This window comes from Bos mutus, chromosome 27, assembly GCF_027580195.1.
Source record: "Bos mutus isolate GX-2022 chromosome 27, NWIPB_WYAK_1.1, whole genome shotgun sequence".
In the NCBI taxonomy this organism is placed as follows: domain Eukaryota; kingdom Metazoa; phylum Chordata; class Mammalia; order Artiodactyla; family Bovidae; genus Bos; species Bos mutus.
In genome coordinates, this window is record NC_091643.1 from 21,446,474 (window position 1) to 21,590,652 (window position 144,179).

At 43.2% G+C, this 144,179-nt stretch overlaps 1 protein-coding gene and 1 long non-coding RNA gene across 4 annotated transcripts; one reads left to right on the forward strand and one right to left on the reverse strand.

Moving 5' to 3' along the window:
• Nucleotides 1-35,706: 35,706 nt before the first annotated feature.
• LOC138985938 (uncharacterized) lies at nucleotides 35,707-39,780 on the reverse strand. Its single transcript, XR_011462866.1, has 3 exons — nucleotides 39,728-39,780; nucleotides 36,621-36,718; nucleotides 35,707-36,064 (listed from the first exon to the last, which is right to left on the reverse strand). It is a non-coding gene; the product is annotated as an uncharacterized lncRNA (long non-coding RNA).
• On the forward strand, nucleotides 38,518-112,003 carry TRMT9B (tRNA methyltransferase 9B (putative)). Of its 3 annotated transcripts, none has more exons than XM_070364204.1 (7): nucleotides 38,518-39,044; nucleotides 39,706-39,856; nucleotides 62,027-62,288; nucleotides 82,162-82,359; nucleotides 90,118-90,272; nucleotides 98,807-98,980; nucleotides 105,586-112,003. In XM_070364204.1, exons 5-7 carry the CDS (start codon nucleotides 90,119-90,121, stop codon nucleotides 106,617-106,619), a joined length of 1,362 nt encoding a protein of 453 aa, XP_070220305.1. In that variant the 5' UTR covers nucleotides 38,518-39,044; nucleotides 39,706-39,856; nucleotides 62,027-62,288; nucleotides 82,162-82,359; nucleotide 90,118; the 3' UTR covers nucleotides 106,620-112,003. The 3 variants fall into 3 exon arrangements, with proteins under 3 accessions (XP_070220305.1, XP_070220307.1, XP_070220306.1); XM_070364205.1 differs by lacking the exon at nucleotides 38,518-39,044 and adding an exon at nucleotides 39,133-39,344; XM_070364206.1 differs by lacking the exon at nucleotides 62,027-62,288.
• The last annotated feature ends 32,176 nt before the right edge of the window (nucleotides 112,004-144,179 follow it).

The window sequence follows — 144,179 nt, forward strand, 5'->3', positions numbered from 1 at the left end:
CATTGGAAGGACTGATGCTGAAGCTGAAGCTCCAATACTTTGGCCACCTGATGCGAAGAACTGACTCATTTGAAAAGACCCTGATGCTGGGAAAGATTGAAGGCAGGAAAAGAAGGGGACGACAGAGGATAAGATGGTTGGATGGCATCACTGACTCAATGGACATGAGTTTGAGCAAGCTCTGGGAGTTGGTGATGGACAGGGAGGCCTGGCGTGCTGCAGTCCATGGGGTAGCAAAGAGTCAGACATGACCAAGTGAGCGACTGAACTGAATAGAGGGAGGCCTGGTGTGCTCCAGTTGGTGAAGTTGCAAAGAGCCAGACATGACTGGGCAACTGAGCACAATGTTAACTTTAGATGGATGATCCTCACACTGCCTAGAATTGGGATTTAATCTCAAACACTGATCTCCCATAAGTCATCATATAAAACAAATATATAGTGCTTTGCATTTTAGTATTTAAGTATCCATATGTTGTATGCTATTTTGAAAATTAAAATTGTCCAAAGTTCAATGACTTACCATGATTACTGTACTGTATCACTGGACTTTTCTAACTTTTTAGAAAAGTCTGTATATTACATTAATATACAGCCCTATTTTAAGAACACAATCTAAGAATGGCTATTCTTAGCGAGACATTACAGAAAGTTCTGTTATAATTTGTGAAAAAAAATTAAATTACAATGCTATACAGCAGCTGAGAGTCCATCTGTTGTCCCATTAACTGAGATAGCTCAAGACGACTCTGGTTTCCTACACCCCCACTACCAATACTCCCCAAATTATTCATATACTGGCACACACAGAGAGGGATAGAGAAAGTGGAAGGGTCTGCTCACACCTGAGATAAATGACCCCAGGGACTCTGGCCATCTGAAGTCTCCGCTGGTAGCCCCAAGGACTCAAAGGGGTCAGTATTCAGCTTATCTGTGACCTCTGCTATGTATGCTATACCAAATAGAAACCTTGCCATATACCTAAAATTTAGGGTGAAATTACACAAATGTTTGAAGAGATATGAAACATCACTGGTCACTAGTTCAATTCAGTTCAGTTGCTCAGTCATGCAGCACGCCAGGCCTCCCTGTCCATCACCAACTCCCAGAGCTTGCTCAAACTCATGTCCATCGAGTCGCTGATGCCATCCAACCATCTCATCCTCTGTTGTCCCCTTCCCATCCTGCCTTCAATCTTTCTCAGCATCAGGATCTTTTCAAATGAGTCAGTTCTTTTCATCAGGTGGCCAAAGTATTGGAGCTTCAGCTTCAGCATCTGTCCTTCCAATAAATATTCAGGACTGATTTCCTTTAGGATTGACTGGTTTGATTTCCTTGCAGTCCAAGGGACTCTCAAGAGTCTTCTCCAAAACCACAGCTCAAAAGCATCAATTCTTCAGTGCTCAGCTTTCTTTATGGTTCAATTCTCACATCTGTACATGACCACTGGAAAAACCATAGCCTTGACTAGATGGACCTTTGTTGGCAAAGTAGTCTCTGCTTTTTAATATGCTAAGTTTGTCACAGCTTTTCTTCCAAGGAGCAAGTATCTTAATTTCATGGCTGCAATCAGCATCTGCAGTTATTTTGGAGCCCAAGAAAATAAAGTCTGTCACTGTTTCCACTGCTTCCCCATCTATTTGCCATGAAGCAATGGGACCGGATGCCATGATCTTAGTTTTTTGAATATTGAGTTAATTAGTCACTAAGCAAATGCAAATCAAAATCACAGTAAAGTACCTCTTCACACCCACTAGTGTGGATAGTAATGTATAAGGGTTCAGCCACTGTGGAAACAGTTTGATAGTTCCTCAAAAAGTTAAACATACAATTACCATATAATCTTGCAATTTCACATCTGGGTATATACCCAAAATAACTGAAAACAGGTCCTCAAACACGAACATGCACACACGTGTAAATAGTGTACACACTATTTACAAAAGCCAAAAGGTAGAAACAACCCAAAGGCCCATCAACAGGTTAAAAAACAAATTGTGGTATATACATTCCTAGTCCTTGTTAGTGCTCAGTTCAGTTCAGTTCAGTTCAGTCGCTCAGTGGTGTCCAACTCTTTGCGACCCCATGAATCGTAGCACGCCAGGCCTCCCTGTCCATCACCAACTCCCGGAGTTCACTCAGACTCATGTCCATCAAGTCAGTGATGCCTTCCAGCCATCTCATCCTCTGTCGTCCCCTTCTCCTCCTGCCCCCAATCCCTCCCAGCATCAGGGTCTTTTCCAATGAGTCAGCTCTTCACATGAGGTGGCCAAAGTATTGGTGTTTCAGCTTCAGCATCAGTCCTTCCAATGAACACCCAGGACTGATCTCCTTTAGGATGGACTGGTTGGATCTCCTTGCAGTCCAAGGGACTCTCAAGAGTCTTCTCCAACACCACAGTTCAAAAGCATCAATTCTTTGGCGCTCAGCCTTCTTCACAGTCCAACTCTCACATCCATATGTGACCACTGGAAAATCCATAACCTTGACTAGACAGACCTTTGTTGGCAAAGTAACATCTCTGCTTTTTAATATGCTATCTAAATTGGTCATAACTTTCCTTCCAAGGAGTAAGCGTCTTTTAATTTCATGGCTGCAATCAGATTCTGGAGCCCCCAAAACTAAAGTCTGACACTGTTTCCCCATCAATTTCCCATGAAGTGATGGGACCAGATGCCATGATCTTAGTTTTCTGAATGTTGAGCTTTAGGCCAACTTTTTCACTCTCCTCTTTCACTTTCATCAAGAGGCTTTTGAGTTCCTCTTCACTTTCTGCCATAAGAGTGGTGTCATCTGCATGTCTGAGGTTATTGATATTTCTCCCGGCGATCTTGATTCCAGTGTGTGCTTCTTCCAGCCCAGTGCTCAGTTGTCTCCAAGTTTTTGTGACCCCATGGACTATAGCCCACAAGGCTCCTCTGTCCACGGAACTTTCTAGGCAAGAATACTGGAGTGGGTTGCCCTTTCCTCCTCCAGGGGATCTTTCCAGCCCAGGGACTGAACCTGTGTCTCTTTCGTCTCCTGCATTGGCTGGAGGATTCTTTACCAACTGCACCACCTGGGAAGCTGAGGTATATACAGGAAGTGGGTGTTACTCAGCTATGGCAAGAGATGAAGGACCAATGTACACTATTCTTCCAAAGCTTTATGCTAAGTTAAAGAAGCCAGATATAAAAGATCACATACTGTATCATTCCACTTATAAGAAATACCCAGAATGAATAAATCCATAACCACAGAACACAGATTAGTGGGTGCCAAAAGCTGGGAGGAATGGGGAAAAATGGCTTAATGGATAAAGATTTCACTTTGGAAAGATGGAAATGCTTTGGAACTAGAGAGAGGTGGTGTTTGCACAATACTGTGAAAGTATTAAATGCTAATGAATTGTTCACTTTTAAATGATTTATGTTATGTGAATTTCACCTCAGTCAATTATTTTAATTACACAAGTAAAGTAGAAGTGGATAATTTAAAAATTCTCCAGTGTATTTCATCGATATGGATGGTAAGACCAATGATTTAGGTGCAAATTTTAAAGTTCACCATATGGTACAGAATGTTTTTTCCCCATTAGGCAGAAAAATTGTGCCAAGAAAATAAATGGTTTGTTCCATTTCAATGGAGCACTCTTCACACCAGCTATTTTAAACAAGAAAAATAGGTCAATTTATTGGGCTATGCTGACAGAGGAAAAGAAGGAAAAGTTGTGGAATAAGAGAATCATGCATTCTCATGAAAGTCTGTTGCTAAGTTGTGCTTGACTCTTAGAGACCCTATGGACTGCAGCCCGCCAGGCTCCTCTGTCCACTTACTTTCCTACTTTTCCCTAAATTAGAGTATGTTCATGGTCTCTGCATTTGTTGTTCATGGGGATAGAAATGCTGGAAACGAATGGGACATTAGAGATCTCTCCTGACCACAGTTTGACTATAGCCAGGCTTCACTTTAAATTACTTGCTTCATAGAGAAATGAATACTACTTGCGTCATTTGAACTCCTTTGAACCAAACATACTCAACAGTGATGGTTAATTTTGAGTGCCAACTTGGCAAGAATAATGTGTCCATTACTGTAAAAGTATTTTTTATTTGATGTGATTAACATTTATAATCAGTTGACTCCAAGTAAAGCAGATTACCCTCTATACAAGGAGCCTCCTCCAATCTGTTGATGTCCTTAAAAGCTAAGACTGAGGTTTCCTGGAGAAGGAATTCTGCCTCCAGACTGCAATGCAGAAATTCTGCCTGGGTTTCCAGCCTTTGGGCCCCAAACTGTAAATCCACTCTTACCTGAATTTCTAGTCTGCTGGCTTGCTGTACAAATTTGAGACTTATCAGCTTCTCAACTGAGTAAAACAATTCCTTATCTATCAACAGAGAGAGACACTGAGAGAGTGAGAGAGAAAGAGCCTTTTGATTCTGTTTCTCTGGAGAACTCTGACTAATACCATCACTTCACCATCACCCTCTCACCTTGATGAGTCTTGGTTATTAATATAAGGCCACTGCCACCTTGTCAATCTCCCTCCTCCCAAGGCCGCTACATCAGAAGTAATCTCTGAACCCTCACAGGTTTATTTACCTTAGACTCACTCCAAAGAAACCAGGGCTTAATTATTTTTTGCTCCTAGATTCACCTTGCTTAGCAAGACAAGGCTTGTACCGAAACTACAGAACGTGGTGTCATCATGCCTCAACATCAGCACAAAATGATGGTACGTTTTAAACCGAGTATATTCAATAGCTAAATGTATTCAGTGTTACTTCCTCAAAGGAAATAAATTACAATACACTCAGAAGCAAGTAGCTGACAGCCATTCTCTTGTCCTATTTTCCAAGATGAGATAACAAACAGCATTAAAAAAAAAATCCTATACACAGCCTGAATCAAATGAATTTGGAAATGGCTAAGTTTTATTTCATCTCACTCTGGGAGACTGAAGACATATAAGGCAGACCTGCAGAGGAAAAAGCAAGGTCAGCACTGCTGCGTGGTATGCAGTAACTCAACCAGCTTCCTCACTGGGAGCACATCTTCACAAGAGACCAGGAGAAAAATATGGTTCTCAGCGTTCTTATAAAATTCAATAAGGAAGCTCTGAGACGTTCAGTGTTATTAATAGCCAAGAGAAAAATAAATTAGAAAAATAATGAAACCATTATCACTTATCAGATTTATAAAAATTAAAACATTTATAACATCCAGGGCTGCTCAAAATGTGCTTAAAACTTCCCATGCTGCTGGACACTGGTTTCAACTACTACAACAATCTGGAAAAACGAATCTGATGCTATCGATTATCTTTCTTCATGTTTACAATGCATTCATTGACCCAACAACCTCACTGGGAAATAAAAGCATTGGGACATGGCGATTTATGCACCAGGATATGCATTAAAGCATACATGTAGCAGAGTTTTAGTCGCTCAGTCATGTCCGACCCTTTGTGACCCCATGGACTGTAGCCCGCCAGGCTCCTCTGTCCATGAGATTCTCCAGGAAAGAATATTGGAGCGGGTTACGACTCTCTTCTGCAGAAGATCTTCTCAACCCAGGGATCGAACCCAGATCTCCTGCATTGTAGGCAGATTCTTTACTGTATGAGCCACCAGGGAGGTCTCGTATTAAAGCATACATGCAGTTATTAAAAAAAAAACCCACCTGAAAATAACCAACATGTTTATAAAAAGAGTGGCTGAATAAGCCAGAATATATTCTATAAAATACTAAGCATCTACTAACAGTAACGAAGTATATTACAAGTATTAATTTGGAGGGCTGTTCATGAAATATAGTCAGTGACAGCATAAGCAGCAGAGAGATGTATAGAGTGTGAATTCATATTTATAAAAATTCCTACATTGGCATCAACATGTTTGTTTGCATATGTTTGCACAGAGAAAGGCCTGGAAGAACACACACAGAGTGCTAACTCCACTGCCAGTGAGATGGAATTGCAGATGGGGGTGAGGAAGGGGATGGCTATTTGTTAATGTTTCATTTTTGTGCTTCTGTAAAGCTCAGCATTCAGAAAACGATCATGGCATCCAGTCCCATCACTTCATGGGAAATAGATGGGGAAACAGTGGAAACAGTGTCAGACTTTATTTTTCTGGGCTCCAAAATCACTGCAGATGGTGACTGCAGCCATGAAATTAAAAGACGCTTACTCCTTGGAAGAAAAGTTATGACCAACCTAGATAGCATGTTCAAAAGCAGAGACATTACTTTGCCAACAAAGGTCCGTCTAGTCAAGGCTATGGTTTTTCCTGTGGTCATGTATGGATGTGAGAGTTGGACTGTGAAGAAGGCTGAGCGCTGAAGAATTGATGCTTTTGAACTGTGGTGTTGGAGAAGACTCTTGAGAGTCCCTCGGACTGCAAGGAGATCCAACCAGTCCATTCTGAAGGAGATCAGCCCTGGGATTTCTTTGGAAGGAATGATGCTAAAGCTGAAACTCCAGTACTTTGGCCACCTCATGTGAAGAGTTGACTCATTGGAAAAGACTCTGATGCTGGCAGGGATTGGGGGCAAGAGGAGAAGGGGATGACAGAGGATGAGATGGCTGGATGGCATCACTGACTCGATGGACATGAGTCTGAGTGAACTCTGGGAGTTGGTGATGGACAGGGAGGCCTGGCGTGCTGCGATTCATGGGGTCACAAAGAGTCGGACACGACTGAGTGACTGATCTGATCTGATCTGATTGTTTGACTTTGTATTACTAATATATATTTTAAATTAGAGGATAATTACTTTACAATAGTGTGATAGTTTTTGCCATACATCAACATGAGTCAGCATTAGGTATACATATGTCCCTTCCTTCTTGAATCCCTCTCCCCACTCCCTCCCTTTCCCATACTCTAGACTGTCACAGAGCTCCGGCTTTGGGTTCTCTGCTTCATACAGCAAACTCCCATTGGCCATCTATTTTACATATGGTAATGTATATGTTTCAATGCTATTCTCTCAGGTCATTCCACCTTCTCCCTCCATCACTGTGTCCAAAATCTGTTCTTTATGTCCACGTTTCCTTTGCTGCCCCGCATGTAGGATCATCAGTACTATATTGCTAGATTCCATACATATGCATTAATATATGTCATTTGTCTTTCTCTGTGTATAATAGGCTCTAGGTTCATCCACTAGTTTCTTTCTATAGTGAGGAATATTCCATGATGTATATGTAAAACAACTTCCTTATCCATTCATCTGTCAATGGATATCTAGGTTGCTTCCTAGCTATCATAAATAGTGCCGCAATGAACACTGGGGTACATGTGTCTAAATATTCTGTACACTGTTTTGAGATCTTACAAAACCTTTCTGGCTGGGGAGAGACTGCCCTTTCCCTGATCTGGCCACTCCTCTGAGACAGGACAGGGCTCAGCCCAGGGAGTCTCTGACATGCAAACTAACTGATCCAGAGTCACACTTCCATTCTGTGGCCTGTGCACCCCACGAGGTAACATTCCTGCCTCAGTCACCCCAAGGCCAGGTACCTGGCATCTGGGACCACCCGTGTAGTTTAGAGCCTGAACAAATTATTCCAACTAGCCAATTACAAGAGGTGCCCTGGTGGCTCTGCAGTAAAGAATGTGCCTGCAACGTAGGAGACCAGAGTTTGATACCTGGGTTAGGAAGATCCCCTGGAGAAGGGCCTGGCAACCCACTCCAGTATTCTTGCCTGGAGAATCCCATGGACAGAGGAGCCTGGCAGGCTACAGTCCACGGGGTCACACAGAGTCAGACATGACTGAAGTGACTAAGCAGCAGCAGCCAATTGCAAACTGTTTCCCCTGTCCTGCCTTTCTTGGGCGCGCCCAGACAGGCTCTGGTCTTGGTTTTCCCTTTGCTCTTGCTGTCTCCTGACAATCCTTAGGCTTCCCTACCTGGCCCTGTTCCACCTGCTGAGCTTCCTATATCGAGGACCCATGAGAACCACGCAGGTCTGACTCCCTGAGCCTCTCGTGTGTCCCCTCTTGTGGCTGCACATGACTGACTGTCATCCAAAAGACACAGAACAGACATGTTATGCTGCTGCTAAGTCGCTTCAGTCGTGTCCGACTCTGTGCGACCCCACCAGGCTTCCCCGTCCCTGGGATTCTCCAGGCAAGAACACTGGAGTGGGTTGCCATTTCCTTCTCCAATGCATGAAAGTGAAAAGTCAAAGTGAAGTCGCTCAGTCGTGTCCGACTCTATCGACCCCATGGACTGCAGCCCCCCAGGCTCCTCCGTCCATGGGATTTTCCAGGCAAGGGTACTGGAGTGAGACATGTTGTACAACCCTGTAAATATTGTGGCATTTAAAACCATCTGGTATTTATTTATCACTAAATCTGTTGCTGTTGTTTTGTCACTAACTTGTGTCCAACTCTTTGCGATCCTGTAGACTGTAGCCCTCCAGGCTCCCCTGTCCATGGGATTTCTCAGGCAAGAATACTGGAGTGGGTTGCCATTTCCTTCTCCAGGGCATCTTCCCAACACAGGGATCAAACCTGTGTCCCCTGCAATGGCAGGAAGATTCTGTACAATTGAGCCACCAGGGAAACTCCATCATTAAATTTATTTATATTTATTTATATTATAATAAACTTATAATTAGTATATTTATTTACATTTAATTGGTAAATAACATATTGATTTATATTTAATTGGTATACATTTATTTATATTTAACTCTATCATTAACTTTATTTATATTTAATTGGTATATACTTATACTATTATATTAGTATAATAGTGTACAGCACAGTGATTCTATATTTCTGTAGACTATATTCCATTTAAAGTTATTGTAGGACTTCCCTGGTGGTCCAGCGGTTAAGACTTCTCCTTCCAATACAGGGGTGTGGGTTTGATGCCTGGTTGGGGAGCTAAGATCTCACATGCCTCACAGCCAAAAAACCAAAACATTAAACAGAAGCAATATTATAACAAATTTAACAAAGACTTTAAAAGTGGTCCACATAAAAAAAAAATCTTGAAAAAATAAAAAAATCAAGTTATTGTAAAATATTGGCTATATTTCCTATGCTGTATAATATATCCTTATAGCTTATTTTACTCATAGTAAAACAAATGTAATATTTAAATAAAATAAACTCTTCAACAAAAATCTAATATAAAAACTAAACAGACAATTAAAAGAACTTTAACTTTCATCAATTTTATTACCAAAGGGATAAACAGACATTTCAGGTAGGTGCAAGGGCTTCCCAGGTGGCGCTAGCAGTAAAAATAATTGTGCTTAGTCACTCAGTCATGTCCAACTCTTTGCAACCCTGTGAACTGTAGCCTGCTAGGCTCCTCCGCTCAAGGACTTCTCCAGGCAGGAATACTGGACTGGGTTGCCATTCCCTTCTCCAGGGGGTCTTCCCAACCCAGGGATCAAACCCAGGTCTCCCACATTGAAGGCAGATTCTTTACTGTCTGAGCCAATGCAAGAGACACAAGAGACTCAGGTTCAATCCCTCGGTAGGGAAGATGCCCTGAAAGAGGGCAAGGGAACCCACTCAAGTATTCATGCCTAGAGAAGAGCCTGCTGGGCTACAATCAATGGAGTTGCAAAGAGTTGGACACAATTGAAGTGCCTTAACACACAGGGACAGGAGGATCTGAGGACAAAGTGTACTCCCATCTGCATGTGCAGGGGGTAATTATAACCGGGAGTGGCTAAGAAGGCTTGAGAAGGCCTCTCTTCTAGGTTTCCTCAATATCTAACCCTATTCCTTCCATCAAGCTCTTGATGTAAGACTATTTCATTAGAAATGGTATCAGCTGCTGGTGGCGATGTTTAATTTTAGCCTCTCATTCTTTCCTTTTAGTATATGATTCACACTATTTGTCTCATGCCTTTGGCTTCATTTTAGGAAGCAGATGTTTAACCTCCTGTTCCTTGAGCTAGTAATCTCTATAATTAAGAATTCCGAAAGAAAACTGGAAGGGGTACAGCCTAGTTCTTGGATAAAATTATATCTGTGCCTGGGAAATTTATTTCCTTCCGATTACTTTAATTATAACTTAAGCACTTATAGCATTTGTTTAGCATTTAAATCTTAACAACAAAGCTTCACTTGGAAAAAAAACAACTGTGGAGATTCCTGGCTGACTTCTCTCAAATTCACCTTTTATTTTCATTTACATATTTATAGCCAGTACATTTTTATGGACTATTTTCAAGTTTTAAATGTTTAACAGACTAAACTAAGGGAAGTCTCCACTCTGCCATGTGAATGACTAAACACTGAAACTTCAGAGGTTTAATGTAATAACAGCTTTACACAAAGTGAGGTAGACCAGTTGTCTGTCTTCCATTTTGGAATGACATCATCTGGCATATGGAGGGCTCCAAGGGCACTGTGACAGGGGAAGAGAGGGTAAAAAGAATGTATGGGGTTTTTATGTACCAGGACTTAATGTGACTTGCTTTACTTTTCTCCAGATTCTAATGGGCAGACTCTGAGCTCAACAGCAAGGGAACTGTGACACATGGATGGGTATTTGTTCATCCAAAAGAAGGGGGAAGGGATGGAAGACAGACAGGGGAGGGATATTTGTTAGGTACCATCAGTGTCTACATTAGATAAGTGTTTAAAATAACTCCCCAAGGTAGAAAAACAGAGCCGAAGAAAACTGTTTTAACATTGTACCTTTACTGCTTGCTTGCCGTTGCTTTAACACTGCATGTTGGAATTTTCTAAGCATAGATACAGAAGGTACTGATTCTTACTGGGAACAAGTGGAACACTCATAATTGGGTGACAAATGTGGATAGGCAGTGAGATTGGTTTCAGTTTAGAATGAAGTGAAAGTTATGTGTGGCCCCTGGGAAGGGAGAGACGAGAGAAAACAGGGTTGGGGTCTGAAAAAGAGAATGATATTCAATTTTCAAGGTATTTCTGGAAGGTCAGGGAGTAGCTAGGTTTTCAGTTTCAGGAACTCTTCTTCACATATTGAACCTTTGCTCATTCTTATTCCCTAGGATTGCATCAATATTCCTCTTTCCATTTCTCTACTCTATTTCTCATAATTGGTCACATGCAAAAAAAATCAAACATTTAATTCATGAAAAAAAGGTTGAAGATTAGAGATAAGCTAACATCACCCCAGTTTTTATAAGGAAAGAATAAGCTATCAAGAGACTTCAGAAGATGAAGCCTAAGGTCCACTTCTATCGTGAAGAAGAGTGAGATGAATGAAATACAGTCCCTTTTCTCAAGTAGATCACAATCAGGTAAGAGGAGGTGAACTGTTACTGTCATGTAATATGACGTGGGGCCTAAGAGCGCTATGCACAAGGTTACAGTGGCAGTTTGCAATGCCCAGCAAGCATACCTGCCTGTGAGGAAGGTGGGCAGGGACCTGTCACAAAAGGGATGTGCGTGTCTCAAAAAAATGAGACACAGGAAAAGTCAAAGCCCTGAACTATCATGACTTGGTATGCAAGAGTGAGCCAAGCTGGATGTGGGAAAATGATGGGAATGATACTGGAAATAGAGGTTAGGATCACAGCATGCAAGTCCCCAAAAACCAAATTAGGATATTTGAACATCTGGGGGCAAATAAGAGCAAGCTATCACAGATTTTATAGGAAATAGAATGATTATGTGAGAAGCTCCCCAAACTGCTGTTTGTATAACAATGTCTCTCACCAATGCCTGCAGGCAACATGGTTTGGGAAATATATCACAACATATCTCTTTCCTAGAGAGTCACAAAAACTCTAATGAACATACTATACACTTGATAATTCTTTTTTTTGGCATTCGAAGGAGGATGTGCAAGAATATTTGTACCCTGTACTTTTTTCTTTAACTTTTTAATTGAAGTATAGTTGACTAACAGTAGTGCATAAATTTCAGGTGTATCGAATAGTAATTCTCATCTTTATTGCAGATTATATTCCGTCATAAGTTATTACAAGATATTGGGTATAATTCCCTGTGCTACACACTAAATCTTTGTTGCTTATCTATTTTATGTCTGGTAGTTTGTATATGTTAATCTCATACTGCTCATATGTATTCCCCACACTTGAGAATTCTTAAAATAAAGAAGCTTAACTTGGTTTAGCACAGTATTTCCCAAATACAATTAAGTATGTGTATTATTTTTCTATCACTGTGTAACAAAATATCTCAGTTTTAAAAAATGAAAGTCTGTTTATTAGCTCACAGTCTGTGTGTCAGAAGTCTGACATGGCACAGCTAGGTTCCCTGCTGAAGTTTAACAAGGTTAATATCAATGTGTTGCCCAAGTTAAATTCTCATCTGGAGGCTTTGTGGGGCCTGGGTGGGGGAAGAGAGGGGAATCCACCACCAAACTTTAATACTGTTGGCAGAATTCGGTGCTTTGCCTCTTTGCTGTTGCAGACCTGATGCCATTTCCTTGCTGGCTGTGGACCCTGCTGCCTCACTCACAGTTAACAGCATGCGGGAGAGGGGAGCTTGCTGTCTTCTAAGTCAGCCGGGGAAGCCTGGTGTGCTGCAGTCCATGGGGTTGCAAAGAGTCCCGACACGACTGAGCGACTGAACTGAATTGAAGCAAGCCAGGGCACATTTCTCTGTTTTCCTGTCTCCGACCAGAGGGCTCATAGGTTAGCTCAGGCCCACCAGGATAAAATTTCCATTTTAAAGTCAATCAATTTGGGCCTTTAATTACATCTATAAAATCTCTTTACAGCAGTAATGACTGTTTGATTGAGGAACCAGGAATCTTGAAGATCCATTTTAAAATTCTGCCTACCACAATAAGCAATTTTTTCCATGGAAAATATTTTAGGATATTGCAAAATAATATTTCACAGCTGCCCAGTTTGGTAAAAAACTGGACAGATGTTGTAGAAAGAATACTCCAGAGAGAGTATCAAAAGTGTGGAATCTTGGAAACTGGTTAAGATGCTATTGTGGCTATCAAAACAAGATAAAACGAGCATCTAAACTGAAAGAAGTTGGAGGCAGAATAAAGATAACTTGAGGAGGAACAGAGTAGGAAATAGTAGACAAGAGATGTCTACTATTAAGTTCAGGACAAGAAATGGAACTGACAAAGAAGAGACAATGAGTTTGGTTTTGAATATGTTGAGTTTGAGGTCTGCTATACATGGGAAGAGAAAAGTTTGAAAGTTTAAGGAAAGACAGGAATTGATGATATGTATGTGGGAGTCATCACAATGAGTAAGATTTCCTAAGTTGGGTGAATAGAAGAGCATGGAAGAGGAAGGGGGATGGAGTGAATAAACATGTTCACTAAAACACAAGAGTTAATCTAAAAACAATAAAAGAGCCAGTTATTTTACCTGCAAAACAGGTTTACTTGAGAGCAGCAAGGAACTGCAATGTGCTACTATGGAGAACCATATAGAAATCAGTAAAGCAAAAGGAAGGAAACTCTATTTTATAGAGGAGAAGGGGAAATTGGGAAGGGATGTCTAAACAAAAAGTTCATTGGTTGAAAGTGGAAGTGTGAAGTTCAGTGGCTGAGCTGGTGCTAGACTGGGAGAAAAATCTTTCTTGCTCCTGTGGGTGGTAGTAACGTAGTGTTCACTTCCTTTCAGGAAGGCGAGGTGCACCACTTCCTGCTGGAATACATACTGGCCTTGTGCATATCTACATGTGTGAGAGCTCCCTCTTCTGCCTCCCTTCTCCGCTGTGGTGAAGTTTTTCTTTATTAATTTTCATACAAGCAACGCCAAGTTAAATCCACAAAACCATTTACTTATTAGGGCAGGAGAAGGCTCAGTCAAATGTACATTAATATTAGCAGAGTATTTAATAGACGACCCCATGAGATCCCTGCAGATAGATGAGAGTTACATAATAAATATTTGTATTCAGCAGTGATGATTCATGAGTCTTTGTCAAAAGAATTAGTGGAAAAGAGTAGTGGTCTAGGAGTCAGGGGAGAATCTGGACTCTTCCACTAAAAGTGAGTTCATATAATAATGGATTAAACAACAACCACACTCACACAATTCTTGAAAAAATGAAAAGCCAGTTGTGTGTCCTTGAACCATTCAACCCACTTTCCAGGTCTCTGTTTCTCATCAATATGACTGCTTCATGAGATATTCTGAAAAATCCATTTATCTCCAAAATTCTAAGGCTTATAAACTACAGAAGTAGTTGCAAAGCACCATGCAGGTCTCATCTTTGATCTGCACTGTTTAACATTTTTGTGATTTGGATATGTACATAGTAAGCAATCATGTAGTTGAAACAAATCTGAGAGACACACAGCTAAGTGACAGATGGCAAAAATCAACATTAAATTGTTGGCAGGACTCTGGAAACAAAACCACAAATAATTAGCCAATACTTTGACTAAATAAAGATTATTGCTGGAAGTTAGAATTTACTTCTTAAAAAATGTAGTCACAAGGCGTGTGTATGATTTCCAGATGAAACCATTCAGTTCTCTTTGGTAAGCTCCTGAGCTGCAGCGCTCCCATCAGGTTTGAATGGCCCTCCTCTCAGAGTGCAAACAGCATCCTCCACCCGCTGCTGCTCCCCAACCTACTATTGCCATGCTCCAGAGTCACTTACCACCTTGTTTCACTACATGACTTGCCTGCAAACCAGAATTTCCTCCTACAAAGGATCTCAACTAGATGTTATTCTAAAATTTTTATTATTTTTAGAATTTTTAAATGACCGTGTTAATACAGTGGAGTTACACCTTCCATCTTAGGGCTGGGAGGTGGGCCTCTCTGGCCTGACCCACCTCATGCCTCTCAAGCACAGTTCAGTTCAGTTGCTCAGTCATGTCTGACTCTTTGCAACCCCATGGACTGCACTACAGGCTTCCCTGTCCATCACCAACTCCCAGAGCTTGCTCAAACTCATGTCCATCAAGTTGATGATGCCATCCAACCATCTAATCCTCTGTCGTCCCCTTCTCCTCCTGCCTTCAATCTTTCCCAGCATCCGGGTCTTTTCCAATGACTCAGTTCTTCGCATCAGGTGGCCAAAGTACTGCAGCTTCAGCTTCAGCATCAGTCCTTCCAATGAACATTAAGGACTGATTTCCTTTAAGGTCACCCGTTTTGAGCTGTTCCTTCTAGCCTGGAGGGGCTGGACATTTGTGTGCAGTTTTTTTCATTTACCAGCTGGGGACTCTACCAAGGTATATGTGCCTATCCATGTATAGAGTGTGTGGGAAAAGGAAGGAAAGATTCTTCCAAATGTCCTCCACCATCTCTTTAATTCTCACTGCTTATGCACTCTGTAGAGAGCTATTCTGCATTCACTGAGTCTGTTCTCCTGAAGCCAAAGCCTGAAAGCATTACTATGTCCTCTTTGTCCAGAGGTGGGTCCTGCCTAGTACAAAATTCCCCTATCAGAGAAGGAAGATGACTCAAGCCTAGGCTTGTCACTGGAATTCGATTTAGAAATGAATGACTGCATTTAAAGAATTACAAATCTATTCAGTTTACCTTGATTTAATCTCGTCTATTGATTTAATACAAATCTTGATCAGAAGAATCAACCAGGAATAATATGTCATTTGCTAATGAAATAACTGCATCAAAATAACAAAAAGGTTATGACCCAGCTGAATGTATACTGCTCCCAACACAAAACAGCAATATGGTTTTGTTTACTCCTTTCTACAGACAAGGAAAGAAGAGAGGGAGGAAGGAGAAGATGAGAGGAGAAAGAAAACAAAGAAAAAGCTCAGCTCAATTGGAGGATTTCCTAGCCATCTTAACTATTGGTTTATGTAAAGCTAAAATTAGTGAAAGTCACTCAGTCATGTCTGACTCTGAGATGCCATGGACTGTATTGCTATTGCTAAGTCACTTCAGTCGTGTCCGACTCTGTGCGACCCCATAGACGGCAGCCCACCAGGCTTCCCCATCCCTGGGATTCTCCAGGCCAGAATACTGGAGTGGGTAGCCTTTCCCTTCTCCAGGGGATCTTCCCAACCCAGGGATCAAACCCAGGTCTCCCACATTGCAGGCAGATTCTTTACCAGCTGAGCCACAAAGGAAGCCCAGGAATACTGGAGTGGGTAGCCTATCCCTTCTCCAGCAGATATTCCTGGCCCAAGAATCAGACTGGTGTCTCCTGCATTGCAGGCAAATTCTTCACCAACTGAGCTATGAGGGAAGCCAGTAGCTAAAATTATCCCTCCCTTAATCCAGCCCTTTAATGAAAGTGGTTTGCAATGTAGAATCCCATAAATTTTACATCCCTTTACTATCCTGATTCTATGGCCTGCACACAGATGCTTCCTGGTGGGCCTCTTCATAAATGTGGAGTTTGAACGATGGTCCAAAAAGTCTGGTGACAATGTCCTTACTGAGAAAACGTCAGTAGACCATGTCCCTTGGTCCCAAACCTGTGGACCCTGGACTCAGACAGGAGCATTTTACATTTGGAAAGGTGATATTTAGGAACTGGGCTCCATGGCTCTGAAGGTAGGACCATGTTTTTAATTTAGTGAAGCAGTCTCTGAGGACACACTGTTTCCCTGTGAGAAAACAGAGGATGTTTTTTTTTTGGGGGGGGGGCGGTCCAAGCATTCTTACATAAAGAGCTTCAGCTTGCTTCCTGAGATGATAAGACCTAAATGCAAGGATCTTATTCAGAAATCATAAACCACTTCAGGACTCTGAATTGTGGATCTTATAAGTACTCAGTTTTTTCTTCAGGCTTCAATAATTGTTGATTTCCTTCTACCATGTATAAGGCATTACACTGCATCCTGGGGGGAGAAAAATGCATATGGAAGATGCCTGCATCTCCAAGGTGGGAGACAGACCTGAGGTGCAAGGAAAGGAAAGATATCTGAGGTTACTGGGTAACAGAGAGATGCAGCTTTTAAATATTATCGCAGCATTTGATGGTTAATGGAGTGTTTTTCCAGATCTGGGGGCTGAAGAGAAGACTGGGTAGCGAGGTTAATTTAAAAATCCATTCCAGTGTCTGGGTTATACGTAGGAGTCCAACCACGTACTGTCAATATCTTGGATCAATAGTTACCTTTCATCTCTGTTGGCAAGTTAGCGCTTCAGATGTCATAAACTAAGAGCCAGGTGATGAGGACTTGAAAGAAGGACCTGATCCTATGGCAAAATCCCTCCAATGGTCTGTTTTCAGCTCAAGGTCTTCACAGACAGATGAGATAAATGCATCTTAATATGTCCTTGCTGGAAATCATCTGACAAAAGCATCTCTGTGAAATTTCTGGAACCATACGACTAACAGACTTAAATATTTTACTGCTGTCAGGTTGGAAGGTTTTGGGAACTTTGCATTTAAGCTAGAACATTAAGTTTAAGCTTTCCAATCTTTAGCTACTGGGTAGGAATTGACAGATAAGAACTGGGAGATGGGAATGAAAATATACCCCAAAAGTCTTTTACATTGTTTTTATCATACTTTGATCCACTGGCATATTCCCTTATGTCTGACTCCCAAGGCAACCATTATAAGGGATCAGAACAACCCACTGGTGAGTCCTTAGCAACTGTGCTGAAAGGGCAAGGAACACTGGGATGAGCAGGACTCTGTATCTGGGAATGCTCTCCAATTGCACATGAGGTATTTTCCATGATTATTCTTAAAACATAAAAGAGATAAAATCATAGATCACAATAATTGAGATCTGGAAGTAGGGAAGCCTAAGAACTTGTTTTTACTGATCACATATTATGGGTCAAACACTAAGCTAGACACATCACATTTTAGATCTCATTTAATCCTCCAAACACCCATAAAGGTAGAAACAGTCTTACTAACTTGTTACTTGATACAAGCTAAATGCTTTTGATTTTTCAAATCTGTTAAGGGTTACTTCATGTAAGCTCTGATCACCTAAAAGCCCAATGTGTGCTGATCTCGAGAGAGCAGAAGTATTGTATAACTTGGAGATTTTGGTATCAAATGCCTCTGCTTAAGAAAAGCAGAGAAAAATAGAGAAGATAAATAGAAAAAGAGAAAGAAGAGGCTGCACGAGACAGCGTCCAAGGATGAAGGGAAGGAAGCCAAGAGCAGGCCAGGAAGGAGGGACGTCAGGAGGGAAAAAAGTGTTTTAAAGAATTAAAATTTTTTTTCTAGCTAAATATTTGCACTATAAACCATTTCCACTCTTCCTTCCAAAAAATCCCCCATATTTTAATAAACTCAACAGTGGAGCAACATTAAGTCTTACTTCAAAAAGGGCATGGACTGAGAACAGAGTTTGCCAGGGCCAGAGGTGTGGGAAGCAGCAGCTTGTCAAATACACAGAGTTGGGGCAATTGAGACTCCAAGAGTTTGAATGGCAGCCTTAAAATACAATAGCTAGGAAGTGGAACCAGGATTTAGTACCATGTCTGGCTTCCCTGGTGAATCAGTGACAAAGAACCCGCCTGCCAATGCAGGAGACTCAGTGTCAATCCCCGGGTCCAGAAGATCTCCTGGAGAGGAAACAGCAACCTATTCCAGCATTCTTGCCTGGGAAATCCCATGCACAGATGAGCCGGGCAGGTTACACTCCATGTGGTCACAAAGAGTCAGACATGACTTCAGTTCATTCAGTTTAGTCACTCAGTCGTGTCTGACTCTTTGTGACCCCGTGGACTGCAGCAGTACAGACTTCCCTGTCCATCACCAACACCCAGAGCTTGCTCAAACTCATGTCCATCGAGTTGCTGATGCCATCCAACCATCTCATCCTCTGTCATCCCCTTCTCCTCCTGCCTTCAATCTTTCCCAGCATCAGGGTCTTTTCCAATGAGTCAGCTCTTCCCATCAAGTAGCCAAAGCATTGGAGCTTCAGCTTCAACATCAGTCCTTCCAGTGAATATTCAGGACTGATTTCCTTCAGGATTGACTGGTTGGATCTCCTTGCAGACCAAGGGATTCTCAAGAGTCTTCTCCAACAATGCAGTTCAAAAGCATCAATTCTTCAGTGCTCAGCTTTCTTTATAGTCCAACTCTCAAATCCATACATGACTACTGGAAAAACCATAGCTTTGACTAGACGGACTTTTGTTGGTAAAGTAATGTCTCTGCTTTTTAATATGCTGTCTAGGTTGGTCATAGTTTTTCTTCCAAAGAGCAAGTGTCTTTTAATTTCATGGCTGCAGTCACCGTCTGCAGTGATTTTGTAACCCAAGAAAATAAAGTCTATCCCATGCTGTCTCCCCGCAAGGTTTAGGAAGCATCAAGGTCAACCTCATCTCCTACAAATAGAAAGCTTAGATTCAGAAAAGCGAACTGACTTTCCCAAGGTCAAATTGGTAGGTTCTCCCCACCACACCATGGTTTGTGGGATCTGATCTTAGTTCCCTAACCAGAGATTGAATCTGAATACTAACCACCGGCGTGCATGCAAGCCAAGTCGCTTCAGTCGTGTCTGACTCTTTGCAACCCTATGGACCACAGCCTACCAGACTCCTCAATCCATGGGAATCTCCAGGCAATAATACTGGAGTGGGCTGCCATTCCCTCCTCCAGGGGATCTTCCCAACCCAGGGATTGTATCCAAGTCTGTGGTGTCTCCTGCATTGGCAGGCAGGTTCTTTACCACTAGCGCCATCTGGGAAGCCCTCTAACCACTGGACCTCCAGAGAATTCCTCAGTTTTGCTTTTTTTTTTTTTTTAAATAGCTAAAACTAGAACTCAAATTTTTTTCTAGAAAGTTTTAATCCAATTAACTTTCCACATTTTTGTTACGGTCTCCAAAAACTCCATATTATAAAGTCCAATAGGACCGTCTCAGTTCCATATCACCAGACTTTGTGGCAGGGTTTTAAACAACTGATCATTTTTCCCTTCTTGAGTCATCTTGATATCCTGGCTTGGATAACACCACACTCTTCTGGTTTCTTCTGAGAAGGAGAATGGCAGCCAAGAGCCTGGAGCTAGCCTGATGCTAACAGTCAGAACTTGGTGTTGCCGGTATCTGGCCTGCATGCACTGCTGGACTCCCCTTAAACATAAACAATTTCACATAAAATCCACCTTAAACAAGGCCACACTGCGACCACCAGGCATCAAAACAAGAGACAAGACTGCTTCCTAATACTGCGTTCACACAGCCCTGTGTGTGAACATGGTCCAAACCACAGAATACCGAGCATCCTCCACCCTGGTTCTGCAGAAGCCCCCTAATTAGCCTTCCAGATTCCACCATGGCTTCCTCTCCTGAGGAATAGACTAGAATTTCATCTTGCTAATAACGCAGAAAGGAATTGACTAGAAGCTGTTTCAAGAGAAGCAGTAAAAAGGCTACAGAAACAAACACCAGCTTGAGTCGCAATCAAAACTTTGATGATCCATACGGTAGAACCAGGCCACCAAGAGAGCTACCGCCACTGCCATAATCACTCGACTGGTAAGGCGACACACCCCAAACCGTACAGCCTCGCCACAAACAGGAAGCCAGCATGATCAGAAGCTGCTTCTCCTGGCAATGAGACCAGCCAGCAGAAAACAGAGGAACCAGCCATCTCACGGCCTCAACCCTACTAAATCTCATGTGCCTGTATTTGTTCAGTGGAACCTACATTACCTCCAGAGCTCCCGCTAAACAGGAACCCTGGAATGTGGGTTTTATCTTTCTGGTGTCTCCAGGACCAAGAGGTGCTCTAGAAAGAGGCTGGAGTAGATACTGATCATCAGACTCTAGGACCTATTATACTGGTCCATTTCAACGTGGTTAAGCAAAAGGCTCATGATCCCATCCCTCCTTGGTCAGCACCCTTACAGAAGGTGCGCCATCACTGGGAATAAGATTCCAAGTCCTTATGGGATGGCAGCTGGCTGCAGACCCTCCTTCCGCTCTCTTCCTTGCTCTTTCTGCTGGGGCTCCTCTGGCTTCTTTCGCCCCACCCCCCACCACGCTGAAATATTCCTATTCCCAGACTGCTTGCTTCTCACTCTGTCCAGAAAGGTTTTCCCTCAGATACTCACACTGTCTGTTGCCCTACTTCACACAGCACTCTGGTCAAAAGGCCAAGCTGCCCTCCCCTGACCACCCTGCTCCATCAGCTCTGCTGCTCACCCTCCACAGCTCCTCTCCCACTTCACCCCTGCCCCCTGATCACACCCGTGTCGTTTTCTATGTCTGTATCCTGCTTTATTTCACCTGATAGCTTTTATTGCTTAGTTAATTATTTTATTTATTTTTAATTTTCAGCTGTGCTGGGTCTTCGTTGCTGGTTAAGGGCAGGCTTTCTCTAGTTGCAGTGAATGGGGGCTACTCTTCGTTGCAGTGCGTGGGCTTCTCCTTGGGGTGGCTCCTCTTGTTCTGGAGTGCAGGGTCGGGAGTGCGTGCTCAGTAGTCGTGCATGGGGTTAGTTACTCTGAGCCACGTGGGATCATCCCAGACTAGGGATCGAACCTGTGTCCTCTGCACTGGTGGGCAGATTCTTAACCACTCGACCACTGGGGAAGTTTCCCCTCCTGATAACTTTTACACTACTGGGGATTCTATTTATCTGTTTAAATGTTTATACAGTTATCCTTTAAACAACATGGGTTTGAACTATGAGGGTCTGCTGAGACTCAGATTTTTTTTTCACTAAATCCATACTACACTATGATACCATCCCTGGTTGAATTCCCTGATACAGAACCATGGATATGGAGGACAGACAGTAAAGTCTGACAAGGATTTTCCAATATTTGGAGGGTTAGCACCTCCAACTCTGACTTCAAGGGTCAACTATAATCTGTCTCACCTCATTAACATATAAGATTCACAATTTGGCTGTGTTATACTTGGGGCCAGGAACAATAATGTCTGGCCCACAGCAGAGGTCAGTAAATATATATTTGTAAAATAAATTGATTATTCAGTTCCATCAAAACAATCTCCAAAGTGTGAACTAAGAAATGTAGGTATCAGTAATGAAGGAAATGTAGTTCGGGTCCACATTCCTTAACCTCAACTCTAAAAGCCAAAAACTATTAACTCGAAGTTTGGCAATTTAAAAAAAATAAAACTCAATCTACTTTTTTCATGGAACACCATTTTTACTTGAGAGAACAAATGACAGGAAAACTATGACAAACATATTTTTAAAGTGAAGTGGGCATGTAGGTTCAAAGAAAACAACTGACAATGTTTATTATTAAGCTTAAAATTTAAGCTTTTAAGTGAAAATTATAATTCTGAAAACTTGTATTCACCATAGTAAGCTTGTCAGCTTTCCAACAGTTGACATTTTTGATGAGCTCAGTAGTTATATTAATGAAAAGAACTTTATAATTTTGTATAATGAAATGTGCTAACATTTGCAAAATCAGCATAACTCCTTAAACAAGTATTTGCCAAATAGCCAATGCATCATATTACAAAATGAATGGGTAAAAGATCTATTTAAGCTTCAAGACGATCAAGAGATTTTAATAAACTAGAGTACAAAAATTTCATTGATAAGATTTCAGATTCCACAGTTTTACTAACCTCTATGAAGTCACTAATTATCAGGTTGTGATGTAGTATCAAACAAAAACATCCACACTTATCTGAGCAAGTTATTAAAATACCCTTTCCTTTTCTAACGACATACATGTGTCAGACCAAATTTGTTTTCGTATACTTCAATCAAAAGAGCATATCACGACTGACAGAATACAGAAGCAGATTAGGATCTAGGTCTCTTTTATTAAGACAAACATTACAGAGATTTGCAAAACTGTAAGGGCTCCCCTTTCACTATTCTTTTGTTTTAGAAAACAAAGTTATTTTTCATAATGAATATGGTATATATGGATTTCCCCAGTGGCTCAGCGGTAAAAGAATCCACCTGCAATGCAGGAGCTGTAGGAGACATGGGTTCGATCCCTGAGTTGGGAAAATCCCCTGGAGGAGGGAATGGCAACCCACTCCAGTACTCTTGCCTGGAGAATCCCATGGACAGAGGAGCCTGGTGGGCTACAGTCCATAGGGTCGCAAAGAGTTGGACACAACTGAAGCAACTTAGCATGCACGCACGGATGGTATAGAGATTTAAATACAATGTGCATTGTTATGGTTATTTTTAATGAATTAGTAAATATTTCTAAACTACCAGTCTCCATTTCTAATATGGAAAATATTGATAGATATATTCCATATGACAAAAGCTCCCTGAAGTCCTATAATTTTTTAAGAGTATGAAGGGATCTAGAAACCAAAAATTTGAAAACTGCTGTCTTAAAGTATATTCTCAAATTAATATGCAAGTTAAATTCAGAGGAAACCATACACTAATGATATATTTTTATGTGCTCATGTATCCCAGGCTGCTTCAGTCGTGTCCAGCTCTTTGCAGTCCCATGGACTATAGCCCACCAAGCTCCTCTGTCCATAGCATTCTCCAGGCAAGAATACTGGAGTAGGTTGCTATGCCCTCCTCCAGGGGATCTTCAAGACCATGCATCAGCAGCTCCTGCATTAAGGTGGATTCTTTACCACTGAGGCACCTGGGAAGCCTATTTTTATGCAACTCAACCAATTAATTCTAAAGTGCCTTTGAAAAAGAAAATGTGCATTAATAATCAAGGAAATTTCAACAAACTAATCAATGAAAAGGGATATCCCCACTTATATTAAAACATAACAGAAAACTACAGTAATTATAATTGTACTGGGTATAGAAGTAAATAAGGAGAAAATGGAAAAAAATGAAGAAACTGACTCAAAATATAATTACGGACAGATTTAGATGAAAAACAATGTTGGATTCTGTTTTCGTTAAGGTCCTTAGTTGTAGGTAATAAAATCCACTCAAACTAGCTTAAGATACAAGGAATTTATTAAGGGGTATGTGGAGTTCACATTGTTTTAGTAAATAAATGAAGAAAAAGATTCCTGGCTGAATTTCCAGGAATGATTATCAAAACCAACCCCCAGAATTAAACAGTTAAGGCACCTGATGCACGCACCAGAGGCAGCTGCAGAATCGGGAGCTGCTACCACAGCTGCCTCAGAACAACCCTCTGCTATCTCAGGAAGCAGCCAACATAGGAACCCATCTGCCTAATGAGAAGCAGCCACCATAGACATTGAATCTAGAACTTGCTGGTACTGCCAAGATCCAAGTCTGCCGGATGAATACCCCACGTCCTTCTTTTCTCTCTAAACAACTCAGTTCAAATACAAGCCTCGTAAGTATCTCCTACTGAGGGAACCAGACTCTCATCTAAAAGTCCTAGTGAAACTGAAATCTGGAAGAGAGTGGAACAATCTTTGAGTGAGGTATTCTATTATTACCCATGATCCTTATCTTGCACCATAACAAATTACAAAGGTGTTATAAGAAAATATAGGCTAGAAAGTTCCCTGGCGGTCCAGTGGCTAAGACTCTGTGCTCCCAGTGCCAGGGCCCTGGCTTAATCCCTGGTCAGGGAACTAGGTCCCACATGCCGTGACTATGACCTGGGGCAGTCAAATAAATAAATATTTAAAAAAAGAAAACACAGGCCAGTATTTTTATAATCGTGAGAAGAGGAAAGATTTCATAAGCAAAATACAAACCCCAGAGGCCCCTGTATGATAAATTGATAGGTTTGACTACCTAAAATTTTAAAGCTGTTACATGAAAAACAGAAACACAAACAAAATTAAAAAGACTTGCCCTAACTGGTAGAAAATATTTGTCGTACATTAGACCTTGAGGAAGCAGGGAAGAAAGTCTCTCTGGGGCTACCAGTGCCTTACTGTGTGCAGTGGGTCACAAGGTTCCTCAAGATTGCCCCTGTTTCAGCTAGAAAATGAGGAGCATGACCTAGACACTTTTGAGACCCTGCAGACATGTCCAAAGCCAAATTCATCACTAGATCCCAAACCTGCTCTGGCTCCCATGTTCCCATCTCAGCCAATGGCTTTGCTCTCCACCCAGTCACCAGATCAGAAACCTGAGTGTTTCTGAGCGTTAACGCTCCCTTCCCTTCCCCTCTAGTCGCCTCCTCAGTCACGGGTTCTGCCCCTGCTCCCTCCTAAACGTCTTCCACCTCTGCCGTCTTAATCACAACCCCAGCATCATCACCATCTCCGCTGCCTACTGCACAAGTCCCAGCCTCCACCACACTCTCCTACTTTTCTTCCACGCCAGAAGCCACAAGGGGGAATCACACTTATATCAAGATCTGGATTTTTTTTAAACTGAGGTATTCTCAACAAAATAACTTTTCACATCCAGAATTGATATGCTCATTCTGTTAATGGGACAATAAAGAAGCGTAGTTCTTGTGGAAGGTTACTGAGGAACAGCCATGGAATTTTTAAATGCACTATAAATATCCTTATATAATATAAATATAATGCTTTTGAACTGTGATATTGGAGAAGACTCTTGAGAGTCCCTTGGACTGCAAGGAGATCAAACCAGTCCATCCTAAAGGAGATCAGTCCTGGGTGTTCATTGGAAGGACTGATGCTGAAGCTGAAGCTCCAATACTTTGGCCACCTTACGTGAAGAACTGACTCATTGGAAAAGACCCTGATGGTGGGAAAGATTGAAGGCAGGAGAAGAAGGGGATGACTGAGGATGAGATGGCTGGATGGCATCAATGACTCGATGGACATGAGTTTGAGTAAGCTCCAGGAGTTGGTGATGGACCGGGAAGCCTAGCAAGCTGCAGTCCACAGGGTCACAAAGAGTCAGACATGACTGAGCGACTGAACTGAATTAATATAAATATATATTTATATATAATAAGATAATAAAATAATACAAATATTTACATAAAATAAATTTATAATTATATAATATATAAAATATTTATATAAAATAATATAAATATTTATATATATATATAAATAAATAAACTCAATACTTTGACCACCTGATGCAAAGAACTGATTCATCGGAAAAGACCCTGATGCCAGGAAAGATTGAAGGCAGAAGGGGATGACAGAGGATGAGATAGTTGGATGGCATTGCCTACTCAACGGACATGAGTTTGAGGAAGCTCCAGGAACTGGTGATGGTCTGGGAAGCCTAGCATGCTATAATCCATGGGGTCATAAAAAGTCAGACATGACTGAGTGACTGAACTGAACTGAACTGATAAATATCCTTTGATACAGATACTGTATTTACCTGACACTTTCCAATCTGTAAGTATACTCATATTTGTGCCTATAAGGACATAGGCAGTGATTTTCTTTATAGCAATTCATAATAATAAATATTGAGTAAATTTAAATCTCTGTCCTTGGAGACATGGTTAAATAAAATGTAGTAAATCCACATGATGGATGTTGCAACAGCAGTTAAAAACGAATGAGGCAAATCTATCTGTATGGACATGTGTTTTCAAAATATAATGGTTGAATAATAAAGCAAGTTGTGGAATAATATATGCAGTAAGATAACATCTATGTAAAAACTGCTCTCCATCATATTTGTACAGGCAAAAACTTATCGGCAATTGCATAGAAGTCTAGAGACATTGGCTCAGATAGTAAAAATCTGCCTGAAATTTAGGAGATTCAGGTTCAATTCCTGGGTTTCAAAGATTCCCCTAGAGAAGGAATTAGCAACCCACTCCAGTGTTCTTGCCTGGAGAATTCCATGGACAGAGGGGCCTGGTGGGCTATACTACATGGGGTTGCAAAGAGTCAGACACAACTTTCACTTTTCTAGAGACATTACACACACCCTTAATAAAAGTGATCTCTGGGAAGGACAGTGCATCTGGGGTGGGAAAGAGGCCATGAAAAGAGCCAATATAAAAAAATCTGTACATCTTACTTATTGTTTAATTTTTCACCAAAACATAGTTGGATCTTACAATTAAAATGCAAAAGTGTATTTTGCTGCCCTTTTGATATTTGGCAATAAATATATTTTATTATACTTCAGGGTATAACTTGGGGTTGTTTAGTACAATAACGATTATGGTAGGCATTTTCAGTGCTTAGCTACATTATCTGAAATCAGATTGTGTTTATATTTTGGATAATGGCCATATTCTTAATAATTAATTCCATGGAATTTTCACCACTTTACTTATTCACGTGTGACACACTCCCTGATTGTATCACTGGGATAGTACTAATTCCTGAGCCTTCAGCAATAGAGGCAGCCTCACAGGTTGCTACCCCATTACTTTCTCCCCAGATTATGAGGGTCTAATTTTCCACCTCCATGTAAGCATGAATTTGTGACAAATTACAGAAACCACAAGCGAAACGTAATACACGGTAGAGGACTCTCAAAACTCTGTCTTTCCTGAAACAATACAGCAGTATTGATCCAGAGCAGTTGAATCATTACCATCTCTTCTGTAAATACATCAACCAGACAGAAATAGCTTATGAGAACGGAACCTCTTCCTGCTTCAAAGTGTGCTGATTGTAGGGTAACTAAGAATCATGGAAGACTTGAAATTGCAACAAAAGGAATTTAGGTCAAGTTTAATGATGAATTTCCCATCTGGGAGTGTTATTAAATATTCAAAGAATTATGAAACCCTGATGAACACCTATTCTAAGGGAAAAAAATGCACTTCTCTCCACCATCACTGATTGCACTTTAGCCATTCCACAGCCTTTTTTTTTTTTTTTTTTTTTGGCACCTTAAAAGGTCTGAGTTTTGTTTTCTCATGAAATACTGGTAAATCAGGCTACCCTGGGCAGAACTTGGTAAGCTTGGGACCCTTTTAAATTCAGCATACTTTGCTAGTTTCGGGTGTACAGCAAAGTGACCCTGCCATACGCCATGTAAATCAACTATACTCCAATTTAAAATTTTAAAAAGAAAAAAAAGTTCAGCATGTTTTGTGAGCATGCCGCCACAAGTATATTTTAATTGCCTCCCAAGTGCCACACTCTGTGTTTGCTGCTGGGAAATACAGAAATAAATTATATGTGACCCTACAAGCAAAGAGCTTATCCAATCTGTAAAGAATGTCAGGCACTCATCTGCCATGGCTCCTTCACTCAGTCACTGGTTGACAAGCATGACTGAATGCTCACAAACGCCAACACTGGGCCAATACCAGGGGCACCATGGCACCACACTCGATGATGAAAATACAATAAGCAAATGAAGTTCAGTAACAGTTTAGAGCAGAGCAAAATTAGATCACCTGTGATAGGAAATACAGCTTCACACAAAGGACATTAGAGCTGAGTCATAGGTAGGGTTTTAAAAGGCACAGATATGGGAGGAGGGAATTTCAGGTGGAAGAAATAGTGGGACTAAATGGAAGAGAACCATGACTGTAGAGGACAGAAGGGCCTGGTGCCCAAAGTGCACGAGAAACAGTACGTGACAAACGCAGTTGGATACGAAGTGCTGGAAACAACCCCTGACTCAACAACTCACATCCCATCACAGCCAGATTTGGTATTCAGTCGGCAGCCTTCCATAAGGAGATCCACATCCCTATGCATCCACTAGTTATGTCTTCCCTGAAGCTGTGTGTGCGTGGATCTGAGAGAGAGAGATAGACACACAGACAAAGAGCGACAGAGGGAGACACAGAGGCAGAAACAGAGACAGAAAGAGAGATCAAGCCACAGAGGAGGCTGCAGGCAGTGGGGACCATGCCTGGAAGGGCATACATGACTTCTGCCCACATTCTTGTTGCCAGAACTAAGTCACGCAGACATGGTCCCACTAAACTGGAAAGGAGACATGACTAGGTCATTTCTCCGTGTGCTGAGAATGTAAGTACACCAGTTTGTCACCACTTAGCATTGTCTGTGCCACAGAAATAAAATCATCTATGAAGGTAATTCATTGAAGCATTTAAGTATTTAGGGCGTCTCAGGTGTCCAAAGAAAGGCAATGCCAAAGAATGTTCAAACTACTGTACAATTGCGCTCATTTCACATGCTAGCAAGGTTATGCTCAAAATCCTTCAAGCTAGGCTTCCACGGTATGTGAACCAGAACTTCCAGATATACAAGCTGGATTTAGAAAAGCAGAGGAACCAAAGATCAAATTGCAAACATACACTGGATCATAGAAAAAGCAAGCAAATTTCAGAATAACATCTACTTTTGCTTCATTGACTTCACTAGAGCCTTTAACTGTGTGGATCATAACAAACTGTGGAAAATTTTTAAAGAGGTGGAAACACCAGACCACCTCACCTGCCTCCTGAAAAACCTATATCCATGTCAAGAAGCAACAGTTAGAACCTAAGATGGAACAATCATCTGGCAAAACTGGGAAAGGAGTATGACGAGGCTGTATATTGCCACCCTGCTTATTTAATTTCTATGCAGAGTACATCATGCAAAATGCTGGGCTGTATGAATTCCAAGCTGGAATTAAGATTGCCAGGAGAAATATCAATAACCTCAGATATGCAGATGATACCACACCTATGGCAGAAAGTGAAGAGGAACTAATGAGCCTCCTGATGAAGGTGAAAGAGAAGAGTGAAAAAGCTGGCTTAAAACTCATCATTCAAAAAACAAAGATCATGGCATCTGGTCCCATCACTTCATGGCAAATAGGAAAAAATGAAAAAAAATGGCATATGTTATTTTCTTAGGCTCCAAAATCACTAGGACAGTAACTGTAGCCATGAAATTAAGACACTTGCTCCTTGAAAGAAAAGCTATGACAAACCTAGACAGCATATTAAAAATCAGAGACATTACTTTGCCAACAAAGGTTCATCTAGTCAAAGCTATGGTTTCTCCAGTTGTCACATATGGATGTGAGAATTGCACCATAAAGAAGGCTGAGCACTAAAGAATTGATGCTTTTAAATTGTGGTGCTGGAGAAGACTCTTGACAGTTCCTTGGACTGCAAGGATATCAAACCAGCCAATCCTAAAGGAAATCAACCTGGAATATCAATCAGAAGGACTGATGCTCCAATAGTTTGGCCACCTGATGCCAAGACCCAACTCATTGGAACTCATTTCCTGATGCTGGGAAAGAGGGCAGGAGGAGGAGAGGGCGACAGAGGATGAGATAGCTGCATGGCATCACTGACTCAATGGACATGAGTTTGAGCAAATGCTGGGAGACAGGGAAGGACAGGGGAGCTTGGCGTGCTGCAGTCTATGGGGTCGCAAAGAGTCGGCCATGACCGAGTGACTGAACAACAATGACAACAAGGTGGAACAGTGGCAACGCATCTACCTGCCAACACAGAAGACTCAGGGACTCGTGTTCCATCTCTGGGTCCGGAAGGGCCCATGGAGTAGAAGATGGCAACCCACTCCAGTATTTTTGCCTGGAAAATTCCATGGACAGAAGAGCCTGGCAGGTTACAGTCCATGTGGTCACAAAAAGTTGGAAATGACTGAGTGACTGAGTATGCACACATTTAGTATTTAAGTATTAATTCTCAGACCATAATCACCATCATGTATATTACAAACAAGTGTTGAGAAATTGTTTTGCAAGGTGATGTGCTAGACTCTGAACATGCAAGAAGTGACGATATACTGAAGGAGCTTACAAACAAGAAAGGCATCAGGACTTGCACATAATGAGAGAAGTAACACAGAATAACCTACAGTAAGTGCCAAGAGACAGAGCCACAGTAATTACGGCCTTACGTTATGACTCATACAACATTACTACAAAAAGAGACGCAGATATAATGTTCTCCAGATTTTCATACAGCTCTAATGTAGGCTTATAGTGTTCTCCAAACACAGAGACAAATGCACAGTACTGCCTTTTAAAATTCAGAGCTTCAAAAAGGAAAACTGAAAACCTTGTGTAGAGAGCAATATTTGCTCTCTGAGGGGAGATGCAATTCATACAGCTGTCACAGTGATTTATTCAGGAAGGCTTCTCAAGGAAGTTAATTGATTTTCTGACAAGTAAAAATAAAGAAGTAAATAAAACTTTTGACATTTTTATTGGGATCATTTACATTCATCATGTAGAGGTGGTCGATCATAATAATTAAGAATACTAGCATTGAGGTTAGAACGAAATCATTTTAAGTCCCAGCCCATCATTTATTAGCTTTGAGCAAGTTATTTAACTTCTCTTGAGCTCAGTTTCCCCATTTGTTAAAAAACAAAGATAATAGTAATGATACTGTTGCCTTGGGCTCTCCTGAAGGTTACATAGTTAATGCATTGCTGTACTTTGTCCAATACCTGCTGCTGCTGCTGCTGCTAAGTCGCTTCAGTCGTGTCCGACTCTGTGCGACCCCACAGACGGCAGCCCACCAGGCCCCTCTGTCCCTGGGATTCTCCAGGCAAGAACACTGGAGTGGGTTGCCATTTCCTTCTCCAATACCTGGCATGTGCTAAATATTTTTTAAATGAATTTTTACAATGATGTTAACAGCAGGGTTTTGGGAGATTACTTAACAACGTGATATGTTGCACAAAGATACAATTTAAAATAAAAATGAATACAATACCCAATTTTGATTTTTAAAATATTAAATGGACTCACAGGCAGACAGGGAGGAAATGCACTACAGTGTTAAGGATAGTGTCCTGAAGTGGTACAGTTATGCATCTTTTTCATATAATTGTGAATTTTCAGATGTTTTTAGAGTTAACATTTATTTCATACATACTCTAATACCTCAAAAATTCCTTCCATCTCTTTATATGTACACACAACTGCTTTATTAACATGATGTGATTCTTTTATGTTATTTTCTCATGAAATCAAGAAAAATTCCCAGAGGAAATTCTTCGCTTTACTCTCATGTTAGAATAATCGGCCAGTAACATTAAAGTTTAACCTGCTGAGAAGCAAACAGTCCCTGCTCTAAGATTTTTTTCTCTCTCAGTCAATAGTAAAGAGCAAAGATATCTTTTCAAATCCTTGTTTTTCCCCTTCTTTCTCTAACATGTACCTGGATCCCAAATCATTTGGACTAATTTCAAATGATTTCTAAGATAAAATTTCACTGAACGGTTGAACGTGACAATCAGACACACAGAACTCTAGAACTCCAAGCCATTTCAGACTTTCTTTAAAGCTGGAACTAAAATATACTGAATGTTCAATATGCTGTAGTTTATGAATTTAGATGTAAATAGAATTTTTGGAAAAGAGTTCATTTTTATTCTCACGTAAGACGCCTTTCTCTCTTGCATGAACATTTCTTCAGTCAAGTTAGCCCATGGGTAAAGAAAATTATTTTAACGTGGACTCAGTTTGGATATAGGAAAATTGTGCCTGGCACTTCTCTTAAATTGTTCTCTTCACATTAGACTGATTTGATTTCCTATCAGATAGAACTGAGCTCACGAGGGATGGCTATGTATATTACATTACCATGCCTGTATGTGGCCAGAACAGTAAGTGCAAAAGAACTTTGGCCTTCGGGAATGGAAGAGCCACTATCCAAAATGATGGACGAGTTTGCTCCCGCAATAACAGAGAATGTTTGGGCCAAGGGCTTTCCCACCTGTCTAACTGGCAATGACTTCAACCTCTGGGCCAGTTCACTTGTAATCCTCCCCGTAGGAAGGCATTTTTTTCTGTTTTGTTATTCTTGTTAGGTGATGATTGTTCATTTTCCTTTTAAATAAGAAAACAAAACAGGGACTTCCCTGGTGGTCCAGTGGCTAAGACTGTGCCTTCCAATGCAGGAGTGCAGGTTTGATTCCTAGTCAGGGAGTCAAGTTCCCACATGCCTCGTGGCCAAAAAATCAAAACACAAAACAGAAACAATAGTGTAACAAATGCAATAAAGACATTAAAAGTTTTCCACAAAAGTTAAAAAAAAAATCTTTAAAAAAGGAAAAAATAATTTGCAAAACCCAACATACCCTTTTTCTGGCCTCCTGTGGCTTTTCTGATTGCTCAGTTGAATTTTTTTAATGCTTTTAGTTACCTCCCTACTCATTATCTTATTTCCTTTTTGTTTCGCATGTTAAAGAGGAAAAGGAAGAACAAATTCCAAGTGAGCAGGTATGAGCCCAGTCTTACTCAAGCCACAGATGCTGTTTTCTCTGATGATCTGCACACAGATTCCTCATAGTCTTTAGGTTATACTCCTTGCTCAGCCAACTGTTTTGAATAACAAGGTGAAACCGATTTTTGCAGCCCTTTCTCATGGTGGCTCAGCAGTAAAGAATCTGCCTGCATTGCAGGAGACCATCTACAGTGCAGGAGACTCAGGTTCAATCCCAGGGTTGGGAAGATGCCCTGGGGAAGGAAATGGCAACCCACGCCAGTATTCTGGCCTGGGAAATCCTAGGGACAAAGAGGCCTGATGGGCTACTGTCCATAGTTTTGCAAGACCTGGACACAACTTAGCAACTAAACCACTGAACCAATACCCTGCTCTGGTCTCAGCCAACTGCCTTGAATAATGGGTGAAACTGATCTTTGCAGCTCTTCCTCATGTTAGTGTATATCTTTGCTTGACTGCTATTTCCAAAAACAATCAGTTGCTTTTCCATAATACAAAAGATGAAACCAACTGGAGAAGGAAGGAGAAACCAGCATGGCAAAGGCTGTGTTGTAAAAATATCAGCCTCATTCTTTGTCCAAACGCCTGAAGAGACTTTGTGTTCTACCGTTTCTCAACACCCTTTGTCAACAACACATCAAATAATCCCATGGTTCTTGGGAAGGGACTGTGGGTGCCTGGGAAGCATGATCTCCCATCTTATGTGTGGATTCCTTCTGAAAAGGTCGGCGATAAATCAGAGGGCCTCTTTGTCCGTCTATCCAGATACAAAGAACTGTACCTGTTAAAAGGAGCTGGGTTCCAGGCAGCTCAAACTCCAGAAATATCTTGCTCTTGTTGAGTCTAAATGTGCTGGCCTGTAACTTGCCTTTGCTGGCCCAAGTCTGCCCTCTGGAGCCCCTTGAAATAAATCTCCTTCCTCTTTCATCTTGCAAGTTCTTCCTAAATTCTTCCTGTGAATTAAATAGAAGCTAGTACCACCTATGAGCTCCTCATCCGATCCTTTTAAATTCAGATTGGAAAATAGGAAGCTCTTATTCAGCCTTAAGATCATAAACGGGTAAGATAAACAAGGTACCAAGTGTGAAAGTGTGAGTCCCTCACTCCTGCCCGATTCTTTACGACCCCATGGAGGTATAACTTGGTTCCCTAAATTTTCAGGTGAATCATCTAAGACCCAGAGATCTTGGTTGAGATCGGGGTCAAAGAACTCTGGTCATTGTAATTCTGGTGGTAGGACTGTGGGAGAGCAGTATTGTCTTGCTTGTTCTCAGAAGATAAAACACCGTGATGTGACAATTACAAGTGATTTTCCAACAACTTTTGTTATTGTACAGTTTTCTGCAACTATTTTACATCAAGTTGACTTCTAGTAATGTGGGTGGGTGGGTGCTCAGTCACTTTAGTCTGACCCTCTGTGACTCCACAGACCATGGTCTGCCAGGCTCCTCTGTCCATGGGATTTCCTGGGCAAGAATACTGGAGTGGGTTGCCATGCCCTCCTCCAGGGGTTCTTCCTGACCCAGGGATTGAACCTGGGACTCCTGCATCTCCTGCACTGCAGGCGAATTCTTTATCACTGAGCCACCAGGGAAGCCATGTATTAGGACCTAATCTTAATTACTAATTTAGTCTAAATTTTAAAAAAAAGTTTTAACCCCACAAGAGAGTTCCAAAATTATCATCAAGGAAAAATAAAAACCACTTTAAAATTCACCTTCCATCTTCCCCAGAATATCTAATCTTTGGCAACTGCATATACACACGTAAGTGCACACATAAGCACGTGTGCACACGCGTGCAAGCACACACACACAATGAATCTACATCTCCATTTTTCCTAGAGTCGACATTCAGATAAACTCAAGATCACCATTAACAATAGGTAGATGTAATCAAGATGTTTACCCAGGGGGTTGACATTTGACTGTACCTAACAACTGCTAAGTCGCTTCAGTCATGTCTGACTCTGTGTGACCCCATGGACGGCAGCCCACTGGGGTTACCCCGGTCCCTGGGATTCTCCAGGCAAGAACACTGGAGTGGGTTGCCATTTCCTTCTCTAATGCATGGAAGTGAAAAGTGAAAGTGAAGTTGCTCAGTCGTGTCCGACTCTTAGTGACCCCATGGACTGCAGCCTACCAAGCTCCTCCGTCCATGGGATTCTCCAGGCAAGAGTACTGGAGTGGGGTGCCATTGCCTTCTCCAAGCAGAACATAAATACAACAAGTAATCTAAGCACAGTACAAGATGGGGCACATATGGCTGCGTCTTTAACATAGCCATGAGCAGCTTTCCGGTATGGAAACAGTGTGGTAATTGTGACTTCTATATTTAAAACAACTGGACTTAAACTGCGGCACCAGAGTATTTAAAATAATATTAAAGGAAAGAAACAAGAGGGCCTTTCATATGTTAATACTACTTCTCACATACTTGATTAGTGTTAATAACAGCAGGGAAGCACAATCCATAAAATCCATGAGGACAGACTGTGGCTACAAATAGAAATATGCTTTGCTATGAAACTGCATATCATCCCCTTCTCTTTAAAAAAATATATAGAAGAATGTTACAGTGAAAATTGTATCACTCAGAGAAAATCACTATTATCATTTTGGTATACTTACACAGTATTTTTCCTGTACACATATGTGAACATATGATTTACCTAACCTAAAATCTATTCAAAATGCTTTTTAACTTAACATTTTATTGTATTTCCAGGTCATTAAATTTATCTTCAAAATCGTGTCTCTGTATTTTTCTACATGCTAAATGTTCTAGTTTTTATATGACACATTTTCTGTTGTTTGAACTTTACTTTTTATTTTTTTACTCTTTATTTTCCTACCATGAAAATAAGGTCACTTTCCCACTCCATATCTATTTGAGGCTGAAAACAAACAATAGATTAAAAAAATCAGACTTGAGATTCTGTGTCTTTTTTTCAAAAGTGCTTCTTTGAAAAAGAATTACATAGTAGCATTGCTGCTGCTGCTGCTAAGTCGCTTCAGTCCTGTCTGACTCTGTGTGACCCCGTAGACGGCAGCCCATCAGGCTCCCCCGTCCCTGGGATTCTCCAGGCAAAAACGCTGGAGTGGGTTGCCATTTCCTTCTCCAATGCGTGAAAGTGAAGTCGCTCAGTTGTGTCCGACTCTAGCGACCCCATGAACTGCAGCCTACCAGGCTCCTCCGTCCATAGGATTTTCTAGGCAAAAGTACTGGAGTGGGTTGCCATCGCCTTCTCCGTAGTAGCACTACAAAAAAAAAAAATGATAAAATAAACTAGGAGACATGTGTCACTTACTGTTCCAGTGAAAGACTGATTCCCAAAAATGACAGGATCACAAGCAAAAGATGTTAAAAAGCAACACAGCAGAAATGAAAAGAAAGGGGATGCAGAAACAATGCTCACACAATTACAGAGATGGAGAGGAAGCAGGGAAATGACCCAGAGGGTGGAGGATGACACAGTTTCCAGCAGGGCAGAAAACACAAGGCTATTTTACTTCCTCAGCAAATGTTTTGAACTATACGGAAGGTGAAGGGGCTGATGCTGGTGAGAACAGTAAACTGTTCGTACATAGAAGAACTTCTGCCATAAAGAATGTTCTTGATAATGCTACTGGGATTACAAAAAATTCACCTGTCACCATGCTGACAAAGGAAACAGGATGCATTTAGAGAGAGACGATCCATGGATTTGCCGTAATGGAACAATAGCCAATAGCTTAAGCGACAGTGGGTTGTGATGAGTGTTTGTTGTTATTTTATTCAATACTTTGCAATATAGAAACATATCAAGTCACTTACATGTAAAAAATAGATGCATATGTTCATTCAACAAAAACTCTGAACACCTCCCCACATACAGCTCTGGGCTACATATTGAGGCTGAGTCGGCCAAATTCCTGCAAGGAGAGAGATTAGACACGTGAACTTTCATGACAGTCTGTACCTATCCTCCCTGGGACCGGTTTCAGTTTGGATGACATATTTCATTTTTGGTATCTGTGATTATTTGATTAATGTTTGTCATCTCACCTTTGTATTACGAGGGTAGGAATTTTATCTGTTTTGCTCACCACTGTTTTCCTAGCATAGTGCCTGGCACATAATAGATGTTCAATGAATATTTGTTGAAAAAAAAATGAACAAATACTTTCAAAAGTTGGTGATAAGTGTTATAGGAGGTACATAGATAAAGACCACTAAAGTCTCAGGACAGGGTGATTAGTTCCAGATAAAAGCTAAAAGTTTTCAAAGAAGAGATGGTTTTGAAAGTCAGGACATGGAATTAAACAATATAATCACATAGGTGAGAAGGAATAGGACATAAACAAGTAAAATAGAAACAGTTAGAAGGGAGGGAAGTAGGTAAATACAAGTATTGCAAAGATTGATGGTAGATGGTGGCTGCCAGTGGGATACGGAGGGCCAGGAGAAGCAGAGTTTGTGAAACCAGGGCAGTGGGAGGATGGGATTGATAGAGAAATGCAAAGAGAAGCTGGATGAGGTCATGGAGGGCACAGGACCTCAGATTCAAATGTACTGCGGTCACTCTGCAGGGGATGTCAAGCAAGCTGCTGGCAATATGGGTTGGGAGGTTTATGCAAAGACCAGCTCTTGAGACACCTTCACAGAGATTCTGCTTGCAGTCATCAAAATGGATGAGGCTGTCCAGGGAAAGAAGATAGAGAAAAGCAGAGAACCAGGACAGGTGCTTGAGAAAGACTGAGATTTTTGGTAGTGTTATTTTTTACATAGTTCAGGAAAAGGGAGAGGCCCATAAAACCCATATATATGTGCAGTTTTGTCTCCCGCTGCCCTTTTAGACACGACTGAAGTGACTTAGCAGCAGCAGCAAGGAACATGGGCGGAGGAGCCTGGTAGGCTGCAGTCCAGGGGGTCGCTAAGAGTCAGACACAACTGAGCGGCTTCACTTTCACTTTTCACTTTCATGCATTGGAGAAGGAAATGGCAACCCACTCCAGTGTTCTTGCCTGGAGAATCCCAGGGACGGTGGAGGTCTATGGGGTCGCACAGAGTCAGACACGACTGAAGCAATTTAGCAGCAGTAGCAGCAGCAAGGAATACCCGAGTATCCAGTATGGAGCCCTCGTCCAAGGACACAATGCAGCTCTAACTCTACTGAATGGAAACAAAAATGAGCAGTGGCACTTCTGTGGGCTGGCATTCTGGGCAAGAAGAACATGTACCATCAGACTCATGATTCTTCCCCTTTTAAATGCCAAACGGAGTTTATATAAAAAGGAAATGTCAACTTGATTACCCTTGGGCATTAAGACAGAGATGCCCAAGCAAAGTTTCCCAATATAGTAAGTCACTAGAAAACTATTCCAGAATCACAAACTGTATCTGCTGAGCTCCTCTTGGTACTGCCTTAAATAACATCATCGAGGTGTTATATGAGAGGTGTAGTTGGGTCCCCACAGAAAACCGTGCCTGGAAATACAACTCAACTCATCTCTGTCCCATGGGGTCAGGAGTGTCATACTCAAACACAAGGAGGGGCAGAACAGTTACTCAACATGTTATTTTTCCAATATCGGGTAGCCGCATTTTTAAGTCATAGGCCTCTGAAGATTAAGTTGTTGGACCAGGCGAAGGACCTGATAGAAAGTAGCTAGCCCTACTGTTACAGAAGCGGGGGACTGGGGAGGGAGGAATCTGTGTCCAACTTGCCGCAGAAACTTTCAACCTAAGTTCCATCCCTTCTTCTGACTGACGCTACTTGGATGGGTCTAGTCCGAAGGCCATGTGAGTGAAAAGATCTGGAGAGAGCGAGCAGCGGCACCTGGGACTGAATCCCTCTGATCTCCGGTTTTGCCAGATACCCAATGGGGACCTTTCGGTGGCAGAAGGTGGTTGCCAGGATCAAATGAGAAAAGACGCGCTGAAACGTCACGCTGCTGTCACCCAGGTACGGCGTTGCTGCGCTCCAGGTGTGCTCGCCTCGGCCTGGCCTCCCCACGGAGGACGGGCCGCGCCGGGAGACACCGACGAGAAGAGGCAGGAAGGTCACCCCGATCTCCCGGCCAGGCGGCGCGGCAGAGCCTCACTTCCCGGGCGCGTTCGGGCGGGGCGTTCCCAGGGGACCGGGCCGAGAGGCGGCACTCCCCGGGCTCCGCTCTGCGCCCGCCGCCGCCCTCCCGGCCCGGAGGCGCCGCTGACCCGGGTCCCCAGGCCGCCGGAGCTCGCGCGCCGCCCGGAGAGGTGAGGGCGGGTCGGGGAGGCGGGGACAGAGGTGGGGGCGGGGAGCCGCGTTGATCGTCCGGAGGCCCGCGAGCCCCGGGAAGCCCGCACCCGGGCCGCGGCTGGGGAGGCGTTGGCGGGGCGACGGCCCCCGGGCTCTGCCCCAGGCCTCCGGGGGCCGCGCCGCAACTTCTCTTTGGAAGCCCCGGGCGCGCGCGGGCGCGCGATGCCACTCGGCCACGCGCGTCCCCGGAGCCCGGCTCCCGCGCGCCCTCCGTCTATTTTGTTTTCCCCCCATCGCGTTCATTCTCACACTCTAAAGTAGGTCACCGGGTGGAAGTTACACCCGGCGCAGCCCCTGGCTTTGATGCAAAGGCAGCTTTTCCGCCTCGGCTCCGGGGAAGGGCGGGGGGTGCGAGAATGCATTGGAACTATTCGGTTTCGTAGTGCTGCCCGCCCCCATACCTCGCGGCCAGGACCAGCGACCGTGGCGTTGACCGTGGTCCGCAGAGGTGGGAGGCGGGGAGCCTCCCTTCCACCCTAGTTGGGCCGGCCCCGCTCCTGCCCTCCCCGCCTGGATCCGGAGGAGGGGGCGCGACAGGTCGCCTCCCGAGCTCTAGGGCGCCCGCGTCCCGGGTCTGACCGCCTGGGGTGAGTGCCTGCTCTTCCGCTGTCATTCCAGTCGCCGAGGGTGACCTGCTTACCTTGAAAACTTAGACGTGATCCGAACAGCGAAGCCTGACGTGCAGGAAGGGACTGCGGGGATGGGCTTCGGATGTGACAGCGGATAAATCAGAACCCGGAGCTGCAGGAGACCTGTTTCGTATCTAAAGGTGAAAAGTAATTTGTGTTTTCCTGGAGTACATGTGTATCTTTCCCTTTGGAAGCTATCACTTGGGAATTGATTTTTAACTAGCTGGAGGCAATAAACGAACATAACTTGAGGCCAGAAAGTTTGTCAGGGAATATTTTTTAGTTGATCTGGAAAAACTTATTGAAATAGTCCAAGCTGATGTCAAAAATACAGTTTAAGAAAGAATATCAAAACGGGATTGGCAGAATTTGTGTAGTATTTGCTCTAAATGTCCTTACATATTATTTGAGTTCTTCGTGATAAACATTCTAAGCGTGCGATGCATAGAAACAGGGTACGGTTGTGAACAACTACAGCACAGATGAATCTTTATATTGGTATGTCTGCATGCATTTAAATGTACACGGAGTATTTCCTGGGGGCGAAAAGCTAGAACACAGCTATGTCATTTGAGTTTAAGGTTACTGGCAATAATACAGGTTAACAGTTGGCTTTTAACTCCTTGTTTAAGGAGCTGAAGTACTATTATTCATGTGACTCATTAGCACAGCGAATCCTTGACATTTCTGACTGATGACCGGTTAATCTGTCTTGAAGTTTAGGAAGGAAAAATTGTAGGTTTTTCTGTCCTGACGCCCGGCTGGAAACGCAGTATGAAGGAGTCTCCAGGGATGGTGAGGGCTGCTCTAGAGTAGCTCAGAGGGAAAGATCATTTGAAGAGAATGAAAGCGACTCCCTGGTGGCCCCTGATTGCCCATAACTTCTTTTAAAGTGGACCTTGACAGGTTGGAAAGGATCTCCTCACCAAGGAAACTGCTCCAGAGAACTGCTTTCTTAATGCATTCGGTCAGGTTTGAGAGGCGGGTTCTCTATAGACCCTTCTCTTAGTTCAAAAGAAATCCTTTTTCTAGGAAGATTCAATTAATGAAATGATGTTCTTTGGAAATACTTTGTCCTTTTGTGTGTCTGTCTTCGTATAGCAAAAGCATCAAGGTTTTAATAAGATTTTACTTACTGGAGGGATGGGAAATGAAAAATGCTATGTTCTCATGGTTAACTCTGCCTTAAAGCAGAGGGGCAGTGGTGGGGGGAGGGGTGCTTTCCCAATACATCTTAACCCTCTGTGTACCTATATCTTCTAAAGCCAAATCCTAAGGGGATTAACAGGACTGTAAAGAAGGTATTAATACTTTCAGTATTTCTGATAGGTGGATACGGGGATATTTATATGCATTCCACTTGTAAAGAATTCACATGCGCCTTTAGAGAACGTGTGTCCAGAATCTGAGACACATTATGATGGACAATTATCAGCACTACCTCGAGGAAGGCAGAGGGCCAGACAAGCTTGGCAATAAACAGGACCTCCGTGCTGAGGAAGAAATGCAACTAAATCCTGTGTTTACTGCATGTTGATGTTCCGATTCGTATTTTAAATGGGAGCTGAATCAGCTCTCACTGTGATTTAGCCCTTCTATGAAGTATCGTTGCGATTAAGCTGTCAGCACTTGCCTGTGCAGTCTTATGCTTTTAAGCGTAGATAAATTAGGACGCGTTCTGAGGAGAGTGGCAGGAAGGGATGAAGACTGTGTGGTGATTTACTTAAAGACAGACAGAAGGAACTAAATATGGAGGCTGATTCTGGTGCAGCTTAGTTGGTGGTCAGGCTGGAAGTGTGGGTGTGCTAATCGACCCACCGAACGTCCCTTCGCCTGTGTGATTCTCCTTTCTTGATGTCATCAGACAGCCTGAACCTCTAGCTAAGAAGTGTCCTAGAGGAGTTGCACCATTCACTTTGGGTACTCACTTTCCAAACAGAGAAACACTTGGAGTTTGAGCTCCATCACCTGGACTGAATTGCCACATTTCCTCATCTGTGAAATGGGAATAATATTTCGTAACTAAGGTGGTGCGTGCATGCATGCTAAGTTGCTTCAGTGGTGTCTGCCTCTTTGCAACCCTATGGACTGTAGCCCGTCAAGCTCCTCTGTCTGTGGGATTCTCCAGGCAAGAATACTGGAGTGGGTTGCCATGCCCTCTCTTGGGGATCTTCCCGACCCAGGGATCAAACCTGCATCTCTTATGTCTCCTGCAATGGCAGGTGGGTTCTTTAGCACTAGCACTACCTGGGAAGCCCAACTAAGGTGGTAGTCGGGAGCAAATGGAATAACTGGTGTAAAATGCACATTGTGAGCTGTCTTACAAGAAAGAGAAATGGGTTAAATCTCATCTCCTAGGGCTGCAGAGGGGTTGCTGTGTAATTGATGGTAGAACTCAATATTTGGGTGACTCATTCTCCTGTCCTGGTTAACTTATTATACTTTTGTACAATACACTACAGGGTACAATAGACTCTTAGTAATCAGTGTTTGGGGGGGAATTAGAGGCTTATACTGTCAAGCCTGTATCTCCTCCCCCATGGACAGACCACCGGCTTATCTAGCTGAATGAAGTTATGTGTGGTGATTCTGAGAGGTAATGATGAGATAGCAGGGAGAGGAAGGAGATGAAATTCTAAAATCAAATTTAAATCTTTTATAAACTAGCTTCTGTTAATGCCATTAAAGTGTGGTTCTCATAAAACGATAAGAGTCCATAGTTTTCCCCTGGGCAGGTACATACTTAGAAATGGAGTAGTTGGGGCTGAAGCAGCAATATGACTCATGCAGGGTTTTATTTGTTGAGCATCCCTAAGTCACCTGAGACACCATGCTAAAGCCTTCAGGATGCAAGAAAAGCAGATGTAACCCCTCCTGGAAGCATGGCTGCTGGTACTACACAGGTAAACCTATCGTTATACCTGTGCTGAGTGCTATGCAGGAAACACGTCAAGGGAGGAGACAGGGAATTTGACCCGTGGAGGGAGGGAGGTCAGGAACGTGTGCTTTAGGAAGTGATATTGGGGTTGGGAAGGATTAAAGCCCAGTGAACAACACCTGCAGAGACTCTGTGTGCTTCCTGTGTGCAGGTTTCCTGATGAGGAGAGAGCGAGCAGCAGAGAGAACAGATATCTTTGCCGAGGGGGGGCAGTGGTGTGGGAGCGGGGCTTGAACAGCAAGCTGGGCTGGGAGACACGCTTGCTTTTCTTTTACATTAAGAATTACATCTCCATAGAATCTTAATTGTTTTGTGTAAACAGCTTAGGATTTGTTTTTCTTACAGATCACTCTACTGAATTATAAAAAACATACTGACAATCTTTTTTTTTTAAGCTGCCCAGAGCCTAAGCCAATATTTACCATAATTGACTAGTTTGTCAACTCTTTGCATTATTAACTGTCTGACTTTAAAGCCATCTGGATTCATTTCCTTTTTAAAAATCTAATAGATTTTTGTTTAGAATACATATTTTGTATATTTTCAGCTGCATGCATGCGGGCTCAGTCATGTCCAACTCCTTGCAATTCCATGGACTCTAATTTCCAGCTACTAGACTTCTTTTTATCTATCTATCAAGAGAAAGAACACTATGTATAGATGGACTTGCCAGGTGGCGCTAGTGGTAAAGAAGCTGGCTGCCAGGGCAGGAGATTTGAGATATGGTTTCTATCCCTGGATCTGGAAGATCCCCTGGAAGAGGACACGGTAACCCACTCCAATATTCTTGCCTGGAGAATATATGGACAGAGGAGCCCAGCGGGCTTCAGTCCATGGCGTCACAAAGAGCTGGACACGACTGAAGTGACTTAGCACGCACACGTGTATAGGATAGCTGGAAATAAACAAAATATATGTATTTATCCAGTTTGAATCTACCTATTCAAGAGCTGATGGATTCACTTGATTTCTCCTGTGGAAAGCGCCCCTGCATCTGCATCTGAGACCCCGTGAGCCCAGCTCTGTGACACTAACAGGTCGGACTGGGCAGTGCCACCCAGGCCAGGTCACGTGAGGAAGCTGGCAGAGAACTGTCACCAGTGCCTGGTTTTATTTGGTTTTTTATTTCCTCTTCTCTTCTCTCTTCCCTTCTTTTTCCTTCCTCTCTCCCCTCTTGTTATTTTTCCTTTCATGTTTTTCTTTTTTCCTTTTTCTCCAAAATGTCTCATGACTATTTCTAAGCCTTTATGCTGTGGCCTCATCCTTGGGCCCTAAGAGTGGTGCCCAGATTTGGGGAGTTCTTGGTGGCAGGGCCTGTGACTTCTCCCTGGTCCTTAAGGAGTCACTGTGGAGGTCATTTTCCCTTTCGTGGTTCTCTCCAGGCTTTACCTGCTGTCCTGGGCACTGAAGGCTGTCCTCTTTCCTTTCTCTTGTTTTAATATCATGGTGCAGATAAGAGAAACTATCCCAGCTATTTTAAGCAGAAAGGGGTTTCATATGGGAAGTAGGTGCTCACAGGAAGGCTGGAAGGAAAGGCTGCTGCTGCTTAGAGAGGAGAGGCTGCAGGCTGGACTGGAGGGGTGAGCCCCAGATAGCTCCACGGAACTGGCGTCCTAGGGTTGCTGCCATCATCGCCCAAGTCCGGAGGCTGGAAATTGGAGCTGCTGCCTGAGCTGCTGACATCAGAGCTCACTCTCTGAGCTGTGTTCAGTGATCAGAGAAGCTGCTACAAAGCACCACTCCACGCAGGAAGCTAGTAACAGAACCTGGTTACCAAGGACAGAAACAGAACATCTTCCTTAGATACCCTCTACCTCGCTTCTCATCCAGGTCCTCTCACTTGTCAGAACCTAAGCTGTGCCCAGAACCCTGGCTGCAAGGGACTCTGGGAAATGTAGCTGATGGTTCTCCAGCCTAGAGACAGAGGAAGGCACACCTGGAGGAGACCAGAATGGATGCTGTGTCACACTCCATTTCCAAAGCTTACTGGAAACAGATTTCATCAGAGACTTAGCTAGAATATTTCATTCAAAGCAGAGAGATGATATATTGTAAGAATCAAAAAAGGATCCAGTTGCTAACCAATTTGCATTTCAAGCAGATGGATGTTACAGTCATTACAGATGAAATTGCTAGAAAAAGCATCAAGCAAATAAATCACTAAAATTCCTAAGGACCTACCCTTTCCTGTGGTGGTTCTATTTGAATATGAAATAATCTTCTTTTGTTTCTGTTTTGTAATTGAGGTAAAATATCAAGAAAATGATTTTTAAAAGCTCCTCCCCACTCAAGTTCCAGAAAGCCTATCTACTTAATGAATAGCAATACAAAGGAGGAACTAGGGTTTGATCAGGGATATAATAGCTTCTGGAAGACTGGTTCTTTCATTAAATGAATTATCTGTGTGGCTGTGTTTCTATTGAATCTTTCTTTGCTCTGGAACTTTAATTTTTTTTTTCCTTAGAGGATTAAATAGAGAAATGTCCTGTTAATTGGAGATTAAAATAAGAGTAGGCTTGAATTCACTCTAATTACTTATTTCATACTCTAAGTCTTGTCAGATTTTTTTTTTGAGTTATTAAAGTAAATATGATTGAAAGTGAAAGTCACTCAATCATGTCCAACTCTTTGTGACCCCATGAACTTATATACAGTCCATGGAATTCTCCAGGCAAGAATACTGGAGTGGGTAGCCTTTCCCTTCTTCAGGGAATCTTCCCAACCCAAGGATCAAACCCAGGTCTCCCACATTGCTGGAAGATTCTTTACCAGCTGAGCCACAAGGAAAGCCCAAGAATACTGGAGTGGGTAGCCTATCCCTTCTCCAACAGATCTTCCCAACCCAGGAATTGAACTGGGGCCTCCTGCATTGCAGGCAGATTCTTCATCAACTGAGCTATCAGGGAAACCCTGATTTGAAGATCAAATATGATTCGGTCTTTATAATTCCTAAGTAACACATTATCATTTATTTGTACTCAGAAATTATATTATCACATCTAGGAATTAAGTCTTGATTATTGAATGAAATCATTTTATATTTGCTTCTGATATTTGAACCTTAAAATTAGAGAAGAGTAGCTGAGGGAAATGGAGTTACTTAGTGAATTTGTTAGTCTAATACATATATAATTTCTAATTGATTTTCATGTCTCAAAAGGTGAGAGTTCATTCAGAGATCTGCTCTGGTAGGTAATGAAAGAATTTAAATGCAGAATTATAAACGCTGCCTGGGATAAACCACACTATCATATTATACATCCAGTGGTGACAGCAAGAGTTTAGCCACTCGGCCCCTCGTCACCATAAATAAACACATCAAAATAAAAACAGTACTCTTTCTCTGTAAACGCAGCTTCAGGACAAATGCATTCTCTTCCACAGTGAGCCCCCATCTAAGCCCATTTAGAGTATATTCTCAGGGAGGAGCTGGTTGAATCTAACCTTAATCGGATTCACTGTGAGGAACAGTAAGTGGTATTCACCTTTGTAAGTTACAGTAACACACAAATGACCTAATTCCAGCTTTCCCCCACCCTCCTCTTTTTCTCTCTCATTCCTATTTGAGTAAATATTCAAGAGAAAAACCTGGTTTTTTCCTCCCTCTGGGCTATAAGCATGATGAGTTCTTGTCTAGCTATATGGAGCTTAAAGATTAAGTTGTAGGACACAACTCTGTTGTTTTTTTTTTAAGATTGAAAATCAAAATGGTCTTTTGATTTGCCAAGTGTATTATAGAGCAGAAGAACATCCAAGTCTTAAATCACTGGTTAGATCACTGATGTGCCAAATTGAATCAGGGATGTGGGAAGAGAGACCATGGGGTTGTGATACATTTTTTAAGGCAAAATTTATATGACACACCCACAACTAACATCATACTAAACATTGAAAACGGAAGGCTGTCCCTCTGAGATCAGGAACAAGGATGCACACTCTCACCACACTTATTCAACATGGTATTGAAGAGAATTAGGCAAGAAAAATAAATAAAAAGCATCCAAATTGAAAAGGAAGAACTGTCACTATTTGAAGATGACATGATTTTATATACAGAAAATCCTAATGACCCCACCACAAACTATTAGAAATAATAAACTATTAGAAGTAAAGCCTCAGGGTGCAAAGTCAATACATAAAATTGGATTTTGCATTTCTATACACTAGTAACAAACTAATATTAGTATTATGTGCTGCCAAAGGGCACACTAACAACACACTAGCAGAAAGAGAAATTGAGAAAACAATCCCATTTATAGTCACAACAAAAAGAATAATATCATCTAGCAAGGAAGTGAAAGACTTGTACCCTGAAAACTATAAGACATTACTGAAAGAAATCAAAAGAAGACAAAAAAACCCTGAAAAATATTAGATGCTCATGGATTGGAAGAATTAAAATTGTTAAAATTTACATATCATCTAAAACAATCTACAGGTTAAGTTCAATACCTATCAAAATTTCAACATTTTTCATAGAAATAGAACCAAAACCCCTTAAATGTATTTAGAGCCACAAAAGATCCCAAATAAGCAATCCTGAGAAGAAAAGAGTAAAGCTGGGTTTGATTTTAAATTATACTATAAAATTATACTGCCTGACTTTAAATTATACTATAGAAACATAGTAGTAAAAACAGCATGGTATTGGCAGAAAAATAGACACACAGATCAATGGAACAGAATTGAGAGCCCAGAAAGAAACCTACACACATATGGACAATTAATTTATGGCAAAAGAGCAAAGAACATACAAGGAGAAAGGATAGTCTCTTCAATAAATGTTCTTGGAAAAACCAGACAGCCACATGCAAAAGAATGAAATCATACTAGTCTTAAACCATACACAAATAGAAACTCAAATTGGATTAAAGACTTGATGTAAGACCTGAAACCATACACCTACTAGAAGAAAACACAGGCAGTATTCTCTTTGCAGTTGGTCTTAGTAATGTCTTTCTGGACATGTCTCCTCAGGCAAGGGGAACAAAATCAGCCATGAAACAAATGGGACGACATGAAACTAAGAAGCCTCTTCCCAGCAGAAGGAACCAGTAACAAAATGAAAAGACAGCCTAACAAGTGGGAGAAGATATTTGCATATCGTGTATCAAGTAAGGGGCTAATATCTAAACAAAATACCAAAAACTTCTACAACTCAACAATAAAAAGCCAGACAACCCAATTAAAACACAGGCAGAGGAGCTGAATAGACATTCTCCCAGAGAAGACATGCAGATGGCCAAGAGGCACATGACAATATATTTAATATCACAAATTATCAGGGAAATGCAAATCAAAGCCACAATGAGGTATCACCTCATGGCGATTAGAATGCTGCTGCTAAGTCGCTTCAGTCGTGTCCGACTCTGTGAGACCCCATAGACGGCAGCCCACCAGGCTCCCCCATCCCTGGGATTCTCCAGGCAAGAACACTGCCATTTCCTTCTCCAATGCATGAAAATGAAAAGTGAAAGTGAAGTTGCTCAGTCATGTCCGACTCTAGCGACCCCATGGACTTCAGCCTACCAGGCTCCTCCGTCCATGGGATTTTCCAGGCAACAGTACTGGAGTGGGGTGCCATTGCCTTCTCCAGGCCATTAGAATGGCTATTACCAAAAACACAAGAAATAGCAAGTGTTGGAAAGGCTGTGGAGAAAAGAAGCCCACATATACTGTTGGTGGGAATGTAAACCAGTGCAATCACTTACAGAAAACAATATGAAGATCCTTCAAAAAATTAAGAATAGAACTACCATATGATCCAGTAATTCCACTCCTGGATATTTACTTAAAGAAACAAAAACACTAATTATAAAAGATATATACACCATCACGTTCATTGTACTACTTACAACGGCTAATACATGGAAACAAAGGCCCACTCTGTCTATGGATGGATGGACAAAGAAGGTGTGGTTTATGTACATAACGGAATATCGCTTAGCCATAAAAAGATGCAATCTTCCATTTACTACAACACTGACCCTGAACATATTATGGTAAGTGGAATAAGTCAGATGGAGAAAGACAAATACCATGTATTTTCACTCTTACGTGGAATATAGAACAAAACAAAATAAACGAACAAACCAAAATTTAAAAACCACAAACAAACATACAGGTACAGAGAACAGAGAAGTGGTTATGGAGTGGGTGATGGGAAACTAAACTTTTAGCGGTGAGCACACTGCAGTGTAGACAGAAGTCAAAATATAATGCTGCACATGTGCAATGTATATAATGTTACAAACCAGGATTACCTCAATTAAAAAAAAAAGAGGCTTTTAGTGTTTAAAGCAGTAAAGAGTTCGTGAGAATGGAGGGCTGCTTTTGGTACTTCAGTCATTGTTCGGCAAGTAATCAGTAATTTTTTTTAAATGTGAAGAGGGCCATCAAGGAAAGGGGAACCTCATTCTGATCAAGGATTTCAGTCCTATGACCACACGAAATTGAATTCAATTCCAAGAATTGGCTTGGAAGCAGATTTTACCCCAGAACCTCTAGCTGACAGCTCACCCTGGCTGATTATCTTGGTCTCAGTCTTAACCATAGTAGGAGCGGAAAACTCAGCCATGTTGTGCCAAACACCTAACCAACAGAGTTATGAGCAAATAAATAAGTGTTGTTTTAAATTAAAAAATAAAAATACTGGAGACTGTAGCGTTCTCCAGGACACCTTGTTTATAATTAGAGTGATTCTAGAAAATGCAGGCATGTTCTAAATGTTAAGACGTTTTAAAACGAAGATGGCAATACAATGATTTATGCGATCACAAAATAGAACCAGGGTGATCATGTGACTTACTGTTCAACCTGGGGCACTTCTGAGAGCAAAGAGCGGGGGCACTGCGGGTAGATGGTATTATATTGTGCTTCATTTTATTCCACTTTGTGGATTTTGTCTTGCCTACAAATTGAAGGTTGGAAGTAGCCCTGCATCGAGCAAGTTTATCAGTGCCATTTCTCCAACACCATGTGTTCACCTTGTGTCACTTTTTGGTAATTCTCACACTATTTCACACTTTTTCATTGTTATTATATTTGCTATGTTGATCTGTGATCAGTGATCTTTGATGTTAACTACTGCAAAAAGATTAAGACTCATTGAACGCTGAGATGACAGTTGGCATTTTTAGCAATAAAGTATTTTTTAATTAAGGTACATACATTTTTTATACATAATGCTGTCGCACACTTATAGACTACAGTATATTACAAACATAACTTTTATTGTAACGGGAACCAAAATTTCACGTTCTTCACTTTATTGCCATATTTGCTTTATTGCGGTGGTCTGGAACCGAACCCACAGTATTTTCAAGGTCTGCCTGTATTAATGAGTGCCCTGGGGAAAAGAAGCGTGGGTGGGGACTGCCCCAGCAAGCTTGGACTTAAGATCTCACCCAAGATTAAGTGTTGTGTAGCATTATTGCATTAATTGTAATAGTGACTTTCATAAAACTTACCATTTTAACCATTTTTAAGTCTGTAATTCAGTGGCATTAAGTACGTTCATACTGCTGTGCAATCATCATCGTTCATCTCCAGAATGTTTATCATCTTACAAAGCTGAAACTACACCTATTAAACAGCAACTCCTCATTTACCTCTCCTCCCAGCTCCTGGCAACCACTGTTTCTACTTCCTGTTTCTATGAGTTTGACTACTCTGCTGCTGCTGCTGCTGCTAAGTCACTTCAGTCGTATCCGACTCTGTGCAACCCCATAGACGGCAGCCCACCAGGCTCCCCTGTCCCTGGGATTCTCCAGGCAAGAACACTGGAGTGGGTTGCCATTTCCTTCTCCAATGCAGGAAAGGGAAAAGTGAAAGTGAAGTCACTCAGTCGTGTCCGACTCTTAGTGACCCCATGGACTGCAGCCCACCAGGCTCCTCCATCCATGGGATTTTCCAGGCAAGAGTACTGGAGTGGGGTGCCATCGACTACTCTAGGTACCTTATATTAGTGGGATCACACAGTATTTGTCCTTGTGTGACTGCCTTATTTCACTTAGCAAAATATACATTGATGTTGTGGCATATATCAGAGTTGTACTTCTTTTTAAGGCTGAAGAGTATTTTTCTGTGGGTTTCCCTGTGGCTCGGTGGTACAGAATCTGCCTGCCAATGAAGGAGACGCGTGTTCGATTCCTGGGTTGGAAGATCCCCTGGAAGAGGAAATGGCAACCCACTCCAGTATTCTTGCCTGGAGAATCCCACAGACAGGAGTCTGGAGGTCCATGGGGTGGCAATAGAGTTGGACACGGCTGAGCGACTAAACAACACAAGTATTCTTCTGTATGTATATACACATTATGTTAATTCATTCATGTCTAAGTGGATACTTGAGTCGCTTCCACCTTTGGCAGCTGTGAATAATACTGCTATGGACATGGGTGTGCAAATATCTCCACAAGCCCTTGCTTCCAGTTCTTTGGGGTATATATCCACCATATCAATTTTTAAATGAAGTTAAAAATGGAAGGGGAAAAGAACATTATTTCCCATCAGGATTTTTTTCATTATACTTCTCCAGCATCACACTTTGTTGGGCGGAAGTCCAGCACTGTCTCTGCAGAATTCATCAGAGAAAGGAATCTGGGATCATCTAAACAAGCTGCCTGCTGATAAAAGCACCCAGGGTCTCGAAGTCCATCCTCACACAAGGAAGCTAGCTCTTCTGTTACAACTGTCATAATGCGCTGACCACAGATGTTTTTAAGAGAAAAGGCGTGGCATCTAGAATGGAGTCAGGGAACAGCCTCCAGCAGCACAAGAACCAGGGGATCGACAGCATGAGATCAAACAGAACTAGTCCACGTGACCAAAAACATAACACAGGGGACATGAACTTCCTGGAAACAGGCAACAAACCAACAGCCACCTGTTGGCTTGGAAGGTGAGATGAAACGAGACAGGTAGCAGAATGTGGTCCTTCTACATAAAGAGAAAAATATGCTTCCTTTGGCTGTGGAAGTAGGTAATAATGTCAAGTTAGGGGGCTTGAGATGGACATGTACACATTGCTTTATTTAAAATGTATAACCAACAAGGTCTCACTGTATAGCACATGGAATTCTGCTCAATGTTATGTGGCAGCCTGGATGGGAGGGGCGTTTGGGGGTCAAGGGACACATGTAAATGTAAGGCTGCATTCCTTCACTGCTCACCTGAAACCATCACAACATTATTAATCAGCCATGTGCTGTGCTTAGTCGCTCAGTCGTGTCCAACTCTTTGAGACCCCATGGACTGTAGCCCACCAGTGCTCCTCTACCCATGGGGATTCTCCAGCCAAGAATACTAGCCGAGTGGGTAACCTATCCCTACTCCAGGGGATCTTCCCAACCCAGAAATGGAACCAGGATCTCCTGCATTGCAGGCAGATTCTTTACCAGCTGAGCTCCCAGGGAAGCCCTGATTCATCACCTATACCCCAATACAAAATAAGAAAGTTAAAAACAAAAAACAAAACCCGATGCATCTGATCTCAACTTATTAGTCCCTTTACAGAAATTGTTGTTATTTACTCGCTCAGTCATGTCTTGACTCTTTTGAGACCCCATGGACTGTAGCCCGCCAGGCTCCTTTGTCTTGGGGGTTCTCCATATAAGAATCCTGGAGTAGGTTGCCATTTCCTTCTCCAGGGGATCTTCCTGACCCAGGGATCAAACCCGCGTCTCCTGCACTGGCAGGGAGATTCTTTACCATCTGAGCCACCAGGGAAGACCTTTATGGAAATAGAAGCGTTAAAATATGACCCTTCATTTGAAAAATTTTAACTTGGTTTCCATTGGGGGTTTATAGATCTGGACAGTAATACTGACATGTCTGGAACAAACAAGAAATTGCCGCATTTGCTGGGTGGGAATTGCTCCCTCTCTTGAAGTCTCATTGGCAGATACCAGCCTTCTGTGAAGTCAACCAAGAAATCTCATTCATCTGTTATAGCAGACTTGAAGAAACTTAATAAACTTTTGGTGATCAGTAGTAACTGAGCTTCAGAAAATACATCTACAGAAGTTACCTTCCAGCCAGAGATGATAGCTGAGAGCCCAACAGGTGTTAAGGAGCATTGAGAAAAGAGACTCAAAGTGAATATCTCATGGGCACCAAAAATGAACAGCATCCACAAGTCGGCTTGCATTAGACCGCACTTGTATTGCTGAGTACCAAAAAATTATCAGGCAAATCCACACAAAAACCTGCACACACATGTTTATAACGCAAACATCCCAAATTCACAAATAATCCAGAAGTCCTCCAATAGGTGGATGGATAAGCTGTTCATACAGTGCTATACTAGTCATAGTTGCTGCTGTCGTGTTTTTTTTTTTTGGCTGCAGCATGCACAACTTCCCTGACCAGGAATCAAACCCACGCTCCTTCCATTGGTGGTGTGGAGTCTTAACCACTGGGCCACCAGGGAAGTCCTGGAATATTATTCCATGATGAAGATATCTATGGAGCTACAGTAAGACATGGAGAAGGAACTTTAAGTGCATAATTGCTAAGTCAATAAACCAGGCTGAAAAGGCTAAATTCTATATATAATCCCAATTTTTTGACATCTGGGAACAACTACAAAGACAGTAAAAAGATCAGGGGTTTTTGGTGGGGAAAAAGAGGTGAATTAAGTGGACACAGAGGGTTTATGGCAGTGAAACTATTCTGCATGGTGTGTGGGTAATTGTGGATACATGACATTTGCATGTGGCAAAACCCACAGTACACAACAATACAAACTGTGAAGTCTACTACCTACTATGGACACTTAATAATGCATCACGATTTGCTCATCAGTTGTAGCCAAAGTTCCACACCAATGCATGCTGTTAATTTTTAAATTACCTAAATATTAAAAGAAATGTATTAATAGGTACTTCATGTGCTAGAGAAATGTAGACAATGTTACCTTCAGTAGGCCAGGAAACGGCATGTCAGGGAACATGGCTCAATTGAGGGAAATTAATAAATGAGAGCATTGCTGTCATTCCAGGCCCAGCTGAAACATTTCACAAGTGGCACTCACCCTAGGCACTGACATTTCACCCAAGCTCTTAGGAGATGAGGAGGATGTACTCAGTGAGACTTCTGAGCAAACTACTTCTTGCCATCCAGTTGAATATGGGTTAAAGAGTAGGACCAGAGCCCAGAGAATCCACTGACAGACAGGCCTGAAACCAGAGAAAAGGCTGCTTTTGAAGCTGTTAAGGCCATTCATCATCAAGGCCCTCCAACCTTCTACCATTAATTTTTCCTCCTGCAGACACTGCCTGGATTCTCCACTCTGGCTTTCCTTTGCAGGAAGCTCTTGAGGCTTTGCATCTAGTTGGCAGAAATGCAGACCTACCTTTTCTTGTTTTGCGAGCCAAGAATGTTATATTCCCACATGACCATGAAAAATTGGGCCAGACAATCTGCCATTCCCTTAAAAAAGCTACACAGACACACGTGCACATTCCTATGTATGCAGGAGATGTTTAAACCTCCAAGTGGAATGTTCAGCCAGATATTTTTAAAGTCATTTATGTTAGGTAATCTGTCTATTTTACTTGTTAAACTTTAGGCCTTTTGAGATGCAGTGGAAGTATGCGCATACAGGAGATGTTTATTCTCATTAAGATGATTATATTTTGGATATGTTGATGGTTTTATGTATAACATACCACTTTAGGATGACAGCAAATGTTCAGAAAGCAGAAGTTACTAGGAATCCCACTGTAAGTGCTGTTAAAAACAGAAAACTGCATTGTAGGCAAGGTACACCCTGTGGACTCAACTGTCAAGTTACAAAGTTTTAACCACATAGTTTGCTGCTCTGAATGATACCCAGGGTTTTGTGTATTATGATTTGTCCATTAAAAAAAAGGAAATTGAAGGATAATGGAATAATTTTTAAAATGAAGGAAAACTATGTATTTCGACACAGAAAATTTTCTTACAGGTAATAGTAATCATTAAAGCATTTATTCAGGTTATTGAATACTTTGTGTATCAATTACTTTAGTTAAAGCTGTGACTACTTTAGTTAGACCTTGGATTTGTTTATTTAAACTAGACCACAGTGTGGCAGGGTAGACCCCTGCACTTGCAGAATTAGTACAGGAAGGTTTTAGTCATTCAGAAACATAATTATATAGTTTTCTTTTATTTACACATTGGCTCTCAAGTATTTATAACGGCGTGCATTCTCACTGTGACCCAGAGCTTAAATAAACTTCACTCCACAGCTGACATTTCCCTCGCCTGACCATGCCAGCATCATGGTCTTCCCTCAACATCCTTACATCCTGCACCCATTTCCTTTCAAGTCTTCCTTAGCATCCTGAACCCTTCACTTGAGCAGCACTGAACTGAGGCTTCATGTTGGAAAGATGACCAGTGGCTTCAGAAAGAATATATTCTAGTCCACATACTAACAGTGAGTTCCCGAAGTCCCAGCAAAATGACCATCCTATGGAACTCAACCATAGTTTCTCTCCAGGATGGTGTTTCTCTGAAACCGAGTGATGGAAACAGGTGGCAGGATGACCCAAGAGACCTTGGTGATGGAGTGTGTCACACGGCAGCCAGGCTGTGATGGGTTGAGAGGAGACTGGAGGACAAGCAGACAGGTGGGATTCATGGACCCCTCTTGAAAAGGAAGGAGGAAGACGAGGGTAAAGCTTGAGAGCAGAGGCAGGGCCTGGCAGGGCTTGCCTTGTGTGTGGCTTTGTGTTTCTGTTTAAGCAGAGGGGGCTCCGTGTGTCTGCTGGCCGAGGAGAGGAGGCCATGGGCAAAAGCCAAAGGCCGGGACAGAAAGAGCGGTGAATGAGGCTGATGTCCCCGTAAAGACGGGATCCATGGAGGAGAGAGGCCAGCCTTGGTGAGGAGTCTGAGGATTCTGAAACAAAAGGGATGCATGAGACTGTGAAGCAAAAAGATGGAAATGGAAGAGGTCTGTCTGCATTTTCTTAGTGAAGTCGGGGCAGAGTTAGCCTGAAAAGGCACTGTTCTGTCAATATCCCTGACTGCCCAGGGAATTAAGATCCTGATGTAAACAATCAAAGTGAAAGCTTTGGTTTCATATCCATTTGCCCCCATCTGACCCTAGTTTTTTCGTGCATGAGCTGTTCAATGTCTCATTTTCTAACAGTTTAGGAGGCCATCAAACAAAGACCTGGTGAGGAAAGTACACTACTGCTTGGCCCTTCTAAGGAAAAGCCTACTTTTAAAAACTCAAGTCATTATTGTCCTTTTTGGGCTATTATTTAAAAACTATTTATCAAAAACATTGTATTTCATCTTTATTTTTCAATATTTCACATGTCCATGTCATTGGAATTGTACACCTTGGGGGGCTTCCCAGGTGGCTCAGTGGTAAAGAATCCACTGCAAAGCAGGAACCGCAGGAGACGCGGGTTTGATCCCTGGGCCAGGAAGATGCCCTGGAGGAGGAAATGACCACCCATTCCAGTATTCGTGCCTGGAGAATCCCATGGACAGAGGAGCCTGGCAGGCTACAGTCCATGGGGTCGCAGAGCTGGACACCACTGAGTACGAGTGAGTGAGTTCCCGTTCATGACAGACACATCATCGCCTTTCCTGGTAAAATAAGTGTGCATGTCACAAAATAGTGTCTTAGCATGGGCTGGCATGACCAAGTACCACAGACAGGGTGGCTTAAACAATAGAAATATGTTTTCCCACAAGGTTCCAGCTGGTCTGATTTCTGGTGAGAGCTCCCTTCTTGCTGGCTTGCAGACAGCCTCCTTCTCCCTGTGTCATTATCTGACCTTCCTTCTGTGTGCACGTGGAGAGAGACCTCTCTGGTGTCTCTACCCTGCTGGATCAGGACCATACTCTTATGACTTAATTTCATCTTAATTACCCCCTGATAGGCCCCCTCCAAGAAGGCAATGGCACCCCACTCTACTACTCTTGCCTGGAAAATCCCATGGATGGAGGAGCCTGGTAGGCTGCAGTCCATGGGGTCGCTAAGAGTCGGACACGACTGAGCGACTTCACTTTCACTTTTCTCTTTTCATGCACTGGAGAAGGAAATGGCAACCCACTCCAGTATTCTTGCCTGGAGAATCCCAGGGACGATGGAGCCTGGTGGGCTGCCGTCTATGGGGTCGCACAGAGTCGGACACGACTGAAGCGACTTAGCATAGCATAGTATAGCATAGGCCCCCTCCAAATACAGCCACGTGGAGAGTCAGAGCTTTAACATGTGAATCCTGCAGGAGACATGGACATTCCGTCCATGAAGATGGCACCCTGGATTCCATTAAGTGCTTACCACCATTACCAAGATATCTTGCCATCAGTGCTTTATGTTAAATCTTCTGTCTTACTTAATTTTTAATTTAGAATCAAATTGTATTTGTTTATTTTTTTAAAGTAAATTATGATGAAACTGTGAAGGGTACAAATGGTATTTATAGTTTTCAATTAGAAATAATAAACAGAGCTTCCTTATAGGCTTACTGCTGAAGAAACCAACATTGTCATAAAATGGAATATGAAAACTGAAAAAACTAAACTTTCCAAAACAGTCTGGTTTATTCTGGGCACAGACTTAATAACTCTTGCTGCTAGGAGAAGTACAATTTACTGCCATAGGAAAGCTGAAAATGTCAAACATATTGTTATAAAATACAATGCAAGCTGCCTGCAAATTAGACGTTTTTTTCTTTTTTTTTTCAACTGGCATATTTCCTCCTTCTGTGCAGCTTTTATAGCTGTGGCCCTCGCTTTGAATTGAATGCTTCAGCGTGTGATGTAAACATTCAAACCCCGTCACGCACTGGCTGGTTTTCAGAGGTGAGGGCTGCTGCACACAACAGAGGGCATTGCAAGGTCTGAGCTATTAAGAAGGAGCTCAGTAGAAATGAGACAGAACTAGCACTGACATGAACACACAGCCAGGAGCTGAGGTCAGCGAGCTCTGGGTAAAAAAAAACGAAGTTTGACAATCAGAGGACCGGCGCCCAAGGACTGAGCAGGAGGCAGTAAGCCTTTCTTAGCCCCCAGATCGTAACACAGAACCAACACAGTACAGATGTCATCAAACTGGTTCATCTAAAACACATGCCTCTAATGACCCAAATGTTTTTTTCTTCCTGTTTTAGGTAGGCTTCCAACAGGTTTAGTTGTTTGATCTCTCTTAAACGCCAAGCCAATGAAGAGCAGCAAATTAGAAAGGAGGAGAGAGAGAGTGAAAAGTGCCCACAGCAGTGCAGGGCAGAGAAACAGTCAAGATGCCACTCAGCATAAATGCAGAGGTTCTGTTAGCATTGCTGGATGCTGGAGGGCACTGCTGCTCTACTATGAACCTGAAAGGGAAAGTCGATCAGTCATCTCCGGCCCTCTGCGACCCCATGGACTGTATAGTCCATGGAATTCTCCAGGCCAGAATACTGGAGTGGGTAGCCTTTCTCTTCCCCAGGGGAATCTTCCCAACCCAGGGATCGAACCCAGATCTCCCGCATTGCAGGCGGATTCTTTACCAGTTAAGCCACAAGGGAAGCCCAAGAATTCTGGAGCGGGTAGCCTATCTCTTCTCCAGAGGATCTTCCCGACCCAGGAATCAAACCAAGGTCTCCTGCCCTGCAGGCGGATTCTTTACAAATGCATTATGTAGTCTCTTTAGAAAGATATAATGGAATTCCCTGGTGGTCCAGTGGCTAGGACTCCATGCTTTCACTGCTGAGGGCATGGGCTCAATCCCTGGTCAGGGAACTAAATTGTGGGGAAGCTGTGGGGAATGGCCAAAAAGAAAAAAAACATAAAAAGTACGTGGCATATTAGAAATATTTCCCCAGAAGTGATTAAATAAACAATATCTTGGTAACAAAAAGGATCAACCTCAGATACTTCTAATGTTCAACTATATGACCCAGGTTTTTGTTTTTTTTTTAATTAAAATTGGTCTAAATTTTGAGTTCAGTTCAGTTCAGTTTCTCAGTTGTGTCCGACTCTTTGAGACCTCATGGACTGCAGCACGCCAGGCTTCCCTTGTCCATCACCAACTCCCAGAGCTTACTCAAACTCGTGTCCATCAAGTCGGTGATGCTATCCAACCATCTCATCCTCTGTCGTCCCCTTCTCCTCCTGCCTTCAATCTTTCCCAGCATTAAGGTCTTTTCCAATGAGTCAGTTCTTTGCATCAGGTAGCCAAAGTATTGGAGCTTCTGCATCAGTCCTTCCAATGAATATTCAGGACTGATTTCCTTTAGGATGGACTGGTTGGATCTCCTTGCAGTCCAAGGGACTCTCAAGAGTCTTTTCCATCACCACAGTTCAAAAGTATCAGTTCTTCGGCGCTCAGCTTTCTTTATAATCCAATGCTCACATCCATACATGACTACTGGAAAAACCATACCTTTGACTAGATAGACCTTTGTTGGCAAAGTAATGTCTCTGCTTTTTAATACGCTGTCTCAGTTGGTCATAGCTATTCTTTCAAGGAGCAAGAGTCATTTATTTTCATGGCTCAGTCACCATCTGCAGTGATTTTGGAGCCCAAGAAAATACTGTCACTGTTTCCATTGTTTCCCCATCTATTTGCCATGAAGTGATGGGACCAGATACCATGGTCTTAGTTTTTTGAATGTTGAGTTTTAAGCCAGTTTTTTTCACTCTTCTTTTTCACTTTCATCAAGAGACTCTAGTTCCTCTTTACTTTTGGCCGTAAGAGTGGTGTCATCTGCATATCTGAGGTTACTGATATTCCTCCTGGCAATCTTGATTCCAGCTTGTGCTTCATCCAGTCGGGCATTTTACATGATGCATATAAGTTAAAAAAGCAGGGTGACAATATACAGCCTTGAAGTACACCTTTCCCAATTTGGAACCAATCTGTTGTTCCATGTCCAGTTCTAACTGTTGCTTCTTGACCTGCATACAGATTTCTCAGGAGGCACGTAAGGTGGTCTGGTATTCTCATCTCTTTGAGAATTTTCCACAGTTTGTTGTGATCCACACAGTCAAAGGCTTTGACGTAGAAAATAAAGCAGAAGTAGATGTTTTTCTGGAACTCTCTCTTTTTTTGATGACCCCTGGCAATTTAATCTCTGGTTCCTCTGCCTTTCTAAATCCAGCTTGAACATCTGGAAGTTCTCGTTTCACATACTGTTGAAGCCTCACTCAGAGAATTTTGAGCATTACTTGGCTAGTGTGTGAGATGAGTGTAATTGTGCAGTAGTTTGAACATTCTTTGGCATTGCCTTTCTTTGGGATTGGAATGAAAACGGACCTTTTCCAGTCCTGGGGCCACTGCTTAGTTTTCCAAGTTTTCTGGCATATTGAGTGCAGCGCCTTCACAGCATCATGTTTTAGGACTTGAAATAGCTCAGCTGGAATTCCATCACCTCCACTAGCATTGTTTGTAGTGATGCTTCCTAAGGCCCACTTAACTTCAGACTCCAGGATGTCTGGCTCTAGGTGAGTGATCATAGCATTGTGGTTATCTGGGTCATTAAGATCTTTTTTGTATACTTCTTCTGTGTATTCTTACCACCTTTTCTTAATATCTTCTGCTTCTGTTTGGAGTTCAGTACCTGTCTATTTAGCACAGGACTTCGCAGACCAGTACAGGAGCTGGCTGGCACATGCTCATACCACCACCCTCCCAGAGGAGGAGCAAGACAGACGCAGGAGATCAGAGAGGCTAGGCTTCTAGAAACAGGTCCCGTTGGAGGTGGGCAGAGCCTGTGTGCCCTGGAGTTGGCCCAAGGGGAGGTGCATGGCAGGGGAGGGGAAGCTGACCACCTCACTTCCCCAGCTCAGAGGAGCAAAAAATAGAGGTTACGATATTACTTGTTCACCTTTTTCAGTGTCCCTTTCAAGTTTTACATTATGTGATTATAATTCAAAGGTATTTTAGGATCAGGTAGCATAACACCACTGGCTAATTCTTCTGAGTTATGGGAAGTATAAGTGACAAGATTCTAGGTAGCACGAAAATTAATTTTTTCACAGTACACAGAAGAATTGGGTTGATAAGCAGAAATGTTCTATGGATTTCATGTGCAAATTCTGTTTAACTCTAGGGCACAAGGTAAATCACTTCCTATATTTGTTTTCTCTCTGAAATAATCATCTAAAGGTATGCCCAGGGCCCCAAACTCTTGTCAGTTAAATTAAATACTAATGTGTTAGGCAAAAGCCAACAAGGGTGGTGCAAAATGCCATCCGAGACTTTAGGAAAACATATTCCATGATGGCACAGACAGCAGCAGAGCGAAAACTTAGGAATTCAGGGCTTCAAAACCATGTTGTTAACTCCTGCTCCATCTTAGCACTTCCACACACAGACAGACCCTCCGCAGACCTCAGGAAGTCAGAGGGACAATGGTAAACATTTGCTTACCCCAGTGGCTCTTCCTGTGGAGTTGACATGAAAATGACTTCCTCTGTTGGCATGTGACCAATTCAAGCTCTCTCCCTTTAGATTATTTTGAACATTTTGCCCCTACTGAGCTAAACCTTCCTAATTAAAGCCGCTCTTTAACACTCATAATTTCTAGGGAAGGCAAATTCTCCTGAATTTTCCATGTTTCTTGTTAAGAATGAAAGCTGTCCCTCCCACAGTAGAATTACAATCACTAATCAACTTAGAAAGCCAGACCAATGCTGAACACATTTTTAGAACACTGTCTTTCTAAAATAGAAAGTAGTGAATGTCCATATGAACGCAATAACTGGGAGTACGCTATTAGCAAATGATGAATTTCTATTAAAGCACTGTTGCAAGTTTTACCATTGTCACTACCATTGTCAGGCTGAATGACCTTGTGATACATTTTCTAAAAAGAGATACCACCATAGATGAATTTCCGTTTTAAAGGAAATGCTACCCAGATCATAAAGACACTCATGCTAAGGGACTATACAGGTCTGCAGAATTATGTGCCTTTCCTGGGATGTGGCCTGTTTTATAAAGATGAGGTCAGAAGGGGAACAAAGTGGGCAAAGATTCCTGATTTCTATTCCTTTCATCTAGAAAGCCATGGGCTTCTTCTTTGGAATTGCCAGAAAAGAAGAATTTTCCTTCTTGAACAAACACTGATCCTTTAGCAATTTCTTATGTATTTGTCATAAAGAGCTACTGCAGTGCTCTTAATTACTAGAATCTCCTCATGCTCTCTGAGATCTGGGTGTTTATGGCATGCAGTCAGAGTGAGAGGAATCCTGTCAGGGAATCAGTCACCAGGAACCCGGGTGATGTTCTGATGTGAGACCTGGAGTCCCTATTGCCGGGATGTTCCTCGCCCCCTCTGGGAGGGATCAACCCTCAGGGTGAGGAGCCGAGGCAGCCCAGAGGGTTCAGCTCTGAGTTGCTCACGGGAGGCACCAGCAAGACACCCCCACCTCTCCACAGGTATTTTCCAATCCAACAATGTCAGCTAATTACGAGAAGAGCCAAGCCGTGATGAACAGACGACATGCCCTGTATTAACTACTCTGGCCTGGCCTGAGCAGCGTCACAGAGAGATGCAACCGACCTGCCGTCCTTCAGAAGCCGTCGAAGAGGCATCTCTTCCCCAGACACCTTGAGAGCCGGAGTCCCTCCCGTCACGGTTACACCCAGGCTTCCACCCTGGGATGGGACAGAGCTGCCTGCTTCTGTGTTCACATGGCTTGTGAGTCCACTGTCCTGTTTTGTGTTACTTATATATATAAACACATACACATATGTATACACATGTGTGTATATACACAATATGTATATGTACGTGTGTGTGTGTATATGTTTGGTTGGGGGGGGGAGAGAGAGAGAATTATTTGAGATCCCAGGCTCCCTCACTGATAGTGAGCCCCCCTGATGATCACTACAACACTACTCGGTTTTCTTCCAGGAATGAAAACTATGTTTTCTTACTCATATACATTTTGTACACATACACATTGTATTTCACCTCTGTGAACAAAAATGTAGAAACAATCTTCTCTGGGTCTCTGTGACTTCATCTTAGATATAAAACAACAACAACAGGCAAATTTACTCTGTTCACTTTTGTAGACATGTGCTGTCGTTAACGGAGAAGGCAATGGCACCCCACTCCAGTACTCTTGCCTGGAAAATCCCATGGACGGAGGAGCCTGGTGGGCTGCAGTCCATGGGGTCGCTAAAGAGTCAAGACACGACTGAGCGACTTCACTTTCACTTTTCACTTTCATGTATTGGAGAAGGAAATGGCAACCCACTCCAGTGTTCTTGCCTGGAGAATCCCAGGGACGGGGGAGCCTAGTGGGCTGCCGTCTATGGGGTCGCACAGAGTCGGACACGACTGAAGCAACTTAGCAGCAGCAGCAGCAGCTGTCCTTAAACAGACCAGTCTGTTCTTTCCCTGTCCTTGAACTTTTGACTCCGTGATGTCTTTTACATAAGCCTGTTTTTCCTCTGTTCTGTTTCTAAAGTAGCATTAGACCAACTTTTTTTTTTTTGTATGTTTGGTAGAATTTCCTTTTTTTTTTTTTAATTTTATTTTTAAACTTTACATAATTGTATTAGTTTTGCCAAATATCAAAATGAATCCATCACAGGTATACATGTGCTCCCCATCCTGAACCCTCCTCCCTCCTCCCTCCCCATACCATCCCTCTGGGTCGTCCCAGTGCACTAGCCCTAAGCATCCAGTATCGTGCATTGAACCTGGACTGGCATCTCATTTCATACATGATATTTTACATGTTTCAATGCCATTCTCCCAAATCTTCCCACCCTCTCCCTCTCCCACAGAGTCCATAAGACTGTTCCATACATCAGTGTCTCTTTTGCTGTCTCGTACACCGGGTTATTGTTATCATCTTTCTAAATTCCATATATATGCGTTAGTATACTGTATTGGTGTTTTTCCTTCTGGCTTACTTCACTCTGTATAATAGGCTTCAGTTTCATCCACCTCATTAGAACTGATTCAAATGTATTCTTTTTAATGGCTGAGTAATACTCCATTGTGTATATGTACCACAGCTTTCTTATCCATTCATCTGCTGATGGACATCTAGGTTGCTTCCATGTCCTGGCTATTATAAACAGTGCTGCGATGAACATTGGGGTACACGTGTCTCTTTCCCTTCTGGTTTCCTCAGTGTGTATGCCCAGCAGTGGGGTTGCTGGATCATAAGGCAGTTCTACTTCCAGTTTTTTAAGGAATCTCCACACTGTTCTCCATAGTGGCTGTACTAGTTTGCACTCCCACCAACAGTGTAAGAGGGTTCCCTTTTCTCCACACCCTCTCCAACATTTATTATTTGTAGACTTTTGGATCGCAGCCATTCTGACTGGTGTGAAATGGTACCTCATAGTGGTCTTGATTTGCATTTCTCTGATAATGAGTGATGTTGAGCATCTTTTCATGTGTTTGTTAGCCATCTGTATGTCTTCTTTGGAGAAATGTCTATTTAGATCTTTGGCCCATTTTTTGATTGGGTCATTTATTTTTCTGGAGTTGAGCTGTAGGAGTTGCTTATATATTTTTGAGATTAGTTGTTTGTCAGTTGCTTCATTTGCTATTATTTTCTCCCATTCTGAAGGCTGTCTTTTCACCTTGCTGATAGTTTCCTTTGATGTGCAGAAGCTTTTAAGGTTAATTAGGTCCCATTTGTTTATTTTTGCTTTTATTTCCGATATTCTGGGAGGTGGGTCATAGAGGATCCTGCTGTGATGTATGTTGCACTGTTCTTTGTCACACAGAACCGTAAAGAGAGAATGGTTATGGCAGTTGCACACTACTCTGTATTGTAGCATTATTCCAGTTCCTTCTGTGGGCCATTATTCCAGTCCACTGCATGGACGATTTTCCAGTTCCATTCATGGACCATTATCCCGGTTCATTCTGTGGACCATTTTCCAGTTCCTTCTGTGGATCATTATTCTGGTTCATTCTCATGGCTCCATGGATGCAGGGTTCCCTCCCGTGAGCCTGTGTCCTTGCTCAGAGTCAGGCTGGTGCGTTGTGGGCTGTCTGATCCGTTTAAATGTCAGGGAAAAAGAAGAGCTGGCTGCTCTGACCTGGTCTCTGTTGAGCTTTTGCAATGTATTCCGAGTGTCAGATGTTTCATGCAGCTTTCAGTATTAACACTGCTCTGCAGATTAGGGTCTTAAAGATACCCAGACAAGTTTAAAACGTATGAGCTACAGAAATTTAGAATTTCATCTGGACCTGGAAATAGGAATTGGCACCAAAGCTTTTTATTCGACTGTCAGTCACTTCACACTTTGCCAGGCTCCATCTATGGAAAGGATACGCCTGAGGACAGTGATGAGAAGAAATTCAAGTCTGGGATAGAGTCTCAAGGCTTGAAAGTTCTCTTGTGCTCTTGGGATGGTAAAGCACTCTTCTATCTGAAGCATCAAGAGTCTAAAATGAAGGAAGGCACTTTACAAATGATCTATACATTTTTATATCAAAGATGAAGTCACAGATACCCAGAGGGGCTAAGCGACGTGCCAAGTGACTCGTCACAGCAGTGACGACGTGAGCCTATGTGGTCACCAATACAGTTATTTTTTCATCACATCAAAATTCCCCGAGTTCTCCTTTTGAAGTCTTTTATTTGTGAAGTGTAACTACTGGTGTTTCAGTTTTCAAACTGTATTTTATCGACTGAATGAATGTAAAGGAAGAGCACCCTCGTGCGTCTCCTCTGCTCTCACACCGCTTCACTGTGGGTCCCCAGACGTGGAGCCTTCCCACACATCAGGCACCTCTGCTACACCAGATGGGTATCCTACAATTTAACTCAATCCTGACACCACCCACCTGAGCCAGACTCGGACACACAAGATAGGGCTCAGTCCCACAAGATGGCCACACTCCTTCCCACCACACACACTTCAGATGCCACTGGCAAGTCAGGTTGTCATCTGTGCTCTGACCACTGGTTATCAATTGGTGGTTCCCATGACCCCTTACTCAGATTAATTTGTTGGAGTGGCTCACAGAACTCAGGACAACATTTTACTTACTGGGTGACCAGCTTGTCTCTCAAAAGGCGTAACTCAGGAAGAGCCAGATGGACGGCATGCACAGGGCGGGATCTGGACCTTTCAAGGCCCCAAGCTTCTGCCCTTGGAGCTTAGAGCGTGACACCCTCCTGACACGTGGACGGGTTTCTGTCCACCAACACGGAAGCTCTCCAAATCCTATCCTTTGGAGTCCTTACGGAGGAGTGATTGATTAAATCCTTGGCCCTTGGTGTCTGAACTCTCTGGAGGGCTGAGGCGTAGGCCGCTAGGTCCAACTCTCTAATCACATGGTCCCCCAGGCAACCAGCATCATCCTTAGGGACTTTCCAAAGGTCACCTCATTAACGGAAACTCTGGTGTGGTTGAAAGGGGCTTGTTATTTATTAATAACAAAAGACTCCCATTTCACCTTTATGCTCTGGAACTGTTTCAGGAACTGAGAAAAAAACACATAACAAAAGATGCCTCTAAGGCTTTCATACAGGACATTATAAGGGTTTAGAAGCTCTGGGCAAGAAACAGTGGTGAATACATATTTCTTAGTATAAATCACAATATCACCTCAACTGACTACTTATGGATAACATGCCCCAAAAGCACAAGAAAAATATGGAGAAACCCCCACTGAGTGAAATCATTAAACAAGAGAATGGGGGGGAGGACATAAAATGGATACTGCTACAATTTCAGAAAGAGGTTTGCAAATTCCAGCTACTTATTTTCCCCCTGGAGATATCTGCATGTATATTTATATATTACAAGCACATTTTCATGACTAGAATTATTCCGGTTTTTTATATTCAAATTAAATATTTCCTGTTCATTTATTCAATGAAGACGATATGGGTGCCTGCTCTGTGCCTGCATTCACAGGGTGTATAGCTCAGTGAACCAAAAACAGCTGATTTCATGGTGCTTACAAACTAGTTAAAGCAGATAGGCAATACGCAACTGTAGCAGGTTGTTGAAATGGAACACACTCTCTTGTTTTCATTTCTTGCACAGAAGTGCAGGAATACAGTAATATTGGTCAATATGCTGTCAGGAAAACAGAAACCTCACCAGTTACGTTAACAGAGAGAATTTAATGCAAGGAGATGGTTAAGCAGACATTAGAGGATCAAAAGTCATAGGGGCAGGACGGTAAAAGCAACTGAATTGCCACCCTGCATTGGTGGAATCAAGAAAAGAGAGTGGGCTTTTCAAAACCTGGAGGGTTAGAGGAGGGGCCCCTAGAGCAGCAACCAGACGCCGGGGACTAGAGAGGGTCTATGGAGGTAGGACCCAGAGTCTGGGAAGCTGGCACTGGCCAGCTAGTGCTGTTTCCTCAAGAGCCCAGACAGGGGGCCCTGAGGGTCTGGGAGCAGATCTCCTGGCCTGGGCGCTGCCTGGCATGGAGGGGTCTCTCAGGGGTAGGCAAAGGGCTGAGGTTTGGAGAGCGCAAAAGAGCTGGGGACTGACTGCTCCCAGAAACAAATGGTCTGCCAGGGCACAGGGCTGTTGCCAGGTGACACTCACAGGAACAGGAAGCAACCTGAAAGAGGCTGGTCCCCCTCCTTCCTCTCACCTCCAGGACTCGCTTTGGTGCAGTGTGTCCTGGGTACAAAGCCACTTGGCAAGGAAGAAGTATTGTCTGCAGAGCCCTCACGCCCACAACACAGCTTGTGGAGAAGGGGGTGCAAGGCCCACAACTTCACAACAGGCATGGTCCCAAAGACCTGAGGGGGCAGTTAGCCTCATGGGCTGAAGCTACTTGCTACAATACCCAAGCAGGTCATGCAGGAGGACGGGCAGAAGTCCATTAACACTTCCCATTTTAACCATTTTTAAGTGTAGAGACAGTGGCCTAAGTGCCTTCACATTCTTGTGCAACCAACTTCGAGATTTTCCTCTTCCTAAGCTGAAACTCCCTCTCCATGAAACTGTAACTCCCCCTCTCGCTCTCCCAAATCCCCCAGGCCCCATCTCGACCCCCACTCCAGTCTCTGTCTCTATGAATCTGACTACTCTAGAAAGCTCACAGAAGTGGATCACCCAGTATTTGTCCTTCTGTGTCTGGCTTATATCACTTGACATAACGTTTTCAAGCTTCATTCATGGTGCAGCACATGTCAGAATTTCCATTCCTTTTTAAGGCTGAATACTATGAAATTTGTGCTTCCCAGGTGGTGCTAGCAGTAAAGAACCCACCTGCCAATGCAGGAGATGCAAGAGACACAGGTTTGATCCCTGGGTCGGGAAGATCCCCTGGAGAAGGACATGGTAACCCACTCCAGTATTTATGCCTGGAGAATCCCATGGACAGAGGAGCCTGGAAGGTTACAGTCCAAAGGGTTGCAAACAGCTGGACATGATTGAAGTGATTTAGCACAATATGAAATTTGGTTTTATGACCCTTAGGGCAACATCCATGCTGAAGGACCTGGACACTGGGGAGACGACTGATTTAGAGATATTGTTTTTGATATCCACTTCCCTGCTCTCTCCCTCTCTCTCTCTTTCACATACACACACACACACGCACACACACACACACACCACAGCATCCTGAGGAAGAGAGGGAAATGTCTGTCTCATCCCCAACAGCAGGGTCCCTAGAGAAACTGACCAGGGATGGTGAAGCGTTCTGGGGTAGCAGCTGGGCACATTTATCATCCTGGGCTTAAAAGGGAAAGGGATAAATACTAGTAGAACAAAATAATGCCATTGCAGCAACAGGGCTGGACCTAGAGATTGTCATATTGAGGGAAGTAAGCCAGACAGGGAAAGACAAATATCATATGATATCTCTTAGATGTGGAATCTTAAAAAAAAAAATGGTATAAATGAATTTATTTACAAAACGGAAATAGTAACAGACGTAGGAAATAAACTTATGGTTACCCAGGGGGAAAGGCAGGAAAGGATAAATTGGGAGATTAAGATTGACATATACACACTGCTGCTGCTGCTGCTGCTAAGTCGCTTCAGTCGTGTCCGACTCTGTGCGACCCCATGACCCCATAGACGGCAGCCCACCAGGCTCCCCCATCCTTGGGATTCTCCAGGCAAGAACACTGGAGTGGGTTGCCATTTCCTTCTCCAATGCATGAAAGTGAAAAGTGAAAGTGAAGTCGCTCAGTCGTGTCCGACTCTTAGCGACCCCATGGACTGCAACCTACCAGGCTCCTCTGTCCATGGGATTTTCCAGGCAAGAGTACCGGAGTGGGGTGCCATTGCCTTCTCCGATATACACACTACTATATATAAAATAGATATCTTATAAGAACCTAATGTACAGCACAAGGAACTCTACTCAATACTCTATTAATGACATATGGGAAAAGAATCTGAAAAAGAGTGGATATACGTGTATGCATAACTGATTCACTTCGCTATACATCTGAAACTAACACAACATTGTAAATCAACTATATTCCAATAAAAATTTTAAAAAGACTAGTTACTTAATGAGAACTTTAATCTCAGGAGAGAGCAGCCCATGGAAGTTGTGGCCTTCAGGAGAGAAACAAAGCCATTGTTAAAACCCAGGCCCTTGTTGATATATGGCAAAACCAATACAATATTGTAAAGTTAAAAAAAAAACAAAAAACAAAAAAAAAACCCAGGCCCTTGTGGGAGGCAGTTGACATGATGTAATAAATAACTCCACCTCTGTCTCCTCCCAAATCCTGCTTCTGCCCTTCACTGACCAAACCCAGCTGGAAGCCTGAGGGCAAAGAAGAGCCCCCTGGAGGTAGTGCTAGGAGATGGTGCTGCTAACGGAATTGTGGAAGGCAAAGAAAAAAAATGTGAAAGTGTTACTCCCTCAGTCGTGTAATGGACTGTAGACTGCCAGGCTCCTCTGTCCACAGAATTCTTCAGGCAAGAATACTGGAGTGGGAGGCCATTCCCTTCTCCAGGAGATCTTCCTGATCCAGGGATCGAACCAGGCTCTCCTGCATTGCAGGCATATTCTTTACCATCTGAGCCACCAGGGAAGCCCCAGCCCCCTTCTAATGCGCCTCCATTTGCTGCCCCCTCCATGATGAAAAGTGGCCCCAGACAATCAACCTACCACCAGGCAAATGTGTGGTTCCCTTGGTGCTCTGTACCCCCTCCTGGGCTGAGGGTTTAGGACCTCTGCTGATTGACTGAGCACTTGGTTGTGGGGGTAACAGGGTCAGCCTGGAAGAAGCACCATATTATTGAGTGCGTGCACACAAACACACATATATATAGCCCCATCCTTGCCAACATGGCAGCCCAAGAGGTTCGTGCTCCCAAGGAGTCAAGGCTCTGGAGTCATGAAGGAGGGGGTAGCCTGGCCATCTTATATTCTTCAGTCAAAAATATTCGGCCACGGCGGGACTTCCCTTGTGGTCCAGTGGTTAAAAATCTGCCCTGCAACCCAGGGGACGTGGGTTCGATCCCTGGTCAGGGAACTAAGAGCCCACATGCCATGTGGCAACTAAGTCAGAGAGCCACAACTGGAGAGAAGCCCGCCTACCACAGCAAAGATCCTGCATGCCCCAACTAAGACCTGATGCAGCCAAAATAAATAATAAAAAATCAAACAAGATATCCTCATGTAGTGAGCCCTTCTGAGAAGCCTATCCATAGCATTCTTCCCTGAACTGTGTTTCTCTGTTAGCAATCCAGTAACCACTCTGTGCATGCAGCAGCCATATCACCAGACCTTAGCTGACCTCTGGCCAAGCAATGTGTGGCACCTCCATTCTGTCTGGGCCACTACTGAGTCCAGACTCTGATGTACCTGATGGGCAGGCTCCTAGGAGCCCCTTGCTTTGGTCAGGTTGGCAGAACATCTGGTAAGGGCACCTGTCATAGATAAACCTGGGGCAATCTAAAATTATATTTCTCCTTTTGCCAGTCCCCCTCTGAATCCATGTGTGTGGACATTTACCCCAGCGTTCTCTGCTTTCTAGCTTCAGCTGTCTGTAATTCTCCCGGGGTGCAAGCCTTCGGGGCTTGCCTTTGTCTCCCTGGACCGTGCAGGAAAGTGGCCGGTACAGAGCTGGGGACAGTGAGAGGTGGAGGTATTTTGTAGGTGTGGAGGGGGTGAACTGAGTCCCTCTTGCAAGAAACCCACTGTGGGTGTGGGGAACTGTAGGGTCCACAAGGAAGTAAGGAGGTGCTGCACCCATTAATTCTCAGTCCTGTTCTCAGGGTCCCAATCTCTCCTCCCAAGAAATGTCCTAACTTTCTCATAAAATACTCAGTGACTCTGCAAATTCACCTAATTTGGTAACCCACAAACTCTAACTTGGAGTTTAATTTTCAGCTACAGCTTCAAGACATAAGAGAATCAGGCTTGGGTTAAGAATAATGCGATCTCCATTTGTTTCACTCCTTCGGAAGCTCTGCAAACATCTTACGGCCCTTCCAGAATTCCTCATGGCCTGCTGTACTGTTCTTGGGAACGGCACTGTTGGGTCACCACAGCCTTGCCTCTCTCAACACCTAATTCCTATGACCACGTGGGGGTTGATAGGTTTAGCCTTTTGCTACTGTAAGCCATTAGCTGCCAGATTCCTTTTGAAAACATTAACGATGCTTTTCAGAATGGTCATATTTCTCTGAATAGACTGGACTGTAACAACTACTGATACTTTAAAAATTCGTCAAAGTTTTTGATTGCAAGCAACAGAAGTTAAGTCTAGATATCTTCAATAAGAAAGAAAAATTTCTGGAATACACTAGGGACTGCACAGAATCAAGAGTCTAGGTTGGAATATGGGCACAAACCAAGGCTGTGAGAAAGACGGGCCAAGCTCCCACTGGAGGCTCCAAGGAGGTGCCTCCTCCAGCTGCTGGTGGCTCCAGGGGCTCCTCTGCTTAGAAGCATAGCTCCAGCCTCTGTCTCTGTCTTTAGTGGCCTTCTCCTTTTCCATCTCCCATAAGAATGCTTGTTATTAGATTTAAGGCCCACCTGGATCCAGGAGGATCTCATGTCAAGATCTTTGTGACTTAATCACATCTGCAAAAGGCTTTTTCTAAAAGAGGTCACATTTACAAATTCAAGAGGTTAGCATATGGACATATTGTCACCCTGTTTATTTAACTTCTATGCAGAGTACATCATGTAAAATGCCCGGCTGGATGAAGCACAAACTGGAATCAAGATTGTTGGGAGAAATACCTGCAGATGACACCACCCTTATGGCAGAAAGTGAAGAAGAACAAAAGAGTCTCTTGATGAAAGTGAAAGAGGAGAGTGAAAAAGTTGGCTTAAAACTCAACATTCAAAAAACTAAGATCATGGCATCCAGTCCCATCACTTCATGGTAAATAGATGGGAAAACAATGGAAACAGTGACAGACTTATTTTCGTGGGCTCCAAAATCACTGCAGATGGTGACTTCCAAGGAACAAGATACTTGCTCCTTGGAAGAAAAGCTATGACCAACCTAGACAGTATGCAGAGACACTACTTTGCTGACACAGGTCCCTCTAGTCGAAGCTATGATTTTTCCAGTAGTCATGTATGGATGTGAGGGTTGGACTATAAAGAAAGCTGAGTGCCAAAGAACTGATGCTTTTGAACTGTGGTGTTGGAAAAGCCTCTTGAGAGTCCCTTGGACTGCAAGGAGATCCAACCAGTCCATCCTAAAGGAAATCAGTCCTGAATATTCATTGGAAGGAATGATGCTGAAGCTGAAACTCCAATACTTTGGCCACCTGATGAGAAGAACTGACTCACTGGAAAAGACCCTGATGTGGGGAAAGATTGAAGGTGGGAGGAGAAGGGAAGACAGATGGTGAGATGGCTGGATGGCATCACCGACTCAATGGACATGAGTTTGAATAAGCTCTGGGAGCTGGTGAAAGACAGGGAAGCCTGGCATGCTGCAGTCCATGAGGTCACCAAGAGTCAGACATGATGGAGCGACTGAACTGATTTCTTTTGGGGGGCGATGGGGAGCAACATTCCACCCTCTATGCTATCTGTTAGGAACTGATCTGCGTTTTCCCAGATTCACATGTTGAAGTCCTAACCCTCAGGACTTCAGAATGTGACTGTGTTTTGGATGCAGTCTTTAAAGACGTAGTTAAGTTAAAATGAATTTATTAGGGTGAGCTCTAACCCAGGGGGCTTCCCAGATGACACAAGTGGTAAAGAACCCGCCTGCCAATGCAGGAGACTTAAGAGATGCAGGTTCGATCTTTGGATTGGGAAGATCCCCTGGAGAAGGCCACTGCAACCCACTCCAGTATTCTTGCCTGGAGAATTCCACGGACAGAGGAGCCTGGCAGGCACAGTCCATAGGGTCGCCAAGACTTGGACACGCCTGAAGCGACTGAGCACACACGCAGTAATCCAGTAGGGCTGGTGTCCCTGTAAGAAGAGAAAATTAACCCGTCGAAGTGTAGAGGAAGATGACATAAAGACACAGGGAGAAGACGACCATCTCCAAGTCAAGAGGAAAGGCCTGGACACAGTCTTCTTTTACAGCCCTCAGAATGAGCCAACCCTGCTGATGCTTTGACTTTGAACTTCTAGCCTACAGAACTGTGAGAAAATAGATTCCTGTTGTTTACCACATGTCTGTGGTACTTTGTTTATTTTTTTAATTGGAGTATAATTGCTTTTCAATGTCCTGTTAGTTCCTGCTGTACAAGAAAGTGAATCCGCTATGCACATATATATATATATGTACATATGTCCCCTCCTTCTTGGACCTCCCTCCAACCTGCCCCATCGCAGCCCTCTAGGTCATCACCGAGCACTGAGCTGAGCTCCCTGTGTTATCCAGCAGCTTCCCACTAGCCATCTGTTTCACCACGGTCGTGTATATACGTCAGTCCTAATCTCCTGATTCATCCCACCTCTCCTTCCCCTGCTGTGTCCACAGGTCTGATCTGGATGGCTGTGTCTCTGTTCCTGCCCTAGAAACAGATTCATCTGCACTGTTTTTCTGGATTCCATGCACATGCATTAATATACAACATTTGTTTCCCTGCCTTACTTCACTCAGTATGACAGAGGCTCTGGTACTCTGTTATGGCGGCCCTAACACACTAACACACCATCCCACCAGGAAGCAGGGACAGGAAACTCTGCCTGCTTCAGCATCTGTGCAGAAGGGCAAGGCCCCCGTTCACCAGAACCACACGCTAGCGGTTGCCCCTAATCACAAACACAGCTGGGTGTGAGGCAGCCCAGAGCAAGGAGACAATGGCCACCAAAACGCTAGTGCTGCAAGCTTCTGTATAATACAGGGTAGACACACAGCGGGCAGAAGGCAGTGAATCTAGCCGGGGACAGGAAAGGCTTCGTAGAGAAAACAACCCAAGCTGAACCTTCGAAGAGAAGGGTCTGGCAGGTGGGCTGGAGGAGACAGGTGATACCAGGCAGAGGGAACAGGTGAGCAAAAAGCACGAAGACCTCAAATGTCTAACGTGCTGAGAGAATGGCAAGTCACAAACGTCAAGCAGTGAGCCTAGGTAAGGAGCTTGTGCCTGAGTGGAAATCTGCTGAGTCACTAAGCTGACAGGTTTTTCTGTGGGGGGCAGGGGGGCCGGCTACATTGAGTAACTGGTGCGGCACAAGGCATGGAGGTGGGGTGTGGGGCGATGCTGGAGGGTGGGCTGGGGTCAGATGCTGGTGGGCTCTATGAAATGCTAAGGTATTTGGACTTCCGCTTTAAGTCTGAAGAGGGGGAACCGTTCATCAGTGTGGCGATGCTGTAGAGAATGAATCTCAGAGCTACGCTATTAAGCTGACCCAGTTCTTTCTACCGCGTTGGTGTGCGACGATGTTTTCATCAATCTCTAGTAAATTGAGGCATTTTCAAAAGGTAAATTTTTCATAAAGCTAAATTTTATTTAATTTTAAAGGATTTTTTCAGTTCAAAATTATGACCTCCCAGCTTTCATGGCAGAGAAGGCAATGGTACCCCACTCCAGTACTCTTGCCTGGAAAATCCCATGGACGGAGGAGCCTGGTAGGTTGCAGTGCATGGGGTTGCTAGGAGTTGGACACAACTGAGTGACTTGACTTTCACTTTTCACTTTCATGCATTGGAGAAGGAAATGGTAACCCACTCCAGTGTTCTTGCCTGGAGAATCCCAGGGACGGGGGAGCCTGATGGGCTGCCGTCTCTGGAGTCACACAGAGTCAGACACGACTGAAGCGACTTAGCAGCAGCAGCAGCTTTTATGGAGGGTAAATCGTCCACTGCAGTGATGGTGTCAGTAAAGAATAGGTTCTAAAAAACATATAGGTGTGTGCTCGCCTTCAGGTAAAGCAACTGGCGAGGTTTCCCAGGTCTGCGGGAACTCCTGGATTAACACGGAAGGCTTAAGCTCAGGCTGAGGCAGCAGGGGTGGGGGGGGATGAGACGGAGGTGGAGTCTACAGAAGACGCCTGACAGTCCAGGTTTTACTGTTGTATGCACACACACTCTCTTCCTGCACCTCAAAGACACAGATTTTTTTTTTTCAGTAATAACCCCATGAGTGCCCCTCTTTGGGGTCAATTGTATTATAAACATGTTTTCATGAAATATAAGAATGTATAATTCATCCTCACATTGCTCCCCTTAATTTCATTCTTAGAATAATCATCAGATGATTTATAGTGTTATGGCTGACTACATGGGCTTCCTGTAAAAGCTCCTTGAACAATCATTTCACACCAAAATGACGGTGAATTCCTTGTCACCCAACCTGCTGGGACCTCCCTTCCTAGGAGGAAAGGGGATGGGAAATGTGTTGTGTTTTTTCCGGTCTTGCCTTTTGTGACATCACACCTATCTTCTTCTAAGCTGCTGTTCAGGGGACCACCACCACCCCTCGATTTTAACACAGACTGAGGACTGCTTTTGTCAAATTGACACCAGTAGCAAATGCCTGGGGCAAGTCAGGTGTTATATTTTCATTTTTTCTTAAATCTCATCTTTGATTTTCTTGTTCTTTTCTGGCATTCTCTAATCTACACCATCAAAATGAGTTGTGATCCAGTTATAATAAATACTGCCTACTCGGTGCCCATGGGGGAGTGGCCTTTGATCAGATCAGATCAGATCAGATCAGTCGCTCAGTCGTGTCCGACTCTTTGCGACCCCATGAATCGCAGCACGCCAGGCCTCCCTGTCCATCACCAACTCCCGTTCACTCAGACTCACATCCATCGAGTCAGTGATGCCATCCAGCCATCTCATCCCCTTCTCCTCTTGCCCCCAATCCCTCCCAGCATCAGAGTCTTTTCCAATGAGTCAACTCTTCGCATGAGGTGGCCAAAGTACTGGAGTTTCAGCTTTAGCATCATTCCTTCCAAGAAATCCCAGGGCTGATCTCCTTCAGAATGGACTGGTTGGATCTCCTTGCAGTCCAAGGGACTCTCAAGAGTCTTCTCCAACACCACAGCTCAAAAGCATCAAATCTTTGGTGCTCAGCCTTCTTCACAGTCCAACTCTCACATCCATACATGACTACAGGAAAAACCATAGCCTTGACTAGACGAACCTTTGTTGGCAAAGTAATGTCTCTGCTTTTGAATATGCTATCTAGGTTGGTCATAACTTTCCTTCCAAGGAGTAAGAGTCTTTTAATTTCATGGCTGCAGTCAGCATCTGTAGTGATTTTGGAGCCCAGAAAAATAAAGTCTGACACTGTTTCCACTGTTTCCCCATCTATTTCCCATGAAGTGATGGGACCGGATGCCATTTCCTACTTCCTTGTATTCTCCTCCTGAGCCACCCCCACCCCTCACAGGGACACACATTCCTCACCCAGATATGACCACCTTCGTTTCCTTTATTTTTAGATTCTGGAGATACCATTCTGCTCCCAACACAAAGTCAATGCAGACGTACAAGTTTTTGAAGAAAAGTCGTTGTTTTTTTTTTCAAGGAAACCAAATATTCTTTGGGACTATTTGATCTTTCCCTCATTTTATCCACGTTCTTTTCACATGTATTTCCTCCAAGGTAACCTTTCAGTCCCTGTTGGGATTGCAGAGAGGGTCCTATTCTCTCAGGGTTACATATGTTATTGTTTTAAAGCCCTCCATTTGTTCTGCTCATAGGATTTCAACCAGAAATGCCAGTTACCTTTGTCCCCACCATTTCTGCTATAACCTCTGGTGTATTGTTAAGAGGTTCTGTGTAGCATCTCTCTCTCTCTTTAGTTGCTAAGTCATGTCCGACTCTTGCCTCCACATGGGACTGTAGCCCGCCAGGCTCCTCTGTCCATGGGATTCTCCAGGCAAGAATACTGGAGTGGGTTGCCATTTCCTTCTCCAGGGGATCTTCCCCACCCAGGGAGCAAACCCACGTCGAATGCATTGGCAGGTGGGTTCTTTACCTATGAGCCACCAGAGGAGCCCACTAACACGTTGATTACTACTGGTGATGTCCTAACCTCATTTCTTTCTTGTTCTGCACAATCTCTTGATTTAATTCACTTCCTTTTTTGTAGTGGGCTGGGTTTTAAATTATAAATATTAACTGTTTCTGGGTGAAAAAGAGTTTCTAATAAACACCTTATTACCTCTTCACTGGACCGGCCCAACAACTTTAACTTGTTAATTGTGCAGTGACTGTCCATGTAAATAGAGATGGTCATTAACTGGCTCCTCGAGTTTGCCTCTTGGGTCCGTCCACTGGACTAGGCTGGTGCTCAGGAGAAATCTGTTTTTTAAGCTCTCTGAATAGGACTAAACTGTATTTGGTCATGGCTGAACACTATATGCCTTCTCTCTTTGGGAGTAAATGGTAAGAAACATCACTGCCAAATTTTAGAACAATGATTTTTAAATGATCTCTAGAACAGCTTGCTCTGAGCTTCATGTCCATCTTACTTGGTTGTCCTTCAGATAAACAGAAACAGTTATGTCCAAACCTAAACCCTCACTCAGATGTATTCCCTCTGATGGTGAACTACAGCACCATCTAAAGTACCCTCTTTTTTATTCTTCTCTGCCTTTCTTCATGTATTTTTATCATAAACATTGGCTGAATGCTGTGTAAACCGCAATACCCAACAAGACATCAGCGATCATGAGCTCCACTGTCCATATCTAGAAAATGCTGCCATCAATTACAGACATAACAGATATATACAAACAGCCAAGGCAATAATGCGAAATATAATGTGTTACCGATCACTACGGCATTTCCATTACCAACACCTAGTCCTTCTTACAGCCTTTTTCCTGTAGATGCAAGTATCTTAAGTAAATTTCTCTGGACGTATTCACAGGTATTCCAAGGGAAGAGTCTTTCAGAGTTTATATACGGTCATTACCAAAGTTTCCTTTTGTCTTTCATTCTTACCCTCTTTCCCTCTATTTTAGGATGCTGGTGGTACCTCTTACAGGGTCAGCCTTATCAGTAGCACTGCTTCCTCTTCAGTGTGTTCTTTCCCTTAACTCATCAATTTTTGTTGTTGTTCAGTCACTCAGTCATGTCCGACTCTTTGCAACCCCATGGACTGCAGCACACCAGGCTTCCCTGTCCTTCACTATCTATTGGAGTTTTCTCAAACTCATATCCATTGAGTCGATGATGCCATCCAACCATCTCATCCTCTGTTCTCCCCTCCTCTCCTGCCTTCAATCTTTCCCAGCATCTTTTCCAATGAGTCAGCTCTTCACATAAGGTGGCCAAAGTATTAGAGTTTCAGCTTTAACATTAGTCCTTCCAGTGAATATTCAGGGTTGGTTTCCTTCCGGATTGACTGGTTTGATCTCCTTGCTGTCCAAGGGACTCTCAAGAGTCTTCTCCAACACCATAGTTTGGAAGCATCAATTCTTTGATGCTCAGCCTTCTTTATGGTCCAACTCTCACATCCATACATGACTACTGGAAAAACCATAGCTTTGACTAGACGGTTCATCAGTTAGCAAGTCCTACTAATGTGATGCTCTCTCCTTATTATCTCCTGTATCTCACCCCCTCCTAAGCATCCTTAATATCATTATCTGTCTAAAGGATTTTACTAGGTTCTGTCTCTGTGAACCTGTCCAGGAAATACTAGTCTACACTCTTGCTGTGGATTTCTGGAAACCAAATCCAAATTTGTCTTTTCTCTCACTGACATAATTGTTGTTCACCATTATATTCAGGATAAAGATCTAAACTCCTTAGAAAGTTAAACTAGGTCCTATGTGGTCTGACTCTTCCAGGTTCTTATAGTATCACCCGTTCTCCCTTCCTGCCTCCCCACTGACTGTATAGTTAAGAGTGTGAAGTCAGGAATCTAACTTTCTGGTCTGAAATCCTGGCTCTGCCACTTACTAGCTATGTAACCTTGGAAAGTCACTTGTGTTCTCTGTGCCTCTGCTTCCTTATCTGTAAAATGGGGACATGGTGGTTCCTGTTTCATTTAGTTACTGTATAGATTCAATGAGTTAATATATGTTAAATGCTTATAACAGGGCCTCAATAACAGTAAATAATTAATACACATTGTGTGTGTGCATGTCTTGCTATTATCATTAAGTTACTTGAAGTTCATCGAAGAGTCTGATTTCTTTTCTGTATATGATGTCTGATAGCTAGAATCGCCCACTCCCATGTTTCTTGACTCACCCCTACCCTCTTCTGAGCTGTCAGCCTCTCAAGGGAGGCTTCACTGCCCCTCCCCGTGAACAGGCTGGATGAGTTGCCTCACCTACAGTTCCTACAGAACCTGTGCACACCTGGATCATAACATTCCTCACACCTGGTGTGGGCTCTGGGCATCTGTGGTTTTAAATACTTGATGATGGCCCAAAGATCTATGATGTCATAATCTGTAATAGGTCTGTTTTATCTATTAATTTATCAATCAACTGATTGACCTGTCGATCGATAGGTATAACAGCCAAGGCATAATTAGTTTAGAGATTCAGAAGCTCAAAAGCTCTCAGGATGTATCCATACCGAAAATGAAAGTAGTACCATATTTTAATTTTCTATTTCTTTGTATGCTTCCTATATTAAACTTTGGATTCCTAAATTGGGAAACTTAAAAAATCTTTATCCCTAGCACCTTATTATATAACAGAAGTTCAGTTAGTATTTGTTGAATGAATGAATGTATCTCTTTAATACAGAAATTACTTTTTTCCAAAAACTAATTTTTCCCCTGAGACATAGTTTGAGGTGCTAAGTCTCTTCCCAGGAAAATACACACACTTGGTTAACCTCAAAATTTCATAAGGTTTGAGTCACCTTTGTTCTTGAAGATGGTTTCCGATTTATTCAAGGAGAAAAGAAGAAGAAATGCATTTTTAATACTAGATACCCCAAAGATGTGTGGCTGATAAAATGAAAGGACTGATCCAATTCAACTTATTAAAAGAAACATACTACCTACCCTATTTTGTCTTTGCCCAGAAACTTCTTGGAAAAGATAAAATGATTCATTTTTAAGAGAGGCAAGTTTGGATCATAATTCAGTAAACTTATGGAAAGTCAATTATCTTTACAGGTGTTTGAGGACTATGATTTGGGTGAATAGAGAAGTTCCCCACCATGTGTTCTTTTTCACCCCAGCAGCTCACACATGCCCGCTACACTATCTGAAATTCTTTTCCTTCGCTACACTTTCTGACTAAATCTCAGAACACCCTGTCCTCAGTGCCTGTCTGAGAGGGTGAATGCATTTGGACACCAATGCCTGAAGGCAAGGGGCTTAGACAGTCAGGCTGGCTGGGGCAGAGCAGCCCCTAGGTCAGGGCCGGAAGGGTGAACCCGAGGTGACGTACTGTAGGCTTTGCCACTAGCATGGAGTTTCAGACAACGTCATCTCCTATTCCTTAAAAAACTAGGAATAAAACTGCCATATGACCCAACAATCTCACTACTAGGCATATACGCTGAGAAAATCGTAATTGAAAGAGACACATGTATACCAATGTTCATTACAGCACTATTTACAGTAGCTAGGACACGGAAGCAACCTAGATGCCCACTGACAGATGAATGGAATACACAAACTGTGGCACAGGTTTACTATGGAATGTTACTCGGCCATACAAAGGAATGTGTTTGAGTCAGTTCTAATGAGGTGGACGAACCTAGAGCCTGTTATACAAAGTGAAGTAAGTTAGAAAGAGAGAAACAAATATCATATATTAACGCATATATGTGGAATCTAGAAAGGATTCATATGATGAACCTATTTGCAGAGCAGCAGTGGAACCTATACAGACATAGAGAACAGACTTGCGGATACAGTGGGGGAAGAAAAGGGTGGGACGAGTTGATAGAATAGCATAGAGGCATATACAATACCATATGTAAAACAGATAGCCAGTGGGAATCCGCTCTATGATGCAGGGAGCTCAAACCTGCTCCCCTGTGACAACCTAGAGGGGTGGGATGGGGTGGGAGGTGGGAGGGACGTTCAAGAAGGACGGGACATATGTATGTATACATATGGCTGATTCATGTTGATGTACAGCAGAAACTAACACAGTATTTAAAGCAGTTATCCTCTAATTAAAAATAAATTAATTAAAGAAAGAACATGTGACAGACACAACACATACACACAGAACATCCTCTCCTTCATGATAAAGGCAGGCTCGAAACTGCCAAAGGAAAGATGAAATCTTTTGACTGTAACTCTTTTAAGACTCTTTCTAAGTGTTCTTCCTAAAATGCCAAACTTCGTGGCTGTCAGTGGTACAGATTGTATGCCTGCATGTGACTGAGAGACGATGGGTTATATGCACACTCTGAAGACCAGCAAGAAGCTGTGCAAAGCACAGCAGATCAGTGCTTCTTAAACAGGGATCAAGACTGGGGTGGATGGAGAGCCCCAGCAAGTTCAGGGAAGCCACGTACATCCCACCCCACCATTCTGAGAATCACTGTGTGTAATAAACGGGCACAGTTTGCGGTACTGAGGTGCATACGCAAAGGACGTGAAGACCGAGGAAAGTGACTGAGAACTGTGATCAAGATCAAAGTCCATTTGCCTCATTTACAGATGAATCAGGCCCCCAAATGTTACTCGACGGGCTTTTCCTACTGCACCGGGCATCTCTCCAGACCTCATTTTACACCCCAAGACCTCCCCATTACAGAGGGGTTTTCTGCATATGTCCTCTTTTTAATGTAACTCAGAGTCTTTTGATGAATTTCATGACAAACCTGTTCTATTATGTAAAAAGAAAAAAAATAAATGTGAACAGTGAAGAATAGGGGTACTTGTCAAAGTGACATGGAAATAGCTGCTAACGACAATTATTGAACAGTTAAATTGTACTGGGATGACTTAATAACATTTAGTCATATGTCTTAAAAAGTTACAGTAATTAAACCACTGGATTCGAAATTGACTCTCCATACTTGTAAATTTTGAGGAACAAGATGAAATCATCCTATTTAATTTGGGGAGAAAGTACTGGGTGTTTTACAGAAAGCTGAGGGATTGATTCAGAAACTGCTCTTATAGTTCTGGCACATTCCATATATTAACAGTTTGTTCTAATCCCTTCTTCTCTGGGTAATTCAGGCATGTCAAGAGGTCAGCATGGGCTGTAGCCGGTTCAATGGTTGTATTATGTAAAATGAACTTCAGTACTTGTTTTTTCCTAACAGAGCCTGCATTCCCTGCGAAGACGTACGCCGAGTGGCTCAGCGCATGAAAGGGCCTCGCTGTTAGATTCTCCTCCCGCTACAAGCGTTTACAGTATACACTGAGGAAATTACGAGCAACAACTGTCACTCTCTGAGGGTGGAAACTGCCATGAATCAAAAAGACAAGAAGTAATTTTCTGTAATCACAAGATGACTCAGGTTAGTAGCTTTCAGTTATTACAGCAATTCACATAATATGAGCATATGCAGTAAACCTAATTAGGCCCAATTCCTATCATTTAAAAGTTATGACATTGTGATATAAAGTAAGCTGGAGTTTATTTTTGCACTAGGTGGAAAAAAGAATTTGAAAGTAGTTTTAAAATAACAAGAATGTATTCAATGTTCTATTAGAAAACAAAATGTGTTTCTAGGACGTCAGCATATTGTGAAATGATAGTTTTTTATCATACAAAAGATTGCAGTATAATTTGTATTTGAAAATAATATGTAGGTATAAGTACCATGATTTAATATTTTTGTAAATGATTAAACTCAATTATATCATGATGAAGTCTTTTTATAATGTAAATAAAGTCTCTGACCCGACTTGACCATTTTGTATTTAAAGTTTAGAATCACAGTTTGAATATATCTTTGAAATTTAAAGCAGCCCTATGCTCTTTTTAAAATATGTGTCTTCTGTGGCATTTATAATAAGAGAACAATTTACAGTATTTATATTTGTTTTCAGTTATAAAACTGGGACAATTTTGTGTCTAGGGTATATCTCTGCCTCTGCAAGGGAAGGAAATTAGGAAACACAAAACATGACTGGGAAAGCTTAGTTTTAGCCTTGGGAGCCTCTGAGAGCCTCTTGGCTCTTATCAGGGGATTAGTGATTTATGACCAAATATTGGAGGACCAGTTTATCTGGAGTAAAGCATTGTTGTCTCGCATAGGGAGCTCATTGGTTCTACACATATGTATAAAAGAGAGGTCCAATTTCAGTTCTGCCCTCCAAGAGCTTCTAACCAAGCTGGGAACATACACAGAGTTGAGAGTTCAAGACAGAATCAGGAGAAATGCTCTAAAAGTGACAGCAATAATAAATATGCAATATATAGAAATACTAGGGGAAATGATTATTTTTTATTGATAGCTATCCATAAAGTCTTTACAGAGAAGGGGGAAGCTGAGTTAGACTTCGAAGAGCAGGTTAAGATTTCAGAAGGGAAGCACTACAGATGAGAAATAGCCTGCTGACTTTAGCAAAGACCTGAATGAGGAGCTATAAACAAGGCCCACTCAGGGAAACATGAGTAGAGTTCTTTGGGTGGAGCTGAGAATTTGAGTTGTTGCAGTAAGAGGATATGGCTAGAAAGCCAGACTGAGACCAGGTCCTGGAAGCTTCTGAATGTTGGATGGAAGAGTGTAAGCTTTGTCCGAGAGAGGTCTCTTGAAGGGTTTTCAACAGGGAGAGGAGATGATCAAATGGATATTAGAGGAAAATTATCCAGTACCAGTATGAAAATAGATTCTAAACTGCTTTTCTTGAGTTCTTGGACGGAGATTACAAGCTACTTCCATCAAGCCAAGAAGAGCATCATGCAGTGTGGTCTCTGCAGTCGCCTTTTACTATAGGATATGTCTCCAGCCAGTGAATGTTAACTGAAAAGAGAGCTGCAACCTCCCCACATTATGGCTGTATTAGAGGTGACAGGGGGACAGAGAGACTGACTAGGAAGCTGTAATAACAGCTCAGATACCAGGCTGTGGCCATTAAAAAAAAAAGATGTAGCAGTAGCAAAGATGGCAGCAGTGCAACAATCTGCTCATCTCTTGGGCTGGCACTGGTTCCAACAGGACACTGCACCCCAGTGTTCCGTTTCCAGGGCTCCAACCAGAGTCCTTCCATCTGTGGGAGCCAGGTCCTGCCGGGACTCTGGAGGCCACAGCACCTCTCTTCCACGTGGCACCCCCTAAGGTCCATGCTATGATCATGAAGATGCATTCAAGTCTGAAATAACTAAAGTCCTCTGCCCGCAAAACAAACTCTTCCCCAAGCAAGAAAACCTCAGAAAAGGTAAGACTTAGGAGAAACTGGAGGATATTTCCTCTAGTGATCTGGCTTCAACTATCTCTTGTCAGTTTTCCAGGGGAGAGAGAATGATTTTCTTAGATGAGGTCATGTGTCCACCCCGTCCTACATGACGACAGGCTCCAACATCACTTGGAGTCCAAAGGGAGGTACAATTCCTCAAAGGAAGAGCAGATGGCACAGGTTTTTAGAAGTATTTAATTTCTAAAGTGTCTAGGCCTGTAAATAATGGTCATAAATGCAAGGGCTCAGGCTTGGGGACAGATTACATATTCCCTAGAACCTTATATCTCCAAATGTGTTTCCACTACTACCTGTGACAGATCCTCTTACTTTTCAAACTACATGTTATTGTTAAGTACACACACACACACACACACACAAGTTGACAGAAAGTGCTTTCAGCAACACCTTGATGCCTTCATGCTCTCAGGCCCCCAGACATTAGCATCCTTTCTCCCTGCCTCTCTCCTTTCCTTCCTTGGGTCACAGTATTAATTTTAAAAAGTGGGAGACAGAATTATATTCAGTTTTCTCCCAATTTAGTTCTATCTACAGTAATGAGAAAAATGTTAATGTTTATGAAGGAAAAAACAGGACAAACTTACATAGTAACAAGTGATCTTCTAATAGAACATGGTTGATAGAGTTTACTTTTCCATATCTAGGTAGATAATCCACATCTCATATGATAAGCTGTGTATTGCCCTATTTTTGGCTAAAAACATGCACACTGTCCACCCATCAAGAGCAGTCACTTGGAGACCTGGGCCGGTGCTTCCAGGATCGCAGACACACACTCTGGCTGGTAAAACTTCTGCCCAGAAGTTTTCCTCTGCCCAGATCTTTTCTGATCACGTGTAATGGTCAAAGCACATCCCGTGGCTTTGCCTGAATCAAGCTGGGTGGAGAAGTGTTACCCTAGTTACACGCCCAGAACAGGAAAACCAAATATCTGTGGCCTATTACTGACCATGCTGTAGCTAGAACCAAGAAGCACTGATGCTTCTCTGTTTGGTCCTCTCTCCACGGGGAACACACCAAGCCGCTGACCCCTCCTACTAGCTTCCTAGCACTTTCTCTCCCCTCCTCTGCTCTCCAGGGAACCACTTTCCACTGCACTTGAAATCCAAACTAGTTCTCAGATGTGCAGGGCATCACTTTCTGTGACTTATTCTTCCTTTCAAGTTTGTCAGCATGCAGACTAGGAGCCTGGCTAAAGCAAACCCCACATCCCTAGCTTCAGCTAGTGCTATAGAACCAGTCTTACTAGCTTAGTCATAGGACCAAATTCACAAGGAATCTGCATATATGTATAGTGTAGGAAGGGCTTCCCAGTTTGCATTAATGGTAAAGAACCCGCCTGCCAATGCAGGAGACTTAAGAGATGCAGGTTCCATCCCTGGGTCAGGAAGATCCCTGGAGAAGGGCATGGCAACCCCTCTGGTATTCTTGCCTGGAGAATCCTATGGGTAGAAGAGCCTGGTGGGCTTCAGGCCATAGGGTCACAAAGAGTCGGACATGACTGAAGCAACTTAGCATGCACACACGCACACAGAGGACGAAATATAAATCCACAGAGTGTCAAGAATGTCAAATTGGATGGCCCCAGCTCTGCAAATCAATTTCACAGTTAGCTACATATTCTGCAGAATATAATCTTAAGTGAAAAATACAACAAAACGGATTTATATTGTTCACAAGCTTTCAAACAGCTCTTTGAAGTTACTTGTTTATGGTAGAAGCTGGGAAACATTGGGGAAGAATAACAGAAAGGTCTCCATGTGGTGCTTTTCAAATACTACAGATTCTGAGCTTGCAGATGGAGCCAGCTTGAAGGGAATCAAGCTTGTGTTGACTGTCACTTAATCGGTGTGTGTGCTCAGTTGCTAAGTTGTGTCTGACTCTTTGTGACTTCCTGGACTGTAGCCCACCAGGCTCCTCTGTCCATGGAATTCTCCAGGCAAGAATACTGGAGTGGGTTGCCACTTCCTTCTCCAGGGGAATCTTCCTAACCCAGGGATCGAACCAGGGGCTCCTACGTTTGCAGGCTGATTCTCTACCACTGAGCCACCCGGGAAGCCCTTAACACTGGCAAGTGCAATAAAGCAAAATGTATTTGTTCTACAGTTTTCAAGACTGTACTGCCTAATTGATTCCTTAATGGGGGACAATTTTAAACAGACCTAAGTCTACTGAAATTTTTATTACAGAGAAAAGCATTCAGTGTTTGGGTTTTTCCTCATGTGTAGGCAGTTATAGGCAGCCATATGTTTACTTTGTATTCTAGTTGAGGGTGTAATATAAGCTGCTTCAGTTTGGGTGGAAGTCTTGTCAGACATCACAAATGAGATTTGTACTCTGTTAGAGTTGCCAGATTTTTTGCAGGGACTGTGGGCAGGCCCATAATAGTTAAGGACAAAGTGAAAAGTAAAAGTCACAAAGTCGTGTCTGACTCTTTGCGACCCCATGGACTATGCAGTCCATGGAATTCTCCAGGCCAGAATACTGGAGTGGGTAGCCGTTCCCTTCTCCAGGGAATCTTCCCAAACCAGGGATCGAACCCAGGTCCCCCGCAATGCAAGCAGATTCTTTACCAGCTGAGTCACCAGGAAAGCCCAAGAATACTGGAGTGGGAATCTTCCCAAGCCGGGAATTGAACCAAGGTCTCCTGCACTGGAGGCAGATTCTTTACCAACTGAGCTATCAGGGAAGCCCAATTAAGGATAACCTACTGCTAATTTAAGAGTAAATCCTGAAAAGCTCTTCCTTGCAGTGAAAGGAATGATGGAATGAGAATATCATCATTCTCATCATTTGAGAATATCATCTTATCATCATTCATAAAATAGAGTGAAAGTCTGCCATTTGCAACAACGGGGATATTATGCTTATAATACTCAATGAGAGTATTATGCTTAGTGAAATAAGTCAGACAAAGAAAGATAAATACCATAAGATTTCATGTGGGATCTAAAAAATTAAACAAACAAAAGTACATAACAAAACACACACAAAAAACAGACTCACAGATAGAAAGACCAAACTAGTGGTTAACCCACTCCAGTATTCTTGCCTGGAGAATCCGATGGACAGGGGGGCCTGGCGGCTGCAGTGCTTGGGGTCACAGAAGAGTCAGACACGACTGAAGCGATTAGACAACACAGTGGTTAACAGGAGGGCAAGGGGAGGGCAAGGTAGGGTTATGGAATTAAGAGATACAAACTAGGCATAAAACAGATAAGCAACAAGGTTACACCATAGCACAGGGAAATACAGTCATCATTTCATAACAACTTTAAAAGTATAGTCAATAAAATACTGAATCACTATGTTATGAACCTGAAACTAATCTACTATTGTACATCAACTATACTTCGGTTAGAAAGAGTCGTCAATGGACTGGACGCTGAAGGTGGTGAGCGGGGACTTCCCTGGTGGTCCAGTGGTGAAGACCCCAAGCTCCTGCTGCAGGGGGAATGGGTTCGATCCCTGGTTGGGGAACTCAGATCCTACATGTCACGTACAGTGGCCAGAAAAATTAAAATAAAAAAAATTGGTGGCTGAGATTATGGAAACAATATTTACATGGTCTTTAAGTACCTCTCATCAAGATATTTCTTAAATACAAGGTGAAAGGTGGGCATTTTACAGTGGGGTAACTCCTCAGATGCTATCTGAGCCAAGTGCCTTCTATTCCCCAGAGTGACAGAGACCAGGGGGTGAGGGTGGAGGGAATACAGAGGCTGGCCAAGGACAGCACCTTCTCTTACCACATTCCCATCTGCAAGCTTGTGGGTGTCCAGGGTCCCCTCTTCCCACACTCCTCAGGATATTCTCTTACCCTTTGTAAGAGTCCTTACCCTTTGTAAAAGACTCAGAGTCCACTCTGGTTCTTTTTTTGTTCATTGATTGAAGGTCTGCTGTGTGCCAACTACTGGGGACTTGGCATTAAATCAGATAAGCCCTTGTTACCTAGGCTCTTCCAGTCAAGGCTAGAGAAAAAACACCTAATAGACTTACAGCCCTCAGTAACCACAGAGGACACATGGGACGCAAGAGGACAAGGGGTGGGACTCAGCCAGCTGGTGAGCAGCGGTAGGGCCGAGTGGGTTACTCAGTGATTAAAAACACTTTAATACTGATTGGTACAAAGCCACAGCCTGAGCCCTGGCCGCTGCCCTGGGATATACTCACTCACATGCCACAGGAGAATAATTAAAAGACCAAACCCTAAACAAACAGAAGCCTCGAAGACCTGCTCTTCTACTTTCCCCACTCCTTTTTATTTAAAATTTTTTTCTGCTAAATTTTTGGCTGCACTGGCTCTTCACTGCTGCCTGTGGGTGTTCTCTAGTTTTGGTGAGTAGGGGCTGCTTTCTAGCTGTGGTGCAAGGGCTTCTCGCTGTTGCAGAGTCTGGGCTCCAGGGCACACGGGCTTCAGGAGTTGTGGCACACGGGCTTAGTTTCTCCACTGCATGTGGGATCTTCCCGGACCAGGGACCAAGCCTGTGTCCCCTGCTCTGGCAGGTGGGTTCTTATCCACTGTGCCATCAGGAAAGTCCTCCCCACTGCTCTCTGATTGCCCTTATCCTGCATGGGAGGTCAGAGAAGTCCTTCTGGAAGAGGTGACGGTTGGGCCAAGAATGAATAGAAGTTAGCCAGGAAAGGGACAGAATCTGTAGCAGCCCCTGGATGAGAGAGGGTGCATCAAGTCTGAGAAACCTCGGGTCACTAAGTATGACAGGTGCCCCAACGCTGGGGAAGGAAGGTGAGAAATCGCTGCAAGAGGTAAGTGAAGGCCAGATCAGAAAGAGCCATGGATACCCTCCTGAGACACCCGGCCTTGAGCAGACAAGTGATAAAATGCCTTTGAAGAAGTCTAAGATAGGGAGCAATGGCAACCCACTCCAGTACTCTTGCCTGGAAAATCCCATGGGAGGAGCCTGGTAGGCTACAGTCCATGGGATCGCAAAGAGTTGGACACGACTGAGTGACTTCACTTTCACGCATTGGAGAGGGAAATGGCAACCCACTCCAGTGTTCTTGCCTGGAGAATCCCAGGGACGGGGGAGCCTGGTGGGCTGCAGTCTATGGGGTCACACAGAGTTGGACACGACTGACGCGACTTACCAGCAGCAGCAGCAAGATAGGGAGCAGCACAGTTTTATGTTTTTAGAAAAACAGTTGTGGCATAACTGAAGCAAAGAGACTGAAGGGACAAAATAAAAAAAAAAACCCATTTACAGGTGGTTGAAGTAACTGAAACAAGAAATGAGGTCTTTTCTAAGAATCAGTAGGATGTAAAGAAAATGGTTGGAATCCAAAGACATTCAAAAGGTAGAATCAATCGGGCTTTGTGATTGGCCTGGAGTTGCAAAATGCATGCTATAAAATTTTTGTCTCTTTAGCATCCAAGAGAAGAGCTTTATCCAAAGTGAACCACTGCTAAGACCTTTGTACATGTTTCCAAAATTAAGGACTCATCTTGCACAGAAACACATTACAGTTAGCTCATTCCCAAATGACTGTTTTCTGAAGTTGTACAGCTAAGAGCGATGCATCTGCTAGTCTTTCAACAACGCTGGTGAGGTTCCGGTGAAGGCTGTGTTCTTTGCAGTTTGTAAGAGAGGGAGGGGACATATGTATACCTCTGATTGATTCATGTTGATGTTTGGCAGAAACCAACACAATTCTGTCAAGCAGTTACCCTTCAATTAAAAAGTAAATATTTAAAAAAAAAAGAAAAAGAAAAGATAAAAACAGCATAACCCTGGCAGTCGTTAAGTTCCCATTTTAGGAAACCTGCATCTCCGTCAGCCATTTCCGGTGCCCGCTCTGAACCGCATCCCCTGGCATGGCCCCGCTCTCCCCAGGATGGACCATGCAGCCGCCCAGCTGGAGAAGCAGCACGTGCATGATGTGTACGAGAGCACCGCGCCCTACTTCAGCGACCTGCAGAGCAAAGCCTGGCCCCGCGTCCGCCAGTTCCTCCAGGAGCAGAAGCCAGGCAGTCTCATCGCTGACATAGGTAACCTGGCGGGGCCACGCAGTCTGATGTATATATACTCCATCGTGCCTTTCCTTTTCAGATTCATTTTTCATCTCTGTTCTAACTGGAAGTCTGAAACCGTGTCCTTGGCACGTTAGCACCTAGAATATTCACTTTATAGCAGAAATTCATGAGGTCTCACAAGAAAGTAGAAAAGTTCCCCGAATTAACATTTAGACAGAGGTGGTCTTCTCAGAGCCTTTGTGCGTATCCTTTCACAAAATCAACCTGACCTTGGCTGAATCTGCCTGGAATGAAATGGCCGCTTGTGAATCTGACCACTTTAAATGTAGATTCCTTCACATTTGTGAGTACAGTGTTTTGGTGGCTCACCTTGAGGGGCTCCCATGCCTTCTACAGAAGAGCCAGAATTGTGTATATAAAAGAGGTTCTACCTGGCATCCCTGGTAGCTCAGACAGTTAAGAATCTGCCTGCAAAGCAGGAGACCTGGGTTCGACCCCTGGGTCAGGCAGATCCCCTGGAGAAGGGAGTGGCTATCCACTCCAGTATCCTTGCCTGGGAAATCCCATGGACAGAGGAGCCTGGAGGGCTACAGTCCACAGGGTCACAAAGAGTTGGACACAACTGAGTGACTAACATACACTCAAGAAGCCCTATCACCTCTTATGAATCTCAGGAATTCTTTCCCTTAACTATTCTGTAGGTGCTTTATTATTAGAACATGAATTGGATCATATCTTCATAATCCCTGATTTGCTGGGAAGTTTTCGGCTCAGTATGTTTTGGAATCTAGAAGTGGTAGCCACAGCCCAGGAGAGCTCAGATTAAGTTTTAAGACAAGGTATGATCCCACTGGAAGCATTCCCACCTAAATCTGCTCTCTAGCAACTGCACGCACACAGGACCTGTATGAATCCTAAGTCTGGAGTCACAAGTTCTGTTTAATTTGACATTCAATCAAAATGCTGGTAAGAGAAATAGATGTGCCCAGGGCTTTCAGCTTGTTAAAGATGGTGTGAGCAGGGCAGAATTTGAAGAAGGGGTACATGTCATGTAGAAGTGGAGAATCTTTAAAAATATCTCTATTTTGTTAACTTAAAAAAAACAAAACTGGTTTCAGAAGATGCTGTGGGTTTGGAACTCTTACCACTCATAATATAAGCAAAGTACCAGGATCTTAAATCAATTGGGATGAAAAGGTTTGGAAACAACAGAATGTATATGCTACTTTCTCATGAAAAAAAGTGCGTGTTAGTTGTTCAGTCGTGTCTGACTTTTTGCGATCCCATGGACCGCAGCCCACCAGGCCCTTTTGTCCATGGAATTGGACAAATTCCATGGGGGATTTTCCAATAATTGGGGGATAATAATTGGGGGATCTTCCCAATGCAGGGATTGAACCTGGATCTCCTACATTGCTGGCAGATTCTTTACTGTCTGAGCTACCAGGGAAGCCTGATTATATCTTACATCAAAAATTCCAAATGGAGCAAAGATTTAAATATAAGAAAATAAAGTGATTAAAGGGCTAGAGGATGACTATGTTATTTTTTAAAATATTCTCAAAAGCAAAAGGCCTCTCCATGCATGACACAAAACAAGTCAGAAACCATGAAAGAAAATACAATTGATTGTCGTTATCTACAGAAGTCAGATTCTATAAAGCTCCTGTGAACCCAGAATTAGTGAACACTGAATTGGCGCCCCAAGGGGAAATACAGGATTAGGTTCCTATGAGCCTGTGGTCACAATATTTTTGTCAACTGATCAACACCTAATCTTGTTTCACGTGTGTTTCTGTTTAAAGACACTCATGCACTGTCAGTACAGGCTCTGGCATTCCAAAAGAACGTTAGCAAATAGATGGGCATGCAAATACTGAGTCTGTGAGTAAGGAAGATTGGCTGCATTTGGTATTTTTGACTGCATAAAATGTAAAAGGTTCTACAAGGCAAAAATCTAGACATAAATATAAGGGAAGTAAAAAACCAAAATCAAACTAGGTAAAACTAAGTGTAACATATCTGATAGGAAAAAAAGTAATTTTCTTAACCAACAGAACCTTCTTCAGAGTCAATATGAAAAAGATCAATAACTCCCAATGATGAAACCATATGAGTAAACAGTTTGAATATTAGGGGAATACAAATCGCTTAAATTTTTTTGATAGGTAATCCACTTAAATGGCTTAGTAACAAAGGTACATAAAAATGTATAGTAAGAATTATCTTCCCATCGCAGCTCCCAGCACCAAGTAATCCACATCAGAGGCACTATGCTCTTAGGTTCTCGTTTAATCTTGAGATACTTCACATAAATATAAGCATATTTGTGCATGTAAGTGTGTGCCTGGGTAGACTTACCTTTTTCAATTATACAAATTAGTATGTTATACAGACTGCTATACAGCTTGCTTTTGTCTCTTTTTGTATATTGAGATCAAAAGAATCCCCCTGGAATGTAGGAGACATAGGAGATGTGGGTTTGATCCCTGAGTCAGGAAGGTCCCCAGGAAAAGGGAATGGCAATCCACTCCAGTATTCTTGCCTGGAGAATCCCACGGACAGAGGAGCCTAGCAGAGTACAGTCCAAAGGGTTGCAAAGAGTTGGACGCGACTGAGCACAGCACAGCATAGCGTTTGTTCTTATATAGCTATTGAGTATGAAAGTTGCGTAGCTTTCTATGCTAATAACACCACACGAACAGACATGTATGTTGTTTGCTACATTTTGCTACTACGAATTACAGCACAAATAATAATCTTTAAGGATCCCTGTGCAAATCAATTTAGTAAATGTTATTTTGTGTGCTCAGTAGCTCAGTCCTGTCTGATTCTTTGTGACCCCATGGACAGTAGCCCATCAGACTCCTCTGTCCATGGAATTTTCCAGGCAAGAATACTGGAGCAGGTTGCCATTTCCTCCTCCAGGGTGTCTTCCCAGCCCAGGGATCGAAACTGTGTCTATTGTGTCTCCTGCACTGGCTGGCAGATTCTTTACCACTGCGCTTAGAAATCCAAATGTTATTTTACTCATCTGTATCTTCTGACTTTTATGTTATTTATAGTTTTTTACTACTCAATAGTAGGATTATTTTAATTACACAACGAAAGATAAGTTTAAAAATAAAATTGAAATTAAGAAAAATCAATAAAAAGGAAAGAATCCAAAGGCATTAGTAGAGAAAAGGAAGGAGAACAATACTGTTAGTCACTCAGTTGTGTCCGGCTCTTTGTGACACAATGGATTGTTGCCCTCCAGGCTCCTCTGTCCATGGGATTCTCCAATCAAGAATACTGGAATGGGTTGCCATGTCCTACTCCAGGGGATCTTCCCAACCCAGGGATTGAGCTTGTGTCTCTCACATTGCAGGTGGATTCTTTACCACTGAGCCACCAGGGAAGCCCATAGAACAACAGAACTATCCTCCAAAGGAAATACTTTTTCTTTCTAGGTTTTCCACTTAGTTAAAAAAATCAAGTCTATGTTGGCTAGTTTGACTGGTATTTAGATTAGCAATTTGTAATTAATGATTTGGGCTTCCCTCACAGCTCAGTTGGTAAAGAATCCACTGGCAATGCAGGAGACCCCGGTTCGATTCCTGGATCGGGAAGATCCGCTGGAGAAGGGATAGGCTACCCACTCCAGTATTGATGATTAATAAAACTTTGCATAGGTAACAAGCATGCAAGGTAACTGGGCTCCAGTTGCCCACACTGGCATTCTCTACCTGCTATGCTATTTTAGTGGTGCAACTGTTTATTGGCTAAATTTTATTAAGCACATCACCCTGTTCCCCAGAGAAGCTGATCTGCTGAGGTGTGTGATGACGATTCCTGATGGGAACTATGTCTTCAGGGAGGGATCAGGAATGAAGGGAGAGCAACTGTGTCTAAATATAAAGAGCGCTGAAGATTCAAAGACAGCAGAAATGAAAGTACCCTCAGGAAATACTGTGGCTTGTACAATGAAGGCAACCTTTTCCTGAAATGGGCTACTAACTTAAGGCCATTAGAAGAGGGTACATGCCAGGGATAAACTGGGAGACTGGGACTGACATATGCACCCTACTATATACAAAATAGAGAACTAATAAGAACCTGCTGAGTAGAGCACAGGGAGCTCTACTCAATAATCTGTAATAATTGATATGGGAAAGAATCTAAAAAGAAGAGGGGATATATGTATATGTATAACTGATTCACTTCGCTGTACACCTGAAACTAACACAACATTGCAAATCATCTGTTTTCCAATAAAAAATAAATAAAACAAAACCATATTTGGCTAACCAATCCCTTTTAGTATAACCTTCAGTTCAGTTCAGTTGTCACTCAGTCGTGTCCGACTCTTTGCGACCCCATGAATCACAGCATGCCAGGCGTCCCCGTCCATCACCAACTCCCAGAGTTCACTCAGACTCACGTCCATCGAGTCAGTGATGCCATCCAGCCATCTCATCCTCTGTCGTCCCCTTCTCCTGCCCCCAATCCCTCCCAGCATCAGAGTCTTTTCCAATGAGTCAGCTCTTCACATGAGGTGGCCAAAGTACTGGAGTTCCAGCTTTAGCATCATTCCTTCCAAAGGAATCCCAGGGCTGATCTCCTTCAGAATGGACTGGTTGGATCTCCTTGCAGTCCAAGGGACTCTCAGGAGTCTTCTCCAACACTTTATCCTTATATATAAAACTCGTATTTCTCTCAACTCAACAAAGTCTTAAACTGATAAATTATGAATAGACTATAATATTTAAAAAGAACATGGTACATGGTGGGTGTTCTTTGGGTTAAAATCTTTACTTTTATTAGTTTAGAAGCAAAATAAAGACTAGAGCTATACTCCTTTCTGAGCAAGGTGACCTTTTTACCTGACATCAGAGACAACTATCCTAACAGGATTGAAATTTTTATTTTTGTACACTTATGTGTACATAAACTAAAACTAATTTTCAATAATCAAAGTTCCTCTTTGCCTTTTAACTCTCAATTATTTTTCCCATATTCTGTGGTCAGACTTATTTTGCTAAGTCATTCTCTAATTACCATTTCTTCTCTGAGTCAATAAAAATTTAGAGTTCCTACTAAGGGGCAGGCACCATGCCTACAGAGCAAAACATATTCCCTCATCTCTGACTTCTAAAGGTTTAGGAGAAATAAATAGGCTGTATTCTTCCTTTTCCCAAAGGAAAAGAGAATTCTCTTTCAGAGAAGGTCTTAGCCAAAAAAAAAAAAAAAAAACACTTCAATTTAAAAAATGTAGCTCTTTCTGCAAACTTCGGCGGGAACATTCAGATTAATTATTTCTAGCAAGTACTTACTCACCATGGGCCAAAACATCTTGCTGAACTGAGGCAATTATCTGTTTTCTTCCTTAGCTCTACTGTGGTGCAGAATACGGAATAGAGGGGGACGGAAGCACGCAGACACCTGCTATTGTCGCTCTGCAGGAGGTTATCATTTAATGAGATTTTGTAAAGGAGCATGACTGCTGTGTACAGGAGCTGCCAAATCAAAAGTGTTCTGATTTACTTCTTGTTTGTTTAAGATAATGGGGTGACTAGGCTTGGCAGTATTCTTCATTTCCTCATTAGGATAAAATCTCCCCTCTCTAGCACCTCCATGTCTGCACTTAGGAAACAGATAATTACGCTGTATTCAGGAGTCCCATTACTATCCTTAAAAATGAATGCCATGTTGGACGAATTGGGAGGGCAGCACAGACCCACATACACTATGATGTGTAAAATAGAGAGCTAGTGGGAAGCTGCTGGATATCCCAGGGAGCTCAGCTCAGTGCCCTGTGATGACCGAGAGGCTTGGGGTTGGAGGGAGGTCCAGGAAGGAGGGGATATGTGTATACTTATAGCTGAGTCACTTCGTTGTACAGCAGAAACTAACACATTGTAAAGCAATTCAATTTAAAAGAGAAAAGGTATTCATAACAACAACAAAAAAGAAGAATGCTGTTAGAAATGAACATGAGGGAATTCCCTGGTAGTCCAGTGATTAGGACTCGGTGCTCAGGGTTCAATTCTGGTCAGGGAACTAAGATCCCTGCAAGCAGAAGAACACAGCATCCCCCCCACACACACCAAGAAATGAATATGGGATAGATCAAGGGCATCAGGGGCACTGGAAACACTTCAGGAGATGATAAGATTTAAGAAGACCTCAGTTTCCTCATTGCTACCAGATGCTCTCTGAACACATCCCTCTAGCTCTCACATTCCATGAAGCTGTTTTTATTAGTATCTTGGAAGTAATTTCCCCTTTTATTTTTCTAAATGTATCCCCTGAGCCAGTTCAAAACAGCAGAAAAATTTACAAGATTATTTTTCTTAAAATACGAGCATTATCTTTGAAATGCTTTGGATTTCAATTTTAAAATACTTTATGGGTTATATTTTCCCCATGATTGCTCTCACATATTGGATCCTTTTTCTCAAAAGCATTCTTAGGGAGTATGGCTATGAGATCTAAAACATTTCTAAGACCTCAATCATTTACACTGAAACAATAAAGTTGGAAATCTTATTTTTTATTCACAAGCTCTCCACTGTCTCAGCTGGCATTGGCGAATCTTAATTATGTTTTTAGTGTCTCATATAATTTTGAATAGCTCCTATTTAGGAGTTATCATCAAAGAGTGTTGTGATGTATTTCAAAAGCAGCAACGGAATCATCTTTGAATAGTGGTAGCTATCTTTTAGGCAAAAAAATCTACAGCCAATGCCAGTAGGCAGGGATATAAGCTCTAATGAGCTTATGAGATCTTTAAATATTTCTGAAAAAAGAAATAGATGATATGTCTGCACTAGAACAGAGTACTAGGCACTAGACCACGGAAGGTTTTGTTTCAAGATGACCATTTCTTTATGTCACTAGCTTCTTCAGGATAGTATCAGGGAAATCTGACTGATCTAAATCTATGTGCTGTGTTAACCCTGAATTATCTGGGTCTCTGCCACCGGAAAGCGAATGTCAAAACTGGTCTAAGAAAAAAATGGTTCTTTGTTAGAGGACTTCCCTGGTGGTCCAGTGGTGGAGAATCTGCCTGCCAGCGCAGGGGATGCAGGTTTGATCCTTGGTCCAGGAGGACCCCACATGCCGCAGGGCAAGCCATCAGCGCTGAGCCGGTGCTCTAGAGCCCGGGAGCTGCCACGAGAGAAGCCAGCAAGCGAGAGGCCAGCGCAGGGCAACGAAGACTGGCCCCCACTCTCCGCAACTGGAGAAAGCCCGCGCTCAGTGACCAAGAGCCAGCACAGCCATAAGTGAACAAAGAAGTTCTTTTAAAAATAAACTTACAAGAGCTAGCACTGACAACAGATTGGATAAAAAGATACTGAAACCCTTTTTTCATTCAAATTTTAAATTTCTGAAAGGCCCATTCCATTGTATAACTTATTTTATAATTTGTTATAGAAGTTGAAAAGTTGTTACATAGTGGCAAGTGGTAAGAAGTTTCGATAACACAAGACTAAATGCCCAGAACACATAAATCTAGAGAAAAATGTATGTGAAAGTAACTTATAAAGAGACTGGACCCTATCACTAGAATACTAGGGAACTATTATTATTAATAATAGGATGAATAATAATAGCACTACTATTATTAATAATATTATTAATAATATTATATATTAATATTTAATTATATTTAAATAATAATACTAGGAACTATTACTATCTGCTGGGGGCCAGCTGATGTTTCTTGCTGTCATGTTAAGAAACCCCTATGGACATGACCTTATTAAATAGTCAATAAATAATGTTTCCTTTTCCCACTTCCATTTCCTTTTCTCTATGTACTAACATGTCCTGCTCTCTGAGGCTTTTCGCTTGTGTGCACCTTCAGTCCATGCTGGGTTCTGTCTTGGTCAGTGAGGCAGACCTCATTTTATTGCACTTCCCAGATACTGTATTGTGTTTGGCACCAACTGAAGGTTTGTGGCAACCTGGCCTTGAGCGAGTCTACTGGCGCCATTTTTCCAAGAGCATTTGCTCACTTTGTGTCTCTCTGTCACATTGTGGTGATTCTCCCTGTATTTCAAAGCCTCCACCAGAAGAAACATTTATGACTTGCTGAAGGCTCAGATGATGGTGAACATTTTTCAGCAATACACTATTTTAAAAATGAGGTATGTACATGGTTTTTGTAGACTTAATGCTGCTGCACGCTGAAAAGACTACAGTGTAAACACCATTTCTAAATGCACCAAGAGGCCAAAAAAATGTCGCATGACTCACTTTATTGCAACACTTGCTTTAAAGCCATGGTCGGGAATGGAACCCGAAATATCTCCAAGGTTGGCCTGTATCAAAGTTATGGCTATTCCCTAAGACAAAGTATGGAGAAGGCAATGGCACCCCACTCCAGCACCCTTGCCTAGAAAATCCCATGGGCGGAGGAATCTGGTGGGCCGCAGTCCAGAGGGTCGCACAGAGTTGGACACGACTGAAGCGACTTAGCAGCAGCAGCAGCAAGACAAAGTAACCGACAGTACTGCATTTTCCACTAAGGATAGCATGTAACACAGATTTTTCCCTTACAGGTTGTGGGACTGGAAAGTATCTGAAAGTGAACAGCCAGGTACATACCCTGGGCTGTGACTACTGTGCACCACTGGTCGAGATTGCCCGGAGCAGAGGCTGTGAAGTCATGGTGTGTGACAACCTTAACCTCCCCTTCAGGGATCAGGGCTTCGATGCCATCATCTCCATAGGCGGTAAGGCAACCCCATCACAGGGTCGCTCTTCACCGTGAGAATAACGCTACCTGGTTGAGGACACTCTCACAACTCAACAGCCATGCTTTGCAGAAAGATCCATGTAATTCATTTTATCTAATTTTTAAAAAAGCATTTCAACTGAATTATTTAATTTCAAGTGTCCTTACAGTGGTACATGAGATTCTTTTATCTAGTTTAACCCTCAAACTGTTGCTTTCCTCTTTTGGACGACTCATTCCAGTTTCTTCCACTTATGAATGACAAACTATTAGGCTTGTACTCATTGAAAACAGTACTTTGCTCTACTGAAATGAAGCCAGCTTCTTACAACGTGAATTAGATCTCTAGAAGTCATACTACTTTTTTCAGCCCACAAGTGTGGCCTTTACTAGCAGAATATTCTAAGAGTAACGCACTGACTGTCACTGGAAGGATGTCACCAACCTGCCACTCATGGTACAGAAGTCTCTGGGGAAGACAGCCCCACCTGGTCCCAGACTGCACTGGAGTTACATTGCCCCCTCGTTCTCTCACTGTCAGAGATCATTCAAAAATCTAGGGAATACACCTGTCATATTCTCCCAACAAGTGTGCCCATAAAATACACATGCCAAAAATGAAAAGAAACAGCAAAAATCCATGCCTGAGATATGTACAGATAAGGCTCATTTTCCTAGAAGAGGAAATGGCAACCCACTTCAGGATTCTTGCCTGGAAAATCCCATGGACAGAGGAGCCTGACAGTCCATGGGGTCGCAAAGAGTCGGACACAACTGAGTGACTGAGCACAAGGCTCATTTTACCCAATACATGTATTCCTGAAACCTAGTATGTTAGTCATATTTAAATATGCTAGAGAATCATGCTATGTAAGGGAATATCATGGCAAATTCTTTTTCAAAGTGAGAAATCTCGTGCAAGGCAAATTATTTCCTCCAACACACTTTTAAAATAATTAACATATTTGAATATAACAAGCTTTATCAAAGCAAGGTGAGTCTATACAAAACTGCTAGATATTAATAAACATATAGAATACGACTATTTTCTCTCTCCTGAAATAAACAAGAAATCAACTTATTCACACTAATTGGGAACTGTATATCTGCAAAGTGAGGGGATGCAGACCTGGATGTCATGACCTTGGAACCAGTTAGGACTGGCAAGAGATGGTTGTCATGGAAACCTGCTCTTTGACAGCCCTACTTCTCTGCTTTTGAAACTGTTAACTCCATTTGGTTGTAAGAATTAAGAGAAGGGATTCTTGTTGAACCAAGAAACACTACACTGTCCTCTGAATCTTCAGTAGGAAGAAAGTTTTTGGTCTGGTCATGCCACCTGAAGAACTAGAAACTGCAGCAAGGTCAGAGAAGTGCTTGCTCTTCTTTTGTTTACTTTAGTTGTAGAATTTCTACTGCCAGCAACCTACAAATATGCTGTGCTGCTGAACCACCGCTGGGGTGTGGGACTACTGACCAACTCTGCTCTTTCAGAAAATGCTCCATGTTGTACATTGTTGAGTCCTTCTTTTCATCCAGCTGAAGTCTCCTGCCCGAAGATGAGATGAGAACAGCTGGCTGCCATCTTCCAGTGAAAAACGCTTCCTTCAGTGGAAACCCAGCATGTGTTTTTATGAACTGTGGTCATTTTCCAGTTAGTTTTTACATTTAGAACTAGGAGAAATTTCACTAAACTGTCTCTCCTATGTCCACATAGATTTACTTCCCTATTTAGAATGCTGTATGTTGGCATTTCTTGCTTAACATGAAGAAATATATTTTTACTATTTTTAAATATATAAATATATATTTTCCATGTCTCTTAATAATAATCTGAGAGGGTAAGCATCAAACCCAATTAGACATTCCTTATGTTTTACTGACAGATAACAAAAAGAAACAGTCTTTCTACTTACTTTTAGAATAGGATGATAAAATTTTTATAAAAATTTGTCCATATATTGAAATGGGGTAAACCAACTTTTCATGCCAGTGGGTCTCAACTTGAGATTATATTGTACCCCACTCTCAGGGGATATTTGTCAACGTTTGGAGGGATTTTTGGTTGTCACAACTGAGCGTTGTTATGTTCAACTGTTGTCTACTTGGTCCCCACTGCCTTGCAATAAAGAATTATCCAGCTTGTTTAAAAATGCCAATAAAAAAATAAAAATAAAAATAAATAAATAAAAATGCCAATAGTGCTGAGGTTGTAAAATTCTGCTTCTACTGTGTTTCCCCTGGGAGCAATGGTTCTGTATTTGTTAGTTCAGTGTTCACAGGACATTATAGAACATAATTTCTGTGAATAATTAGAATTGATTGTATTCTTGTGTTTTGACTGTGAGAGGAGAAAAAAGCATCATTAAAATAGGATGATTTTAATACAGTAATGTCTTTTTAGCAGACTTTATAGGCCTTTATAGACTTTATAGGTTCAGCAGCACAGCCTGTTGTAGGTTGCTGGCCGTAGAAATTCTACAACTGAAGTAAACAAAAGCAGAGCAAGCACTTCTCTGACCTCTCTGCAGTTTCTAGTTCTTCAGGTGGCATGACCATACCCTACTAAACCCATGGATTCCGAATACTTATAGTCAAATGAGACACACCTGAAAAATTAAATAACAATACATCATAAAATACCAAGATATAACAGGACTTTTAAGATGACTATGTGTAACCTCATATGATTCTGGAATCCAGTCACTGAATTCGACCTACCCATGTGTTCAATCAACACCCTATCCTACAGGAAACATACACCAAGTGCTACTTTTGCCTTTAAATTATGATTTTTAAACAACAAGGGACTTCTCTATTCTTTAAAATTCAACACAGTTTCCTGACATTGCTAATTCATATAAATACATCTTTAAGTCCCACTTATTTACAATGTTTCTTAATAGAATATGTGTGTATAGGCATGTATAATACATTTTATATGCACTGTAAGTTTTTCTTTTTCTAAAACATCTGGCTTAAAAGTTACTTAGTATTATATGTTAAATATATAAAAGATTCAGATATTTCCTGGGTGAAATTATGGTATTAAAATGGATTATCACATAAGCAATATTAAGGAATGAAAAGTGTAAAGATATTCTTCCTTAAAAGCAAAACTTCTGAAGCCAAGAATCCTAAAGTGTTGAAGGCCTATAAAGTCTGCTAAAAAGACACTGCTGTATTAAAATCATCCTATTTTAATGGTGTTTTTTCCCCTCTCACAGTCAAAACACAAAAACACAGTCAATTCTAATTATTCACAGAAGTTATGTTCTATAATGTCCTGTGAACACTGAATTAACAAATACCGAACCATTGCTCCCAGGGGAAACACAGGATTAGGTTCTTGTGAGCCTCTGGTCACAATATTTTTATCAATTAATCAACAGAGAAATCATGAACAAAAACACAAAAATGCAAAACACACGGCACTAAATAGACCGTGAAAAGGACACTTGTTGACACTACGAGAGCTGAGACAGGAACGGATCAGCTCCTCCTCAGACCCCAGCTGGGAACACGTGCCTTGGGAAGCTCAACTTTTGGGTTGTTCTATGCACGTCAAGGAATGACCACAAAAATGCTGAGCATACAGACTTCTGAAGTTATAAAAAAATTTTAGCAAGTGAGCAAATTTGTGGATACAGAATCCACAGGTGATAAGGATCAACTATGTTTAGAAAACACACCCATGGAAGTTTCAGGGTGAATTAGGTGCAAGATATGGGAGATATTAACGACCAGGAGTAGTCACAGATCTGAATGTCAGTGCTCTCCTAAATCTGACTCAATCCTGACTTCTCTGCCCCCTTTTGGCTCATTGACCAAGACACTACTCAAGAAGTGTAAGCTCTGGGGGGGACTTTCTTGGTGGCCCAGTGGTTAAGATTCTGCACTCCCAATGCAGGAGGCCTGGGTTGGAGCCCTGGGTGGGGAACTAAGATCCCATAGGCCCTGCTTGCTGCATGGTGTGGCCAAAAAATAACAAAAATTTAAAAAGACATCAATAAATTAAAAAAAAAAAGAGTGTAAGCTTTCAAACTGACCTTTGCAAAGGGCTCATTCTTCACTGTCACTAGCCTGACACCTAGTGAAGTAAAGTGATCAGTCAACAATCACAAAGCTGGTCACTGCTAGATCCAGGACAAAATATACTGGTGTCTTGTTCTCTAAATGCATCTGAGGGTCTCCCTGGTGGCTCAGTGTAAAGAATCGCCTGTCAGTGCAGGAGACACAGGTTTGATCCCTGATCTGGGAGGATCCGACATGCCAGGGAACTAAGCCCATGCGCCCCAACTACTGAGTCTGTGCTCTAGAGCCCGGGCGCTGCGACTACTGAGCCCGTGTGTCGCAACTGCTGAAGCCGCAAGGCCTGGAGCCTGTGCTCTGCGACAAGACCACTGCAACAAGCGGCTTGCGCACTGCGACCAGAGAGTGGCCACAGCTAGAGAAAAACCCATGCAGCAACGAAGACCCAGCACAGCTGTAAATAACTAACTTAAATGCATTTGAACCTTGGGCCTCTAGGTTCCTGCATGGTATAGGAAGAGAAACCAGGGTTTGTGCTCTGCTGATGGGAAAGCAAACCTGATTGGGAACAACACAAAGTGTGCCTCCTGGATAATCTTGCTTTGACAGCTTTATCTATATAATAATCTCACTTTAGACATTTACTAGCTCTCTGTGCCGTGTAAACTAAAGAGGTTTATTTGTACCTCTGCATTATGCTAAGGTTATAGGCGCTGTTTCAGCCGCTCTACTCACATCTGAGCAGCAATGTCCAGACTCTCTTTAGAGCCAATTTCCTACCTGAAATAAGTGATAAGCTTGTGTGAGGAAAAATAATGTGATGTTTTTTCTTAACACAGTGTGATTAAACTCTAGGAGCTCACAGACTGTGGCTGCTGCTAAGTCACTTCAGTCGTGTCTGACTCTGTGTGACCTCATAGATAACAGACTAGTACTTTCTAAATCCTGTTTGATAAAAATGCATCTAATAACCCCCCTAAGACTAGATACAGGCAATCCCACTTGACTCTCATTTTAACTTGCAAAGAACTGCAAGTAAAACAGTGACCGGTAAGTTGCTTTTTCTTAAGTAAATACAATTTCATATTATATTATTAAAAATTATAAGGAATCATTTGGTTTGGAGGTTGGATGGCTTACCTTTGCATTTTCTAAACAGAAATGTTTTTTTAACATTTTCTCTACTTACACTTGCTTATTAACCAACTGTATTAATCAACCAGTGGTGTCAATCTTGTGATGCTTCAGAAGTACAAATCATTCATTAAAACAAGTTATTTCATAGAATTCTACTAGGGAACATTTACCTAACTTAGGGTTAGCTCTCCCTTTCAAATTGTATTAATTCACACTGGTCGTTCTTCTGGCTAATGAAATTCACAGGATTTTAGAACTGGAAGAGGCCTTACAGATTGTTTATTCTAGGTGTCTTCTTATACATGAAGAGACAGAGTCCAGAGAAGTTACATAAGTGTCCAAGATTAGTTGCCAATGGCACCCCACTCCAATACTCTTGCCTGGATAACCTCATGGACAGTGGAGCCTGGTAGGCTGCAGTCCATGGGGTCACTAAGAGTCAGACATGACTGAGCGACTTCACTTTCACTTTTCACTGTCATGCATTGGAGAAGGAGATGGCAACCCACTCCAGTGTTCTTGCCTGGAGAATCCCAGGGACGGTGAAGCCTGGTGGGCTGCCGTCTGTGGGGTCGCACAGAGTCGGACATAACTGCAGCGACTTAGCAGCAGCAGCAGCAGCAGCTGTCTAATAAGCAGAGGCATCTCATTTTGTTGCACTTTGCGGACACTGCGTTTTTACAAATGGAAGGTTGGGGCAACCTTGCACTGAGCCTGTTGTCTATTGGCGCTGTTCTGCCAACAGCGTTTGCTCACTTTGGGTCCCTGTGTCACATTTTAGTAACGTTTTCAACTTTCTCATTATCATTATCTTTGCGTGGTGACCTGTGATCTTGGGTGTACTGCTGCAAAAAGATTATGACTTACGGAAGGCTCAGGTGATGGTTAGCAGTTTTTAGCAATATTTTTAAATTAAGGTACATACATTGTTTTTTAGTGCATAATGCTAGTGCACACTTAACTGATTACAGTATAGTGTAAGTATCACTTTTACATGCACTGGGAAACCAAGAATTCGTGTGACTTTATTCATTCCAGTGGTCTGGAAGCAAACCCACAGTATCTCCAGGGTCTGCCGATATAGGAAACAAAATTAAAAATTATGCTTCTCCTGAAACCAGGTCTGTGCTATTTCTACCATCTGCCCAAGCTGCAGGAAATAAGGAGTACTTACAACATGTCAAGGGCTTCTCAGGTGACACAGTGGGAAAAGAATCCACCTGCCAATGCAGGAGATGCAAGATATGCAGGTTCAATCCCTAGGTTGGGAAGATCCCCTGGAGGAGGAAATGGTAACCCACTCCAGTATTCATCAAAATTGCATCACTGTTATATGGAAAACACTAGTCTATAAATGTGTAGACTAGTATTTATATAGAAAATACTAGTCTATAAATGTGTATACACACTGAGATCCAGTTTCTTCTTTTTCAGTCATACATCATTTTTCTACAAAACAAAGAAGAATCAGAGCCATAAAAGAAATGGCCAGGGTCCTAGTTCCTGGGGGCCAGCTGATGATTTATGTTTGGGCCATGGAACAGAAGAACCGGCACTTTGAGAAGCAAGACGTGCTTGTTCCCTGGAACAAAGCCTTGTGCTCCCAACGCCTCTCGGAATCCGGCCAGCCGGGGAGAAAGCAGGAGTGTGGGCGCCCAGAAAGAGGCTATCCCTACCACCCGGCCTGCTCCGCCTGTCACTGTTCCGTGTGTTTTGAGGGGCGCTGCAACTCGAAGCGGTCCCACAGTGTGGACTGCGACTCTGTTCTGGCTGGCACCTGCTGTGCAAATATTTCCAAGGAAGGCGAGGAAGAAAACGGATTCTATAACACACTGGGGAAATCGTTTCGCTCCTGGTTTTCCTCTAGATCTTTGGATGAATCCACTCTGAGGAAGCAAATTGAAAAAGTGAGACCCCTGAAAAGCACAGAAAGTTGGGCCAATAGCGCGATATCCATCCAGCCTTCAAGACACTCAAGTTTCGACTTAGGTCATCCAGAGACTTTGTCAGCAGGAGAGCAAAATTTAGATGAGGAAGTGTTTGTGGAGCCGTCTCAAGGACCTCGGGAGTGGCTGAGGGCGCCCACCACATGCAAACAGCTAAACGGAGACCATCCCGGAGTCATAAGGAGAAACGGAGATGGGCATTTTCTGGGTGGCGTCAATGCTAAGGAGAGCTGTGTGGATGAAGATAACTTAGAAGAGGGCACCGCTTCTGGTAGTAAATTATGGAGGAGGATTTCTGCAGCAGATTCCACAGACTCCAACCCAGGGGACGCCATTTCTGTCGAAGAACAACAGCCCGACGTTTTGGATTCCAGAGCCTTTATGCGTTATTACCACGTGTTTCGAGAAGGTGAGCTCTGCGGCCTGCTGAAGGAGAGTGTGTCGGAGCTCCATATTCTGAGCTCTGGGAACGACCACGGCAACTGGTGTGTCATTGCAGAGAAGAGGGAGAGCTGTGACTGATGGGATCATCTCAGACACGCCCTCCAAAAGAGGAACCACGTTCTTCTCACTGGGTTTGTGATGTGGTTCCTGGAACTGGCATCCAACGTTGTTATTTGGTCTGTGTTTAATCTATTTAGATTCTCTACATACTATGATTTCAGCATCTTTTCAGTCAAGCGCAGTGCTTGGCTATCTAAAGCATCTGACAGAGTCTTTGTGGTTAAAGGTTAATAGAAGAGATCTGAATAAGCAATAGAACATGAACTCCGATATGGGCAAACTGCCCTAACAATACATGTGTACATGTTTTTCAGTATTATATTGTGATTTCAAAAGATTCTGCTTTTAAGTATACCTTGTAAAAACATCATTTGTATGCAGTAAGGGGTAATTCCTATCTCTAGTTATAATTTACCACTGCACAAATCTGATCAATTATTTCATGGCCAAGGCCTTGCTTCTGCTTAAAGTCTTTAGAAAGGTGAGAGACAGTGGAGAGAGACAAGCAGGGTTCTGAGAACTTTTCTAAATGATAAGCGAACTTGCTTCAAGGTAAGTAAATAACAAGGTTTTTGATGTTGCCCAGAAGGCTTTTAAAGGCACTGTCAGCATGCAGAGTAGATATGTGGGCACTAGAAGACGTTGCAAGTTATCCAGGAGGTATTTTTCCAACCTTATTAGAAGCAGGAGTATCCAGTCATGGAAAGTCCAAGACTGACTAATGAATTTTCATCTGGGAATGATGCTTTTCTTATGCACTGAAGGGATATTTAGAAAATAAAAATCTGGTTGAAGCAGCATTTTATTTTAGTTCTCGATACAAGTAGATCATTAAAGTGCAAGATATTTGGACTTGGTGGAGGGCTAACTATTGGATTTTAAACAATAATATCTGGGCATTTATCCTCTTGAAAGGGACTACATTTTAATGGTTGTAGTAAGAATTTACACAATCAAATCTTACTAACTAAAGGTTCTATTTCTGCCACTTTATAGACAAATGGATAGGTGGGCATTGCCTGATCACCACATCTGTTTATTTTTAACCATGGATCTGTTTATATCCATGTCGTGGACACTGAGACATAGCTATGATTAGGAAAAGCAGGCAAGAGTTGACCCAGGAATACAGTCTCAGACAGTTCCTTAATGAGGAGAGAATCAACACTTGACAAAAGCCTTTTTACTGTATGGGCTACTGTAAACCCGGAAGATACCCAATTCTTGTTTTGCTTTCCACTGAAATTACTAAAATAGTATAACTTTTTCTCTTCAGTGATTGTGCACTAACTAAAAATACTGATGATACTTTCAAAGAAGTTTAAAGGATTATTTTTAATGTGCATCTGAAAGTATTGAAGTTTATTATTCTCTTGGCTTCAAAATAAGATTGTGTCATCACCTTTTCGGTTGATGAGGCTGTTGGGTGGAAATGAGATCTATGATTTGTATTGTTCTGCACACAGTCTGCATTAGAGGGATGATAAAAACAAACATAAAAGTGGAATATAAATTAAAATTTAATTTAATGTCTTCCATTTCTTAAATGAGGATATTAAGCCATGAGTGTAAGTGGGGTTTTTGTTGGAAAGAAATGTTCTCAGAGTCAGAGACATTCTTCTAATTAAGGCTTGATGACCCTTCTATTATGAATGGATTTTTCCTCTCCTTGAAATCTGTTGTCACATACATCTTCATTACCAGTCTTGTTGCTTGAAATCTGTTTATAAAGTCATGGCTTTCTGGGAGGGAACCCACCATGTAAGTTCCACCACTTACGTGGAACTCAGTTCATTAGACAGCGCCAGAAAAGCTTTGAGCAAACCTTTATGTGCAACCTCCTACACACACACACACACACACACACACACACACACCACTTTATATAAGCTAACTCTCTAGAATGGTTTTTGAGAGAAGAATATTTTCACATAATTTTGATTTGACAAGGCTATAAATAAAAAAACACTAATACTATCAATCTTTCAGTCTTCAACTGCTGAGCACAAGGATTCTATTCACCCAGATTATTTTGTATGCAAACAACTGACTTTCCAGTTGATAATCTCTCTTTGGTATATTCATGTGAAAAACACTCTTAAATCTTACTTCTGTCTTTGGAGATAGATATATATATATATATATATATATATACACACACACACACACACACACACTCGCATACGTGTGTGCTAAGTCACTTCAGTCTTCTTTGTCATTCAGTGGACTATAGTCAGCTAGGCTCCTCTGTCCATGGGATTCTCCAGGCAAGAACAATGGAGTGGGTTGCCATGTCCTCCTCCAGGGGATCTTCTCGACCCAGGGATCTAACCCATATCTGCTGCAGCTCCTATACTGCAGGCAGATTCTTTACTTTATATATATGTGGGCTTTGCTGGTGGCTCAGACAGTAAAGAATCCACCTACAATGCAGGAGACCTGGGTTTGATACCTGGGGTTGGGAAGATTCCCTGGAGAAGGGAATAGCAACCCACTCTACTATTCTTTATAGTCCAACTATAAAGAGTTGGACTATAAAGAAAGCTGAGTGCCCAAGAATTGATGCTTTTGAACTGTGGTGTTGGAGAAGACTCTTGAGAGTCCCTTGGACTGCAAGGAGATCCAACCAGTCCATCCTAAAGGAGATCAGTCCTGGGTGTTCATTGGAAGGACTGATGTTGAAGCTGAACCTCCAATACTTTGGCCACCTGATGCGAAAAGCTGACTCATTTGAAAAGACTCTGATGCTGGGAAAGATTGAGGACAGGAGGAGAAGGGGACGACAGAGGATAAGATGGCTGGATGGCATCACCGACTCAATGGACATGGGTTTGGGTGGACTCCAGGAGTCTGTGATGGACAGGGAGGCCTGGCGTGCTGCAGTTCATAGGGTCACAAAGAGTCGGACACGACTGAGTGACGGAACTGAGCTCAACTAGTATTCTTGGGGCTTCCCAGGTGGTGCTACTGATGAACCCCACTGCCAATGCAGGATACATAAGAGATGTGGGTTTGATCCCTGGGTTGGGAAGATCCCCTGGAGAAGGGCACAGCAACCCACCTCAGTATTCTTGCCTGGAGCATCCCATGGACAGAGAAGCCTGCCTGGCTGTAGTCCATGGGGTCACAAAGAGTCGGATACAACTGAGCAACCAACAATTTCACTTTCACACATATGGATATAATATATCCTTATACTTCATATATACATGATACATACATGTAAATATCTTGATGATTTAAAATTTTGTTCATCTTAGGACTATACCCAAAAGGAAATACAAATCTAAGTGAGTTTAAACACACACACAGCATTTGTGAGTGTTTAGTTGGCCTTAACTTCCTCTATTATAGATTTTACTTTTCAATTCAAAGTATGTACTTTGAAAACTTAGATTCCATTATTAACACTGGAGTGTCTTTCCTGCTTCTCCTTTACTTGCTGGCATCATTGCAGATGCCACTATCTGACATGGAAGGAAGCATGTCGGAAGGTCCATAGAAACCTCCGTGGGCTTATCAATTCCTTGCTGGCCTACTTAAGGAATTCCATATAACGAAATGATCTGGGGGAAAGTGCATTATCACAGACAAAGGATGCAAAATAACATTAGAGTAAGAAATAAGCAGCTGGCCCATTTAAATTTTTACTTTTAAAACTGTTGCTAACATGACCAATGGAGAAGGCAATGGCACCCCACTCTAGTACTCTTGCCTGGAAAACCCCATGGACGGAGGAGCCTGGTAGGCTGCAGACCATGGGGTCGCGAAGAGTCGGACACGACTGAGCGACTTCACTTTCACTTTTCACTTTCATGCATTGGAAAAGGAAATGGCAACCCACTCCAGTGTTCTTGCCTAGAGAATCCCAGGGACGGGGGAGCCTGGTGGGCCGCCGTCTATGGGGTCGCACAGAGTCGGACACGACTGAAGCGACTTAGCAGCAGCAGCAGCAACATGACCAAATGACACCAGCATGTCGCTAACAAGCCATCTAACACGTCCTGGAGTATCAATTTGGTTCAGTCCTCCCTTTCACCACACATTTCTATACACAGGATGGTGTGTAATTCCTGTTTTTGTTTGCTTTTCTGTGTCCTTCCAAATTCTAGATGTCCGGACTTCCTCTGGGTTTTAACTGACCATCGGTTGGACGGGCAAAAACTGGCAGTAAACCAGAGAAAAAATAATCCCAATATAAATCAGCCAGGAATGTTAATGTGCTTGTATATTCATGGCCACAAAAGAATAAGCCCTGTCAGATTTTTTTTTAATAAATAGTTTTGGAGGAGGACAGAAAATCTACCCTCTAAGAGTTGTTGATCTTGGTGGGGGAGGGTACTCTTTTTTGGTAGCAGTTTTATTGAGATATACTTCATATACCACACCATTCACCCACTTAAAGTATATAATTCAGAGGTTTTTAGTATATTCATAGAGTTGTGCAACTATCATTGTAATAAAATTTAGAACATTTTCATCATCTGCAGATGGAGGAAACCCTGCTATGACCCACCCAGTCCCCCAACTTAAGGTAACCACTAATATGCTTTCTGTTTCTATAGATTTGCCAATTCTGGACCTTTCATTTAAAAGGTATCATAGACTATGTGGCTCTTTTTCTTTTTCTTCACTTACTTTTTTAAGATTAATGTGTATTACACTATACAATGCATATTGAAAAGCAGAGACATTACTTTGCCAACAAAGGTCCGTCTAGTCAAGGCTATGGTTTTTCCAGTGGTCATGTATGGATGTGAGAGTTGGACTGTGAAGAAAGCTGAGCACCGAAGAATTGATGCTTTTCAACTCTGGTGTTGGAGAAGACTCTTGAGAGTCCATTGGACTGCAAGGAGATCCAACCAGTCTATTCTGAAGATCAACCCTGGGTGTTCTTTGGAAGAAATGGTGCTAAAGCTGAAACTCCAGTACTTTGGCCACTTCATGCGAAGAGTTGACTCATTGGAAAAGACTGATGCTGGGAGGGATTGGGAGCAGGAGGAAAAGGGGACGACAGAGGATGAGATGGCTGGATGGCATCACTGACTCGATGGATGTGAGTTGAGTGAACTCCAGGAGTTGGTGATGGACAGGGAGGCCTGGCGTGCTGCAGTTCATGGGGTTGCAAAGAGTCGGACACAACTGAGTGACTGAACTGAACTGAACTGATAGTTGCTTTATAATATTATGTTACTTTCTGCTGCACAGCAAAGTGAATCAGCTATACATATACATATATCCCCTCTTTTGGATTTCCTTACCATCTAGGCCATCACAAAGCATTGAGGAGAGTTCCCTGTGCTATACAGTAGGTTCTCGTTAATTATCTATTTTACATATGGTCAAATATATGTCAATACCAATCTTTCAATCCATCCCCCCAGTACCATCCTGTGTCTCTATTTCTGCTTTGCAAATAAATGCTGCTGCTGCTAAGTCACTTCAGTCGTGTCCGACTCTGTGCGACCCCATAGACGGCAGCCCACCAGGCTCCCCCGTCCCTGGGATTCTCCAGGCAAGAACACTGGAGTGGGTTGCCATCTCCTTCTCCAATGCATGAAAATGAAAAGTGAAAGCAAAGTCGCTCAGTCATGTCCGACCCCCAGCGACCCCATGGACTGCAGCCCACCAGGCTCCTCCATCCATGGGATTTTCCAGGCAAGAGTACTGGAGTGGGGTGCCACTGCATCTGTATCCTTTTTCTAGATTCCACATATAAGCGATGAGAGGGTACTCCTTAAAAATGAGCTGTGAGCTGAATTCTACCAAAAATTTAGAGAAGAGCTAACACCTATCCTACTCAAACTCTTCCAGAAAATTGCAGAGGAAGGTAAACTTCCAAACTTATTCTATGAGGCCACCATCATCCTAATACCAAAATCACACAAAGATGCCACAAAAAAAGAAAACTACAGGCCAATATCTCTAGTCTTTCCCATTCTGTCGTTTTCCTCTATTTCTTTGCATTGATTGCTGAGGAAGGCTTTCTTATCTCTCCTTGCTATTCTTTGGAACTCTGCATTCAGATGCTTATATCTTTCCTTTTCTCCTTTGCTTTTCACTTCTCTTCTTTAAACAGCTATTTGTAAGGCCTCCCCAGACAGCCATTTTGCTTTTTTGCATTTCTTTTCCATGGGGATGGTCTCGATCCCTGTCTCCTGTACAATGTCACAAACCTCCATCCATAGTTCATCAGGCACTCTATCTATCAGATCTAGTCCCTTAAACCTATTTCTCACTTTCACTGTATAATCATAAGGGATTTGATTTATGTCATACCTGAATGGTCCAGTGGTTTTCCCTACTTTCTTCAATTTAAGTCTGAATTTGGCAGTAAGGAGTTCATGATCTGAGCCACAGTCAGCTCCCAGTCTTGTTTTTGCTGACTGGAGAGAGCTTCTCCATCTTTGTCTGAAAGAGATGGGAATACCAGACCACCTGACCTGCCTCTTGAGAAACCTATATGCAGGTCGGAAGCAACAGTTAGAACTGGACATGGAACAACAGACTGGTTCCAAATAGGAAAAGGAGTACGTCAAGGCTATATATTGACACCCTGCTTATTTAACTCATATGCAGAGTACATCATGAGAAACGCTGGGTTGGAAGAAGCACAAGGTGGAATCAAGATTTCCAGGAGAAATATCAATAACCTCAGATATGCAGATGACACCACCCTTATGGCAGAAAGTGAAGAGGAACTAAAAAGCCTCTTGATGAAAGTGAAAGAGGAGAGTGAAAAAGTTGGCTTAAAGCTCAACATTCAGAAAATGAAAATCATGGCATCTGGTCCCATCACTTCATGGGAAACAGATGGGGAAACAGTGGAAACAGTGTCAGACTTTTTTTTTTTTTTTGGGGGCACTGCAAAATCACTGCAGATGGTGATTGCAGCCATGAAATTAAAAGATGCTTACTCCTTGGAAGGAAAGTTATAACCAACCTAGATAGCATATTGAAAAGCAGAGACATTACTTTGCCAACAAAGGTCCGTCTAGTCAAGGCTATGGCTTTTCCAGTAGTCATGCATGGATGTGAGAGTTGGACTGAGAAGAAAGCTGAGCACCAAAGAATTGATGCTTTTGAACTGTGGTGTTGGAGAAGACTCTTGAGAGTCCCTTGGACTGTGACGAGATCCAACCAGTCCATTCTAAAGAGATTAGTCCTGGGTGTTCTTTGGAAGGACTGATGCTAAAGCTGAAACTCCAATACTTTGGCGATCTCATGCAAAGAGTTGACTCATTGGAAAAGGCTCTGATGCTGGGAGGGATTAGGGGCAGGAGAAGGGGATGAAAGAGGATGAGATGGCTGGATGGCATCACCAACTCGATGGACATGAGTTTGGGTGAACTCCGGGAGTTGGTGATGGACGGGGAGGCCTGGCGTGCTGCAATTCATGGGGTCACAAAGAGTCGGACACGACAGTGACTGAACTGAACTGAACTGAACAGGCCAATATCACTGATGAACATAGATGCAAAAATCCTTAACAAAATTCTAGCAAACACAATTCAACAACATATTAAAAAGATCATACATCATGATCAAGTGGGCTTTATCCCAGGGATGCAATGATTCTTCAATATTTGCAAATCAATCAATGTGATACACCACATTAACAAATTCAAAGATAAAAACCATATGATTATCTCAACAATGCAGAGAAAGCATTTGACAAAATTCAACATCCATTTATGATTAAAAAAACCCTCCAGAAAGCAGGCATAGAAGAAACATACCTCAACATAATAAAAGCCATATATGACAAACCCAGAGCAAACATTATCCTCAGTGGTGAAAAATTGAAAGCATTTCTCCTAAAATCAGGAACAAGATAAGGATGCCCACTCTCACCACTACTATTCAACATAGTTTTGGAAGTTTTAGCCACAGTAATCAGAGAAGAAAAGAAATAAAAGGAATCCAGATTGCAAAAGAAGAAGTAAAACTCTCACTGTTTGCAGATGACATGATCCTCTACATAGAAAACCCTAAAGACTCCAAAAGAAAATTACTAGAGCTAATCAATGAATACAGTAAAGTTGCAGGATATAAAATTAACACACAGAAATCCCTTGCATTCCTATACATTAACAATGAGAAAACAGAGAAATTAAGGAAACAATTCCATTCACCATTGCAATGAAAAGAATAAAATACTTAGGAATAAATCTACGTAAAGAAATAAAGACCTATAGAAAAGTTTATAGGACTTGTATATGTTTCTATATGTATTTAATATGTTTCTATAGTGATGGAATTCCAGTTGAGCTATTCCAAATCCTGAAAGATGATGCTGTGAAAGTGCTGCACTCAATATGCCAGCAAATTTGGAAAACTCAGCAATGGCCACAGGACTGGAAAAGGTCAGTTTTCATTCCAATCCCAAAGAAAGGCAATGCCAAAGAATGCTCAAACTACCGCACAATTGCACTCATCTCACACGCTAGTAAAGTAATGCTTAAAATTCTCCAAGCCAGGCTTTAGCAATACGTGAACCATGAACTTCCTGATGTTCAAGCTGGTTTTAGAAAAGGCAGAGGAACCAGAGATCAAATTGCCAACATCCACTGGATCATAGAAAAAGCAAGCGAGTTCCAGAAAACATCTATTTCTGCTTTATTGACTATGCCAAAGCCTTTGACTGTGTGGATCACAATAAACTGTGGAAAAATTCTTCAAGAGATGGGAATACCAGACCACCTGATCTGCCTCTTGAGAAATTTGTATGCAGGTCAGGAAGCAACAGTTAGAAGTGGACATGGAACAACAGACTGGTTCCAAATAGGAAAAGGAGTTCGTCAAGGCTATATATTGTCACCCTGTTTATTTAACTTATATGCAGAGTACATCATGAGAAATGCTGGACTGGAAGAAACACAAACTGGAATCAAGATTGCCGGGAGAAATATCAATAACCTCAGATATGCAGATGACACCACCCTTATGGCAGAAAGTGAAGAGGAACTAAAAAGCCTCTTGATGAAAGTGAAAGTGGAGAGTGAAAAAGTTGGCTTAAAGCTCAATATTCAGAAAACGAAGATCATGGCATCCGGTCCCACCACTTCATGGGAAATAGATGGGGAAACAGTGTCAGACTTTATTTTTCTGGGCTCCAAAATCACTACAGATGGTGACTGCAGCCATGAAATTAAAAGACGCTTACTCCTTGGAAGGAAAGTTATGACCAACCTAGATAGCATATTCAAAAGCAGAGACATTACTTTGCGAACAAAGGTCCGTCTAGTCAAGGCTATGGTTTTTCCTGTGGTCATGTATGGATGTGAGAGTTGGACTGTGAAGAAGGCTGAACACCAAAGAATTGATGCTTTTGAGCTGTGGTGTTGGAGAAGACTCTTGAGAGTCCCTTGGACTGCAAGGAGATCCAACCAGTCTATTCTGAAGGAGATCAGCCCTGGGATTTCTTTGGAAGGAATGATGCTAAAGCTGAAACTCCAGTACTTTGGCCACCTCATGCGAAGAGTTGATTAATTGGAAAAGACCCTGATGCTGGGAGGGATTGGGGGCAGGAGGAGAAGGGGACGACAGAGGATGAGATGGCTGGATGGCATCACTGACTCGATGGATGTGAGTCTGAGTGAACCCCGGGAGTTGGTGATGGACAGGGAGGCCTGGCGTGCTGCGATTCATGGGGTCGCAAAGAGTCGGACACGACTAAGCGACTGATCTTATCTGATAGTTTACAGAAAACTATAAAACACTGATGAAAGAAATCAGAGATGACACAAATAGATGGAGAAATATACCATATTCATAGATCAGAAGAATCAATATAGCGAAAATAAGTATACCACCCAGAGCAATCTATAGATTCAATGCAATCCCTATCAAGCTACCAACAGTATTTTCCAGAGAACTAGAACAAATAATTTCACAATTTGTATGGAAATACAAAAAACCTTGAATAGCCAAAGTAATCTTGATAAAGAAGAATGGAACTGGAGGAATCAAGCTGCCTGATTTCAGGCTATGCTACAAAGCCACAGTCATCAAGACAGTATGGTACTGGCACAAAGACAGAAATATAGATCAATGGAACAAAATAGAAAGCCCAGAGATAAATCCACGCACATATGGACACCTTATCTTTGACAAAAGAGGCAAGAATATACAATGAAGAAAAGACAATCTCCTTAACAAGTGGTGCTGGGAAAACTGGTCAACCACTTGTAAAAGAATGAAACTAGAATACTTTCTAACACCATACACAAAAATAAACTCAAAATGGATTAAAGATCTAAACATAAGACCAGAAACTATTAAACTCCTAGAAGAAAACACAGGCAAAACACTCTCCAACATAAACCACAGCAGGATCCTCTATGACCCACCTCCCAGAATACTGGAAATAAAAGCAAAAATAAACAAATGGGACCTAATTAAACTTACTAGCTTTTGCACAATGAAGGAAACTATAAGCAAGGTGAAAAGACAGCCTTCAGAATGGGAGAAGTGAAAGTGAAAGTGAAGTCGCTCAGTCGTGTCCTACTCTTTGCGACCCCATGGACTGTAGCCTACCAGGCTCCTCTGTCCATGGGATTTTCTAGGCTATAGTACTGGAGTGTATTGCTATTTCCTTCTCCAGGAGATATTTCCAACCCAGGGATCGAATCTAGGTCTCCCACATTCTAGACAGATGCTTTACCATCTGAGCCACCATGGAGTCAGAAGGGAGAAGATAAGAGCAAATGAAGCAACTGACAAAGAATTAATCTCAAAAATATACAAGCAACTCCTGCAGATCAAATACATAAAAATAAGCGACTCAATCAAAAAATGGGACAAAGAACTAAACAGACATTTCTCCAAAGAAGACATACAGATGGCTAACAAACACATGAAAAGATGCTCAACAGCACTCATTATCAGAGAAAGGCAAATCAAAACCACAATGAGGTAACATCTCACGCCAGTCAGAATGGCTGCTATCAAAAAGACTACAAACAAAAAATGCTGAAGAGGGTGTGGAAAAAAGGGAACCCTCTTACACTGTTAGTGGGAATGAAAACTAGTACAGTCACTATGGAGAACAGTGTGGAGATTCCTTAAAAAACTGGAAATAGAACTGCCATATGACCCAGCAATCCCACTGCTGAGCACACACACCAAGGAAACCAGAATTGAAAGAGACACATGTACCCCAATGTTCATTGCAGCACTGTTTACAATAGCTAGGACATGGAAGCAACCTAGATGTCCATTGGCAGATGAATGGATAAGAAAGCTGTGGTGCATATGTACAATGGAATATTACTCAGCTATTAAAAAGAATACATTTGAATCAGTTCTAATGAAGTGGATGAAACTGGAGCCTATTATACAGAGCGAAGTAAGTCAGAAAGAAAAACACCAATACAGTATATTAATGCATATATATGGAATTTAGAAAAATGGTAATGATGACCCTACATGCAAGACAGCAAAAGAGACACAGATGTAAAGAACAGACTTTTGGATTCTGTGGGAGAAGGCGAGGATGGGATGATTTGAGAGAATAGCACTGAAACATGTATATTACCATATGTGAAACAGAACACCAGTCCAGGTTCAATGCATGAGACAGGCTGCTCAGGGCTGGTGCACTGGGATGACCCTGAGGGATGGGATGGGGAGGGAGGTGGGAGGGGGGTTCAGGATGGGGAACACATGTATACCCATGTCGGATTCATGTCAATGTATGGCAAAAACCAGCACAATATTGTAGAGTAATTAGCCTCCAATTAAAATAAATTTAAAAATAAAAATAATTTTTTCAATGTCCAATCTTCAACACTTTTCAGAATAAAAAGATACAAAGGGCTTTTCTTTGGGGGAAAGGGGATGACTAGCTACTTAGAAAACAAACACAAATAAGCATAATGAGAAAATAAAGAGTACACCTAATCTATACTTCAACATTTAATAAACCACCTTAAATTAAAAAAAAAAGAGCTGTGAGCATCAGTTCAGGGGACAGAGGGGTAAGTGGGGTATAACCACTGGCCAGGCAGCTACAGTCTGGGAAGAATAAATGAGGGCAAGCCTGAGCACTTCTCTCCTGTTGTGAAGGAAGTAGGAAATATTAAAGAGAAGCTAGCTTCTTAAGTCTCTAACATGTATTATTTTATCTGTAATCCTGACCATCACCAAGTATACTTATTGTTCCCATTCTGCAGATTAGGAAAACTGAGTCAGAAAGAGTTCAGTTAAATTGTCCAATGCCACATGCATGGTAAGAATCGCACAGCTAGTAAGGGGCAGGGCTGAGATTCAAACCCAGGCCGTCTGCCTCCCAGTCTCTGCACTTACCCGTAGCACCGTTCAGCACCAGTCACGGCACCAGGCAGACTATGAGAGCCTTTGGAGTGAAGTGTGATTATCCCCTTTACAAGTAAGCTTTGGTAGGAGTTGGATTCGACTGAGTGACTTCACTTTCACTTTTCACTTTCACACAATGGAGAAGGCAATGGCAACCCACTACAGTGTTCTTGCCTGGAGAATCCCAGGGACGGGGGAGCCTGGTGGGCTGCCGTCTCTGGGGTTGCACAGAGTCGGACATGACTGAAGCGACTTAGCAGCAGCAGCAGCAGCAAGGTTAAACCAAGATTCCATAGTTAGACAGTAATTGGACAGGAATCCTTTACATATTTCCCCCTATCTTTTACATTAACTTTGTTCATTTGTAAATCTCTTTCCATTTGACTTTATATTTGAAAAAAAATAGTCACAAAATGCTCTGTGACCACTTTTATCCAACTCTTTGATCCTCTAAAAATTGTTGTTAGTTTTCTCATTTTATAGGTGAGAAAATAGAGGGCTATGCAGATATTTCATTTCTTCTGTTTACTGAACCCCGCTATGTGCCAGACACATAGGATACAAGGAAATGAGTATCAGGGGCTTCCCAGGTGGCGCTAGTGGTCAAGAACCCACCTGCCAATGCAGGAGACATAAGAGATATGGTTTCGATCCCTGGGTTGGGAAGATTCCCCAGAGGTAGGCATAGCAACCCATTCCAGTATTCTTGCCTTGAGAATCCCATGGACAGAAGGGGCCTGGTGGGCTACAGTCCATAGGGTCACAAAGAGTTGGACATGACTGAGGTGACTTAGCATGCATGCACACAAGTATACACAGAATATTAGAACTAACTAAACTGAAAGTGCCAGACTGGAGCAGTTTTCATATTCATTGTGCACCTACTACCGCATTATATTGTTTTGTTTGAGAAAAGCAATCTACAAAAACCCCTCTTAGAGAATCACAATGCATATGAGCGTATTTAAGGCTTACCCTAAAGTAAGCTGGGATTTACCTGAGCTTGCCCTCGACATGTTAACATACTCCAGCACAAGCATTCTGTGGAACACGTTTCATGAAATAACTCATCCGAAACAGAACTCACAGACGCAGAGAACAGACTTGTGGTTGCGAGAGGGGAGGGGGAAAGAAGCACTGGGAGTCAGAGGTTGGTAGATGCGAACCATCACATATAGAATGGATAAACAGCAAGGTCCCACTATAAAGCATAGAGAGCTATCCTCAATATCCTGGGACAAACCATCATGAAAACGAATATTTTAAAATTATGTATCTATGGGTATAACTGAGACTGAGTCACTCTGCTGTACAGCAGAGATTGGCACAACATTGTAAATCAACTGTACTATAATTTAAAAGAAGCAACTCATTCAACAGAGTAAAATTAAAACTTCTCAGGATGACCTGTACATGCCCCCCTGCATAAATTCTCTTAAGTATTTTTCAGTCTCATCTCCTGCTATTGCAGAAAAAAATTTTTTTCTGTTCTGCAATCTGCTGTTTTAAACAATACTTTCATTAGGGTTTACATAATGACAAGTAATTATCACTTCCCCTGGATAAAAACTTGGATTTTAAATGCCAATGGTAATCCTTCTCCAAAGAAAAATGCATGGAACTGGCTCCATCCTGTTGATTCAAAGGGCATCTGAGATACGTGTTATCACACATCCATCCAGCAGATGGACACACCACGGGAGTGAAATTACAGAAGCATCAGCAGACCCCAAACCAGGATGCTCAACTCCTCTCATCACAGTCTTAACTCAAATACATGATTATTGATTTGATATTATAGACTCCATATTAGCAGCCACAATTGTCTACAAAATTGGAGTGGGGATATTTAAAAAGGACTCTCATCAACCAAGGATTGAAATGATACTGCAAATAGAAAGCATTTGGCATGGCAGGGGGAATGTTAACACAGAAGCCTGAGAGCCAATCAAAGAGAACTCACTCACTGTGAACTGCCCTATTTTTTATTCACCACGGGTCCCACAGTAGGAATGTGAATCATTTCAGTTATAACCCACATTCTGCCCCCTCCAGATGCGGGTCTTTCCCAGTTGATTATGCACTTGTTATCATTCTATCTGGGTGGGTGTATGTCAGTGACTCAGTCGTGTCCGACTCTTTGTGCCCCCATGTGGTTTGCCAGGCTCCTCCGTCCATGAAATTCTCCAGGCAAGAATACTGGAGTGGGCTGCCATTTCCCTCTCCAATTTGGGTGGGAGCAGAGCTGTAATGCAATCTGCATGGCCAATCCGATGGACTGTTCGTGAGAGCTGATTGTCGAACTGGATCTCTCATGGGGCAAATCAGAACATATTTTGTCTTTTCTTCAACTAGAGCTGGGAAAAATATAATTCACTCCAACCCAATTTATTATTAATTAACATACATGTAACTGAATTCCCTTCACACAAAACATTTATTTTTCTCTAGATATTACCCCTGCACAGAAAAGACACAGGGTCACTGTCGTGAATCTGCAGCCGGAGTCACTGAATATTGAACTGCATGAAGAAATTACCACCTATTTTTACACCCACCACAGGATTTGGCTAAATAACGAGCATTTCTCTAATGAGCTAATCATACCACTTTCCTTGAGAGTTTCTATTAATGCATGTAGATGGACACCATTAGTAAAGGTTTGCTTTTCTGCTCATTTACACAGAAACTAGCAATACTTACGGCACACTAATGTGTTCCCCAGTGAAATTTCTGAGATGCTTTAGATTTGTATGTAAAAGCTGTCCCATTTTCTTTAGATGTTCTCTTAAACATGCATTATGTAAATATATATGTGTGTGTGCATACATATATATATATATATATATTCCTAGATGTCTAGCATTTGCTATCACTAGTGACCTTTTTATGTATATGTGAAATATTAAATTAGCAATTACAGTAGAAACGTATTTCATTGAATAGATTTTTTTGTTTGGGGAACTATGAAGAGAATTGTCTTTTATTATTGTGCCTCCTCTGATGTTGATGTGTATTTGTATCAAAAGTGCAAAAATCCTATTCTTGTACATTATACACTCAGTTACTTTAGCTTTTCCTAGAAGAAACTAGCAACAATTTTAAAAGCACGTGTGTGCATGCTCAGCCATATCTGACTCTTTGCGACCCTATGGCCTGTAGCCTACCAGGCTCCTCCGTCCATGGGATTTCCCAGGCAAGAATACTGGGGTGGGTTGCCGTTTCTTTCTCCAAAGGATCTTCCCAACCCAGGGATCGAACCTGTGTCTCCTATAGCTCCTGCATTGGCAGACAGATTCTTTACTACTGAGCCACCCGGGAAACCTTTAAAAGCACAAGCTGATGTAAAATATCGTGACTGTTATACAAACCTGAACATATTTTATTTGCATTAACCAACAAATGTTTAGGATCTTTTGCAATAAGTATTATTAAAAATAATGTGATTCATATGCTTATGAAATGTATGATAGTTTCAGTTATGTCTAAATGCGCTTTAAAAAAGTGTTACTAAGATGAACAAAATCACCTTTCATTTCCACTCTGAGTGTGACACGACAGGTGTCACCCTCTTTCTGTTCAGACAGCCACCTCTCCTTGGACATACAGAAGTGGGCAAATTTGTATTTAGATTCTGTTATCTTTGTCTAGAAGAAACCAAGCTAGGAATTGAGTAACAGAGTATCATTAATGGGTTAATAAAAGGCTGTTATTGACTAAAACAAAAGACATCTTTAAGGTGGAACAAAACTATTAGACTATCTGTGCCGAGGTCCAGCCCCAGCTGATTCAGGGTATTCGAAGGGGAGATGGCATCGGCAACTATTTACATATTTATCAAAGATATAAGGAGTAATAGAATAAGGATAGCTCAGTAGGAAAATTCAGTGGAGAAAAGAGGCTGAGTAGCTTGGTTTATGCGGAAAATCAATATAACCTGTGACACCAGGTTAGCTCTGACCACGGAGGCCACAGGCGCCCTCTCGAATAGCGGAAGGTGCCCCACCTTAGACACCTTCTCGAGTGGGTCTTAGAAGCCCAGGCAAATAAATGGTCGCAGAGGATTTCCGCGCTCCAGATGGATACTCAGCTGGAAGTTAAGGAGAAAAATGACATGGGGATACCAAGCTTTGGTGAGCAAGGCCCGTAGCTTTATTTTCAACAGGGGCTTTTATACCCTAAGTTACACATAAAGGATAATAGGGGATGCAAAGTCAGCAGTCTTTGATCCTTATCAAAAACCAGGGTTTCTTTCCTGCAAATTTATCGTATACAAATGGTTTAGGTGATTTACATCATCTTCTGGCCAGAAGGCCTATTAACATTTTATGACTCTTGATAAAGGTTTGTCAACCGTAAGACTTATTTTCTCTAAGAGTAATTGTTTTAAGGTTTGGCGCCATCTTCCGAAGGTGTTAGATAAAATTGTATTCCTATAGGGCAGAGGTGCAATGGGTTTACAACAAAGGAAAAAATTTATCACCTTAAGGGTCTAAAGTTGCTAACACCAAGGCCACTACTTATTTTTTCTACATACCAACTATATTAATTAATACACATCCAAGGATACAATACAGGGGATGTGGAAACTTGGCAGCAAGCATTGGCTCATCAATGAAATCTTTTACTAGTTTATTCTGACAGTTTCTAACTCTTTGAGAGGCTCTAAGCTATTTGAATGTCTTAAGCTTCCCATGCCTCTCGAGGCTGGGAGACTGTAAACAATCATATGCATAGCTGTAGGAGTCCGGGTAAACTTGTCAGGCAAGTTAGAGAGCTATCTGAGGGGTTTGGATTTAAACACTCCTAACTGCCCAGGAACTTTATTAATTGGAGCTGTAAGTTAACTCTTTGACAGAAAGAGCAAGATGGTGGTGGGGGACAGCCCCCAGTAAAGTCAGAGGTGAGAGCACAAAGCAATAAAGTAGGCAGACTCTGGTTTTTTGGAGGTAGATGCTCGAGAATATCCAGGGGGACTCCTGAGGCTCGATCCCACCTTTGCGTATGCCGAGCCTCCTTCCTCATGACCTTTGTCACGAGTGGAATGCCTCACCGGCTCCCGGCATGTCTGAAAGTGGGCATGTGTGAAAAAACAGTATTAATATTGAAAGAGCGTCATGTTTTACATTCTAGGAATGCAAGCACGTTTATTCTTTTTCCTGACCTGCTCCATCTGCAGCCAGTCAGCTCATTGGCAGAGCTGGGGTGGGGGTAGGTGGTGGGCACGGGGTGAATGAAGTAAGAGGGGCCTGAGGCCAGCCCTGCTGTGGCTCCAACGCAGCTCTGCGGGGCCACATTCTAGCAGCAGATGGCACCCTGGCTTGGGCAGCGCTGAGCACCTCCCATCCCTTCCCTGTGATGGAGGAAGCTATGGCAAATCTCCGAGCATCCGTGCGCTGGTGGTAACTGATGATGTGGGCTTGGTCCCTGGAGGTCATCGGTCAAGGGTTAAAAAGAAAGCCAATTATCTAGCCATCAGTTTCGAGACCCAGCCCGGCTGCTTGGGAGACAAAAATGAAAAGTACAACAAATGAAATACACTCCACGCCCACCTTTTGGCAAGAATCAATGAAGCTGAGAATACTCTTTGGTGGAAATCTCTCAACTTAAAAATCATCACTAGTTCTTGTCTCTAGAAACCATCGCTTCTTTCATCTTTGTGCTCATCTTGGAATTTTTGAAATATCTAAGCGTAAATTCAGCTTTAAAAGCCGTATGCATTGTGGGTTTGTTAGCAGTTTCTAGCATTTTCTTGATGGTCGGAATCAGAAGGAAATAGCTAGTTGCAGTACCTTTTTACTGCGCTCATCACCCCCGCCCAGTCCCCGGGGGAGGACACAGAAGACAGTTCCCAGGATGACGCTGCACCTGTGAACAGCTGCAGGGTGGGGGCCGTCAGATGCTGGAGCTGCGAGAGCCCCCGGCTGCCACTGAACCGCAGGGTGGGGGGCCGTCAGATGCTGGAGCTGCGAGAGCCCCTGGCTGCCAATGAGCCTGAGAAGGAGGGACTCACCCAAGCCAAGAACCACGCCTGCGCTTCCCGCCACACCACCCCGCACTCCTTCGGGGAGTTCCAGGCCTCTGCATCCATCCAGGACTCTGTTACACTGCAGCCCCCAGCCCAAGTCCCATCTCCAGGGAAATCACCCCAACCTGCTACTCCACGTTGATTTCTTCCTCACCATCCTGCAGCCCTGTGCATTTAGGATAACTCACAGCAGTATTTGCTGCATTCATTTTCAGCCAAGAACCTTCCTGCAACCTTCCTGAACCAGCTACAATTTGGTCTCCTCCTGTCTCTCCAGTAAAAAAAAAAAGCGAGTTGACCAACACCTTCCCAACTCCACTCACTTTTCTGCCTAGGGTCTTTCCCCTCTGTGCTAACTGTGAGCTCCAGAAACCGATTCTCATTTGCCATTTTAAAAACAGCTGTAAAGGGACATAAAGGAACTCCCCCACCCACTGGCGACTCCCAGGCTGGCTTCTCAACTTGAGGAAGGTAGAGTCCGGCTCTGGCCACTGGAATTCTGCTCACTGTGGGCTCAGCTGGCCGGGGAGGCCATGTCTCAACTTCACTGACTCCCTGAATTTTGAGTCTCCTCCCAAGATAACTTCTCATAGGTCCCATGGTTCTAAGTCCTCTAAGACTCCCCAAGTGGGAAGAGTTAAGTGTTCACTTATTTGTGAGATTTTTCTTTGAGGCCTAATGACAACTGATGATGTGGGCTTGGTCCTTGGAGTTCACTGATCAAGGATTAAAATGACAGTCACCAATATTTAAACCATCAATTACTAGCTGTTTCTTTCTCTTGAAAGAGGCCACCATATTTGGCTAAGTGCATACAATGAAGGGGGTTTCCCAGGCGGTGCTAGCGGTAAAGAACCCACCTGCTAATGCAGAAGACAGTGAGTTCGATCCCTGGGTCAGGAAGATCCCCTGGAAGAGGGCATGGAAACCCACTCCAGTATTCATGCCTGAAGAACCCCAAGGACAGAGGAGCCTGGTGGGCTACAGTCCATGGGGTCGCAAAGAGTCGGACACGACTGAAGCAACTTAGCATCCCCGCAAACAGTGAAGAGCATGAGAGTTGGAGATACTGATACAAAAGTAAATCCCTTCCTTCTCACAAGTCACTCCTGAAAAATCCGGGCAGCCAAGCCTCAGTGTACAGAACTCTCTTTGACCATGAACTTAACCCGATGCATGCCTTTGAGCAGCCAGGGCTCAGTTGTTGGTTGACAGAGATGCCACATGATATGCAGGCTGGAGCAGTCCCACTAGCAAGAAGCCAGTTTGGGCTCCCAACACTGCCCCATGGAGGCAAGGAACCTGCCTGGGGGTAGCCCCACATGTACCACAAGCCTGAGCGCTGCCCCACATCTGGGAAACTTGGCAAAGATTCCTGGGCCCATGCTTTGGGCTTGGCATAAAGTGGATGGAGCTGCCACTTCCCAGTGACTTGGTGGAGCCATTTCCACGGGTCCTGTTCCTGGGCTGTAACAAGAGACCACCATCCCTGCCCAAACAAGGCAGTGATCTGCTTGCGTGCACCCACACCAAAGGCATCCGAAGTTTTCTCATCAAAAGAAATGCAGTTGAACCCCCAAAGTTCCATGACACAAGATGACTGCATGGATGTTGATCATTAGACTGTCGTCATCCAATCCCGCACCCCTCTGTTTTATCATTTGGGGGGCCTCAGTGTGTGGGCTGAAGTGACCTGCGCACCTCCTACAAGCAGAGCTCCTCGGTCCAGGGGGAGGCTCAGCACAGCAGTTGGAAGAACCACACCCGTTCCATCTAGTGAGGCCTCTGCCCTCAGAAGGGGACGTCCATGGAGAACCTGCCTTGCTGTCACTACCGAGATACGTTGGTACCGGCAGACCTCAGGTGCCTGCATGTCACAGATGCTGCCTTTTTTCACAAACGGAAAGTCAGTGGCAACCCTGTGTGGACAAGTCTCTCCAAGCCATTCTGTCAGCTGCATCTGCTCACTTTGTGTCTGTGTCACATTTTGGTACTTCTTGCAATATTTCAAACTTCTTCATTATTCCTGTGTCTTCTATGATATCTGTGATCAGTTATCTTTGATGTTACTATTGCAAAAAGATTATGAATCACTGAAGGCTCAGAGGATGGTTAGCAATTTTTCAGAAAGAAGGTATTTTGAATAAGGTATTTAAGTTCTGTACAATTTTTTAGATGTAATACTGTTGCACACGTCACAGACTATTCTCATGGGCCTCGAATGCCTCCCTGGAAATTCAGACTTCAACCTATAATGTCAGGAAGCATGGAAGGGGTTTTGACTAGCTGCTTGGGAAGATTCCTCTGGAAGACCAAAGGTGTGGTGGGAGGGACTGAACTTCCCAGGTGGCACCAGTGGTAAAGCATCCGCCTGCCAATGCAGGAGATGCAGGAGACACAGGTTCAATCCCCTGGAGGAGGAAATGGCAACCCACTCCAGTTTTCTTGCCTGGAGAATCCCATGGACAGAGAAGCCTGGTGGGCTACAGTCCAAGGGGTCCCAAGAGTCGGACAGGACTGAGCAAACACGTGTTCAGATTCTGATGATGGAGCAGATGGAAATGAAAATAAGACAGTGCAGAGTTCAGAGAGAACGAGCTAGAATCTGATCAGAGAATCAGGGAGAAGAAAAGGAGGAAATAGCTCCTACATCCAACCTGGCTGCCAGGGAGGCTAACAGAGCCCAGCGGGGGAGCTGAGACTAGAGGACCCTGCAGCGATGGTGGAACTAGGGTGCCCTCTTCTGGACATAAAAGCCGGCTGTGAACCACGCCGTCAGCACACGCCAGCACCACCTAAAGGTCTTTCCAGAACTAGCTGATGCTGAGTCAACACTAACTTTCAAACACCTGCTGCTGCTGCTGCTGCTGCTAAGTCGCTCCAGTCGTGTCCGACTCAGTGCGACCCCATAGACGGCAGCCCACCAGGCTCCCCCGTCCCTGGGATTCTCCAGGCAAGAACACTGGAGTGGGTTGCCATTTCCTCCTGCAACGCATGAAAGTGAAAAGTTAAAGTGAAGTCGCTCAGTCGTGTCCGACTCTTAGCGACCCCATGGACTGCAGCCTACCAGGCTCCATAACTAACAAACTGGTAACTCAGTAGTAATTCAAACAGATCTGTGCAAACAAGAGGCTGTCCAGGCCAGCTGCTGCATCTTCTAAAGCATACTGCCTCATACTCAGATGTGTTTAGTGATAACAAAGAATCACACTCGACAGAAGGCGGAAGAGAATATAATCTGTGGGAGAAAAATCAAGGGAGGTCTTTTGGGGAATGTTAAATGTGATAAAGGGCTGAAATGGTGATCTTTAGCTGCTAAGGCGACACTGGAATACTTCAGGCTATTGAGGGTTGAAATGTGGAGGGTCTGAAGAACTTAAGAATACTGCACATGCAACCTGGCAAAGAGAACAGCAGAAGGAAACTGGGCTGCATGGGTGTGAAGTGACTCCGTGAGAGGCCTCTGGGGCTTCCACACGAGACACCCCCAGCACCCTGCTAGGCTTTCACCCCCACACCAACTCCCTGATTTCCACACCCATCCTGCGATGCACACATGTCCTGTACAAAGAGAAAGAGCTGCTCGAGCCAGAGAGTCATGAGAAGAGAACTGTCAGCAGCCTTCCAGCACCCACTGCACGACCCCAGCGCCCTCCAGTCTCACCTCTCACTCCGCTCCCGGTGCCCCCAGCTCTGGCCTTACTGCCTCCTGGCTATTCCTTGGCTTGGACAGCCTCTTGTTTGCACAGATCTGTTTGAATTACTACTGAGTTACCAGCAGTTACCACGTTTCAGGACGCAGGGGCTCCACACTTGCTGTTCCCTCTACTGGGAATGCTTTCCCTGAAGTATAAGCAATGTCCCCTCACTTTCTCCCAACCTTGGCTCAGACATCACATCCTCAAAGTCGTTCCCCTGATCACTCAATTGTACACATACACACACCACACACACACCACACAAACACAGCACACACATACACACCACACACGCACTCACACCACACTCACACACCACACACACACACATACATACCACACATGCACTCACACCACACCACACAAACACACCACATACATACCACAGATGCACTCACACCACACACACACACACACACACACACACACATACATACCACACATGCACTCACACACACTCACACACCACACACACACACCACACACACATACCACACATGCACTCACACCACACCACACAAACACACCACATACATACCACAGATGCACTCACATCACACCACACACACACACACACCCACCACACATACATACCACACATGCACTCACACACACTACACACACACACACACACCACACACATACCACATGCACTCACACACACCACACAAACACACCACATACATACCACAGATGCACTCACATCACACCACACACACACACACACCCACCACACATACATACCACACATGCACTCACACACACTCACACACACCACACACACATACCACACACACTCACACCACACCACACACACACACCACACACCTACATACCACACACACTCACACACCACACACACACCACACACACATACCACACACACTCACACCACACCACACACACACACCACATACCTACATACCACACACACTCACACACCACACACACACCACACAAACACAGCACACATATACATACCACACATGCACTCACACACTCACACACACACATACCACACATACATACCACACATGCACTCACACACTCACATACCACACAGACACATCACACATACATACCACACACACTCACACCACACCACACACTCACACCACACCACACACTCACACCACACCACCACACACACACACCCTCACACCACACCACACACACACACCACACACACTCACACCACACCACACATACATACCACACATGCACTCACACGCTCACACGCTCACACACACACACACACACCACACACACTCACACCACACCACACACACACACACACACCACACACCTACATACCACACATACACACACACCACACAAACACAGCACACACATACATACCACAGATGCCCTCACACCACACCACACACACACACACACCACAGATACATACCACACACACATACCCCGCACACACACACACCACACACTTACACACCACACACACACGCCACATACACACACACCACACACACACACACCACACACACTCACACACACACTAGATACATACCACACACACACAGCACACACACACACACCACACACTCCTTACACATATCACACACACACACTCTTACAACACACCCCCCACAGACACCCCACAGACACACACGTTCCCCTCCAAGCTTTGTGCTGGCCCACAGCCCTCACCATCTCTACATTCTACATTTTCTCTGTGTACGTTACCTCCTCTCCACTCCCCAGGATGCAGGGCTCTAAGAGGACCTGCATTCAGTTTTGTGGTTGTATTTTCTGTCCATGGCCTTAACCAATCGGCTTGACCCATCCTGAGCCTCAGCTTTCTCACCTGTACAATTTCCTCACCGGTAAACTGAGGTTCGTGCTACCAGTTCCAAGCAAGCTGAGTAAGACACAACCTGTGTTTGAGTTTCAGAGCATCAGGAAAAGCAAGGGCTGTTAAGGAGGGCCCCCGGCACAGGGTCAAACCGAACATCCTCTCTGAACAGGTCGCCCAGACATCGTTTAAAAGGACAAACAGGACAAGAACAGCTGTGAGTAACGAAGCTGAGACACTTGTCCCGTTCTGCTTGGAAAAGGAAAAGCATTAAGAGTTCAGTATTGGTTGCTGCTGCTGCTGCTAAGTCGCTTCAGTCGTGTCCGACTCTGTGCAACCCCATGGACTGCAGCCTACCAGGCTTCTCCATCCATGGGATTCTCCAGGCAAGAACACTGGAGTGGGTTGCCATTTCCTTCTCCAATGCATGAAAGTGAAAAGTGAAAGTGAAGTCGCTCAGTCTTGTCTGACTTAGCGAACCCACAGACTGCAGCCTACCAGGCTCCTCTGTCCATGGGATTTTCCAGGCAAGAGTACTGGAGTGGGGTGCCATTGCCTTCTCCGCAGTATTAGTTAGAAGGATACAAATGAAACTGAAAGAAATAGAGGAAGCAAGCATTTGCAACATCAACAGATCAACTTCTGAATTTCTGATTTATACAAAGGCATTTTCCCCAGGAACATATCCAACTAGGAACAGTCCAATGGTGTCAGACCCAGGTCAGGGCTAGGCTTAGGAAAGCCGGGCTGCATACCCATTGATTTTCACTGTCCCCGCCTCGCTCTGTGCCGGCTCTGGTCCCTCCACGTCCCCGGCTGGCCTTGGTGGTCCCATTCCACGGCCAGGAGCCCAGGGACGCGAGGTGTCCTGCAGGGCATCCATCCCTGGAGAACATCCCAAGCCCAGAATAGGAAATTTCCTGAACCTGGCTGTCCCTTCTCCAGCTGGGCACTCGCATTCCCTTGGGCCCAGTTTTCTAACCCATGTTAACTCAACAGATGAAGGAAATTCCCAAAGCTCCCAGGGAACTCAGGCCTCCTCCTGTGTGGCCCCATCCACTGTGGCTCGCCACCACTATCAGAGTCGCCTAAACCTCCCCCAGCCCCCGTTCACTTACAGAAGTGGTTGGCAGCCCAGCCACGGTGAAAAGCATCCCAGTGAACACCATCCACTCTGAACCCACCAATTCAGACTCGTGCTTCTAATTCACCTTGGATGTGCAGTCACGGTTGGGCAGCTGGCCGCTGGAGTCCCAGAGCCTCTCCTGGCCACAAGCCCTCCTAAGCCAGGGCCTCTCTCTCACCGCCTCGCTCACCACCGTCCACACAAACACCTAGGGATGCTCCCCGAATACACCCGACCACTTTATGCCGGGGAGGTTTTGCATGCCCCTCTATGGAGAAGGCAATGGCACCCCACTCCAGTACTCTTGCCTGGAAAATCCCATGGACAGAGGAGCCTGGTAGGCTGCAGTCCATGGGGTCGCTAAGAGTCGGAAATGACTGAGCGACTTCTCTTTCACCTTTCACTTTCATGCATTGGAGGAGGAAATGGCAACCCACTCCAGTGTTCTTGCCTGGAGAATCCCAGGGACGGCGGGGCCTGGTGGGCTGCCGTCTGTGGGGTCGCACAGAGTCAGATACGACTGAAGCAACTTAGCAGCAGCAGCTATGGGGTCAAGGACCTCACGACTCAAAAGTGTGGTCCCCAGACCAGCGTCAGTGTCACCTGGGAACCAAGAACTGCAGGATAAAGCATCTGCATTGCAGCAATATCCCCTGCTGATCGGTGGTGTGGTAGTTTAGTCGCTAAGTTGTGTCCGACTCTTGCAACCCCATGGACTGTAGCCTGCCAGGCTCCTCCGTCCATGGGATTTTCCAGGCAAGAACACTGGTGTGGGTGCCATTTCCTGCTGATCCGTAGCAACATTCAAGTTTGAGAGACCATCTAAATTCTTTCCCAGCTCGCATCTCTGCAGAATTCACATCACACTTCTATCTCTCACCTGAGTAACTCTTCTGGGAACCTCCTCTCACCTCATCCTCTTCCGTCCTCACTCCCTTCTCCAAGGAACTAACCCTCCTGCTTCATGATTCCACATCTGTAACACCCAAGCAGTGAAGCCAACATACTTCCCTGTACCTTTGTTAAACGATGCTAGGACCAAACAAAATAACCAAGCTATTTGCTTCAGGAAACACGCGCTCCTAGAAGAAAACCCTGGCCCAACCAGACCACTGACTCACCAAGACTCACAGCTGGTGCATGGAGAGCGGCCCCAGGCCCCCACCTCACCACGCCCACCAGTCCAGAGAAAGCTGGGAAGGCGGAACTCGGCCCGAACCCGACCCCACAGTGCAAGATGCACCTGAAATTCACCCAGCCGAGGCCCCGAAACTATACAAATACCCTGCCCTAGTCTCCTTTTCTGAGACACAACAAAGACAATCTAGGTGATGGTGTCTCCCTCATGGCGACAGAACTAATAAACTTAGCTTTACAAACAAACAAAAAACCCAGAAATGCTTTTTTAATGAAAAAATAGCAAATAAGAAGTGAAATAAGAGGAAATCATCTAAGTTTATATAGTCAATCTTAACATCACTCTTATTACTATGACTGGAGAGAGTCTGAAGTAATTTTCTGAATATTTTCAGTAGATACTCGTTAATGCCCATTGATTCTACTCTAGGTCCTGAAAGTAACACTCACTTCCTAATCTGGGCTTTTCTCCCTCATAATTAATTATCCATTATCCAGCTTCCACTTCCAGGAGACAAGAGAAGACAAGTCACTAACATTTTTTTGATGAGAACAATGCATACTGTCTCTGAAAGATGTCTCTTATTAAAGAATGCACCTTAATGTTTAAGACTAGTTAGTGAATGTAGCAACTCTGTTAAAAAGAGCAAGAGAAAGATTTAGGAGGCTTCCATTCGGCCCATGAGTGATCACAGCAACTATGAGCCCATAACTAATGAGCACACTCTTTCTTGAATCAGCAAGTTTGTCTGGTGGCCTATTAGATAGTCTACAGGCAACACACCAATCACAGAATACACCAGTTATTGATCAGTATGGTCGCTCTCACCCCACTCCCGGGGCAATGCCCCTTTATCCGCTCAGTTTCTGCAGCTCAGGAATTCGGAGGTTTTGCTGGCGGGTCTGACCCCAGGTCTCTCAGGAGGCTTCCATCAAGGTATCACCTGGGGCTATCACCTGGAGATGTGATGAGGCCGGAGGACGTGCTTCTGAGATCCCTCTCTGACATGGCTGGTGGCTGGAGGCCTCAGTTTCTCACCATGTGGATCTGTGTGCTTAGATGTCCTCATGACATGACAGCTAGCTCTGCCCAGAGTCAGTGATCCAGCAGCAAGCAAGCAAGAGGGAAGCCACGAAGTCTTCTATGACCTAGTCTCAGAGCTGACAAAGCATCATTTTTTCCAGGTCCTCTGGTCACGTGGAACAACCCTGAATGATACGGAAGCAGCTACACGAGAGCATGGATGCAGGAGGCAGGGCTCCATGGGGGCCATCCTGGAGACAGGCCAGCACACAGCCTGATGAGTTAACTTAGAATCTGAGCCCAGGGGCACTATCTGAGGCCCCTGTGACAGCATCTTGTGATGTTTCTGCCACTTTTCATATGATCTTTTTCTGTTGTTTAGTCACTCAGTTGTACCCAACTCTTTGTGACCCTATGAACTGTAGTCCACCAGGGTCCCCTGTCCCTGGCATTTCCCAAGCAAGAATACTGCAGTGGGTTGCTATTTTCTTTTCTTTTCCAGGCCATTTTTGCGATCGAACCCATGTTTCCTGCATTGGCAGGCAGATTCTTTACCAGTGAGCCACCCGGGAAGTAACAGCAAAATTTATGGGCACCATGAAACTGGGGGTCTTATATAATAACTGTTTCTACCAAATGAATGATGACTGAATGATGATGACTGACCAAGAGGATTTGTGTGAAAAGACCCCACAGACATTCAGGCATCGCTGACACATGTTTATCTGCAGAGGGCACTTTGAAGTCACATGGAGCTGGCAATTGTGGTCTTGAAAAAAAAAACAACACTGGCTTGCTTTCTTCCTTGGTTTGTTTACTCAGCTCCAAAAAGAGTACAATAAGAGCTTCTTTGATGACATTTTATGGAGATTTCAAAATTGGATGTGTAAGGCAAGTAGCAATTATTAATCAATTGATAAAAATAACTATTGTAAAGATTACTTCATAATTCATGATAGTGTAGTGGAACCATCTGAGTTGATAGATGTTTTTCAGTTTTTGGAAAGAAATTTATAGATTCATAAAAAATAAATCTCTCCCATTTTATAACCACATATAGATCTCTCCCTCATATAACTACATTTCAGAAAAAAAAAAAATCCATTACCCTGCAACTCTAACACAATCTCACCACCATCTTTCCTTCCAGCCTCTTTTTCTATGCAGTTTTCCCGTAACTGGAGTCAAGAATGTACATAAAAGTTTGCTTTTTGTTTCTTTCACTCTATGTCTTAATCCTGAAACTTCATACAGAGTTTTATACAGAAGTGGTTCAAGATGTGTCATACTTAGGGCAGTCAGCTGAGGGTGGAAGTGGGAGGTGAGAGTTGGGGGTGGGAGAAGGAGGGGAGGCATCCTGGATCAGTCAGTGCTCAAGAAGGCTGTGTCAAGATCAGCTGAGGTTCTGAGGAGGAGAAGTCCTGGAAGTTATAAAAGGCAGGTGAGGCAAAACAGCAGGAGGTGCTGAGAGATACCGGAAGTTGTGGTCTAAGGGGGAAGTTAATTACCTAACCAATCTCTGATCCAATTCCTCTTCTATAAATCGTAGACGTTACATGCACCTACCTTTATAGGGTTGCTGGTAGAAGGGTTAGTCAAATTAAAATGTGTCAAGTGCCCAGCATACGGGAAAGATGTTATTACTAAAATGGTAAGATTCCATGAATCAGGATCTAGGATTTACCCCAAAATGTTTAGTAGCCATTCTTAAGAGACCTCTTAAGCATACAGTTTATGCCCTAAAATAAACTAATTGATGACTAATTTCTATTGTATAATATAGGACAGTCCATCTGGACATGAGGTCAGTGTGGGACTGATCATTAATCAAAATCATTGATAACAAACACCAATGTCAATAGAACTTCCCAGGTGGCACAGTGGTAAGGAATCCCCTGCCAATGCAGGAGACAAAGGAGACGTGAGTTTGATCCCTGGGTGGGGAAGATCCCCTAGAACAGAAAGTGACAACCCACTCCACTACTCTTGCTTGAAGAATCCCATGGACAGAGGAACCTGGCAGGCGACAGTCCACGGGGTCACAAAGAGTCAGACACAACTGAGCATGTACACGCACGGCAATGCCAACACGGACCAGGAGAGCAACCTAAGCATCCCAGCACCAGGATGCTGCGAGGAGCATGAAGCCTGCAACCCCACCTCCGGGGGACAGCAGCTACTGGGCTCACCGCTCTGCAGGAGTGTCCACCAGGTTGCCAGGTGACTGCGAGGGAACATTTCCACCTTTCATCAGAGTGGATGTGCTATCCACAAAGCAAAGTGATGCCACAACGACGTTTTTGGAAACCTCTACGCACATGAACTAACCAGTGTTTAGCTACCAGGGTTCCTAGCACAGGGAGAACAGTTACACTTTCCCGCTTGTCCCCAACTGCTGAGGGTTACTTGATTTATATATTAAAATACAGTTAATGTAGGACTTCCCAGATGGTGCAGTGGATAAGAATCCGCCTGCCAACGCAGAGGACATGGGTTTGATCCCAGGTCCGGGAAGATCCCAATCTGAAGTTGCCTCAGAGCAACTAAGTCCGAAAGCCACAACTACTGAGGCCATAAGCTGCAACTCCTGAAGCCGGGCCACCCCAGACCCTGCGCCCCACCAGAGAAGCCACCACCCTGAGAAGCCCACGCACCTCAACAAACATCCAGTTAATTAAAACTACACACTGACTTCCCATCACTTCATCACAAATACAAGGGGAAAAAGTGGAAGCAGTGACGGATTTCCTCTTCTTGGGCACTAAAATCACTGTGGATAGTGACTGCAGCCGTGAAATTAGAAGACTATTGCTCTTTGGAAGAAAAGCTATGACAGTGTGTTAAATACCAAAGACATCGCTTTGCTGACAAAGGTCCATAGAGTCAAAGCTATGGTTCTTTCAGTAGTCATGTACAATGTGCGAGCTGGACCATAAAGAAGGCTGAGTGCTGAAGAATTGATGCTTTGGAACTGTGGTATTGGGGAAGATTCTTGACAGTCCCTAGGAAGGCAAGGAGATCAAACCAGTTGACTGTAAAGGAAATCAACCCTGAATACTCACTGGAAGGACCAATGCTGAAGCTCCAATACTTTGGCCACCTGACATGAATAGCCGACTCACTGGAAAAGACCTTGATGCTGGGAAAGACAGAAGGCAGAAGGAGAAGAGGGTGACAGAGGATGAGATGGTGGGATGGCATCACCGATGCAATGGACATGAACTTTAGCAAACTCCAGGAGTTGGTAAGGGACAGGGAAGCCTGGGCGTGCTGCAGCCCACGAGGTTGCAAAGAGTCAGATGCGACTTAGTGACTGAACAACACACGCTGACTGCAAAACATTTCAAGCAGTCTTACACCAGAGCCAAGAAACCCATTAACTTTATTCAGCCCAGCAGTTCTCATGCTGTTTGATCTGAAAGCTTTGTCTGCCTCATAAAATGTATTAACACCCTAGAAAGCACACTTTGGGGAAGGCTGCTCAGCTTTCAAAAAAGAAGACCCAAGCAAACCAATCAACAGAAACACACAGGAGGCTGCTACGGGGCCATGCCCGGGGCACCCAGAGCTGTCTCTGCGATGGTGCTGACGGACCTCTGCCACGTGCCATCACCGCGCCAGCAGCCAGGACACAGCAGCTACCCCTGGGGCCTGGCCCTCCGTCTCTCCTACTGCTCAGCTCCCAGGGAAAAGGTCTGAGTACCATGTTAGCACTTAAAAAGGCGACCTTCCCCCTGAATCCTTGGAAAGCTTTTTTTTTTTTTTTTACTTTTTCTCCAGCAATCACTTTGTGACAGAAGCTTTACGAGTATGTGAAAGATAAATATCTCCTCTTCCGATGAGGCCTGAATACACTTGGTGTTGTGGGAACCCTGAGTGGTGTTATGATGAATTATAATGACAACAGCCTATTTGCTCACTTGTTTCTCTTTGTCTTCTTTACCCGTTTGTTAGCACAGAGAACAGGCAGTGGGCGCCTTAGATTCCTTGACTGTGGAACGAGCATAATAATGTTCATGTTACAGAATCTGTCAGTGAGAACTTTTTAAATATTAAAAAGGCAAATGTGTGTAAAGTTCAAACAGTATCAGAGATGCAGCGGAACCCAATCAATGATAACCATTAGTATTCTTTCTACACTTCTTCTTGGAAGATGGAAAGAACAATGGATCCGAAGCGTGTACAATCACCAGAGCAAATCACAAAAATTGCAGTGCCTGTGGTTAGAGGACATTTCTTAAAGGGCTGGAAGGATTTTAGAAATGATCTTTTACTTACAGGTGAGAAACAGGGACACTGAGGCTGAGAAAAATCAAGCCAGTTACCCACGTTTTTCACAGGGGTGTAAATTCCTAAACCCCAAAACTCGGACTTCAAACTAAAAACACAAAACCTCACTGAAAAGTTTAAAACTGAACAAGACTCATCTCAAGTGAATGCGTTAGTCGCTCAGCCGTGTCTGATTCTTTTGCTACCCCATGGACCACAGCCCCGCCAGGCTCCTCTGTCCATAGGATTCTCCAGGCAAGAATATTGGAGCGGGTTGCCATGCCCTTCTCCAGGGGATCTTCCCGACCAGGGATTGAACCCGGGTCTCCTGCATGGCAGGCAGATCCTTTACGGTCTGAGCCACCAGGAAAGTGAAGATGCCCATAAATCTTCACTTCTCACAGCCCCAGGGATTCCGTACTTACTTACACACATTTGCATGGTTAATAACACACTGGAACCTCCTGTATACTAAGTGACCTGCTGCAAAATGTCCCCAGTATTTTAAGGTCCTGTTTGCCTGTTTCACAGCCCACGGGTTTTCTTGGGCAGGCGTAGCAGGAATCGGGCAGCAAAGCGTCAGCCCAGCCCATCACTAGATGGCGCTCCACCCACTCCCGACGCATCTGGGGAAGCCAGGAAGGGACGGACAGCCCAGGTTGAGGAGTACAGAGACCTATCGTATCCTGGTTCTAGTTCAAATGTTCATACTGGGCCGCGAAAGCAGAATGAGTTCGATTTGCCATGATCATCCTTCGTGCTTACATCTAATTACACTGAACAAAAATAGAGCAAAGCTGGAGAAGTGGCTGCCGGCCCAGCACCTCTGGGCTCTACTGCGGCGGGGCGGGAGGATCCCGACACAATCCAAGCTCCAGATCCACCACTAGCTGAACCCTAAGTGAACACACTGCGGGGTTTTCTTTCTCAGAGAAGGAGACCATCCATAATATCATTCTAGAGACAATGGGAGCTGAATGACAGAGCCAGTGAAAGACAGCCATTCTGGAAGAACTGAAATACTCTTGCGCTTAATGTTGGGCTAATAAAGGGAAAGGAAAGAGGATGAACAGTAGGTGGAAAGTAAAATCAGAAAGAAGAAAAATGAATGTTTCAGAACAACAGAGTGTGGTGAGCTGGAAAATGAGGTTTCTACAAGGACTCAGAGTTGCAAAATTTCAGACAGGGAAGGAACCTTATAAGGAAGCAGAATTGGGCCTGGGAACTAAAAATTTCCCCCGAACTACACAGATAATCCATAGCAGACAAGCACTGGACCTGTATTTGTGCTAAGCCAGTGTTCTTTCCAGGAAAACACGTGGCACGCCGCATGCCTGAATGAAAATGTTTCACAAAATCCAAGGAAAGCCATGCAGAGACACCCTTCCTTCCGTCTCCATGGGCAGTATGCACACACGTCCACTCTTCCAACAATACGGGAAACTGAAGGAAGTGATCTGAATCTTCAACCGCGGGCACAGCTGCTGCAGGCAACGTACGACCCGAAAGGCTGAAATCCGTGCTGTGCGTTCACACAGGAAACCCAACTGGAGTTGTTTGACCCTGTTTAATAATCAGTTACATGCTCACAAAAGAATGCCGGAGCAGAAACAGAAGGGAAAGAAAAACCACACACACACACAAACCCTTTTTCCTTATGAAGAAGAATCATTCCAAGAAGTTTAAAGATCCAGCTAGTTCATACTTGCACAGCAAATTTGGAATTCTGTGATACTACTGCCTTTGCCAGCCCAGGGTGATGGCATGACCAGGCAGTCACTGGGATCATTCAAATACATCAGAACCATATTTCACCTCAATCACACTTATATTTCAAGTGACAGTGTGTGCGTGTGTGCTCAGCTGCACGTTCGTGTCCTACTCTTTGTGACTCCATGGACTATAGCCCCTCAGGCTCCTCTGCCCGTGGGATTTTTCCAGCAAGAATGCTGAGTGGGTTGCCATTTCCCGACAGTTATTTTGGACCTAAACACTTCTGATAATTATCAGATGTACTGTGGTTTGGTGGGAAATGCTGGGCAGACCTGTGATTCTGCCACCCACTTTAGGGCTGTGTGATATTGGGAAAGACACTTAACTCCTCTGAGCCTCTTTCTTCTATCAAAAATGGGACTGAATAACTATGACCTCACAGGATAGGCCTCAAAAGAAGTGAGAACAGCCATCACACAACACAAAGGAGCATCCGGAAACACGAGCCTCCTTCCTTGAGTGCTGTTTTCTAATCCACACCATTGGTGTGGAGTTGGCCTCAACTAAAAAGAAAAGGGACTTCCTTGGTGGCTTAGATGGTAAAGAATCTGCCCACAATGTGGGAGACCTGGGTTCAATCCCTGGGTTCGACCCCTGGGTTGGAAAGATCTGGAGAAGGGAATGGCAACCCACTCCAGTATTCTTGCCTGGAGAATTCCATGGACAAAGGAACCTGGTGGGCCACAGTCAGTGGGGTCACAAAGAGTCGGACACAACTGAGCGACTGATAGGAGGTACATAGCAGGTATAAAGAGAAAAGTGAGAAGAAAATGCTTCATTTTCTTTGCAGCCACTGTTGAGTCCTTTTAAGCCTAATCTAGGCCAGGGGTTCTCCAAACATTTTGGTCTCAGAATCCCCTTAACACTTTTTTTTTTTTTTAACCGCTTACACTCACAAAAGAGGATTCTGAGGACCTTTTTTAAAAAAAAAAAAAAAAAAAACACGGGTTATCAGTATTTACCATGTTAGACATTAATACTGAGACATTTAAAAAATATTTATTTATCAAAAAGATAATCATGCATTACACGCTAACATAAATTATGATGCTTTTCCCAAACAAAAAAACGTTTAGTGAGAAGGGTGATGTCATTTACAAATCTCTTTAATGTCTTGCTTAATAGAAAACAGCTGGGTTCTCATAGCTTCTCTGCTTCTACATTTAGCCTGCTGTAATACCCTAGTTGAAGTTTATGAAGAAAAATCAGTCCCCCAGTGCAAGAGGAGTTTAATATGCTTTTTAAAGAAAGATAATTGTATATATTCTTTGATACAACTAAAAACACTAAAGTGCTCATTTCTTTCCAGTTAATTTTCAGTGTGGAATCTGCAACCTTGTCGATGAACTTCTAAAGCTCTCTTCTATGAAAGTCATTGATCTGTTTTGCTCTTTGAACAGTTGGTTTTCTCATGTGTTCTCACGTGTGATTTTTGTTAACATTTGGAAAATACTGACTCACTGAGCTATACAGATCACTCCAAATGCTGATCTATTTTATTACACAACATCAAAAATCCCATTATTAATATATCACCACCAATCTCATCAGAAGGCTTCCGTGACAGCTCAGTTGGTAAAGAATAAGCCTGCAATGCAGGAGACTCCGGTTCGATTCCTGGGTTGGGAAGAGCTGCTGGAGAAGGGATAGGCTACCCACTCCAGTATTCTGGCCTGGAGAATTCCATGGACTGAATAGGTCACAAAGGGTCGCAAACAGTCGGACACGACTGAGCGACTTTCATTTCACAACCTCATCAGAAAAGTCTCTATAAGGAAGCTGTTGAGCTGCCTGTGATGGACTCAAGTTTTCCATAATTCTAATTTTCTCTTCAAAATTAAAATTTTATCCCTGGCAACTGACAATGTCATTCATCGTTTCACTTGACAAGCTCACTTTATTCATTTTCAGCAGAATCCCTGTGAAATGCCCCAGTCTAAACAACTATTGTTTGTCTTTCATTGTCTAAAGTAAAAATGATGCTCCTTAACAAAGAAGAGCCAATTTATTTAGCTCAGAATTCAACTGCCAAGTAAATTTTTTAATTTTAACTTTTAAAAATTAAAATAAATTTTAACTTATTAATAAAATAAATTTTAAAAAATTTCCCCGAGAAAACCAACATATTTCACTTTTCAGAAATGTTATGTGTATTTCCCATTTGATCACGCAGACATGAAACAGACACGTACTCCAGGTTGAGATTTCATAAACTGAACAGCTGTCACTGATAGACTGAGGACATTCTTCAGTGAAGCTGGAACCTGTTTTGCTGCATATGGTCCTAGTTTGGTGCCTCTGCCCTGATTCATGCTGGACCTTCTCCCGCTTCAGCAACATCAGTGGAAATGTCACCACAGTGAAAGAGTCAACATCGCAACACTGTTTTGAAAATAGTTTTGACCTTACAGACTCCCTGAAAGTGTCTCAGAGATCGATGCCCTCCGGGCTCTGTGGACCACACTGTGATAACCTCTGCTCTAGCTCCCTCCCCTCACCCTGACGCTCCTCTTTCCTTGGCTCTCCATCCCCCTCCTCCCCCGACCAGTGACCTCTGGCTGCTCTAAGTCCCCCTCTGGCTGCACTCAGCGAAATGTCCTATTTCCCCAAGTTCTCTGATTTAGGGCTGACTATATCCTCTCTGTATATTGTCACCTTGCTTACTTATATGCAGAGTACATCATGCGAAATGCCGGACTGGATGAAGCACAAGCTGGATTCAATATTGCCGGGAGAAGTATCAACAACCTCAGAAATGCAGATGACACCACCCTTATGTCAGAAAGTGAAGAGGAACTATAGAGCCTCTTGACGAAAGTGAAAGAGGAGAGTGAAAAAGCTGACTTGAAACTCAACATTCAGAAAACGAAGATCATGGCATCCGGTCCCATCACTTAATGGCAAATAGATGGGGAACAATGGAAAGAGTGAGAGACTTTATTTTGGGGGGCTCCAAAATCACTGCAGATGGTGACTGCAGCCATGAAATTAAAAGACACTTGCTTCTTGGAAGAAAAGCTATGACCAACCTAGACAGCATATTAAAAAGCAGAGACATTACTTTCCCAAGAAAGGTCTGTCTAGTCAAAGCTATGGTTTCTCCAGTAATCATGTATGGATGTGAGAGCTGGACCATAAAGAAAGCTGAGTGCCGAAGAATTGATGCTTTTGAACTGTGGTGTTGGAGAAGATTCTTGAGAGTCTCTTGGACTGCAAAGAGGTCAAACCAGTCAATCCTAAAGGAAATCAATCCTGAATATTCATTGAAAGGACTGATGTTGAAGCTGAAGCTTCAATACTTTGGCCACCTGATGCGAAGAGCTGACTCACTGGAAAAGACCCTGAGGCTGGGAAAGATTGAGGGCAGGAGGAGAAGGGGATGACAGAGGACGAGATGGTTGGATGGCATCACTAACTCAATGGACACGAGCTTGAGCAAACTCTGGGAGATGGTAAAGAACAGGGGAGCCTGGTGTGCTGCAGTCCATGGGGTCAAAAAGAGTCGGACACGACTGAACGACTCAACAACAACATCCTCTTTCTTCAAAAACAACAACAAAAATGATTCCATACTTATTACATGCCAAACACTGTTCTCAGCACTAAAAACACAGTCATCAAGAAGATTAGCAAAGTCCTTGATCTCATCATCCTTATACTTTAAAGGGAGAAGACAAGACAATAAACTTGCAAATACCATACAAGATAGTCTCCAAGACTCATGAGAAAAAAAAAAAAGAAAGAGAGAGAAACTGATGTAAGGAAGAGAGACAGGTGAGGTGGTAAGAGATGCTCAAAGGAGAGGTGTCACGTTTTTGCACCTGATTCATGGTAATTCCTGGGTAGAAATGGGAATAGGGGACATTCCCAGAAGACTGTCTGGGGCAGCACTGGAATACCTCCTGGAAAACTGGGAAGAGGAGGGGAGAGGGCACGGTGCTTGGTATTTGAAAGGTATTTACCAGCTCGGGGGTGGTAAGGACTGGGCAGCTCTCAGTCCTCCAGGGGGAAAGCAAGGCACTGGGGAGAAGTGACCTAAGAAGGGCGGCTGGGACTTAGACAAGAAGCCACTCTCTCTGCCGCTCCACCAACGGCTGATGCGGCTGCTGAAGGACCAGGTGCCACCTGGCCTGCCTGGAGGCTGGTGGGAGGAGGGGACAAGGAGGGGACCGGCATTATTTGGATTATGATGCTTCCAATACCCTGGCTGCCAGACCCAACTCACAGCGACATCCGCAACCTGTCACTTCTGCTCCCAAGTTATTACAAGAGTTCACCAATATTTTCCATCCAAACCAGTACGTACCTAAACTAAGACAGGAATAAACAAAAATAAAAAAAGAAATCACACGTTAACTGGCAAGAATGGCTTGGAGGTTCCACTGCATG

Excerpts from the sequence above, each read along its gene's own strand:
- TRMT9B (XM_070364204.1), top strand. The coding sequence starts at position 90,119 with ATGGACCATGCAGCCGCCCAGCTGGAGAAGCAGCACGTGCATGATGTG. Across the intron at positions 90,273-98,806 it reads CAGTCTCATCGCTGACATAG|GTTGTGGGACTGGAAAGTAT; the intron begins GTAACCTGGCGG and ends TTTCCCTTACAG. Across the intron at positions 98,981-105,585 it reads TGCCATCATCTCCATAGGCG|TCATACATCATTTTTCTACA; the intron begins GTAAGGCAACCC and ends CTTCTTTTTCAG.